Here is a 144,179-nt window from a genome sequence, read left to right as displayed (position 1 = left end):
AGGAAAACTACAGATATACTTCAAATTTCTCATATGGAAATACCACAAGATACAACTGCAACTATTTACTAGAAAAATACTATAATACTACAAAAATACCACAAAAATACCACAAAAATATAACTCAAGTAATACTACAAGAATACTACTGATATACTACAAAGATCCTACTATGGAAATACCACAAAATTACAACTGCAAGTATTACTGGAAAAATACTGCAATACTGCAGAAATACTACAAAAATACCACAATAATACAACTCAAGTAATACTACAAAAATACTACTGATATGCTACAACGATCCTACAATGGAAATACCACTAAAGTACAGCTGCAACAATTACTACATAAATACTACAAAAATAAAAGTATAGTAAAATTACAGCAATACTACAAAGTTATGCCTACAGAAATCCTACAGAATACTACATAAATACAACAACGTACTACTAAAAAACAACAACAGATACACAACAGAAAAGACACAATGGAAATGATGTTCTACAAAGATCGCATACTACAGACATTCTAAAAAAAATAAACTACAGTAATACTGCAGCAATACTGCCAAATTATGACTACTGAAATACTACAAAATACTACAAAAATACTACTAATGTAGTACTAGGAAAATACTACAGATATACTACAAAGATTGCACTAGGGAAATACTACAAACATCTAAGTGCAGAAATACTACAAACATACTACAACTAAAGTAATACTACAAAAATACTACGGATATACTTCAAACATTTTACTATGGAAATACCACAAAAGTACAATTGAAAATGAAGCCTAAAGGCTATTTGAACTCAGCTGGGCATTCAAATTTCACCTTTTTTAAGAAATTTCTAAAAACGCTATAGTTTTTTAGGTGCTTGGGTTGAATTTGAGGGGGGGCTGGACCACCCCCCAAAGCGGGCTGGTTACGCCCATGGTTTCGAGAGTAAATCACAGTTCAGTTGAGCTGCCTGATTAAAAATATGCAATAATACATTGATAAAGAAATGATGAAAACTCATGAGTTATACAAATAAAACAATCTTTTCACTGTCTTTGATAAACTTTTAGCATTTAAAAGAACGAAAAATGAAAAAAATATGGTTATATATACTGTATGAGACGAGAGGATGAAAGTGCAGTTACACCTTTTTAACACTAGAGGGCAGACTTGATTCATTCATGAAAAAGGACTAACACCAGGGGTGGGAGACTATTTAGAGCCGCCAGGGGGCGCATTTGGTTCAAAAATGTGGCCCATTCTGGAGACCCATCCCAATATTTTCATTTCTATGACTAATTTAGTCATGGGTTGGGTAGGGTTACTTTATCGTGATTACTTTCAAGGACTTTTGGATTACTCCAATACCAAATATGCTAAGAAAAGACAAAATAAACTACGGTATTTTCCGCACTATAGGGCGCACCGGGTTATAGGGCACACCCCCAAAAAATAGTTTTTGGTCCTATATCTTCCATAGATAAGGCGCACCGGATTATAAGGCGCTACAATGGGAACGTGGACAAAACAGTCGGATGGTTCAGTCCAACTGATTACCCCCTTAACATTCCCAAAGCTTGCAAAGAAGCAAATACGTGTCGTAGACACGTGCGGATGCGGTGTCCGTACGATGTCACTCGAATGCATCGTTTCAAATATCATTCGGAAGGATCAAGTCTTGGGATTCAAGAAATGCCAACCATTCCTTAGTTTCTATTTTCTTTTTCGCTCGCAACTTTACTGTGCATATGACAATTAACACTTGGAATTGAGTTTAATTCACTCAACTCATCACAGCAACATCAAGATCGTTCTAAAACAAGATACCGGGAAAACATAAAGCCGCATAACTCACCTAAGTTCTCACGTTCAATAATGATACGCAATCATGGTCTTCTTACAACCGTTAGTGAAGTAAATCCAGGAGAGTAAATTATTTGCAAATACAGACTGATAAAACATGTTTCTCTATGGTGTACTTTAGCAAGCTTGCTACGCCATTGCTAAACTCGGCCAATTACAAGATTTGTTTTGGTCATCTAGCCTATTGGAGGCTCTGAATAATTTCAGCCAATAGCGATCGATTTAACGGATGATTGACACATCTTTTTCGGCCAATTGCAGGGTTTGGTTTGGCCATCTATCCAATCCGAGGCTCCGAATAACTTCAGCCAATAGTGATCGATTCAAATAATGATGGACACATTGGTTAGCCAATGAAACGCCGGTATATAAATCCCAGCATACACCGCGGACTTGCTACGCCATTGTTAAACTCGGCCAATTGGAGGGTTTGGTTTTGGGCATCTAGCCAATCCGAGGCTCCGAATAACTTCAGCCAATAGTGATCGATTCAAATGATAATTGACACATTGGTTAGCCAATGAAACGCCGGTATATAAATCCCAGCATACACCGCGGACGACTTCGCGCTCGGGGGAGAATCTAGTCGGCGGCTGTTGAGTAAGTTGCGAGACCTTGCGAATTTAATATTGAGCCATATATTAGGCGCACTGTGTTATAAGGCGCATGGTCAGCTTTTGAAAAAAATTAAGACTTTTAGGTGCGCCTTATAGTGCGGAAAATACGGTAAATATGAATCAAATGATGACTCACACCATGTGGTAAGCTTTCTCTCCTGGCTTTGATCTCTTTGATCTCCAGGGTTGGTTAGGGTTACTTTAACTGGATTACTTTCAATGACTTTTGGATTACTCCAATACCAAATATGCTAATAAAAGACAAAAAAAACTAAATATGAATACAATTATGACTCACAACACGTGGTAAGCTTTCTCTCCTGGCTTTGATCTCTTTGATCTCCAGGGTTGGGTAGGGTTACTTTAACTGGATGACTTTCAATGACTTTTGGATGACTCCAATACCAAATATGCTAATAAAAGACAAAAGAAACTGAATATGAATACAATTATGACTCACGACATGTGGTAAGCTTCTCTGCTGGCTTTGATCTATATAAGGGGAATTAGCATTTTAGCACAATATGCAACGTCTGGCAAAACTGGATTAATTTCAATGACTTTTGGATGACTCCAATGCCAAATATGCTAATAAAAGACAAAATAAACTAAATATGAATCAAATGATGACTCACAACATGTGGTAAGCTTTCTCTCCTGGCTTTGATCTCTTTGATCTCCAGGGTTGGGTAGGGTTACTTTAACTGGATAACTTTCAATGACTTTTGGATTACTCCAATACCAAATATGCTAATAAAAGACAAAAGAAACTAAATATGAATACAATTATGACTCACAACACATGGTAAGCTTTCTCTCCTGGCTTTGATCTCTTTGATCTCCAGGGTTGGGTAGGGTTACTTTAACTGGATGACTTTCAATGACTTTTGGATTACTCCAATACCAAATATGCTAATAAAAGCCAAAAGAAACTAAATATGAATCAAATTATGACTCACGACATGTGGTAAGCTTCTCTGCTGGCTTTGATCTCTATAAGGGGAATTAGCATTTTAGCACAATATGCAACGTCTGGCAAAACTGGATTAATTTCAATGACTTTTGGATGACTCCAATACCAAATATGCTAATAAAAGACAAAAGAAACTCAATATGAATAAAATGATGACTCACAACACATGGTAAGCTTTCTCTCCCGGCTTTGATCTCTTTGATCTATGGCAAAACTAACATCAAATACGACAGAAACAAAATGAAAATAAATCCAAACATCATTATTGCCGTTCCATGTATTCCGTTACTCCCCAATCCTGCACAAAATTGAGTCATTTGCTTCATATTTAGTTTTTTTTTCTCTTTTATTAGCATATTTGGTATTGGAGTAATCCAAAAGTCATTGAAAGTAATCCAGATTAAAGTTACCCTACCCAACCCTGTGACTAAATATACAAAATCACACTACATTTCAATAGTTTTACTACTGTATTCGTTTTAGTATTTTGGTACTACTGTATTTCTGAAGTCAGATTAATGTAGTATTTCTGTAATGTTTGGTTGTATAACTGGAACGGGTGTAATAATAACTTTTGTTTTAATGAAATTCCTGCTGAAATATGTGCGGGGTTTGTTGGCAGTCTACATTTATTTTCGTTTTGTTTCTGTTGTGCTAAAATGTTAATTCCCCTTATAGAGATCAAAGACATCAAAGCCAGCAGAAAAGTTGTGACTCATTCATTTGCAGGTAAATTGTACCCGTTTTTATACCCATTATTGTTATTATTTCTATTTTCTCATATATATATGTAAAGGATGATGTTGGTTAAAATTCAGACGAAAGAAAAATATGTTGAATTTATTGTAAACGTTAAAAAAAACACTATACGATCTCTTGTATTTTGTTAAAATGGATGTTAAAATGCATTGTGATATTCTAAAATGTATTCTATGTAAATTGAAAAGAAAGCTCTTTGATATGTTTTGGGGAGTCTACAGAGCGAGCTGCCAACGAGATCAAAGAGATCAAAGCCAGCAGAGAAGCTAATGTTGTGACTCATTTTCATCTGCAGAAACTGTAATAAAAACCTCATCATCCAGTCCAGCGTGAATGGTGGGACAAGTACACCGCGGTGACATAACTTTAGTCTTTTTTTGGGGGAGGGAATTTCTGCTGCAGTATTTTTGCACAATTTTCATAGTAGAATTTTTGTAGTAGATCTGTCTTATTGTTGTTACTATGTTTCTCTAGTATTTTTTGTAGAAATACTGTAGTTTTGTGTTTGTAATATTTTTGGAGTATTTTTGCAGTAGTAATTTAGTCGTATTTCCATAGTAGTGCTTCTGTAGTATTTCTGTAGTATTTCTGTAGTATTTCTGTAGTATATTTGTCATATTTCTATCGAAGAATTTTTGTAGTAGATCTAGCATATTTTTGTTGTATTGTTGTAACTGTGTTTCTCTAGTATTTTTGTAGAAATACTGTAGTTTTGTGTTTGTAATATTTTTGGAGTATTTTTGCAGTAGTAATTTAGTCGTATTGCCATAGTAGTGCTCCTGTAGTATTTCTGGAGTATATCTGTAGTATATTTGTCATATTTCTATAGAAGAATTTTTGTAGTAGATCTAGCATATTTTTGTTGTATTGTTGTAACTGTGTTTCTCTAGTATTTTTGTAGAAATACTGTTATTTTTTTAAAAATATATATTTTTGTAGTAGTAATTTAGTCATATTTCTAATGTAGTGCTACTGTAGTATTTCTGGAGTATTTCTGTATTATATTTTTAATGTTTCCATGGAATATTTTTTGTAGTATTTCTGGAATATAGTAGAATATCTGTAGAATTACTGTAGTTTTGATTTTTAATCTTTCTGTGGTATTTTTAAAGTATTTTTGCAATTTAGTTTATTTCCATAGAAGTGCTCCTATAGTATTTATTTAGTATTTTCCAGTATTACTGTAGTTTTATTTTTGTATTTTTTTTTTTTTTTGCATTTCTGAAGTTGTATTTCGCATAATTTTCTTAGTATAATTTTTGCCGTAGATCTGGGGAATTTTTGTCATATTGTAGCCGTTTTTTTTGGTATTTTTGTAGAATTACTGTAGTTTTGTTTCTGTAATATTTTTGTAGTATTTTTGAAGGAGTAATTGAGTCGTATTTTCACAGTAGTGCTTCTGTAGTATTTCTGTAGTATTTGTGATATATATTTGTAGTTTTTCCATCGAATAGTTTTTGTAGTAGATCTGTAGTATTTTTGTGTATTGTTGTTACTGAGTTTCTCTAGTATTTTTGTAGAATTCCTGTAATTTTGTTTTTTAAATATTTTTGTAGTATTTTTTGCAGTAGTAATGTAGTTGTATTTCCAATGTCGTGCTTCTGTAGTATTTCTGTTGTATTTGTGTAATATATTTGTAGTATTTCAATAGAATATTTTTTTTTGTGGATCTGTAGTATTTTTGCGTATTGTTGTTACTGAGTTTCTCTAGTATTTTTGTAGAATTCCTGTAGTTTTGTTTTTTAAATATTTTTGTAGTATTTTTTGCAGTAGTAATGTAGTTGTATTTCCAATGTCGTGCTTCTGTAGTATTTCTGTCGTATTTGTGTAGTATATTTGTAGTATTTCAATAGAATAATTTTTTGTGGATCTGCAGTATTTTTTTGTATTGTTGTTACCGTGTTTTTCTAGTATTTCTGTGGGAGTGCTGTAGTTTGTTATTTTAATATTTTTGTAGTATTTTTGCAGTAGTAATGTCATATTTCTATAGTAGCGCTTCTATAGTATTTCTGTTGCATTTCTGCAATGCATTTGTAGTATTTCCATGGAATATTTTTTGGAGTAGATCTGTAGTATTTTTGTGTATTGTTGTTATTGTGTTTCTCTAGTATTGTTGTAGAATTCTTGTAGTTTTCTGTTCATAATATGTCTGTTGTACTTTTGTAGTACTAATTGACTGGTTAAAGGGCACACAGGGACAGACAACTCGCTCAAACCCATGGGGAGAACATGCAAACTCCGCACGGGGAGGCGGCACTAGCTGGAATTGAAACCCAGACCTCTGTCATGATTGCCATGGTGCCCGTGTGTGTCACGGTTGCCATGGTGCCTAATTGGCCCCGCCCGTGAGTGTCACGGTTGCCATGGTGCCCAATTGGCCCCTGCCTGTGTGGTGCCAGCTGCGGCTAGTTGAGAGATTGACTTTCTGTTTATATAAAGCTCAGCGCTCTCTTGCTTCAGTTGTCAGCCCGTCAACTGAACTTCTGCCCCGCAAGACGTGGGTTCTGACTCGGTCCTGTTTTCCTGTGACATCTCCAGTCCGGTATTGTTCCCGTTTATTGTCCTGTTTAATTTCGGGTTCCAGTTGTTTCCGGCTGTTTTTGTCCTGTTTATTATTTTCTCCAGTTTTCGTGCCCGTCTAGTTTCTCCTGTTTATTTTCGATATCCTGATCCATTATCTTTCTTGTCTGTCCTCCCATGTCCCATATCAACTCAGGCAATTGGAATCGATCTCGTCGGTCTCTGGCTTCCTGTCCTTCCACGCCAGACCGACTTCCTAACGCGCGTGACTTCCCATTTCCCGTAAAATTAAAGGCTTGTGTGAGAACGTCACGCGATTGGGTCCTGTATCTGTTCTGGTTCTGACACCTCTGCACTTTGGGGCTGTGTGCAAACCACCCATCCACCGTGCCGCCCCAATTTCAAAGTTAATATTAATAATAAAATAGATCTTTAAATACTAGTACTAATTCCATTTCTAGGATAGAACAAAATAAAACAGTAATGCGGGAAGAAGAATTTTGGACCTGAACATTCCACTGAAAAGAAAATCCAAACACACAAGCTGGGCTAATCCTTCAGTTCCGACACTTTTGTCTGCGTGGGAGGCCCACCAAAAACATTTTCACAGTCGCGCTCCGATTATTTACGCTCATGTCCTTCCAGCCGACAGCATTGATATGCCGAGAGATTAGACTCTGCACTCCGGGGTACAAAAACTGGACAATTCCCTCTGCAATCGGAAGTTGCTAGCATGTAACCGCTAATATAAAGTTGTTAGCATGTAGTCGTTGTCACGTCGATAGTAATAAGGAGTTGCCTTCAGGGACAGTCCAAAAAATCACAACTGTAGTAATAACATAGTAATAACACTGTTATTACACTGTGTAATAATATTTGGAAAGGGCCCCATCAAAATGAATGAATTTTGCCCCGTTGGCGATGAAAGGGTTATGATTTTTCCCAACCGGAATGCACGTGGAGCATTGATTTCAATGGGTCACTATGGTAACCAGGGAAGTTTCCAGGGGTGGCTCAAGTGGGTCACTGTCCCACATGAAATTTAGCCAATGGGAAAATGGTGAATGCTGCGAGTGGATGACTCATTAGCACGTAGCAGTTAGCGGGACTCGTTTGCATGTAGCCATTAGCATGTAGCCGTCAGCGTAACGTCTTGGGATCAAGAGGTCGCAGGTTGGATTCCCGGCTCCTCTGTGTTATGTGTCTCGCTATCGATTAGTTAGTGTGTAAAGGGGAAAAGTGTGAAGCATATTGTAAAGCACTTTGGGTATTCATTGACTTGAAAGCGCTATATAAATGCAGAACATTCACATTTACGTGAACATTTATAACTCGTTAGCACGACTCATTTGCATGTAGCTGTTAGGATGTAGCTGTTAGCATGTAGCCGTTAGCATAAATTGTTTGCATGTACTGATAGCATAACTCCTTAGCATGTAGCGGTTAGCAGAACTCGTTTGCATGTATCCGTTAACATGACACGTTCGCAGGGGGAAAGAAAGAGAGAGAAAGAAAGAAATCCAAAAAGAAATCAAGAGAAAGAGAGGAGAGGAAAGAGAGGGAGAGAAAGAGAGAAGGAAAGAAAGAAAGAAAGAAAGGGAAACCATAAAAGACAGAGAGAACAAGAGAAAAGAGAGAGAAAATAAAAAGGAAGAGAGAGCAAAACAAGAGAGAAAGTGAGAATGAAAGAGAAAGAGAGACAAAGAGTGTGAGAAAAAGGGAGGAAGAGAGCGAGAGAGAAAGGAATACAACTACAGCGTCTTTGTGAGTGACACCTGACTTTGGCAACATCAACTGGACATATTTTGACCTGCAGGTCATTTCTCTCTTGCGCTTCTCTGAGCGTTGTCTCGCAGGCCGGATGCAATCCCTTAGCGGGCCTAATCTGGCTTGCGGGCCGCCTGATTGACACCCCTGATCTAGAAGATCAATCAACCCTCACACCCACCCTAGAGCCATCCATGCTGTAGCTTCATCAATACATCCTTAGTTCCATCCATCCATCCAGCAGATTGATCCGTCCTGAGATTAATCTATCTATTAGTCTCATCCAGCCATCCATCCATCCATCCATCTATCCATCCATCCATCCATCCATTGAGCAGATCGATCGATCGATCCATCCATCCATCGAGCAGATCGATCGATCCATCCATCCATCCATCCATCCATATCTATCCATCCTAAAATCCATCCATCCATCCATCCATCCCTCCATCGAGCAGATCGATCGATCGATCGTTCGATCCATCCATCCATCCATCCATCCATCGAGCAGATGGATCCATCCTAAGATCCAGCCATCCATTTGTTCCATCCATGCATCCATCCATCCATCCATTGAGCAGATCCATCAATCTATCCATCCATCCATCCATCCATCCATCCATCCATCCATCCATCCATCCATCTACCCATCTTTCCATTGAGCAGATCCGTTAGTCACATCCATCCACCATCTCACCATCCATCCATCCATCCATCCATCCATCCATCGAGCAGATCGATCCATCCATCCATCCATCCATCGAGCAGATCGATCGATCGATCGATCCATCCATCCATCCATCCATCCATCCATCCATCCATCCATCCATCCCTCCATCCCTCCATCCAGCCATCCATTGAGCAGATCCATCCATCCATCCATCCATCCATCCATCCATCCATCCATCCGTCCATCCATCCATCCATCCATCTACCCATCCATCGAGCAGATTGATCCATCCTAAGATCCATCTATCCATCCATCCATCCATCCAACCATCCATCCAACCATCCATCCATCTATCCATCCCTCCATCCATCCATCCATCCATCCATCCATCCATCCATTGATCCATTCATCCATTGAGCAGATCGATCATCTTAAGATCCAGACATCCGTTGGTCACATCTATCCATCCATCCATATCTATCCATCCTAAAATCCATCCATCCATCCATCGAGCAGATCGATCGATCGATCGATCCATCCATCCATCCATCCATCCATCCATCCATCGAGCAGATGGATCCATCCTAAGATCCAGCCATCCATTTGTTCCATCCATGCATCCATCCATCCATCCATTGAGCAGATCCATCAATCTATCCATCCATCCATCCATCCATCCATCCATCCATCCATCCATCCATCCATCCATCCATCCATTAATCCATTCATCCATTGAGCAGATCGATCATCTTAAGATCCAGACATCCGTTGGTCACATTTATCCATCCATCCATCCATCCATATCTATCCATCCTACAATCCATCCATCCATCCGTCCCTCCATCGAGCAGATCGATCGATCCATCCATCCATCCATCCATCCATCCATCGAGCAGATGGATCCATCCTAAGATCCAGCCATCCATTTGTTCCATCCATCCATCCATCCATCCATTGAGCAGATCCATCAATCTATCCATCCATCCATCCATCCATCCATCCATCCATCCATTGAGCAGATCCATCAATCTATCCATCCTTCCATCTATCCATCCATCCATCCATCCATCCATCCATCCATCCATCCATCTACCCATCTTTCCATTGAGCAGATCCGTTAGTCACATCCATCCACCATCTCACCATCCATCCATCCATCCATCCATATCTATCCATCCTAAAATCCATCCATCCATCCATCGAGCAGATCGATCGATTGATCCATCGATCCATTCATCCATCCATCCATCCATCGAGCAGATGGATCCATCCTAAGATCCAGCCATCCATTTGTTCCATCCATGCATCCATCCATCCATTGAGCAGATCCATCAATCTATCCATCCATCCATCCATCCATCCATCCATCCATCCATCCATCCATCCATCCATCCATCCATCCATCCATCCATCCATCCATCTACCCATCTTTCCATTGAGCAGATCCGTTAGTCACATCCATCCACCATCTCACCATCCATCCATCCATCCATCCATCCATCCATCCATCCATCCATCCATCCATCCATCCATCCATCCATCCATCCATCCATCCATCCATCCATCCATCCATCCATCCATCCATCCATCCATCCATCCATTCATCCATCCATCCATCCATCCATTCATCCATCCATCCTAAGATCCAGCCATCCATTTGTTCCATCCATCCATCCATCCATCCAACCAGGAGATCAATCCATCCATCCACCTAGGAGATCCATCCATCCAGCAGATTGATCCATTGTTAGATCCATCCAGCAGCTACACCCTATGTAAATAGAGTAAATCCAGTCAATCCATCCGTCTATCTTTTCATTCGTTTGTTTATTTGCCTGGTCCTTCTAACTTTAGGCGAGAACGGGACCACTTCTGGTTTGGTTACATCTCCTGCTCACGACGAGCAGTAGATAAAAAAACTCTTTGAGGACCGTGTCGGGTGTGTAAAATTGCTTCCCAAAATTAACATCACACAGCTGGGTGGCACTCCAAGCCAAAATCCAACAAACAGCATTTGAAAACCGTCCACATCAGGGACGCTCGTCCCACCGAGTCCAAAAGGTTTCGGTTCCTCGGCGTTCCTCGGTCACGGTTGTGCTTATTTGGTTGTGGAGGCCCGCAGACGGCGAGTAAAGCGGATCAGCCGCTAACGCTACAGACGGCGTTAAGCGCCATTGAGCCACGTAATCCGGCGTCTTTTGCGTTCACGCTTATCTGACTCTTCCCGCATCCGCTAATCCACTCGGTTTGCTGTCAAAGAGCGGCCATATATGGTGGCCGGGGGGCTCTCGAGGTTCTCGTTTCCTGGAGGTTTTCGACGCGATGGCCGTTGCTGGGAGGTGGACGTCCTTCAAAGCGATGATCTCATGCCCGACAAATTTCACAACCTTGCGGAGGTGCCTCCTAAATAATCCAAACAAACTCAGACTCCAAAAACTCTCTTTGATCCCTTTGATCATTCGAGAATTTTGCAAGAATGGCAAACGTACCATAAAAAAATAGCGTTCCTATCTTTGGGCAAAACTTGAATTGAACTAAAAAATAATCCATAAGTATTTTTGTCACGGTTGCCCATTGCCCTCACTTGGCTCTGATTGGCTACCCTCCTATTCAAACTCAGTGCTCTCACTCACCCCTTGTCAATCCGTCAACGAACCTCTGCACCCGCAAGACTATGACTTTGTCAGGTATCCTGCTTGTGTATTCTGTCTGGTATCTATCCCGTCTATCTCGTCCTGTTTGATATCGGACTCCAGTCTCCAGTGTCTGGTATCGATCCCGTCTGTCTTGTCCTGTCTGATATCTTGCTACAATCTCCGGTATCCATTATTGATCCCGCCTGCCTCATCCTGTCCGATATCTTGCGGCAGTGTCCAGTATCCGGTATCGATCTCGTCTGTCTCGTCCTGTTTGATATCTGACTCCAAGGTCCAGTATCCTGTATCGATCCCGTCTGTCTCGTCCTGTCTGATATCTGACTCCAAGCTCCAGTATCTGGTATCGATCCTGTCTGTCTCGTCCTGTCTGATATCTTGCTACCATCTCCGGTATCCATTATTGATCCCGCCTGTCTCATCCTGTCCGATATCTTGTGCCAGTCTCCAGTATCCGGTATCGATCCCGTCTGTCTCGTCCTGTTTGATATCTGACTCCAAGGTCCAGTATCCTGTATCGATCCCGTCTGTCTCGTCCTGTCTGATATCTGACTCCAAGCTCCAGTATCTGGTATCGATCCTGTCTGTCTCGTCCTGTCTGATATCTTGCTACCATCTCCGGTATCCATTATTGATCCTGCCTGTCTCATCCTGTCCGATATCTTGCGCCAGTCTCCAGTATCCGGTATCGATCCCGTCTGTCTCGTCCTGTTTGATATCTGACTCCAAGGTCCAGTATCCTGTATCGATCCCGTCTGTCTCGTCCTGTTTGATATCTGACTCCAAGGTCCAGTATCCTGTATCGATCCCGTCTGTCTCGTCCTGTCTGATATCTGACTCCAAGGTCCAGTATCCTGTATCGATCCCGTCTGTCTCGTCCTGTCTGATATCTGACTCCAAGCTCCAGTATCTGGTATCGATCCTGTCTGTCTCGTCCTGTCTGATATCTTGCTACCATCTCCGGTATCCATTATTGATCCTGCCTGTCTCATCCTGTCCGATATCTTGCGCCAGTCTCCAGTATCCGGTATCGATCCCGTCTGTCTCGTCCTGTTTGATATCTGACTCCAAGGTCCAGTATCCTGTATCGATCCCGTCTGTCTCGTCCTGTCTGATATCTGACTCCAAGCTCCAGTATCTGGTATCGATCCTGCCTGTCTCGTCCTGTCTGATATCTTGCTACCATCTCCGGTATCCATTATTGATCCCGCCTGTCTCATCCTGTCCGATATCTTGTGCCAGTCTCCAGTATCCGGTATCGATCCCGTCTGTCTCGTCCTGTTTGATATCTGACTCCAAGGTCCAGTATCCTGTATCGATCCCGTCTGTCTCGTCCTGTCTGATATCTGACTCCAAGCTCCAGTATCTGGTATCGATCCTGTCTGTCTCGTCCTGTCTGATATCTTGCTACCATCTCCGGTATCCATTATTGATCCCGCCTGTCTCATCCTGTCCGATATCTTGCGCCAGTCTCCAGTATCCGGTATCGATCCCGTCTGTCTCGTCCTGTTTGATATCTGACTCCAAGGTCCAGTATCCTGTATCGATCCCGCCTGTCTCGTCCTGTCTGATATCTGACTCCAAACTCCAGTATCTGGTATCGATCCTGTCTGTCTCGTCCTGTCTGATATCTTGCTACCATCTCCGGTATCCATTATTGATCCTGCCTGTCTCATCCTGTCCGATATCTTGCGCCAGTCTCCAGTATCCGGTATCGATCCCGTCTGTCTCGTCCTGTTTGATATCTGACTCCAAGGTCCAGTATCCTGTATCGATCCCGTCTGTCTCGTCCTGTTTGATATCTGACTCCAAGGTCCAGTATCCTGTATCGATCCCGTCTGTCTCGTCCTGTCTGATATCTGACTCCAAGGTCCAGTATCCTGTATCGATCCCGTCTGTCTCGTCCTGTCTGATATCTGACTCCAAGCTCCAGTATCTGGTATCGATCCTGTCTGTCTCGTCCTGTCTGATATCTTGCTACCATCTCCGGTATCCATTATTGATCCTGCCTGTCTCATCCTGTCCGATATCTTGCGCCAGTCTCCAGTATCCGGTATCGATCCCGTCTGTCTCGTCCTGTTTGATATCTGACTCCAAGGTCCAGTATCCTGTATCGATCCCGTCTGTCTCGTCCTGTCTGATATCTGACTCCAAGCTCCAGTATCTGGTATCGATCCTGCCTGTCTCGTCCTGTCTGATATCTTGCTACCATCTCCGGTATCCATTATTGATCCCGCCTGTCTCATCCTGTCCGATATCTTGTGCCAGTCTCCAGTATCCGGTATCGATCCCGTCTGTCTCGTCCTGTTTGATATCTGACTCCAAGGTCCAGTATCCTGTATCGATCCCGTCTGTCTCGTCCTGTCTGATATCTGACTCCAAGCTCCAGTATCTGGTATCGATCCTGTCTGTCTCGTCCTGTCTGATATCTTGCTACCATCTCCGGTATCCATTATTGATCCCGCCTGCCTCATCCTGTCCGATATCTTGCACCAGTCTCCAGTATCTGGTATCAATCCCGTCTGTCTCGTCCTGTCTGATATCTGACTCTAAGCTCCAGTATCTGGTATCGATCCTGTCTGTTTTTTAAAATTTATTTTAAGTCAAGTCAAGTCATGTTTATTTGTGACGTCCTCAATCACAAGGAGTCTCAAAGGGCTGCACAGACCACAGACTATTGCAAACTACAGACTATTATGACACCATGCCCTGATCTAAAGCCTATATGAAGACAAGGAAAAACTCAAAAACCTCAAGTCATGTTCATTTGTTTGGCCCTTAATCACGAGAAGTCTCAAAAGGCTGCACAGACTACAGACTATTATGACACATCACCTGATCTAAAACCTACATGAGGGCAAGGAAAAACTCAAAAACATCAAGTCAAGTCCTGTTTATTTGTTTGGTCCTAAATCACAAGGAGTCTCAAAGGGCTGCACAGACCACAGACTATTGCAAACTACAGACTATTATGACACCATCTCCTGATCTAAAACTTACATGAGGGCAAGGAAAAACTCAAAACCCCCAAGTTATGTTCATTTGTGAGGCCCTTAATCACATGGAGTCTCAAAGGGCTGCACAGACCACAGACTATTGCAAACTACAGACTATTATGACCATGCCCTGATCTAAAACCTACATGAGGGTAAGAAAAAACTCAAAACCCTCAAATCAAGTCATGTATATTTGTTTGGCCCTTAATCTCAAAAGGCTGCACAGACTACAGACCATTATGACACCATCCCCTGATCTAAAACCTACATGAGGGCAAGGAAAAACTCAAAACCTCAGTCAAGTCATGTTTATTTGTGACGCCCTTAATCACAAAGAGTCTCAAAGGGCTGCACAGACCACAGACTATTGGAAACTACTACTATTATGACACTATGCCATGATCCAAATCCTACATGAAGACAAGGAAACTCAAAAACCTCAAGTCATGTTTATTTGTTTGGCCCTTAATCGCAAAGAGTCTCAAAGGGCTGCACAGACCACAGACCATTTCAAACTACAGAGTATTAAGACATCATCCCCTGATCTCATACCTACATGAAGGCAAGGGAAAACTCAAAAAACACAAGGAAAATGAAGAAACCTTAAGAAGGGACAACTCTCCACTTTTATTATAATTATTCTTCAAAGAGGAAACCCCCCCCCCGCCACCCCCCCCCACCCCGAGATTTTATCGAGACAGACGTGATTGGCCAAACAAGAACAAAATAGCGTTTCTGGGTTTCCTGTCCGTCCTGATTGGGCAAATTGCTTCTCAAACGCTTGTCACGGGGCCAGGAGCTCGTCACGCTTTCCTTGAAGCACAGCAGCCAATCAAGCATAATTGAGCGACCCCCTTTCAGCTATTTTCTTTTCCTCCTTTCTTTTCCTTATTGATGCCGCCGGCTAGCATGCTATCGCTATCATGTGCTTGCTGGGACATTTTGTCCATTCTCTTGCACAATTTTTCTTCAGTGCTAGATTTTGTATGTCTAAGGCTTGTATAAGTAACCTGTATTGTTTTGTCCTCAAAAATAAACATTTCATAGATTAATATCCTCTATAAAGATAAATAAAGTTGAGTTTGACTTACTTTTGGAAGATGCGCTTCAAAAGGTAAATGGTAAATAGAGCTTTTCAAGTCACTGAAGACCTCCCAAAGCGCTTTACAATGGGCTTCACACTTACCCATTCACACACACACACACACTCACACACCAATAGAGAGTCTGCCTCCAAACGTTTTGAGGATAATCAAGATGCTAAATGGTAAATGGTAAATGGTCTGCATTTCTATAGAGCTTTTCAAGTCACTGAAGACCTCCTAAAGCGCTTTACAATGTGCTTCACACTTACCCATTCACACACACACTCACACACCAATAGGGAGTCTGCCTCCAAACGTTTTGAGGATAATCAAGATGCTAAATGGTAAATGGTCTGCATTTCTAAAGCGCTTTTCAAGTCATGGAAGACCTCCCAAAGCGCTTTACAATGTGCTTCACACTCATCCATTCACACACACACACTCACTTACTGTCATGATTGCTGATCCGAGGCACCTGCGACTGCCCCGTTGGTGCCAAAGCCACGGGACCTGATTGGCTGTTGGACTCTTTTTAAACCCCCGTCTTCTGAAAGGAAGCTGTCAGACCGTCTGCGAACCTATGCTCTCAACTAGGCAAGCTTTTGTACTCTCTGACATTATCCTGCCCTGTTTTCCTGCCTGATAACTGTTGCCGACCTGTTTTCTGGACTTTTTTCTGCCTTTGCTCCTCCTTCCTGGCCATCAACCTGTTTTTCCGTCGCCTATGACTGTCCTCGCTCGGCATTAGGGATTCAGTGTCTTGGCCCTGGACACTTCGACATATAAGACGGAGGAAACGGGAATCAAACTTGCGACCTCTTGATCCCAAGATGAGCGCTAAAAAGTGGCCGAAAAAGCGTTCTGATCATTTTTTTCAACCGCATCAAGCTTTCTTATTCCACTTTTGTTTCAAATGAAACTGCTCGCCTCTTCTTCACACTTCACACCGACCATATTGAATGGATGCACGAGATATTCGACAATAAAAATGTCAAAGTTCTTGTGTGCTGGAGACCATGATTAGAGTGTCATGATTAGACATGATTCAACTGTGCCCGCTTATTTGGCGCCAACTGCCGCGGGTTCTGATTGGCTCCCTGTCACTATTTGAACCCTGACCTGTCAATCCCCTGTGGTCAGTCCGTCTGCGAATCTCCGTGTATACTAGGTAAGCCTTTTTTTTTTTTACCCTGACTCACGGCTGTCCCGTTTTTTGCTCCTGTTTGTCTCCTGCTAAGACCTGTTTTGATCCTGACCACGTCCGCTCTCCCGTCCCGACTTACGACCCGTTTTTGATCCCGACCACATTTACTCTCCCGTTCTGGCTTACGACTCGTTTCCGACCCCAACCAAGCCTTTTTCGACCCAGACTCCCACCTGTCCCGTTTTTGCTCCCGTCTGTCTCCGGCTACGACCTGTCTTGATCCTGACCACGTCAGCTCTCCCGTTTGTCTCTGGCTACGACCTATTTGGATCCTGACCACGTCTGCTCTCCCGTCCCGGCTCACAACCCCTTTTTCTTCCCGACTACGTCTACTCTCCCGTTTTGGCTCGCGACTCGTTTCCGACCACGTCTCGCTCTCCCAGTCCCGGCTACCGACCCGTTTTTCCGCCACTGACACCGCCATAGCTCGCTACGGAAGATCAATTCCGCGTTCACATCACAATCCAAGTACGAGCGCGACTTGCTTCCCGTTCCCAGCGAACACCGGATGGTGGGCCCAGCCCTTCCTCTATGTTTGATACCTGCTGCCGACCTGTTTCTGGACCCGTTTCTGCCTTGCTCTTCCGTCCCGGCCATCGACCTGTTTTGCTCTGTTTCCTGCCTGATACCTGTTGCCGAACTCTTTTCTGGACTCGATACCGCCCTTGCTTTCCTGTCCCGGCTAGCGACCATTATCCCTGTAGCCTACGACTATCCTCGCTCGACACGGAAGTGCAATTTCTCCGTTCCTGGTTTGTAACAGTAACGGAATTGTATTTATTTGTACTTCCTTATATTAGGTGCGGTTTTCTGACACATCCTGGGATGAGAGCGTTAGAACCAATGTTCCCTGTCATTTTCCTTACGGGTCTGAGCGTTCACACAAAGTGGGTGAGCAACGCTTGAAACAACAGTGAGCAACCATAATCCCAAGTGTGGCAACTAAGTCATTATCAAACATGTCCAAAACTTGACATCAAGTTACATTTTGCTGAGTTTCTTTCTTTTCAGGCTCTTTTTTGAAATTTTCCTTCTTTTTTTCTCTTCCTTTTGTTTCATTTTTTTCTCAGCTTTTCACTACTTTTTCATTTTGCTTTTTTGATTTCTTTTTTGTTCTATTCCCCCCTTCCTTTAAGTCATTTTGTGCATCATTTGACATCATATTTGGTCATGTTGGGATGAAAGAAGCAAAAACAACCCGAAGAGCCGTTTAGGACCCGAAAGAGCCGGTTCCTTTTTAGTGAGCCGAGTCGAAAAAGCCGGTTCTCGACAAACTGTACTAACTTTACTCAACTTCGTTCTACTTCGACTTTGACTTCCAAATATCGCATTTAGAATTTTACATAATATTTGGTCATGTCGGGATTAAAGAAGCAAAAACAACCCGAAGAGCCGTTTAGGACCCGAAAGAGTCGGTTCCTTTTAGTGAGCCGAACCGAAGAAGCCGGTTCTCTACTAACCTTACTCAACTTCGTTCTACTTCGACTCGACTTCAAAATACCGCATTTAGGACACAACGTCAGGGGAATCCGTGTATTTTGACCATCATGCACTGTAACTTTGACTTAAGTCGCTTCTTAATTAGTAATTTCGAGCTCTGATTTTTGTGCGCCGGCTAGATTTTCTTGTGCGCAGAGAATGTGCGAGCAGTGGAGCTTAGAGGGAACACTGATGGTGGGCCAAGAAAAACTTCCCTGAACACCCAAAGGATTCGGGAGGGTCTTCTTCATCCATTTCCTGACGGAACAAAGCTGGGTGTTGATGCAGTCTGGGGTCTGGCCGGTCTTTCAAAGCCAGACCGTGTCCAGGGAGCAACCGGGCATGGGAGTGGCCGGGCCAGAGGAGAAGAAAAAATAAATATGAAATAATAATAATCATAATAAAGGTGAGGCTTCTTCTTAGACATGAACGCCAGACACATCTTGAAAGGCTTGGAGCAGGTTCCTCAGCATTGTTCTGAAGAACATGTCGTAGCTCTATTTATAAAACAATACCGTTTGTCCACCGGGACTTCCTGCTCCCGTCCTAGCCTCCATAAATATTACAACAAGGAAAATAACATCCAAAGTATTAATAAAACCTAATTAAATCAATTGTTAAAGTCACAGTGTGTGAGAATTCACCACTAGAGGTCATTGTAGCTTGGAATAGAGCTGGAACATGGGTAGAAGACAGCTGAAGGATATCTTATAACAAAATTCTGAAGGCTTCTTCCGTCTGTTTCCCGGCTTCGACCTGTTTTTTGATCCTGACCACGTCTACTCTCCTCCCCTGGCTTTCGACTCGTTTCTGACCCCGACCACGTTTTTTTTGCTATTTAAACCCCACTCCCATCTGTCCCCTTTTGTCAGTCCGTCTGAGAACCTCAGTTAACACTAGGCAAGCCTTTTTCGACCCTGGCTCCCACCTGTTTTTTTGCTCCCGTGTATCCCCCGGTTTCGACCTGTTTTTTGATCCTGACCACGTCTAGTCTCCTCCCCTGGCTTTCGACTCGTTTCTGACCCCGACCACGTTTTTTTTGCTATTTAAACCCCACTCCTATCCGTCCCCTTTTGTCAGTCCGTCTGAGAACCTCAGTTAACACCAGGCAAGCCTTTTTCGACCCTGGCTCCCACCTGTTTTTTTGCTCCCGTGTATCCCCCGGTTTCGACCTGTTTTTTGATCCTGACCACGTCTACTCTCCTCCCCTGGCTTTCGACTCGTTTCTGACCCCGACCACGTTTTTTTTGCTATTTAAACCCCACTCCTATCCGTCCCCTTTTGTCAGTCCGTCTGAGAACCTCAGTTAACACTAGGCAAGCCTTTTTCGACCCTGGCTCCCACCTGTTTTTTTGCTCCCGTGTATCCCCCGGTTTCGACCTGTTTTTTGATCCTGACCACGTCTAGTCTCCTCCCCTGGCTTTCGACTCGTTTCTGACCCCGACCACGTTTTTTTTGCTATTTAAACCCCACTCCTATCTGTCCCCTTTTGTCAGTCCGTCTGAGAACCTCAGTTAACACCAGGCAAGCCTTTTTCGACCCTGGCTCCCACCTGTTTTTTTGCTCCCGTGTATCCCCCGGTTTCGACCTGTTTTTTGATCCTGACCACGTCTAGTCTCCTCCCCTGGCTTTCGACTCGTTTCTGACCCCGACCACGTTTTTTGGCTATTTAAACCCCACTCCTATCTGTCATGGATGTTGCTGCTATCGGTGTGTGAGTGTGTGTGCGAATGGGTAAGTGTAAAGGGCATTGTAAAGTGCTTTGGGAGGTCTCCAGTGATGTGAAAATTCGGTATATCATCCGACTGGATAGTGATTTATCAAAAGTCAAGTCAAGTCATGTTTATTTGTGACGCCCATAATCTCAAAGAGTCTCAAAGAGATGCACAGACCACAGATTACTGCAAACTACACACTATTATACCATCCCCTGATCTAAAACCTACACGAGGGCAAGGAAAAACTCAAAAACCTCAAGTCAAGTCAAGTCCTGTTTATTTGTTCGGCCCTTGATCACAAAGAGTCTCAAAGGGCTGCACAGACCACAGACTAGTACAGACTACAAACTATTATGACACCATCCCCTGATCTAAAACCTACATGAGGGCAAGGAAAAACTCAAAAACATCAAGTCAAGTCCTGATTATTTGTGACACCCTTAATCACAAAGAGTCTCAAAGGGCTGCACAGACCACAGACTACGTATTGCAAACTAAAGACTATTATGACACATCCCCTGATCTAAAACCTACATGAGGGCAAGGAAAAACTCAAAAACCTCAAGTCAGGTCCTCTTTATTCGTGACACCCTTAATCACAAGGAGTCTCACAGGGCTGCACAGACCACAGACTACGTATTGCAAACTAAAGACTATTATGACACCATCCCCTGATCTAAAACCTACATGAGGGCAAGGGAAAACTCAAAAACCTCAAGTCATGTTGATTCGTTTGGCCCTTAATCACAAGGAGTCTCAAAGGGCTGCACAGATCAAAGACTATTCCAAACTACAGACTATTCTGACACCATCCCCTGATCTAAAACCTACATGAGGGCAAGGAAAAATTTAAAAACCTCAACATGAGGAAATGAAGAAACTAAAAGAAACACTCTCAAACCTGCGGATCTCTTCTTGGCTCTTGGGATCACGAGTAGACCAGCATTTTCAGAGCAAAGACTCTGGACCGGAACATAGGGGGAAATTAAATCTGAAAAATATGAGGGAGCAAGTCCATGCATGATTTGGTATAATACCAACAGAACCTTCAAATCACATCTTAAGCTAACAGGGAGCCAATGCAGTTTAGCTAAAATCGGGGTCATGTGATCAAAGTTTCCTGTCTTTGTTAAAATCCTTGCTGCAGCATTTTGTACCAGCTGAAGGCTCTTGATTTTGGACTCCGGGGGACCGGAGAGTAGGGCATTACAGTCATTGAGACGCATGAATTCTAATCCCCGCATCCGACTGAGACAACATGGGGCGAATTTTAGCAATGTTGCAAAGATGGTAGAAAGCTGTACTAGTCATATTCTTCACGTGTGTTTGAAGGAGTTCTTCCACACCACTAGGGGGCGCTATATCATCCACACTGTTGCTTCCATCTCAATTTATATTAGGAAGCAAAGCTGGAAACAAGCGGTGTTGTGATTATCTACAAAGCCTAATTGCTTTTTTGCTCAAATATCTTTGATTTGCAATCACATAAGATATTAGTTTTTGTTTTGCTCATCAGGAAAAACTGAGAAACATGAAAAAAAGTAATATAATAAACCATAATACTCGAGTAAACAAGGAAAAGAAAAATGAAAAAAGAGAAAAAAAATACAAATAAAAAAGACAAAACTAAAAAAGAAACAATATAAAAAGTAGAATTCTGGAAAAAGGAAAAGAAAAATGAAAAAAAAATAAAAAAGAGAAAAAAGGAAAAAGGACAAAAAAGAAACCACAAAACTATAAAAAGAAACAACGTAGAAAGTAAAACTCTGGAAAAATGGAAAAGAAAAATGAAAAAAAAAATAACAAGAGAAAAAAGGATAAAGGACAAAAAAGAAAAGACAAAACTTAAATAAGAAACAATATAAAAAGTAGAACTCTGGAAAAAATGAAAAGACAATTGAAAAAAGAGAAGAAGAAAAAAGGACAAAAAAGAAAAGACAAAACTAAAAAAGAAACAATATAAAAAGTAGAACTCTGGAAAAAAGGAAGAGAAAAATGAAAAAAGAGAAAAGGACAAAGAAGAAAAGACAAAACTAAAGAAAGAAACAATATAAAAAGTAGAACTCTGGAAAAAAGGAAAAGGAAAGTGAAAAAAATGAAAAACGAGAAAAAAGGGAAAGGGATAAAAAAAGAAAAGATAAAACTAAAAAGGAAACAAAATAAAAAGTGGAACTCGGGAAAAAGATAAAGAAAAATGAAAAAAGAGAAAAATAAAAAAGGACAAAAAAGAAAAGACAAAACTAAAAAAAGAAACCATATAAAAAGTAGAACTATGGAAAAAAGGAAAAGAAAAGTGAAAAATAATTTAAAAAGAGAAAAAGAAAAAAGACAAAAAAGAAAAGACAAAACTAAAGAAAGAAACAATATAAAAAGTAGAACTCTGGAAAAAAAGAAAAGAAAAAAAGGACAAAAAAGAAAAGACAAAAGTCAAAAAAAGAAACAATATAAAAAGTCTAACTCTGGAAAAAAGGAAGAAAAAAGGAAAAAAGAGAAAAAAAATGACAAAAAAGAAGAGAAGAAATGGAAAAAAAGAAGACAAAAAGAGACAATAAAGCTAAACCCGCGGCCCCCAGTTTGATAGTTCGAGGCCTCCGTCTTAACATGTAAATTAAAGGGACAGTGTGTATAATGTCCCCACTAGGTTTCGCTGTCAGAATACACAATACGGAAGAAGACAAAATGCGGAGAATCAAAGTGACAATCATTCACCTTATGAGTTTTGAAAAGAAGAAAAATAAGAAAAAAAATGGGAAAGACTACGAATTAAAAAATAGGTAAAAAAAAGGTCAGGAAAAAAGAGAGAAACACCGTAAAACCCAACTAAAAAAGAAAAAAGAAAAAAAGAAAAGAGAGAAAAGGGAAGACAAAGAAAGACGAAAAGAAAAAGAACAAAAAAAAGAAAAAACAAAAAGAAAAAAAGAAATAAGATAAAAACTAAAACTCGGAAAGAAAAAAAATGAAAGAAAAAATGACAAAACAGAAGAGAAAAATGGAAAAAAAGAAAAGAGAGAAAAGGGAAGACAAAGAAAGACGAAAAGAAAAAGAACAAAAAAAAGAAAAAACAAAAAGAAAAAAAGAAATAAGATAAAAACTAAAACTCAGAAAGAAAAAAAATGAAAGAAAAAATGACAAAACAGAAGAGAAAAATGGAAAAAAGAAAAGAGAGAAAAGGGAAGACAAAGAAAGACGAAAAGAAAAAGAACAAAAAAAAGAAAAAAACAAAAAGAAAAAAAGAAATAAGATAAAAACTAAAACTCAGAAAGAAAAAAAATGAAAGAAAAAATGACAAAACAGAAGAGAAAAATGGAAAAAAGAAAAGAGAGAAAAGGGAAGACAAAGAAAGACGAAAAGAAAAAGAACAAAAAAAAGAAAAAACAAAAAGAAAAAAAGAAATAAGATAAAAACTAAAACTCAGAAAGAAAAAAAATGAAAGAAAAAATGACAAAACAGAAGAGAAAAATGGAAAAAAGAAAAGAGAGAAAAGGGAAGACAAAGAAAGACGAAAAGAAAAAGAACAAAAAAAAGAAAAAAACAAAAAGAAAAAAAGAAATAAGATAAAAACTAAAACTCAGAAAGAAAAAAAATGAAAGAAAAAATGACAAAACAGAAGAGAAAAATGGAAAAAAGAAAAGAGAGAAAAGGGAAGACAAAGAAAGACGAAAAGAAAAAGAACAAAAAAAAGAAAAAACAAAAAGAAAAAAAGAAATAAGATAAAAACTAAAACTCAGAAAGAAAAAAATGAAAGAAAAAAGGACAAAAAAGAATAGAAAAATGGAAAAAAGAAATGAGACCAAAAAATTGAACACGTAGTCCCCAGTTTGATAGTTCGAGGCCTTCTTCTTAACGTGAAAGTTAAAGGGACAGTGTGTATTATGTCAGAAACACATGTCCGATTTCAATTCATATCAGAACTCAAAGAACTCGAGTAATAACAATTGAAATTTGGTGTACTCACAGGCAACAATGTTCCCTGTCATTTTCCTTCCTGGTCTGAGCGTTCACACAAAGTGGGTGAGCAACGCTTGAAACAACAGTGAGCGACGGCAATCCCAAGTGTGGCAACTGAGTCATGATCAAACATGTCCAAAACTTGACATCAAGTGACATTTTGCTGAGTTTCCGGCAATGCAAAGTTGTTTTTCTCTTTTGAATGAATTGACTCGTCTACGATGGCCTACAAACGTCTTTTGTTTTTACAATTCTTTCACAAGATGTCCATTTATTTTTTTTCCTGACATATTTTGTCGCATAAAATTAACAATTTTTGGGGTTTATTGAGTCGGTTGTAAGATACAGAACTGTACTTAATCACATTTTTGAGTGGAAGTAGAATGTTGGCAACACGATTCACTTGATATCTTTGGAAATGATTGGAAAGCAACACAAACTTTTTCTGCTTTTTCCCTGTTTTTTTCTACTTTTTTTAAATTCTTTTAAAAAGAAATCTCATTGTGTTTCTTTTTTCCGAGCCGTTCCTTTTTTATTTTTGTTCTCTATTGACTTTTTTTCCCTACGTTTCTTTTTTTTTCTTTTCATCTGGCTTTTTTTGTTTACATTTTTCCTTCTTTTTTTCTCTTCCTTTTGTTTCTTTTTTTTCTCAGCTTTTCACTCCTTTTTCATTTTGGTATTCTTTTCTTTTTTGTTCTATTCCCCCCTTCTTTTAAGTCATTTTGTGCATCATTTGACATCATATTTGGTCATGTTGGGATGAAAGAAGCAAAACCAACTCGAAGAGCCGTTCAGGACCCGAAAGAGCCAGTTCCTTTTCGTGAGCCGAGCCGAAGAAGCCGGTTCTCGAAATACCCTTCTAACGTTACTCAACTTTTTCTTCTTTTTTCCATGTTTTTTTCTACATTTTTTTAAATTCCTTTAAAAAAATCTCGTTCATTTTTTCCGAGCTGTTACTTTTTTCTTTTTGTTCTCTATTTACTTTTTTCCTACATTTCTTTCTTTTTGTTCTCTATTTACTTTTTTCCTACATTTCTTTCTTTTCTTTTTTTTCAGGCTTTTTTCTAAATGTTTCCTTTTTTTTTTCTCTTCCTTTTGTTTCTTTTTTTTCTCAGCTTTTCACTCCTTTTTCATTTTGGTATTTTTTTTTTTTTTGTTCTATTCCCCCCTTCTTTTAAGTCATTTGGCGCATCATTTGACATCATATTTGGTCATGTTGGGATGAAAGAAGCAGAAACAACCTGAAGAGCCGTTTAGGACGCGAAAGAGCCGGTTCCTTTTCGTGAGCCGAGCCGAAGAAGCCGGTTCTTGAAATACTCTACTAACGTTACTCAACTTTTTCTTCTTTTTCCCATGTTTTTTTTCTACTTTTTAAAAAATTCTTTTTAAAAAAATCTCGTTTATTTTTTCCGAGCTGTTACTTTTTTCTTTTTGTTCTCTATTGACTTTTTTCCTACATTTCTTTCTTTTCTTTTTTTCTGGCTTTTTTCTAAATTTTTCCTTCTTTTTTTTCTTCCTTTTGTTTCTTTTTTTTTCTCAGCTTTTCACTCCTTTTTCATTTTGGTATTTTTTTTTTTTTTTTGTTCTATTCCCCCCTTCTTTTAAGTCATTTGGTGCATCATTTTACGTCATATTTGGTCATGTTGGGATGAAAGAAGGAAAAATAACCCGAAGAGCCGTTTAGGACGCGAAAGAGCCGGTTCCTTTTCGTGAGCCGAGCCGAAGAAGCCGGTGATAGACAAACTCTACTAACTTTACTCAACTTCGTTCGACTTCGACTCGACTTCAAATTACGGCATTTAGGACACAACGTCGGGGGAACCCGTGTATTTTGACCTTCATGCACTGTAACTTTGACTTGAGTCGCTTCTTAATGAGTCATTTTGAGCCCTCAGAGGGAACACTGCTCGCAGGGGTTGGGGCCGACGGGGTCCCTTTTCCCATGGGGTCACCACCTGTAGGACGATCCCTGAGTACAGAAACTGGATTTTGGGACACGGCGGTTTTAATTTCTATTTACGATCAGGCGATTAGAGATGATGACTGTTTATGGTCGTAAAAGCCTTTGAAATGAAAATGAAAGCGGCAACAAAAACAACGAGAATGAAGTTTCGGGGCACGATCGGTGAAGCGAAAAGACGATTAGCAGATGTGTCCCACATCGTTTTATTTGATTTTTTTTAGGGATACTAAACAATTGTCAAAGTAAAAGTCAAACGTAAAAGAGATATTGCTGTCAGGACCAGAACGGAGACAGGACCCACTTGCGTTGCGGTGTCGGGAATGGAAAAACAGGTCAGTAGCCGGGACGGGAGAGCAAAAACGTGGTCGGGGTCAGAAGCGAGTCGTAAGCCAGGAAAGGACAGTAGACGTGGTCGGGGACAAAAACAGGTCGAAAGACGGGACGGGAAAGTGGACGTGGTCAGGTCGCACTGAACGCGGAAGTGGATCTTCCGTGGCGTACGATGGCGGTGTCGGGAACGGAAAAACAGGTCAGTAGCCGGGACGGGAGAGCAAAAACGTGGTCGGGGTCAGAAGCGAGTCGTAAGCCAGGAAAGGAGAGTCGACATAGTCGGGGATCAAAAACGTGTTGAAGCCGGGGAACAGACGGTAGCAAAAAACAGGTGGGGAAGGGAAAGGGTTGCACCCACGATCCGGTGATTGCTGGACGCGGAATGCAGGTCGTGGCGAGCAATGGTGGTGTCGGGAACCGAAAAACAGGTCAGTAGCCATAGTAGACAGGAGAGCAAAAACGTGGTCGTAAGAGAGTCGTAAGCTAGGAAAGGAGAGTCGACGTGGTCAGGGACAAAAACGGGTCGAAAGACGGGACGGGAAAGTAGACGTGGCCAGGTCGCTCTGAACGCGGAAGTGGATGTTCCGTGGCGAGCGATGGCGGTGTCGGGAACGGAAAAACGGGTCAGTAGCTGAGACAGGAGAGCAAAAACGTGGTTGGGGTTGGAAGCGAGTCGTAAGCCAGGAAAGGAGAGTAGACATGGGCGGGGACAAAAGAGTTCGAAAACCGGGACTGGAGAGTAGACACGGTCAGGTCGCTCTGAACGCGGAAATGGCTCTTCCGTGGCGAGCGATGGCGGTGTCGGGAACGGAAAAACGGGTCAGTAGCCGGGACAGGAGAGCAAAAATCTGGTCGAAAGCGAGTCGTAAGCCAGGAAAGCAGAGTAGACATGGTCGGGGACAAAAGAGGTCGGAAGACGGGACGGGAAAGTAGAAGTGGTCAGGATCAAAAACAGGTGGAAACCAGGGGACACACGTGAGCAAAAACAGGTGGGAGCCAGGGTCGAAAAAGGCTTGCCTAGTGTTAACTGAGGTTCTCAGACGGACTGACAAAAGGGGACTGATAGGAGTGGGGTTTAAATAGGGACAGGGAGACAATCAACCATGACAATTGTGTAGTATTGAGCATTTCCTTGGGGGTAAATGCAAACTCTTTTAATTCCTTTATTTAATTAAGAGTCTTTTCTCTTTTATGAACTTATTTTTCTTCTTTTCAAAACGCATAAAGTGCATGATTGTCACTTTAACTCTTCGCATTTTGTCTTGTCTCGTTGCGATTTTAGCACTCGTTTTCGGCGGCAGGACAAGATACAGCGACACCCAGTGGGGACATAATACACACTGACCCTTTAACTTTCATGTTAAGACGGAGGCCTCGAACTGACGGGGGCCAACTTTTTTGTCTCTTTTCTTTTTGAAAATGTTCTCTTCTTTTTTTCTTTCTTTTTCATTTTTTTCTTTTCCATTTTTCAGAGTTTGACTTTTTATCTCGTTTCTTTTTTATTTTTGTCTTTTCTTTTTTGTCCCTTTTTCTCTTTCTCTTTTTCTTTTTTCTATTTTTCCATTTTTTTAATTTTTATTTTATTATTTATTTTATTTTTTTCAGAGTTTTACTATCTTGTTTCTTTCCTTTTTTGTCCCTTTTTTCTTTTTTTCTTTTTCTTTCTTTTCATTTTTCTTTTCCTTTTTTTACTTGAGTTTTACGGTTGGTTCTATTTCTTTATTTCATGTCTCTCTTTTCTTTTTCTGCCTTCTTTTTCCTATTTTTTAAATTTATAGTCTTCTCTAATTTCTTCTCATTTCTTTTTTCCATTTTTCTCTTCTTTTTTGTCATTTTTTATTTTCTTTTTCTCTTTTTTTCATTTGTCTCTTCCTTTTTTTCCCAGAGTTCAACTTTTTATCTCGTTTCTTTTTGTATTTTCATCTTTTCCTTTTTGTCCTTTTTTCTTTTTCTTTTTTCATTTTTCTTTTCCTTTTATACTTGTGTTTTACCGTTTGTTATATTTCTCTTTTTCATGTTTCTTTTTTCTTTTTATGGCCTTTTTTTCTCCCATTTTTTAAATTATAGCTTTTCTATTTTCTTTTCTCATTTCTCTTCTTCCCGAAACTCCCTTTATTGCGAAACCTTCGACCACCCCTCGTGGTGTCGATCAGTTCCCGGGGGCAGCGTCGACCACCCGTACTCCGGTTGACTAAAATCCACGCGACTTCTCTTCTCAGAAACCCTTCGAACCCATAGAAAAAAATCCAAAAACACTGGGTGTCTTTGAGGTCTCAGAAGCACTTTGAGAACTTGGAGGTGTTGCGGAGATAGCTAGCACTCGCCCTGTGGTGATAACGCCTCCTGGAATAACATCAGAGGGAGATGAAGTCAGAACAAAGAGAAGCCTTCAAAGCCTCTTTGACCATCAAAGACACCTTCTTTGACTGCTTTAATCATCTCGCCATCAGGGTTGGGTTACTTTAACTGGATTACTTTCAATGACTTTTAGATTACTCCGATACCAAATATGCTCATAAAAGACAAAATAAACTAAATATGAATCAAATGATGACTCACAACACGTGGTAAGCTTTCTCTCCTGGCTTTGATCTCTTTGATCTCCGGCAAAACCAGGGTTGGGTAGGGTTACTTTAACTGGATTACTTTCAATGACTTTTGGATTACTCCAATACCAAATATGCTAATAAAAGACAAAAGCAACTCAATATGAATAAAATGATGACTCACAACACATGATAAGCTTTCTCTCCTGGCTTTGATCTCTTTGATCGCCGGCAAAACTCGGGTTGGGTAGGGTTACTTTAACTGGATTACTTTCAATGACTTTTGGATTACTCCAATACCAAACATGCTTATGAAAGACAAAAGAAACTAAATATGAATCAAATGATGACTCACAACACGTGGTAAGCTTCCTCTCCTGGCTTTGATCTCTTTGATCCCCAGCAAAACCAGGGTTGGGTAGGGTTACTTTAACTGGATTACTTTCAATGACTTTTGGATGACTCCAATAGCAAATATGCTAATAAAAGACAAAAGAAACGAAATAGGAATCAAATGATGACTCACAACACGTGGTAAGCTTTCTCTCCTGGCTTTGATCTCTTTGATCTCCGGCAAAACTAATATAAAATCAGGGTTGGGTAGAGTTACTTTAACTGGATTACTTTCAATGACTTTTGGATGACACCAATACCAAATATACTAATAAAAAACAAAAGAAACTGAATATGAATCAAATGATGACTCACAGCACGTGGTAAGCTCTCTCTCCTGGCTTTGATCTCTTTGATCTCCGGCAAAACCAGGGTTGCGAAGGGTTACTTTAATTTGATTACTTTCAATGACTTTTAGATGACTCCAATACCAAATATGCTAATCAAAGACAAAGTTGAGATATTTCAACCTGCAGCTTGTTTTTCTCTTGCGCTTCTCCGGTTGTTATCTCACAGGCCGGATTCAATCCTCTAGTGGACCTGCTCTGGCCCGCGGGCCGCCTGTTTGACAACGGTGCTTTACACCAACCATATTGAATGGAATACAGAGTTATCAAAAAATGTCTTAGCGCGCTGGAGATACAGTATAGAATGTTTAGACACGAACTAGGAAGTGGAGGGCGGATTTCTTCTTCGGGGTGGATGCTGGGTGAACTCTCACAGCGCCACACAGTGGCAGAAAGAAGCACTACAATACTGTCCTGTACTTGGGAAAACGGCGTACACGATACAAAATCTAACTTACGGCAATGTCCGGATATTTTTGGTCATCTTGAAAAAAATGTTCATATCTACCGTTATATGTTAGTCAAATGGTCGTAAGTAGGGGAGCGTGTCATGATTTGTCATATACCCTCACCTGCGCTCACCCTTTCAGCCCGAGCTGCCACTCGTTCCCTAATTAGTCCTCCTCCTATTTAAGCACGTCATACTCGTTCACTCCTGGTCAGTCCGTCAGAGAACCTCCGCACATGCGAGGCAAGCATTTTGGATTCTGGCTCCCATCCTGCCCTGTATCCTGCTCGTCTCCGGTGACCTGACTCGTCCTGATCCGTGACCACGCTTCGTTCTCCCGTCCCGGCTTCCCGACTTGCTTCTGATCCCGACCACGCTTTGTCCCCAAGGTTTCCTCCTCCTCCTGCCTAGCGAGCACCGGATCACTGTTTGTTTTTTTCTTTTTGCTCTGACTTCCCCAATCCCTCATTTAAGCATTGTGTGAAACGTTACGCATTTGGGTCCGATGCTTGTTCTGGTCGTGAAAGAGCATCTGTATTTGAAAGAAATGTCTCCTTACTTTTGCCGTTTTCAGGCTACACTAACAAAAACTACATAGATGAGCATGAAATCCCCCTCCACACCTCCCAGGGTTTCCCCGTTTCCCAATATTACCTTTGGGTCCCAAGACTTGCAGTGATGCTAAGGAGATAAGCAAAAACATGATAACCATGGAAACGAAGCATGCAATGATCAAGAACCAGCAAAAAGGCAAGGGGTTGCCAAGCTAAACGTAGGCGGGCATTCCAATTGGGAGAGGTTGTTTGTTGAAAAGGCCACTAGGACACAGGTGTCAAGCAGGCGGCCCGCGGGCCAGATCAGGCCCGCCAATGCTTTAAATCCGGCCCGCAAGACAACAGTGAGAGAAGCGCAAGAGGAAAATGAGCTGTAGTTTTAAATATTTCCACCGGATGTCACCAATGCCAGGTAAAACTTGCAAAACAATTGTGGTAGCATTTCTCCATTTCTCTCTGACTCACTTCTTCTTTATCAATTCCTCCCTCTTTTTCTTTCTCATGTTCACTCTCTCTTTCTCTCTCTTTTTCTCTTTTCTCTATTTCTCTCTCACTCTCTAACTCTTTCTATATCCTCTCTCTAATTTACCCTTTAATTCTCTTGCTTTCTATTTTTCTCTTTCTTTCTCACCCTCTTTCTTTCCCTTTTTCGACCTCTCTCTCTCTCTCTCTCTTTCTTTCACCTCTCTTTGTCTCTTTTTCTCCTGCTGACTCTTTCTCTTTCTGTCCTTTCACTTCTCTTATTCTTTTTATCTTTCTCTTTTTCTCCTTTCTCTTTCTCTCTCTATCCATTTCCCCCTTCTTTTCCATTCATATCTCTATTCTGCTCTCCTTTTCTATCACTTTTACTCTGTCTCCCTTGTTCTCCCTATCTGTTTATCGCTCTCTCTTTCCCTCCCTCTCTTTCTCTGTCTTTTTCTCCCTCTCCCTTTCTCTTAAACTTACTGGTCTGGCCCCTGTGAGATATTTTTTTTAGCATTTGTGGCCCCCAGCTAAAACCAGATTGACACCAATGCATTAGGGAGTGCCAAAGAACTCCCTAGCATGCAGTTCTAGATCCCTTTTGTGTAGAAAAGCAGATGCTTATTGATTTTGCTGGTATTTTTTGACACCAAACCTAGCTAAAAACACTCCCAAAGGCCTAAAGGACCACTGTGTAAATTGTTAAAAATATCGGTTCAGCCGTTTTAGAGCCTATAAGCCATATACGAAGGCACCCAAATCGGGTTTCAGGAATAAATTTAGATAAATGAGATTTAGATTAGACAGGAAGAAGGCACATGGATGCCGACTCCCTTGAAAAACTGCATGGACAATCAGGACTATTATTCACGTGTTTTTTTTATTTGGGGTACCGGTGGTTCAGAAGGCATTAGCTTGTTAGCTAGCAATTTCCCACAATTCCTACCGCGGAACGGAATCATGTCCTATCCTGGGGGTCTACCGTCAATATATTACATCTGTTAAGGGTTGGTACACGGAATGGTTTGGAGACATTCTCTTTTTGTTCCTCTGGCGTAGTTCTCCGTCTCGTAGACAAGTTTACGTCTTGGTTTCCTGCTGATCTGCAGAAAGTTGGATTGTTCCTGGGAAGTCCTGAATGAGACCTCCATTGTTCCTAGAATTGTTCCTGTTCCTAGGGCTTCTTCCTGAGTGAATAGAAATCCAGCCGTGATTTGATTTGGATTGCAGTTGTCTTGTGGAACATGTTCTTTGTCCTTAAGTCCATGATACCCACCCTGGGTTCCTCTTTTTGTCCTTAAAGAACCAGAACTAATGTGAAGCTACCATTTCCTTCTTCAGCAAGAACATCTGCTGGAAGCAGTTCCACCAAGGTTCCCTCTCCAGAGGGTAAGTCCATGATACCCACCTTAGGTTCCTCTTATTGTCCTTAAAGAACCAGAAACGGCACTTTAAGAACTGACGTGAAGTTACCAGTTCCTTCTTCAGTAAGAACATCTGCTGGAAGCGGGTCCACCAAGGTTCCCTCTCCAAAGGGTAAGTCCATGATACCCACCTTAGGTTCTGCTTTTTGTCCTTAAAAACCAGAGGTGGCACTTTAAATACTGAAGTGAAGCCACCATTTCCTTCTTCAGCAAGAACATCTGCTGGAAGCAGGTCCACCAAGGTTCCCTCTCCAGAGGGTAAGTCCATGATACCCACCTTAGGTTCCTCTTTTTGTCCTTAAAAACCAGAGGTGGCACTTTAAATACTGAAGTGAAGCCACCATTTCCTTCTTCAGCAAGAACATCTGTTGGAAGCAGGGACAAAGGGGTTCTCCAGAGCATACCGTGTCCAGCTGGAGTCAGTAGACTCCTTCCTTGGTAGTGGAGATGTTCATGGTTGGACTATTGGTGGCACCCTCAAAGGATATCTGCCTGTAGGGTTCTTTCTCCAGAGGGTTCCTGTGGTGGAGGTGATTGTGTTTGCAGTATTGATGGTCCTCACAAAAATGACTTGAAGCCTCCGTTAGATCTGTCAGCTAAAACATCTACTGGAAGCAAGTCCAACCTGATTCTCCAGAGGGTTCCAGGGTTGAGTGTAGTCACCAGAGGCTGTCTTTGGTGCTGGAGATGTGTGTGGCTGGAATTTTCCCAAAGCTGATGAGAAACAACTGTTTCTGCCTGAAGTTGGCCCACCAGGGTACTCCCGTGGGTTCCTGATCTGGCTGGAATGGGTAAAGGCCGTCCTTGGTGGTGGAGGTGTTCATTCATGGACTATTGGTGGTACTCCCAAACCCTGTGTGAAACCACTGTTTCCATACAAATCTGCTGGAAGCAGGCCCACCAGGGTTCTTTCTCCAAAGGGTTCCCGGTCCTGGAGTCTGGTAGAGTCCGTCCTTGGTGGTGGAGGTGTTTGTTCCTGGACTATTGGTGGAACTCACAAACCCTGTGTGAAACCACAGTTTCCATGCAAATCTACTGGAAGCAGGCCCACCAGGGTTCTATCTCCAAAGGGTTCCCGGTCCTGGAGTCTAGTAGAGTCCGTCCTTGGTGGTGGAGGTGTTCGTTCCTGGACTATTGGTGGTACTCCCAAACCGTATGTGAAACCACTGTTCCCATGTCAACATACAAATCTGCTGGAAGCAGGCCCACCAGGGTTCTTTCTCCAAAGGGTTCCCGGTCCTGGAGTCTAGTAGAGTCCGTCCTTGGTGGTGGAGGTGTTCGTTCCTGGACTATTGGTGGTACTCCCAAACCGTATGTGAAACCACTGTTTCCATGTCAACATACAAATCTGCTGGAAGCAGGCCCACCAGGGTTCTTTCTCCAAAGGGTTCCCGGTCCTGGAGTCTAGTAGAGTCGGTCCTTGGTGGTGGAGGTGTTCGTTCCTGGACTATTGGTGGTACTCCCAAACCGTATGTGAAACCACTGTTCCCATGTCAACATACAAATCTGCTGGAAGCAGGCCCACCAGGGTTCTTTCTCCAAAGGGTTCCCGGTCCTGGAATCTAGTAGAGTCCATCCTTGGTGGTGGAGGTGTTCGTTCCTGGACTATTGGTGGTACTCCCAAACCGTATGTGAAACCACTGTTTCCATGTCAACATACAAATCTGCTGGAAGCAGGCCCACCAGGGTTCTTTCTCCAAAGGGTTCCCGGTCCTGGAGTCTAGTAGAGTCCGTCCTTGGTGGTGGAGGTGTTCGTTCCTGGACTATTGGTGGTACTCCCAAACCGTATGTGAAACCACTGTTCCCATGTCAACATACAAATCTGCTGGAAGCAGGCCCACCAGGGTTCTTTCTCCAAAGGGTTCCCGGTCCTGGAATCTAGTAGAGTCCATCCTTGGTGGTGGAGGTGTTCGTTCCTGGACTATTGGTGGTACTCCCAAACCGTATGTGAAACCACTGTTTCCATGTCAACATACAAATCTGCTGGAAGCAGGCCCACCAGGGTTCTTTCTCCAAAGGGTTCCCGGTCCTGGAGTCTAGTAGAGTCCGTCCTTGGTGGTGGAGGTGTTTGTTCCTGGACTATTGGTGGAACTCACAAACCCTGTGTGAAACCACAGTTTCCATGCAAATCTACTGGAAGCAGGCCCACCAGGGTTCTATCTCCAAAGGGTTCCCGGTCCTGGAGTCTGGTAGAGTCCGTCCTTGGTGGTGTAAGTGTTCATTCCTGGACTACTGGTGGTACTCCCAAACCGTATGTGAAACCACTGTTCCCATGTCAACATACAAATCTGCTGGAAGCAGGCCCACCAGGGTTCTTTCTTCAAAGGGTTCCCGGTCCTGGAGTCTAGTAGAGTCCATCCTTGGTGGTGGAGGTGTTTGTTCCTGGACTATTGGTGGAACTCACAAACCCTGTGTGAAACCACAGTTTCCATGCAAATCTACTGGAAGCAGGCCCACCAGGGTTCTATCTCCAAAGGGTTCCCGGTCCTGGAGTCTAGTAGAGTCCATCCTTGGTGGTGGAGGTGTTTGTTCCTGGACTATTGGTGGAACTCACAAACCCTGTGTGAAACCACAGTTTCCATGCAAATCTACTGGAAGCAGGCCCACCAGGGTTTTTTCTCCAAAGGGTTCCCGGTCCTGGAGTCTAGTAGAGTCCGTCCTTGGTGGTGGAGGTGTTTGTTCCTGGACTATTGGTGGTACTCCCAAACCCTGTGTGAAACCACAGTTTCCATGCAAATCTACTGGAAGCAGGCCCACCAGGGTTCTATCTCCAAAGGGTTCCCGGTCCTGGAGTCTAGTAGAGTCCATCCTTGGTGGTGGAGGTGTTCGTTCCTGGACTATTGGTGGTACTCCCAAACTGTATGTGAAACCACTGTTCCCATGTCAACATACAAATCTGCTGGAAGCAGGCCCACCAGGGTTCTTTCTCCAAAGGGTTCCCGGTCCTGGAATCTAGTAGAGTCCATCCTTGGTGGTGGAGGTGTTCGTTCCTGGACTATTGGTGGTACTCCCAAACCGTATGTGAAACCACTGTTTCCATGTCAACATACAAATCTGCTGGAAGCAGGCCCACCAGGGTTCTTTCTCCAAAGGGTTCCCGGTCCTGGAGTCTAGTAGAGTCCGTCCTTGGTGGTGGAGGTGTTCGTTCCTGGACTATTGGTGGTACTCCCAAACCGTATGTGAAACCACTGTTCCCATGTCAACATACAAATCTGCTGGAAGCAGGCCCACCAGGGTTCTTTCTCCAAAGGGTTCCCGGTCCTGGAATCTAGTAGAGTCCATCCTTGGTGGTGGAGGTGTTCGTTCCTGGACTATTGGTGGTACTCCCAAACCGTATGTGAAACCACTGTTTCCATGTCAACATACAAATCTGCTGGAAGCAGGCCCACCAGGGTTCTTTCTCCAAAGGGTTCCCGGTCCTGGAGTCTAGTAGAGTCCGTCCTTGGTGGTGGAGGTGTTTGTTCCTGGACTATTGGTGGAACTCACAAACCCTGTGTGAAACCACAGTTTCCATGCAAATCTACTGGAAGCAGGCCCACCAGGGTTCTATCTCCAAAGGGTTCCCGGTCCTGGAGTCTGGTAGAGTCCGTCCTTGGTGGTGTAAGTGTTCATTCCTGGACTACTGGTGGTACTCCCAAACCGTATGTGAAACCACTGTTCCCATGTCAACATACAAATCTGCTGGAAGCAGGCCCACCAGGGTTCTTTCTTCAAAGGGTTCCCGGTCCTGGAGTCTAGTAGAGTCCATCCTTGGTGGTGGAGGTGTTTGTTCCTGGACTATTGGTGGAACTCACAAACCCTGTGTGAAACCACAGTTTCCATGCAAATCTACTGGAAGCAGGCCCACCAGGGTTCTATCTCCAAAGGGTTCCCGGTCCTGGAGTCTAGTAGAGTCCATCCTTGGTGGTGGAGGTGTTTGTTCCTGGACTATTGGTGGAACTCACAAACCCTGTGTGAAACCACAGTTTCCATGCAAATCTACTGGAAGCAGGCCCACCAGGGTTTTTTCTCCAAAGGGTTCCCGGTCCTGGAGTCTAGTAGAGTCCGTCCTTGGTGGTGGAGGTGTTTGTTCCTGGACTATTGGTGGTACTCCCAAACCCTGTGTGAAACCACAGTTTCCATGCAAATCTACTGGAAGCAGGCCCACCAGGGTTCTATCTCCAAAGGGTTCCCGGTCCTGGAGTCTAGTAGAGTCCATCCTTGGTGGTGGAGGTGTTCGTTCCTGGACTATTGGTGGTACTCCCAAACTGTATGTGAAACCACTGTTCCCATGTCAACATACAAATCTGCTGGAAGCAGGCCCACCAGGGTTCTTTCTCCAAAGGGTTCCCGGTCCTGGAGTCTAGTAGAGTCCGTCCTTGGTGGTGGAGGTGTGGGTGGCGGTGGAGTCGTTGGGAATAGAACCGCGGCGTCCGGTCCTGGAGCGGCAGTGAAGCAGATGTTGGAGTTCTCGAGAAACGCTGCTGGAGAAAGCGGCGTAGATCCAGGGGTTGGTGCAGGAGTTGAGACTGGCCAGCAGCATCAGGATGGTGAAGGCCACTCCTGCAAAGATTTTGGATCATTATTTCATTTCATAATCATTTTGAAAGGAGGGGAAAACTTCTCAATCCACTTTTCGAAAAAAAAATGTGTTCTTTACCTCCAATCAACATTCTCTCCTAGTAGAGGAGAAAGAGAGAAAGAAATAAGAGAAAGACAGGGAGAGAAAAAGAGAGAGTGTGGGATAAGGAAAGAAAGAAAAGGAGAAAGAAAGAGGGAGGGAGAGAAAACAAAAGAGAAGAAAGAGAGGAAAAGAAAGAATTCCAACGAGAAGTTGAAAGAGAGGAGGAGAGAAAGAGAGGAGAGAAAAGCAAGAGAGAGAGAGAGAGGAAAAAAAGATGGGATAGAAATGTGAGAAATAAAAGAGATAAAAAGAGAAATAGTGAGAGAGGGAAAGAAAATAGGAGAGAAAGAGAGAAGAGAAAAGCAAGAAAGAGAGAGAGAGAGAGAGAGAGAGAGAGAGAGAGAAGAGATAGAGAACATGAAAAACAAAAGAGATAAAAAGAGAAATAGTGAGAGAGGGGGAAAGAAAGAGACAGAGAGAGAAAGAAATCCAAAGGGAAATTGAATGAGAGAAGGAGAGTAAAAAGGAGAGAAAGAGAGAAGAGAAAGCAAGAAAGAGAAAAAAAAAGAGAGATAGAGAACGTGAGAAACAAGAGATAAAAATAGAAATAGTGAGAGAGGAGGAAAGAAAGAGAGAGAGAGAGAGAAAGAAATCCAAAGAGAAATTGAAAGAGAGAAGGAGAGTAAAAGGGAGAGAAAGAGAGAAGAGAAAGCAAGAAAGAGAGAGAAAAAAAAGAGAGATAGAGAACGTGAGAAACAAATGAGATAAAAAGAGAAATAGTGAGAGAGGGGGAAAGAAAGACAGAGAAAGAAATAATTCCAATGAGAAGTTGAAAAAGAGAATGAGAGAAAGAGAGAAGAGAAAAGCAGGAAAGAGAGAAAAAAGAGATAGAGAACGTGAGAAACAAACGAGATAAAAAAAAAGAAATAGTGAGAGAGGAGGAAAGAAAGAGAGAGAGAGAGAGAGAAAGAAATCCAAAGGGAAATTGAATGAGAAGGAGAGTAAAAAGGAGAGAAAGAGAGAAGAGAAAGCAAGAAAGAGAGAGAAAAAAAAGAGAGATAGAGAACGTGAGAAACAAAAGAGATAAAAAGAGAAATAGTGAGAGAGGGGGAAAGAAAGACAGAGAAAGAAATAATTCCAATGAGAAGTTGAAAAAGAGAATGAGAGAAAGAGAGAAGAGAAAAGCAAGAAAGAGAGAAAAAAGAGATAGAGAACGTGAGAAACAAACGAGATAAAAAAAAAGAAAAAGTGAGAGAGGAGGAAAGAAAGAGAGAGAGAGAAATAATTCCAATGAGAAGTTGAAAGAGAGAAGGAGAGAAAGAGAGACGAGAAAAGCAAGAGAGAGAGAAAAGACAGAGCAATCAAGCAGGACACAGGAACAGGTCGTGATCAAAACGGGAGCCAGAGTCAAAAAGTGCTTGCCTTGCATGCACTGAGGTTCGCTGACGGACTGACCAGGAGTAAACGAGAATGACGTGCTTAGATAGGGAACGAGTGGCAGCTGGGGCTGAAAGAGTGAGCGCAGGTGAGGGTAATGGACAAATCCTGACCAAATCATTAGAATTGGTAATGTATGGATGAAAGCCACAGAAACAACCTTAAAAACCGTTTGGGACCAGAGAGGGAGGGCTTATTTTTTGGAATTCCCATCTTTACGAGTAAACAAAGACGTCAACTTCTTATTAAAGGAACACAAAAAAGTGACTTTCCGTTCTTTTTGCTTGTAAAAATATCATATAATACCGACGTCGGGAACAAAAAAGGGAAAAAAACCGAGTCGTGAAGGTTCCTTTAAATACAATTACGTAAAATGAAAAATGAATAGGAGAAAATCGGCCTGGTTTTCGCTTTCCCGTCGGAAAACAGAAACAGATTATCTGCTGACTGACGGGAGACGGACGAGTAGGTTTAACAGAAAGAGAGAACGAGAGACTGAGGGAGAGGATGACAAAGAGAGAGAAATAAAAAGGAGAGAGAAAAAAAAGACAGAGTAAGAGAGAAAGAGAGAGAGAGAGAAAGAGAGAAAAGAAATAAAGAGAGAGAGAAAGAGAAAAAAAACAGAGAAAGATCACATGAGATCACAAGAGAGAAATAAAGTAAAAAGGGAAAGAGACAAATTTTAAGAGAAAGAAAGTGAGAGAGAAAGAAAGAAAGATCAAAAGAATGTCAGAAGAGACAAAGAGAAAAAGACATAAAAAGTGTGAACATGAGAAAGAAAGAGAGAGAGAGAGAAAGAGAGAGAGAGAGAGAGAGAGGGAGAGGATGACAAAGACAGAGAAATAAAAAGGAGAGAGAAAAAAAAGACAGAGTAAGAGAGAAAGAGAGAGATAGAGAGAAAAAAGAAAGAAAGAGAGATAGAAAGAGAAAAGAAACAGAGAGAGATCACAAGAGATCACAAGAGAGAAATAAAGTAAAAAGGGAAACAGACGAAAATTAAGAGAAAGAAAGTGAGAAAGAAAGAAAGATCAAAAGAATGACAGAAGAGACAAAGAGAAAAAGACATAAAAAGAGTGAATATGAGAAAAAAGAGAGAGAGAAAAAAGAGAGAGAGAGAGAGAGGGAGAGGGAGAGAGATACAGTGAAAGAAAAAAGATGGAAAGCTAGAAAGGAATAAAATAGCAAAGACAAAGAAAGAAAGAAAGAAAGAAAGAGAAAAAAAAATAAAGGATCACAAGAGAGCCCAAGAGAGAAATAAAGTGAAAGGGGAAAGAGACAAAAACTAAGAGAAATAAAGTGAGAAAGAAAGAAAGTGAGAAAGAATGACAGAAGAGACAAAGAAAGAAGACACAAAAAGAGTGAACATGAAAAAGAGAGAGAGAGAGAGAGAGAGAGAGAGAGATCATAAGAGAGAGAGAGAGAGAGAGCAGAGAAAAGATAGAAAAAGAGAAAGAGGGGAAAATTAAGAAAAAGAAAGTGAGAAACGATCAAAAGAATGAGAAAAGAGAAAAAGAATGAGAAAAGAGAAAAAGATTGAAAAAGAGTGAGCATGAGAGAGAGAGAGAGAGAGAGAGAGAGAGAGAGAGAGAGAGAGAGAGAGATATCATAAGGGTGAGAGAGAGAACAGAGAAAAGATAGAAAAAGAGAAAGAGACAGAGAGAGAGAGAGAGAGAGAGAGAGAGAGAGAGAAAGAGGGGGGGGATATCATACGAGAGAGTGAACACAAAAGAGAAAAAATAAAAAAGAGAAAGATGAAAATTAAGATAAAAGAAAGTGAGAAAGAAAGATCAAAAGAATGAGAGAAGACAGAGAAAGACAGAGAAAAAGAGTGAGCATGAGAAAGAGAGAGAGAAAAAGAGCACAAGAGAGAAAGAAATAAAAAAGAGAAAAGAAACAAAAATTCAGAGAATGTTAGAATGTTTTTCTGTCCAAACCAATCAGATTTTCCTAGTATTCATGTGATCTCATTTCAGCCAATCAGTGGTCATTAGGGTCGCGGGGGGCTAGAGCCCATCCCAGCCATCTCCGGGCAGTGGGCAGGGGACACCCTGAACTGGTTGCCAGCCAATCGCAGGGCACACGGGGACAGACAACTCACTCATTGACACCTAGGGACAATTTGGACCCGCCAATTCACCTGAAATGCATGTTTTTGGAATGTGGGAGGAAACCGGAGTGCCTGGAGGAAACCCATGCAAGCACGGGGAGAACATGCAAACTCCACACAGGAGGTTCGATCTCAGACAAATCACTCGCTCATTGACACCTAGGGACAATTTGGACCGGCCAATTCACTTGAAATGCGTGTTTTTGAAATGTGGGAGGAAACCAGAGTGCCCGGAGGAAACCCACGCAAGCACGGGGAGAACATGCAAACTCCACACAGGAGGTTCGATCTCAGACAACTCACTCGCTCATTCACACCTAGGGACAATTTGGACCGGCCAATTCACCTGAAATGCGTGTTTTTGGAATGTGGGAGGAACCCAGAGTGCCTGGAGGAAACCCACGCAAGCACGGGGAGAACATGCAAACTCCACACAGGAGGTTTGATCTCAGACAACTCACTCGCTCATTCACACCTAGGGACAATTTGGACCGGCCAATTCACCTGAAATGCGTGTTTTTGGAATGTGGGAGGAAACCGGAGTGCCCGGAGGAAACCCACGCAAACACGGGGAGAACATGCAAACTCCACACAGGAGGTTCAATCTCAGACAACTCACTCGCTCATTCACACCTAGGGACAATTTGGACCGGCCAATTCACCTGAAATGCGTGTTTTTGGAATGTGGGAGGACACCGGAGTGCCCGGAGGAAACCCAGTCAAGCACGGGGAGAACATACAAACTCCGCACAGGAAGTCGGGAGCTGGATTTGAACCCACGCAGGAGGTTCCCAAGACATAAACTGTGCCACACATGCGCTAACCACTGCCCCGCCGTGCTGCCCCTAATTAGACCAATCAATATTTTTCCCTAAAATTAAGAAATGAGCATGCATTGTTAGGAGAATAATGTTTGTGTTTGGTTAATGGAGTCAGATAACTCATCCGAACGCTTGGTAACCAGTTTGAATACAACGCGAATGGTTTTTTTTGGCTAACCTTGGTTAGGCGAGTCGGGGTCCCAGGCGGCCCACAACTGCACGATAAAAAACGGGGACCAGCAGACCGTGTAGACCAGCACGATGACCAGGGTCATGCGCACCGTTTTGGACACGGCTTTGGTGATACTCGGCGTGGGCGTGGCCGCTGTCCCCTGGGGGGCGGAGTCAAGGGAACAGCGAGGCGAAGGCGAAGACACCCGATAGGTCGAGCAGGACTCGGGCGGGAGCGTCCCGTCTCCCGATTGGCTTTTTTCGCCGCGGGTCAGGGGTTTCAGTCGGAGGACCGACCCGGTTCTGGTCCCGGACGCCCTCCGAGTCCTTTCTCGGGTTCTTTCTTCCTTTTTGAAGGAGTGGAAGCTCAGGAGGATCTCGTTCCTCTTCACCTCCGCCATTACTGTTCTCTCCGTCTTCAGGTAGATGTTGCTGTGGATCTCACGGAAGATTCTTATCTGAGGGAGAGGAACATGCAGGAACGTTAGGGATTACTTCAGAATAATGGCTCAAGTAATAGTAAAAAGTAGTCTACTTGTAAAAGTAATAAAGTACTCTGCATCAGGGTTCCTGCAGATCCTTAGAAAGTCTGAAAATAAGGCCTTATATGGCAATACAATGTCTTAAATCCAATTTTTGAAAGTCTTAAAAACATTGTTTGATGTCAGGAACAGAACGGAAACAGAACCCACTCGCGTAACGTTTCTCACAGTTTTATTGGGAAGAAGGGAAAGTAGTGCACACACGATCCGGTGGTTGAGCAGGTCGCTCTGAACGCGCAAGTGGGACTTCAGTGGCGTAAAAAACAAAGAGAAAGGAAGGAAGGAAGAAAGAAAGAAAGAAAGAAAGAAAGAAAGAAAGAAAGAAAGAAAGAAAGAAAGAAAGAAAGAAAGAAAGAAAGAAAGAAAGAAAGAAAGAAAGAAAGAAAGAAAGAAAGAAAGAAAGAAAGAAAGAAAGAAAGAAAGACAGACAGACAGACAGACAGACAGACAGACAGACAGACAGACAGACAGACAGACAGACAGACAGACAGACAGACAGACAGACAGACAGACAGACAGAAAGAAAGAAAGAAAGAAAGAAAGAAAGAAAGAAAGTAAAAAGAAAGAAAGAAAGAGAGGGTGGTAGAAAGAGATACACAAGAGAGAGAGCACAAGAGAGAAATAAAGAAAAAATAGAACAAGACGGATATTAAGAGAAAGAAAATGAGAGAAAAAGATAAAGGATAAAAAGAATGAGAGAAGGGAAAAAAGACAACAGAGAGAAAAGGAAGAATGAGATTGGGATAGAGAGTAAAAACGTGTTCGGGATTGGAAACAAGTCGAAAGCCAGGAGAGGAGAGTAGACGTGGTCGAGATCAAAAACGGGTCGTTATTTGGGGCGAGAGAACAGACGTGGTCCGGATCAAAACAGGTCGTAATGCGGGACGGGAGAGCAGATGTGGTCTAGCTCAAAACACGTAACAGGAGACTAACAGGAGTGAAAGACAGGAAAGGCGAAAAAGGGCTTGCTGTGTAAAAGCAGAGATTTGCAGACGGACTGACAAAGGGGGATCGAAAGGCAAGAGGGTTGTTTAGACGTGGAAGTGAGACTTCCGTGGCGAGCGATGGCAGTGTCGGGAACGGAAAAAAAAACGGGTCAGTAGCCGGGATAGAGAGTAAAAACGTGTTCGGGATTGGAAACAAGTCGAAAGCCAGGAGAGGAGAGTAGACGTGGTCGAGATCAAAAACTGGTCGTTATTTGGGGCGAGAGAACAGACGTGGTCCGGATCAAAACAGGTCGTAATGCGGGACGGGAGAGCAGATGTGGTCTAGCTCAAAACACGTAACGGGAGACTAACAGGAGTGAAAGACAGGAAAGGCGAAAAAGGGCTTGCTGTGTAAAAGCAGAGATTTGCAGACGGACTGACAAAGGGGGATCGAAAGGCAAGAGGGTTGTTGCTTAGATGTGGAAGTGGGACTTCCGTGGCGAGTGATGGCGGTGTCGGGAACGGGAAAAAAAACGGGTCAGTAGCCGGGATAGAGAGTAAAAACGTGTTCGGGATCGGAAACAAGTCGAAAGCCAGGAGAGGAGAGTAGACGTGGTCGAGATCAAAAACGGATCGTTATTCGGGGCGAGAGAACAGACAAGGTCGGGATCAAAACAGGACGTAATTCGGGACGGGAGAGCAGACGTGGTCCAGCTTAAAACAGATCATTACGTGAGACTAACAGGAGCGAAAAACAGGACAGGCGAAAAAGGGCTTGCCGTGTAAAAACAGAGATTCACAGACAGACCGACAAAAGGGGACTGAGAGGCGAGAGGGTTGCTCAGACGCGGAAGTGGGACTTCCGTGGCGAGCGATGGCGGTGTCGGAAACGGGTCGGTAGCCGGGATAGAAGAGCAAAAACGTGATCGGGATCGGAAACGAGTCGAAAGCCAGGAGAAGAGAGTAGATGTGGTCGAGATCAAAAACGCATCGTTATTCGGGGCGAGAGAACAGACGTGGTCGAGATCAAAACAGGTCGTCATTCGGGACGGGAGAGCAGACGTGGTCTAGCTTAAAACAGATCGTAACGGGAGACTAACAGGAGCGAAAAACAGGACAGGCGAAAAAGGGCTTTCCGTTTGAAAGCAGAGATTCGCAGACGGACCGACAAAAGAGGACCAAGAGGCAAGAGGATTGCTCAGACGTGGAAGTGGGACTTCCGTGGCGATGGTGGTGTCGGTAACGGGAAAAAAAACGGGTCAGTAGCCGGGTCGTTATTCGGGGCGAGAGAACAGACGTGGTCGAGATCAAAACAGGTCGTCATTCGGGACGGGAGAGCAGACGTGGTCTAGCTTAAAACAGATCGTAACGTGAGACTAACAGGAGCAAAAAATCAGAAAAGGCAAAAAAGGGCTTGCCGTGTAAAAACAGAGATTCGCAGACGGACCGACAAAAGGGGGCCGAGAGGCGAGAGGGTTGCTCAGACATAGAAGTGGGACTTCCGTGTTGAACGATGGCGGTGTCGGGAACGGAACAAAAAACGGGTCAGTAGCCGGGATAGAGAGTAAAAACGCGATCGGGATTGGAAACAAGTCGAAAGCCAGGAGAGGAGGGTAGACGTTATCTAGCTTAAAACAGATCGTAACGGGAGACTAACAGGAGCAAAAAAACTGGACAGGCAGAAAAGGGCTTGCCGTGTAAAAACAGAGATTCATAGATGGACCGACAAAAGGGGACTGAGAGGCGAGAGGGTTGCTAAGACGCGGAAGTGGGACTTCCGTGGCGAGCGATGGCTGTGTCGGAAACGGAAAACACGGGTCAGTAGCCGGGATAGAAGAGCAAAAACGTGATCGGGATCGGAAACGAGTCGAAAGCCAGGAGAGGAGAGTAGACGTGGTCGAGATCAAAAACGGATCGTTATTCGGGGTGAGAGAACAGACGTGGTCCAGATCAAAACAGGTCGTAATTTGGGACGGGAGAGCAGTCGTTGTCTAGCTCAAAAACAGGTCGTAACGGGGGACTAACAAGCGAAAAAGGGCTTGCCATGTAAAAACAGAGATTTGCAGACGGACCGACAAAAGGGGACCGAGAGGGTTGCTCAGACACTGACTATCACCAAACGGCAAATCAATCAAGTCAAACGTGTTCGCCGCGGTTCCCTCTATCTCGGTATCGTTTTTTTCATTGAAAACGAGGCGAGCGGTTTGATGCTACTGTGCTTAAGCGTCTGTCGCCCAGGATTTCATGTGGTAGTTATGTAGTGAAAGGAAGTCCGTCTCTTTTTAGAGAAGCGGCTTTTTCAGCTCAACTCATTAAAGCGAGCCGGCTCTTAAACGGCTCACTTGTTTTGATATTACGAATTATGATGTTGTATAAAGAAGTCAAGAAAAAAAAAGGAAGTATAAAAGGAGAAAATGGAAAAAGACAGGTTTGTGGTCAGTGTTCCCTCTAAGCAGCGCACAAGAAAATCTAGCCAGTGCACAAAAATGAGGGCTCAAAATTACTAATTAAGAAGCAAATTAAGTCAAAGTTACAGTGCATGAAAATACTCGGGTTCCCCTGACGTTGTATCCTAAATGCGGTATTTTGAAGTCGAGTCAAAGTAGAGCGAAGTTGAGTAAAGTTGGCTTCTTCGGCTCACTAAAAGGAACCGGCTCTTTCGGGTCCTAAACGGCTCTTCGGGTTGTTTTTGCTTCTTTCATCCCAACATGACCAAATATGATGTAAAATGATGCGCAAAATGACTTAAAGGAAGGGGGGAATAGAACAAAAAAGAAAAAAATACCCAAAATGAAAAAGTAGTGAAAAGCTGAGAAAAAAAGAAACAAAACGAAGAGAAAAAAAGAAGGAAAAATTTAGAAAAAAAGCCAGAAAAAAAGAAAAGAAAGAAACGTAGGAAAAAAGTAAATAGAGAACAAAAAGAAAAAAGGAACAGCTCGGAAAAAATAAACACAATGAGATTTTTTTTAAAGGAATTTAACAATAACGTAGAAAAAACACGGAAAAAAAGAAGAAAAAGTTTGTGTTGCATTCCAATAATTTCCAATGATATCAAGTGAATCTTGTTGCCAACATTGTACTTCCACTAAAAATGTAATTAAATACAGTTCTGTATCGAGCAACCGACTCAATAAGCCCCCCCAAAATGTGAATATTATGCCACAAAATATATCAGGAAATAAAAAGAAATGGATATCTTGTAAAAGAATTGTAAGAACAAACGACGTTTGTAGGCAATCGTACATGAGTCAATTCATTCAAAAGAGAAAACGTGGACAAAACAGTCAGATAGTTCAGTCCAACTGATTACCCCCTTAACATTCCCAAAGCTTGCAAAGACGCAAATACGTGTCGAGAACACGTGCGGATGCGGTGTCCGTACGATGTCACTCAAATGCATCGTTCCATCATTCGGAAGGTTAAATAATAATAATAATAATAATAATAATTTCCTTGTATTGTCATTCTGTGTAACAATGTACACAGAACGAAATGTCGATTGCATCTGACCCGATGCAGCCGCAGCCAAGAGAGGGCGCCGCCGACCACTTTTTAAGTCTTAGGAATGACTCGGCCGGGGCGCGAACCCGAACCTCCCAGTCTCAAAGCGGGCGCCTTACCATCTAGGCTACTGAGCTGGTATGTCTTGGGATTCAAGAAATGCCAACCATTCCTTAGTTTCTATTTTCTTTTTCGCTCGCAACTTTACTGTGCATATGACAATAAACACTTGGAATTGAGTTGAATTTAAAAATAGACACTCCATTCTATCCATTATCTGCACCGCTTATCACAGAAACATCGAGTTCAGTCTGAAACAAGATACAGGGATAATATATAGCCGGAGTAGCTCACCGGAGTCGTTGTGTTCAATAATAATGTGCAGCCGTGGTCCTCTTATATCCGTGAGTTTAGTAAATCCAGGAGAATAAAATATTTACAAATACAGATTAGTAAAAAATGTTTTCTCTATGTCGTAGTGCAACCCAACGTGTGATTCGCATTCCTCTTTTTCGGCCAATTGCAGGCTTTGTTTTGCCGTTTAAGCCAATGCCAGCCTGTAAATGATAAAAAGGATCCGCCCCTTGACCTCCGAATAACTTTAGCCAATAGTGATTGATTTAACGGATGATTGACACATCTTTTTCGGCCAATTGCAGGGTTTGTTTCGGCCCTCTGGCCAATCCGAGGCTCCGAATAACTTTAGCCAATAGCGATGGATTCAAATGATGATTGACACATTGGTTAGCCAATGAAACGCCGGTAAATAAATCCCAGCATACACCGCGGACTACTTGGCGTTCGGGGGAAAATCTAGTTGGCGGCTGCAAGTTAGATGCAAGACTTTGAGACTTAATATTGATCCATATATAAGGCGCACTGTATTATAAGGCGCATGGTCAGGTTTTGAAAAAAATGAAGACTTTTAGGTGCGCCCTATAGTGCGGAAAATACGGTACATAAATAAACACGTTTGAAAAAAAATCAGGTGTAAGATTATAACATGACAAACCCTCAGATATGTTCCTCCCTCATGAGTATTATTTTGGCCAAGGCCCGCGATCCAATGAAAAGGACCCCCTTTTTGGGTCGCGACCCGCCAGTTGAGAAACACTGTTCTAAATCAGCCCAGTGGGAATGGCATCGTTCGACGCGACAGTCGTGTGGATTCAATTCGACAATGGCTTAAGTGGACTTTATCCCGTCTGCGTTGAGGCCCGAAGAGCTTCAGGAAATGAAGAGAGAGGGTGGAGCTGTTGTTTGTCATTTTTTTGCCATCAGCTGTGAAACATCTCCAGAAGGTTTGGATTTTCTGTTTAGAAGAAAGTCAACAAACATTGGAAGTGTTGCTCCGGGGCAGCCGTGGTATCAGCCGACACCACTTGTTAGAAAACTTCCAAGCATTTCTGTCCTTCATTGGAATACATTTTCAATTTCTATCGAAATCGCAACTTGGTCGTGTATCCTCTCTACCTCTTCATAATATTCATGCGGAACCAGAGGGACACTGATATTAATCAATCGATGCCACACTATAATATTAACACTACATCCTATAAATATTCAAAATGTCTATGGTCCTCATTAGGATATATTCCCATTTTCTATCTAAATAATAACACAACTTGGTCGTGTATCCTCTCTGCCTCATCCTAATATTCATGAGGAACCAGAGGGACACTGATAATTATCAATTGATGCCACGCTATAATGATAAGACTAAATGTTACAAAGATTCAAAATTTCTATGTTCCTCATTAGAATATAGTTCTATTTTCTATCTAAATAACATTATAACTTGGTCGTGTATCCTCTCTACCTCTTCATAATATTCATGAGGAACCAGAAAGACACCGATATTTATCAATTGATGCCACGCTATAATGATAAGACAAAATGTTACAAAGATTCAAAATTTCTATGTTCTTCATTTGAATATATTTCCATTTTCTATCTCAGTAATATCACAACTTGGTCGTGTATCCTCTCTACCTCTTCCTAATATTCATGAGGAACCAGAAGGACACTGATATTTATCAATTGGTGCCACGCTATAATGATAAGACTAAATGTTACAAAGATTAAAAATTTCTATGTTCCTCATTAGAATATATTTCCATTTTCTATCTTAATAATATCACAACTTGGTCTTGCATCCTCTCTGCCTCTTCCTAATATTCATGAGGAACCAGAGAGAGACACTGATATTTATCAATCGATGCAATGCTATAATATTAATACTACGTGTTACAAAGATTCCAAATTTCTAAGTTCCTCATTAGAATATATTTCCATCTTCTATCTCAATAAAATCACAACTTGGTCGTGTCTCCTCTGTAACTCTTCATACCTTGATGCTAATCTTGAAGATTTGATCAGCTACTTGTAGGAAAGATATGAATATATTTGAAGCATTTGTGACCCTCATTAGATTATGTTTTAATCTAAACGGTTTCACAACTTGGTCTTGCATCCTCTCTGCCTCTTCCTTTTATTCACAAGGCACCAGAGGGACACTGATATTTATCAATCGTTGGCACACTATAATATAAACACTACATGTTACAAAGGACACGGATATTTATCAATAGATGCCACACTATAATGATAAGACTAAATGTTAAAAAGATTCAACGTTTTTATGTTCCTCATTATAATATGTTTCCATTTTCTATTTAAATAATATCACAACTTGGTCGTGTCTCCTCTGTAACTCTTCATACCTTGATGCTAATCTTGAAGATTTGATCAGCTGACACTACTTGTAGGAAAGACATGAATAGATTTGAAGCTTTTGTGACCCTCATTAGATTATGTTTTAATTTTCTATCTAAACGGTTTCACAACTTGGTCTTGCATCCTCTCTGCTTCTTCCTAATATTCATGAGGAACCAGAAGGACACTGATCATTATCAATTGATGCCAGGCTATAACGTTAACACTACATGGTACAAACATTCAGAATTTCTATGTTCCTCATTAGAATATATTTCTATTTTCGATCTCAATAATATCACAACTTGGTCTTGCATCCTCTCTACCTATTCCTAATATTCATGAGGAACCAGAAGGACACTGATATTTATCAATTGGTGCCACGCTATAATGATAAGACTAATTGTTACAAAGATTCAAAATTTCTATGTTCCTCATTAGAATATAGTTCTATTTTCTATCTAAATAACATTATAACTTGGTCGTGTATCCTCTCTACCTCTTCATAATATTCATGAGGAACCAGAAAGACACCGATATTTATCAATTGATGCCACGCTATAATGATAAGACTAAATGTTACAAAGATTCAAAATTTCTATGTTCCTCATTAGAATATAGTTCTATTTTCTATCTAAATAACATTATAACTTGGTCGTGTATCCTCTCTACCTCTTCATAATATTCATGAGGAACCAGAAAGACACCGATATTTATCAATTGATGCCACGCTATAATGATAAGACAAAATGTTACAAAGATTCAAAATTTCTATGTTCTTCATTTGAATATATTTCCATTTTCTATCTCAGTAATATCACAACTTGGTCGTGTATCCTCTCTACCTCTTCCTAATATTCATGAGGAACCAGAAGGACACTGATATTTATCAATTGGTGCCACGCTATAATGATAAGACTAAATGTTACAAAGATTAAAAATTTCTATGTTCCTCATTAGAATATATTTCCATTTTCTATCTTAATAATATCACAACTTGGTCTTGCATCCTCTCTGCCTCTTCCTAATATTCATGAGGAACCAGAGAGAGACACTGATATTTATCAATCGATGCAATGCTATAATATTAATACTACGTGTTACAAAGATTCCAAATTTCTAAGTTCCTCATTAGAATATATTTCCATCTTCTATCTCAATAAAATCACAACTTGGTCGTGTCTCCTCTGTAACTCTTCATACCTTGATGCTAATCTTGAAGATTTGATCAGCTACTTGTAGGAAAGATATGAATATATTTGAAGCATTTGTGACCCTCATTAGATTATGTTTTAATCTAAACGGTTTCACAACTTGGTCTTGCATCCTCTCTGCCTCTTCCTTTTATTCACAAGGCACCAGAGGGACACTGATATTTATCAATCGTTGGCACACTATAATATAAACACTACATGTTACAAAGGACACGGATATTTATCAATAGATGCCACACTATAATGATAAGACTAAATGTTAAAAAGATTCAACGTTTTTATGTTCCTCATTATAATATGTTTCCATTTTCTATTTAAATAATATCACAACTTGGTCGTGTCTCCTCTGTAACTCTTCATACCTTGGTGCTAATCTTGAAGATTTGATCAGCTGACACTACTTGTAGGAAAGACATGAATAGATTTGAAGCTTTTGTGACCCTCATTAGATTATGTTTTAATTTTCTATCTAAACGGTTTCACAACTTGGTCTTGCATCCTCTCTGCTTCTTCCTAATATTCATGAGGAACCAGAAGGACACTGATCATTATCAATTGATGCCAGGCTATAACGTCAACACTACATGGTACAAACATTCAGAATTTCTATGTTCCTCATTAGAATATATTTCTATTTTCGATCTCAATAATATCACAACTTGGTCTTGCATCCTCTCTACCTCTTCCTAATATTCATGAAGAACCAGAAGGACACCGATATTTATCAATTGATTCCACGCTATAATGATAAGACTAAATGTTAAAAAGATTCAAAATTTCTAAAATTCCTCATTAGAATAAATTTCCGTTTTCTATCTCAATAATATCACAACTTGGTCGTGTCTCTTCTGTAACTCTTCATACCTTGATGCTAATCTCGAAGGTTTGATCAGCTGACACAAACTTGTAGGAAATATATGAATAGATTTGAAGCATTTGTGTCTCTCGTTAGATTATGATTTCATTTTCTGTCTAAACGGTATCATAACTTGGTCGTGCATCCTCTCTGCCTTTTCATAATATTCATGAGGAACCAGAGAGACACTGATATGTATCAATTGATGCAATGCTATAATATTAACAATACATGTTCATAACGTGACACCTGGCTATATTATCCAACCGGCTGACACTACTTGTTTAAAGTATTCTAAGCACTTATCTTCCTCATTAGTATAGATTGTGATTTTCTATAGAAGTAGTAGCACAACTTGGTCGTGTAGCCTCTCTGCCACTTCCTAATTTGCACAACGCACCGGAGGGACACGAAAATGAGTCATTTGATGCCAATCTATAATCAATCAGCCTCTATGGCAGACCTGGGCACTCTGGTCCTGGAGGGCCGTATGTTCTGCATTTTTTTTTGAGGTTTCTCTGATCCAATACAGGTGATTCCAATCACCAGTGTCGTTAACGAGCACTTGCTAGCTTGCTAACGAGGTTATCATTTGTATCACCTGAGTTAAAGAAGAGCAAACTTCAAAATCTGGCAGGACGTATGGCCCTCCAGGACCGGAGTGCCCAGGTCTGCTCTATGGTATCTATCTATGGTGTCTATCTATCTATCTATATGGTATCTATTTATCTATCTATCTATGGTATCTATCTATGGTGTCTATCTATCTATCTATCTATCTATCTATCTATCTATCTATCTATCTATATGGTATCTATTTATCTATCTATCTATGGTATCTATCTATATGGTATCTATTTATCTATCTATCTATGGTATCTATCTATATGGTATTTATTTATCTATCTATCTATGGTATCCATTTATCTATCTATGGTATCTATCTATGGTGTCTATCTATCTATCTATCTATCTATTTATTTATCTATCTATCTATGGTATCTATCCATCAATCTATCTATCTATCTATCTATCTATCTATCTATCTATCTATCTATCTATCTATCTATCTATCTATCTATATGGTATCTATTTATCTATCTATCTATGGTATCTATCTATGGTATCTATCTATCTATCTATCTATGGTATCTATCTATATGGTATCTATTTATCTATCTATCTATGGTATCTATCTATGGTATCTTTCTATCTATCTATCTTTGGTATCTATCTATCTGTCTATGGTATCTAACTTTCTATCTATCTATGGTATCTATAGTATCTATAGTATCTATCTATCTATGGTTTCAATCTATCTATGGTTTCAATCTATCTATGGTATCAGTCTATCTATCTATCTATCTATCTATCTATCTATCTATGGTATCAATCTATCTATGGTATCTATCTATCTAGACATCTATCTATCTATCTATCTATCTATCTATCTATCTATCTATCTATCTATCTATCTATCTATCTATCTATCTATCTATCTATCTATGGTATCTATGGTATCTATCTATCTATGGTATCTATGGTATCTATCTATCTATGGTATCTATCTATCTATCTATCTATCTAGACATCAATCTATCTATCTAGACATCTATCTATCTAGACATCTATCTATCTATCTATCTATGGTATCTATCTATCTATGGTATCAATCTATCTATGGTATCAATCTATCTATGGTATCAATCTATCTATCTAGACATCTATCTATCTATCTATCCATCTATCTATCTACTTGATACAAAGATTCAAAGTTGTTATGATCCTCCTATGAATACATTTTGGTTTTCAATAGAACTAGTAGCACAACTTGGTCGTGTCTCCTCTCTACCGCCTTACAACCTGACACCACGCTTTAATCTCTGTACTTTTTGCGTTTCGAAGAAAGCCAACAAACATTTGCAAGCGTTGCTTCGGGGCCTTCTCCAAAACGCCGTCAAGATGCTTGCCAGGCGATACAAGACACAAAACAGACGCTCGGCTATCCCTTTTTCAAATCGATTCGCAAAGTATTTGTCTTTAATCCCGCCATCTGATGCAACACGTGTTGGCGGATGATTTTTGACATTCAGTACTTTTTTCTATTTTTTTCTATTTGAAACGACTCGAAGCCGAGACGATTGATCTAAGACCGACCGCCTCGGACGATAAAAGTCATAAAAATGAGCAGAGAAACCAGAGACTCCACCAGATAACACGGAGATTTTATGATCCGACTCTCGCGATTTTAGGAACCGGCTATCATAAAAATGCGGTTAAGACGTTTTTTTCTCGCTCTTCTTGTGAGATGGTCTGTTCTTTGCTGGTGAGATTGACATCTTAGTTGATTTACGGCTTTTGCGGTTTTTCCGTGCTATTTTTAAAGTAATACCGGGTAAACGTTTACACTTTGTTTTTCTTAACTGAGTTTATGATACTTGTGCACGCATACTTTGCCAGGTACAGTATTTAATATGGCCGACGTACAGGACTGTCTCAGAAAATGAGAATATTATGATAAAATTCTATATTATTTTTTATAATGCAAAAAAAATTTCTATCTATCTATCCATCTATCCATCTATCTAGTCATTTAGACAGCTAGACATCTGTCAATCCAGACATCCATCGAGACATCTATATATATATATCTACCTAGCTTTCTAGCTTTCTATCTATCTATCTATCTATCTATGGTATCTATCTATCTATGATACCTATGATATCTATCTATCTATGATACCTATGATATCTATCTATGATATCCATCTGTGATATCAATCTAAGATATCTATCTATGATATGGCGGCGCAGTGGTTAGCGCTTGTGCGGCACAGTTCATGTCATGGGAACCTGCCATGGGTTCAAATCCAGCTCCAGACTTCCTGTGCGGAGTTTGTATGTTCTCCCCGTGCTTGCGTGGGTTTCCTCCGGGCATTCCGGTTTCCTCCCACATTCCAAAGACATGCATTTCAGGTGAATTGGCCGGTCCAAATTGTCCCTAGGTGTGAATGAGCGAATGAGTTGTCTGTCCCCGTGTGCCCTGCGATTGGCTGGCAACCAGTTCAGGGTGTCCCCTGCCCACTGCCCGATGATTGCTGGGATGGGCTCCAGCCCCCCCGCGACCCTACTGAGGATAAGCGGTACGGCTAATGAGATGAGATGAGATATCTATGATATATATCTATCTATCTAGACATCTATCTAGACATCCATCGAGACATCTATCTAGGCATCTATGTAGAGATTTAGCTTTCTATAGTGTCTATCGAGCTATGATATCTATGGTATCTATCGAGCTATGATATCTAGCCATCTATCTATCTATGATATATATCCATCTAGCTATCTATGATATCTAAGGTATCTATCCAGCTGTGATATCTATGATATATATCTATGATATCTATCGATCTATCAATCTATCTAGACATCCAGACATCAATCTATCTATCTATCTATCTATCTATCTATCTATCCATCTATCTATCTATATAGACATCTATCTAGACCTCTATCTATCCAGACACGTATTCAGACACCTATCTATCCATCTATCTAGACATCTAGACATGAATCTAGACATCTAGACATGTATCTAGACATCTAGACATCTAGACATCTATCTAGACACCTAGGCATGTATCTAGACATCTATCTTGGGCGGCAGTAGCTCAGGAGGTAGAGCGATCGTTTTAGGATTAAGGGATCCCAGTTCAAATCCCGGCTTGTCCGTGTTGCATGTCGAAGTGTCCTTGGGTAAGACACTGAACCCCTAATACCCCCAATAAGCAGGTTAGCGCCTCACATGGCTGCACGGCCGCTATTGGGAAATGTGATGCACAATGTAAAGCCCTTTGGGAAGTCTTGACTTGAAAAGCGCTATAGAAATGCAGATCATTTCATTTCATTTCATTTCATCTATCTACGGTATCTATCTGAGGTATCAATCTATGGTATCTATGGTATCTATGGTATCCATTTATTGTATCTTTGTTGGTAATAGGAATGAGTGAAGAGGTGTTGTAAAAGGATAATGGGTTGTTTGGACGTATTCTAGGGAAGGGCAGGGCACCCATATGATGCGGCAGGGGTAAACCAGCGAAAGCTGTCGGGCCCTGCTGTTGAACAAAAGAGTGTGTTGTGTCACCCTGACCCGAGTGACAAGGCTGCTTTCTTGTGTCCCGTTTCGTCTGGAGGGACGAAAGCATGACCGACTTAGGTGCCGAGGTGCCTAACTTGTTTAGGTGTTTGGGCATTTGGGTTGACCATGGTCCAAAACATACCTATCCATCTATCTATCTAGACACCTAGACATGTATCTAGACATCTAGACATCAATCTAGACATCTATCTAGACATCTAGACATCAATCTAGACATCTGAACATCTATCTAGACATATATCTGGACATCTAGACATCTATTTAGACATCTAGACATCTAGACATCTAGACATCCACCTAGACATCCACCTAGACATCCATCTAGACATCTATCTAGACATCTAGACACCTATCTAGACATCTAGACATGTATATAGACATCTAGACATCTATCTAGACATCTATCTAGACATCTAGACATCAATTTAGACATCTAGACATCTTTCTAGATATCTATACATCAATCTAGACATCTAGACATCTATATGGACATCTAGACATCTATCTAGACATCTATCTAGACATCTATCTAGACATCTAGACATCTAGACATCTAGACATCTATCTAGACATCTAGACATCTATCTAGACATCTAGACATCAATCTAGACATCTAGACATCTTTCTAGACATCTAGACATCAATCTAGACATCTGAACATCTATGTAGACATCTATATGGACATCTAGATATCTATCTAGACATCTATCTAGACATCTAGACATCTAGACATCTAGACATCTATCTAGACATCTATCTAGACATCTAGACATGTATCTAGACATCTAGACATCTATCTAGACATCTATCTAGACATCTATCTAGACATCTAAGCATCTATTAGTTGGGGGGCCCATTCACCCAAGTAAAATGCCCAGCAACGCCAAGCACGCACAATTCTAGATCATTATGTTTGTTCTTCACATAAATGGGTTAGATCATTTGTTCAAAAACACGCTGCTGTACATTTTCAAATAATTCGTTTTGAAAGCAAATCAGATATGTTCGATTCCGGCAGAAATTTATCGGACGAGTGTAAACTATGACGATCTTCGAAACTGTCGGAATTGACGTTTCAATACTGGTGGGCGAAAACGTCATTGACGGATGGAAAAACGATCGGTTCTAATTGGAAATCGGCCCGACGCATTTCGCTTTGAACGTCAAGGCGTCATCTTGAGTAATGGATTCCATTATCTTCGTGTCAGCGAACGCTTCGTTAATGCGCATTCATAATTTCATCTGTCGTCGTCATCCGCTTCGTCTCCGATCATTTTCTAATTCTATCGAAGTCTCGTTGAGATTTATATGAGGCATGAAAGTGACAATAATTCAATGTGGGAATGCATGATAATTATCGGACATCATTAGCCAAATATGACTTCACAGTCATTAGGACGCTAGATAAAAAGACCCAGTAATCAGCCTCTTTTAGCTTAGCGCCATTAGTTATTTTCAGGGTTGGGTAGGGTTACTTTAACTGGATTACTTTCAATGACTTTTGGATTACTCCATTACCAAATATGCTACTAAAAGACAAAAGAAACTAAATATGAATCAAATTGTGACTCACAACTTGTGGTAAGCTTCTCTGCTGGCTTTGATCCCTATAAGGGGAATTAGCATTTTAGCACAATATGCAACGTCCGGCAAAACTGGATTAATTTCAATGACTTTTGGATGACTCCAATACCAAATATGCTAATAAAAGACAAAAGAAACTAAATAGGAATCAAATTGTGACTCACAACATGTGGTAAGCTTCTCTGCTGGCTTTGATCCCTATGAGGGAAATTGGTATTTTAGCACAATATGCAACGTCCGGCAAAACTGGATTACTTTCAATGACTTTTGGATGACTCCAATACCAAATATGCTAATAAAAGACAAAAGAAACTAAATAGGAATCAAATTGTGACTCACAACATGTGGTAAGCTTCTCTGCTGGCTTTGATCCCTATGAGGGAAATTGGTATTTTAGCACAATATGCAACGTCCGGCAAAACTGGATTAATTTCAATGACTTTTGGATGACTCCAATACCAAATATGCTAATAAAAGACAAAAGAAACTAAATATGAATCAAATTGTGACTCACAATATGTGGTAAGCTCCTCTGCTGGCTTTGATCCCTATAAGGGGAATTAGCATTTTAGCACAATATGCAACGTCCGGCAAGACTGGATTAATTTCAATGACTTTTGGATGACTCCAATACCAAATATGCTAATAAAAGACAAGAAACTAAATATGAATCAAATTGTGACTCACAACATGTGGTAAGCTTCTCTGCTGGCTTTGATCCCTATAAGGGGAATTAGCGTTTTAGCACAATATGCAACGTCCGGCAAAACTGGATTAATTTCAATGACTTTTGGATGACTCCAATACCAAATATGCTAATAAAAGACAAAAGAAACTAAATATGAATCAAATTGTGACATGTGGTAAGCTCCTCTGCTGGCTTTGATCCCTATAAGGGGAATTAGCATTTTAGCACAATATGCAACGTCCGGCAAAACTGGATTAATTTCAATGACTTTTGGATGACTCCAATAGCAAATATGCTAATAAAAGACAAAAGAAACTAAATATGAATCAAATGATGACTCACAACACGTGGTAAGCTTTCTCTCCTGCCTTTGATCTCTTTGATCTCTGGCAAAACGAACATCAAATGCGACAGAAACAAAATGAAAATAAATCCAAACAGCTTGCCAACACAATTTTTGCCGTTCCATGTATTCCGTTACTCCCCGAGCCTGCACAAAATTGAGTCATTTTATTCCTATTGAGTTTCTTTTGTCTTTTATTAGCATATTTGGTATTGGAGTAATCCAAAAGTAATTAAAAGTAATCCAGTTAAAGTAACCCTACCCAACCCTGGCTATTTTGCTATTTCTCCCTCTTAGAAATCATGGAGGGGTCTGACATTTTCCTTGTAGGTGCATGTCCACTGTGAGAGATAAACTAAAAAGAAAAATCCAGAAATCACAATGCATGATTTTTTTAACGATTTATTTGTGTGATACAGCTGCAAATAAGTATTTGAACGCCTGTGTATCATTTAGAAGTATGACCCTGAAAGACCTGTTAGTCCGCCCATTAGAAGTCCACCTGCACTTCCAGTAAAGAAACCTGTCCACCCCATATAATAAGTAAGACTTGAACTTGTAACAAGGCGAAGACACCAGAGACAAAATTGAACACCCCCCACCAGGCTGGAAAGGGCTACGATGCAATTGCCAAGCAGCTTGGTGAAAAAAGGTCCACTGTTGGAGGAATCATTACAAAATGGAAGAAGCTAGACCTAGGGCAGCACGGCGGCGCAGTGGTTAGCGCATGTGCGGCACAGTTCATGTCTTGGGTTCAAATCCAGCTCCAGACTTCCTGTGCGGAGTTTGTATGTTCTCCCCGTGCTTGCGTGGGTTTCCTCCGGGCACTCCGGTTTCCTCCCACATTCCAAAAACATGCATTTCAGGTGAATTGGCCGGTCCAAATTGTCCCTGGGTGTGAATGAGCGAGTTGTCTGTCCCCGTGTGCCCTGCGATTGGCTGGCAACCAGTTCAGGGTGTCTCCTGCCCACTGCCCGATGATTGCTGGGACGGGCTCCAGCACCCCCGCGACCCTACTGAGGATAAGCGGTGTAGCTAATGAGATGAGATGAGAAGCTAAACCTGGCAGAACAAAGTCTACTGTACCAAATATTAACATTCATTTTCTCAGGTGTTGAAATAATTATTTGCAGTTATAACACACAAATAAATTGTTGAGGAATAATGCATGGTGATTTCTAGATTTTTCTTTTTAGTTTACCTCTCACTATGGACATGCACCTACGATGAAAATTTCAGATACCTCCATGATTTGAAATGGGAGAAATAGCAAATTAGCAGGGTGTTGAAATACTTATTTTCTTCACTGTATGTTCCTCATTTGAATATGTTGTACTTGTAACATTCATTGTATGTATATGACATGGCTGTTTTCCATCTGCCATCAGTATGTACCTGTATTTACTCATCAAGCCACGTGAACTCCTATTTACACGATGCTCTTAATGTACGTTTACGTTTTGTAGCGCCATACATTTTGTTAGCTTCTTTTGAATATTTCTTCCAGGGTTGAGGTTTTGGCTTGATTCATAACCACTTCTACCAAATCTACTAATAACATTCATTGCATATATATGACATGGCTGTTTTCCATCTGCCATGAGTATGTACCTGTATTGACTCATCTTACTTCATGCAATGTTTGCGTTGCGTCGTCTGCTACAAGCCACGTGAACTCCTCTTCCCACCATGCTTTTAATGGACCTGTCATGATTACCGATTCAGAGCACCTGCGACTGCTTAACTGGCGCCAAAAGCCTGGACAGCTGATTGGTTGATGCACTCTTTTTAAACCCCCGGCTTCCAAGAGCCGTCAGATCGTTATGCGAACTGTTGCCACCAGCTCAGTAAGCCTTTACTACTGACTCTGTTCCTGCCCAGCTTTTCTCTACCTGACCTTCGTTGCCAACCTGTTTCTGGACCTGACTTTGCCCCGTTCTGCCTGCCTGTTACCTGATCTGTTTTGCCCCGTTACCTGCCTGCCTCCTGTTGCTGACATTGTTTCCGAACTTGACACCGCCTTTGCTCTCCAGTCCCGGCCAGCGACATGTAATTCCCGCCGGTCTCCGATCCTCCTCGCTAGACAAGTGCCACTTCCCTCTTTATTAATAAAAACTGAGAAAACGAGCGCTATTGGGTCCTGTGTCCGTTTCTGGTCTGTGACAGTACCTTTACATTTTGTTGCGTCATCAATTTTGTAAGCTTCTTTTGAATCTTTCTTCTGGGGCTGAGGTTTTGGCTTGATTCCTAACCACTCATCCATTTTTTTCGTGTTCTCTAGGCGTCTACTTTGGCAAATAATACGCAAATGACGACCTTACAACGCTCGGGAAAGTCCAGAAACACGAAGTTATTCGATGCAGGCTTCTGATTGGCTGCCGAGTATGCAAATTGCCAAACGAACCGAAATTCTGAAATTTCCGAACCGAACGAAGATTTCGAAATACAGTGGAACCTCGGTTTTCGAACGCCTCTCAGTTGGAACAAATCGGAGTCCGACCAAAAATTTCGAGAAATTCTTGCTTCGCTGTTCGGTCAAAGATCGGAGTTCGAACGCCGGTAATGCGTGAGTGGGTACGCTAGGGCGCGATGCTGAGCGGCGTACGGGTTTTTTAGCCCCTAGTTATGCCTCCGAAGAAAGTCAGTGCAAGCAGCAAAGTGGCTACAGGTAAAAAAAGAAAAGTAGTGCGTACAACTATTGCATTTAAGAAAGAAATAAAAGCAAAATATGAAGGAGGTGTCCGAGCGCCTTCTGCTGACCACCACAATGGTAAGAAATCCTATTCATAATTCTTTTCTTTATCCTTTTTTTTCATTTTTACACGTTCATGTTAGCGTAATCTTTCGTACGGAAGATTACGATAACGCGGAGGTACGATTAGCCTGGGTTAGCTTTATGTTTACGTTAAACATTCAAGGTAAACATTCAGGGTGTTGGAACGGATTAAAACGATCGATTTTGTCACGAGACCGGACCAGATCGGAGGCAGGAGGCAGGAAGGGTGAACTCATTCGCGTTAACGATCAGTAACTTTTATTAAGGAAATAAAAGTCGTCCAACACTCAGGGACAAAAACAAAAACAGGCTTACAGGCAAACAGGAACTCAGACTAGGAATACTCACAAAACAGGCTTTTACTCAGAACGGGCAGGTACAGGTTTCCTCAAGTCAAACAAAACAGAATAATGCAAAGTAATGCAATGAACCCGCAACCGGCAATCCCCAAAACGCGCCCTTAAGAAGCACACACGCAAATTAGGAAATCTGCTACAGCCGGTGCCAAGGGGGCGGGTCCAGCCGGTCGCCACGGCGACCATGCTGGAAATGACAGATTTACATTGATCGAACAAATCGGTTTTCGGACAGGGTTCTGGAACGGATTACGGTCGAGAACCGAGGTTCCACTGTATGAATAAAGAAAATGTTTGATTTTGAAAAATAAATAAATGGTAGGATTTTATCAGTACCAGTAGGAAAAAGCTAGGAACATGCATCCCTAAACCAACGATCGGTATCCTTCCCACGATCCGATTCCTCGCCGATGATCAAAGGAACCGGTAATTGATAGCGAAGAAGCCGGAAAAACGGTGACAGCCATCTTTTTTTTCTCTCTTTGTTTTCATTTTACCTGACAAACGGTAATGATGAGAGCAGGCAGGAGGAAGACGGCCACGGTCATCCAGGTGATGTAGGCCTTGAGACCCCAACCCTCCGCAAAATGACCCCAGCACTCAAACTCTCCAGGACTCACTTCGGAGCGCGAGAAGATGAAAACCTGAAAGAATCGGAAGATTGTCAATTGGCTATATACATTTTTTTATGTACCGTATTTTCCGCACTATAGGGCGCACCTAAAAGTCTTCATTTTTTTCAAAAACTGACCATGCGCCTTATAATACAGTGCGCTTTATATATGGATCAATATTAAGTCGCAAAGTCTTCCAACTAACTTGCAGCACTATATTTTCCCCCGAACGCCAAGTAGTACGCGGTGTATGCTGGGATTTATTTACCGGCGTTTCATTGGCTAACCACTGTGTCAATCATCATTTGAATCGATCACTATTGGCTGAAGTTATTCGGAGCCTCGGATTGGCTAGAGCGCCAAAACAAACCCTGCAATTGGCCGAAAAAGATGTATCAATCATCCGTTGACTCGATCGCTATTGGCTGAAGTTATTCAGAGCCTCGGATTGGCTAGAGGGCCAAAACAAACCCTTCAATTGGCCGAAAAAGATGTGTCAATCATCCGTTAAATCGATCGCTATTGGCTGAAGTTATTCGGAGCCTCGGATTGGCTAGATGGCCAAAACAAACCCTGCAATTGGCCGAGTTTAGCAATGGCGTAGGAAGCTTAGCAAGCTTGCTAAAGTACACCATAAAGAAACATGTTTTATTAGTCTGTATTTGCAAATAATTGACTCTCCTGGATTGACTTCACTCACGGTTGTAAGAAGACCGTATCATTATTGAACGTGAGAACTTAGGTGAGCTGTGCGGCTTTATATTTTCCCGGTATCTTGTTTTAGAACGATCTTGAAGTTGCTGTGATGAGTTGTGTGAATTCAACTCAATTCCAAGTGTTTATTGTCATATGCACAGTAAAGTTGCGAGCGAAAAAGAAAATAGAAACTAAGGAATGGTTGGCATTTCTTGAATCCCAAGACTTTAACCTTCCGAATGATATTTGAAACGACTGTTTTGTCCACGTTCCCATTGTAGCGCCTTATAATCCGGTGCGCCTTATCTATGGAAGATATAGGACCAAAAACTATTTTTTGGGGGTGCGCCCTATAACCCGGTGCGCCCTATAGTGCGGAAAATACGGTAATCAGCTTTATTTTCTATGATCACATGATTCATGCAATTGTAATAGATGTACCTGATGCTCATTCTCAACACAGTATCTAAGCGGTGTTCTGATTTACAGTTGCATACCTGTCAAGCTTACAAACTGTTGTATTTTCTCTTACAAAATACAAAATAATCTTACACCATATTGTTTTATGTCGTTTAACATGTTATATTGTACATGTGTTTCGTTATATCATATATATTGTGAATGAACATTTTTTGTGAGGTACTGAGTTGCTCGACATGAATGAAGTTTATTATAAAAAAAGTTCAAAAATGAAGTGGCTTGGACGTTCACTGTAGAAGGAAAAAAGACATGCAAATTGAATTAAGTAGAATACAGTGGAACCTCGGTTTTCGAACGCCTCTCAGTCCGAACAAATCGGTTCTCGACCAAAAATTTCGAGAAATTCTTGCTTCGCTTTTCGTTCAAAAAATCGCTAGGGGCGATGCTGAGCGGCGTACGGGTGTAGATTGCCCCCACCCCTCGTGAAGAACTGTTGTCACGTGACCGCGCACTTCTTTTTGCTTTCGTTTTTAATATCGGTGAACAGAGTGTTTTAACCCCTAATTATGCCTCAGAGGAAGGTCGGTGCAAGCAGCAAAGTTGCTACAGGTGGAAAGGAAGAGTAGTGCGTACGACTATTGCATTTAAGAAAGAAATAATAATAATAATAATAATAATTTCCTTGTATTGTCATTCTGTGTAACAATGTACACAGAACGAAATGTCGATTACACCTGACCCGTTGTAGCGAGCCGATGCAGCCGCAGCCAACAGAGGGCGCCGCCGACCACTTTTAAGTCTTAGGAATGACTCGGCCGAGGCGCGAACCACCGAATAGCAAAATATGAAGAAGATGTGCGAGTTTCCCTTCTTTCGAGGGAATAGAGCATGGCTTCTGCAGACCACCACAAAGGTATGAAATCCTATTCATAATTCATTTCTTTATCCTTTAACCGCTCACCACTTTTTGTGGAGACCCGGGTGCTACATGACAAATAAAGGACCTGATTTTTTTATTTTTACACGTTCATGTTAGCGTAATCTTTCGTACGGAAGATTACGCTAACGCGAAAGTACTATTAGCCTGGGTTAGCTTCATGTTTACATTCATGGTAAACATTCGGGGTGTTGGAATGGATTAAAACGATTTACATTACTTTTAATGGGAAAAACGACTTCGGTGATGGAACAAATCGGTTTTCGAACAGGGTTCTGGAACGGATTACGGTCGAGAACCGAGGTTCCACTGTATGTTCTTATTAAAATGATGAATTCCTTTTCTGCATTCAATTATTGTTGGTAATATACCGATTAAAGGGATAACCACAAACCTGTCTTTTTTCCTTTTTTCCTTTTATACTTCCTTTTTTCTTAACTTCTTTATAGAACATGATAATTCGTAACAGAATGCATCAAAGCAAGGGAGCCGTTTGAGAGCCGGCTCTTTTTAATGAGTTGAGCCGGAAAAGCCGGTTCTCTAAAAGGAGACGGACTTCCTTTCACTACACAACTACCACGGAATGATGCATGATGGGAAATGCGCACAGTAACATCAAACCGCTCGCTTGGTTTGCAATGGAAAAAAACGATACCGAGATAGAGGCTACCGCGGCGAACTGGTTTGACTTGATTGATTTGCCGTTTAGTGATAGTCAGTGTCTGAGCAACCCTCTCGGTCCCCTTTTGTCGGTCCGTCTGCGAATCTCTGTTTTTACATGGCAAGCCCTTTTTCGCTCCTGTTAGTCCCCCGTTACGATCTGTTTTGAGCTAGACAACGTCTGCTCTCCCACAAACCTGTCTTTTTTCCTTTTCTCCTTTTCTCCTTCCTTTTTTTCTTAACTTCTCTATACAACATCATAATTCGTAATAGAATGCATCAAAGCAAGTGAGCCGTTTGAGAGCCGGCTCTCTTTAACGAGTTGAGCCGAAAAAGCCGGTTCCTTTCACTACATCAAACCGCTCGCTTCAGTTACAACGAAAAAAAACGATACAGAGATAGAGGCTACCGCGGTGAACTGGTTTGACTTGATTGATCTGCCGTTTGGTGATCGTCGGTGTATACCGGACGGTACCCATCATTGACAAATTTGCGTTTTTCCGTACAGATTTTCTTGTACAGATATAAATAAAATGTTGTATTGAGTTGGAGTATTGAAATACTAATAATATACTAAATGATTATAGCTATGTGTATTATACAGTAGTGCAAAGAGTGCAAGAGGAGCAGCTAACCAGATGTGCAAAATGGGCAGTGAGGTAAACAAGTCACTATACAATAACAATAACACTCACACCCACAAAATCCATTTTTAACAAAGGTCTGTTGTGAAGCTTGGACTTCCTGTCTGGAAAATTCCCCTTGACTTAGAGTAAGTTTCGTTCTTGTCAAACCACGGCCCTTTCCTATAAAAATAATGGTTAGCCATTTTGTCAGTGCATGAGATTGTTGTATGGGATTGGCTTTCTCCTGTTGACAAGCCTAGAACCCATCCATCCATCCATCCATCCATTATCTGCATCGCTTATCCTCAGTAGGGTCGCGGGGGTGCTGGAGCCCATCCCAGCTATCTTCGGGCAGTGGGCAGGGGGCACCCTGAACCGGTTGCCAGCAGGTCCCAGGCCACACAGGGACAGACAATTCACTCGCTCATTCCCACCTAGGGACAATTTGGTCCGGCCAGTTAACCTGACATTCATCTTTTTGGAATAAGGGAGGAAACCCACGCAAGCACGGGGAGAACATGCAAACTCCACACAGGAAGTCCGATCTCATGAGCTCAGAACTGTGCCGCACACGCGCTAACCACTGCTCTACCGTGCTGCCCTGCCTAGAATACAATTTACATATGCTTTTTCTGTGTTTTTAACCGAGCTATTTAGCTCGTGTTTCTTTGTCCATAAATTTTGCAAAATATATATTTTGAAATCCCATTTTTGTGTAAAATATCTTTAAAAACAGTGGGAATATCTTTATAGGACCCTCTCTTGTGGAAAGGCTGTTATAGCCCAACTTCACACAGACCTTAACTCCTTTGGCTCCCTAGTCAATTGAGTCTGGGACCCCCGGTATCGATCCAATACAAATATCCGCTCGGTATCAATAATATCGATATTTGGATCAATCCGTCCACCCTTATTTAACCCCATCATTTTTAGCTTGCAGTTATTTCGATGTCACACAAATAAGCAGGGTTGGGTAGGGTTACTTTAACTTGATTACTTTCAATTCTTTTTGGATTACTCCAATACCAAATATGCTAATAAAAGACATAAAATGATGACTCACAACACGTGGTAAGCTTTCTCTCCTGGCTTTGATCTCCGGCAAAATGAACATTAAATGCGACAGAAACAAAATGAAAATAAATCCAAACAGCTTGCCAACATCATTTTTGCTGTTCCATGTGTTCCGTTACTCCCAAAGTCTGCACAAAATTTTGTAATTTTATTCATATTTAGTTTCTTTTGTCTTTTATTAGCATATTTGGTATTGGAGTAATCCAAAAGTAATTGAAAGTAATCAAGTTAAAGTAACCCCTACCCAACCCTGTGAAGGATATCTCTTAACAAAATTCTGAAGGCTTCTTCCGTCTGTTTCCCGGCTTCGACCTGTTTTTTGATCCTGACCACGTCTGCTCTTCCCTCCTGGCTTTTGACTCGTTTCCGACACCGACCACGTTTTTGCTCTTCTGTCCCATCTACTGACCCGTTTTTCCATTTCCATTTTATTCATATTGAGTTGCTTTTGTCTTTTATGAGCATATTTGGTATTGGAGTAATCCAGAAGTCATTGAAAGTAATCAAGTTAAAGTAACCCCTACCCAACCCTGTGAAGGATATCTCTTAACAAAATTCTGAAGGCTTCTTCCGTCTGTTTCCCGGCTTCGACCTGTTTTTTGATCCTGACCACGTCTACTCTTCCCTCCTGGCTTTTGACTCGTTTCCGACCCCGACCACGTTTTTGCTCTCCTGTCCCGTCTACTGACCCGTTTTTCCATTTCCATTTTATTCATATTGAGTTGCTTTTGTCTTTTATTAGCGTATTTGGTATTGGAGTAATCCAAAAGTCATTGAAAGTAATCAAGTTAAAGTAACCCTACCCAACCCTGCAAATGCGTCGTATGAGGGTCCGATCGGAATTGCCGTAGCGTGATGTCATCAACCCGCGCCAAATCGTCAATCGGAACAGTTGCAAAAAATGACGCCAGTGGGGGTGATGACCTCGCAAGCTAGCTTTTACCTGCGGCAGACTAAGGACAAGCGCCAAGCCCCAGGCCACCATGACAGGGGTGTTCCAGCGGGACACAGCCCCGCCGCGATACGCCTGCAGGGGGCAGCAGATAGCGTAATGGCGGTCCACCGTCATAGCCACGATCATGTAGGAAGACGCGAACATTCCCACAATCTGCAAGTACTTGATGGAGCGGCAGAGAAAATCCGGACCTTGGAACTTCTCCGTGATGTCCCAAATGAGCTGGGGGAGAACCTGTGCGGACACAAAAGAATTTGTAAGCATTTCTATTGTTGTATTTGACTGCAGTGTTCCCTCTAAGCGGCGCGCATGCGCAATTGCGCGCTGCTCGCACAGCGCACAAGAAAATCTAGCCAGTGCACAAAAATCAGGGCTCGAAATTACTAATTAAGAAGCGACTTAAGTCAAAGTTACAGTGCATGAAGGTCAAAATACACGTTCTAAATGCGGTATTTTGAAGCCAATGTCGAAGTAGAACGAAGTTGAGTAAAGTTAGTAGAGTTTGTCGAGAACCGGCTTCTTCGGCTCGGCTCACGAAAAGGAACCGGCTCTTTCGGGTCCTAAACGGCTCTTCAGTTGTTTTTGCTTCTTTCATCCCAACATGACCAAATATGATGTAAAATTATGCACAAAATGACTTAAAGGAAGGGAGGAATAGAACAAAAAAAGAAAAAAAAATACCAAAATGAAAAAGTAGTGAAAAGCTAAGAAAAAAAAGAGACAAAAGGAAGAGAAAAAAAGAAGGATACATTTTGAAAAAAGGCAGAAAAAAAGAAAAAAAAGAAATGCATATCTTGTGAATCATTCAATTCATTCAAAAGTGAAAAAGAAGGAGGGAAAATTCACACTTCCAGCAGTATCCTTTTGTTGTTTATTAACAGATTAACAGGATGGCCTCGGGGTGCTGTGTTGTAGTTTAGCAACAGCGGAGTGGATGACATCACACGCTAGGCCAAAAGTTGGACGTCCCTGCAGCAGATTGAAAACTTTGTGCCCAGGGTTACACCGCCTTGTGTTCAAGTAGATAGCGAGTCTCTGTCTCCCCTAACAGCGCTGAAGCCAGGTAGCTCCGCATTAGCGTCCGGGATGCTAGATGTCGATTCAATTCAGTGGTTCAACTGGTGTGCCTGGGCACATTGTGAGCTCAGTAGTTCAGTAGTTACCCACATTAGCTGTTAGCAGAACATCATTTTTTTCTTTTTATATACTGCTCATGAAGTCGTACATTAGATTTATGATCTATTTAGGATGGCATTGAATTATATCCAACAGAGTACAAATTGTCCCTAGGTGTGAATGAGCGAATGAGTCGTCTGTCCCCGTGTGCCCTGCGATTGGCTGGCAACCAGTTCAGGGTGTCCCCTGCCCACTGCCCGAAGATGGCTGGGATGGGCTCCAGCACCCCCGCGACCCTACTGAGGATAAGCGGTACGGCTAATGAGATGAGATGAGATGAGATGAGAGTAAACATACTATGTGTGCAGAGTTCCCCCTACACCTAACTGCTCACCCAAACAAATTGCTGTGTGTGCTTTGCTAGCGATTTTGGGTGTTTACAGTTTGTTCTGTGTCTTAACAGGGAACCTTCAATATTTAATGAGCTTCCAAATAAAGGATTTCTTGGCAACCTACAGCCAAAATGGGGTGATACCTTGAATGTAAACTATAGTTGAGTTGAGTAGTCTTTATATACAGGACCAAAACATTTGTTTTAATTTTCTTATGTTTTATTATTTATTTATAATGTATTTAATGACATGCAGGTGTATTACAAATAAGTAGTACTTACTATATACCTTTTCGTCAAATGTTTTTTATCTGGGGTACTGGAGATTTGGAATGCATTATCTTAATAGCACAGGTTTTTAAACTACAGTATTATTCCATTGTCTCCTCCCCCCGCATCCGCCCGCTACTCCACCTGACCAGCTTCAAGTCACGTCACACCAAAGGTTAATCTTTTTTTTTTTTTTGGCATGTGTATTTATCCCTATTGTTTAAGTATTACTTTCTAGATATTTATTCTAATGCAGAGGTGTCAAACAGGCGGCCCGCGGGCCAGATCAAGTCCACCAATGGTTCAAATCCGGCCCGCAAGACAACAGTGAGAGAAGCGCAAGAGGAAAATGAGCTGTAGTTTTAAATATTTCCACTGGATGTCACCAAAGCCAGTTAACACTTGGAAAACAATTGTGGTTGTATTTCTCCATTTTCTCTCTGACTCACTTCTTTTTTTATTTATTTCTCCCTCTTTTTCTTTCTCCCGTTCACTCTCTCTTTCCCTCTCTTTTTCTCTTTTCTCTATTTCTCTCTCACTCTCTCACTCTTTCTTTTTCTCTGTCTTGCTCTCTTTCTATTTTCTCTCCCCGATTTACACTTTAATTCGCTTTGTTTCTATTTTCTTTCTTTCTTTATGTTCGTTTTGCCAGAGATCAAATAGATCAAAGCCAGGAGAGAAAGCTTACCACGTGTTGTGAGTCATCATTTGATTCATATTTAGTTTCTTTTGTCTTTTATTAGCATATTGGGTATTGGAGTAATCCAAAAGTCATCAAAAGTAATCCAGTTAAAGTAACCCTACCCAACCCTGGTTTTGCCGGAGATCAAAGAGATCAAAGCCAGGAGAGAAAGCTTATCACGTGTTGTGAGTCATCATTTGATTCATATTGAGTTTCTTTTGTCTTTTATTAGCAAATTTGGTATTGGAGTAATCCAAAAGTCATTGAAAGTAATCAGGTTAAAGTAACGATACCCAATCCTGGTTTTGCCGGAGATCAAAGAGATCAAAGCCAGGAGACAAAGCATACCACGTGTTGTGAGTCATCATTTGATTCATATTTCGTTTCTTTTGTCTTTTATTAGCATATTTGGTATTGGAGTCATCCAAAAGTAATTGAAAGTAATCAGGTTAAAGTAACCCTACCCAACCCTGGTTTTGCCAGAGATCAAAGAGATCAGAGCCAGGAGACAAAGCTTACCACGTGTTGTGAGTCATCATTAGATTCCTATTTAGTTTCTTTTGTCTTTTATTAGCATATTTGGTATTGGAGTAATCCGAAAGTCATTGAAAGTAATCCTGTTAAAGTAACCCTACCCAACCCTGGTCGCATTTGATGTTAGTTTTGCCGGAGATCAAAGAGATCAAAGCCAGGAGAGAAAGCTTACCACGTGTTGTGAGTCATCATTAGATTCCTATTTAGTTTCTTTTGTCTTTTATTAGCATATTTGGTATTGGAGTAATCCGAAAGTCATTGAAAGTAATCCTGTTAAAGTAACCCTACCCAACCCTGGTCGCATTTGATGTTAGTTTTGCCGGAGATCAAAGAGATCAAAGCCAGGAGAGAAAGCTTACCACGTGTTGTGAGTCATCATTTGATTCATATTTAGTTTCTTTTGTCTTTTATTAGCATATTTGCTATTGGAGTCATCCAAAAGTCATTGAAAGTAATCCAGTTAAAGTAACCCTACCCAACCCTGGTTTTGCAAGAGATCAAAGAGATCAAAGCCAGGAGAGAAAGCTTACCACGTGTTGTGAGTCATCATTTGATTCATATTGAGTTTCTTTTGTCTTTTATTAGCATATTTGGTATTAGAGTAATCCAAAAGTCATTGAAAGTAATCCAGTTCAAGTAACCCTACCCAACCCTGGTTTTGCCGGAGATCAAAGCCAGGAGAGAAAGCTCACCATGTGTTGTGAGTCATCATTTGATTCATATTTAGTTTATTTTGTCTTTTACTAGCATATTGGGTATTGGAGTAATCCAAAAGTCATTGAAAGTAATCAAGTTAAAGTAACCCTACCCAACCCTGTTGTTGATGTTATTTTAGCTGCTGCTAAGAAGATCCCCCTCCCCTCGGACCCCCCAACATACCCTGAGTAGCTCCTCGCCAGACAGAGGCAAGGTCTTAAAAGTTATTTGCAGATGTTACAAGTTAGCCCCCAGCTTGAGTATTATTTTGTTGAGACAAACTTTGGCTTTCTTCTTGGTCCGTTGAGTGAGCCGTCACATTGGTCCCCTTGGGGGAATTAGCACATGTGCGCTCTCTATTCTCAAGGTTTTCTTACTTTTCACGACTCGTGAAGTGGAATAGGGCAGTATGAATTCAGATTCCGAAATCAGGGTTCGTACGGGTGCTTGAAATCCGGGAAAATGCACTAATACGATCCCAAAACTGTATGTACAGGGTTGGGTAGGGTTACTTTAACTTGATTACTTTCAATGACATTTGGATTACTCCCATACCAAATATGCTAATAAAAGACAAAAGAAACTAAATAGGAATACAATTATGACTCACAACACGTGGTAAGCTTCCTCTCCTGGCTTTGATCTCTTTGATCTCCGGCAAAACCAGGGTTGGGTAGGGTTACTTTAACTGGATTACTTTCAATGACTTTTGGATGACTCCAATACCAAATATGCTCATAAAAGACAAAATAAACTAAATATGAATCAAATGATGACTCACAAAACGTGGTAAGCTTTCTCTCCTGGCTTTGATCTCTTTGATCTCCGGCAAAACCAGGGTTGGGTAGGGTTACTTTAACTGGATTACTTTCAATGACTTTTGGATTACTCCAATACCAAATATGCTAATAAAAGACAAAAGAAACTAAATAGGAATAAAATGATGACTCACAAAACGTGGTAAGCTTCCTCTCCTGGCTTTGATCTCTTTGATCTCCGGCAAAACCAGGGTTGGGTAGGGTTACTTTAACTGGATTACTTTCAATGACTTTTGGATGACTCCAATACCAAATATGCTAATAAAAGACAAAAGAAACTAAATAGGAATAAAATGATGACTCACAAAACGTGGTAAGCTTCCTCTCCTGGCTTTGATCTCTTTGATCTCCGGCAAAACCAGGGTTGGGTAGGGTTACTTTAACTGGATTACTTTCAATGACTTTTGGATGACTCCAATACCAAATATGCTAATAAAAGACAAAAGAAACTAACTGTGAATCAAATGATGACTCACAACACGTGGTTAGCTTTCTCTCCTGGCTTTGATCTCTTTGATCTCCGGCAAAACTAACATCAAACGCGACAGAAACAAAATGAAAATAAATCCAAACAGCTTGCCAACATCATTTTTGCCGTTCCGTGTATTCCGTTACTCCCCAAGCCTGAACAAAATGTAGTCATTTGATTCCTATTTAGTTTCTTTTGTCTTTTAGTAGCATATTTGGTATTGGAGTAATCCAAAAGTCATTGAAAGTAATCAAGTTAAAGTAACCCTACCCAACCCTGGCCGTCACATGAAATCCGGGAAAATGCACTAATGCCATCCCAAAACTGGGGAATGGGCAACCGTCACATAGTGAAGTCGGCAGCTGCGATTGCAGTAGTTTGTATGGAGTTTTTATGTGAAGCGTCATCGCCCCCTACAGGTGCATTAGGGCAGGCGGGAGGGTGTTGTGTCAATAAAATATTGCTCAAAAACAGAAAATACAAACCATAGTTAAAAAGCGGAAATAATCCACGCACAGCATGGGAGAGTCAGCGCATTTCAGTCATATGAAAGCTAACTGACATGTAGCAATTATTATATATTATATACCACAGCCATATCCCCCTAGTGGGGGGTGGCTAGAGTTATTTCTGACTCTTTTTGGAGATTGATTTAGAGGAGGGGATTCCCAGCCCCCTCGCTCAACCCAACTGAGGTGTTGGGAGTCATTAGGTGACCAAACCCCCCAATTCCAACCCCAAGCAGGGAGGCAACGGGTAGGTATGACTCAACCTCCCAGTCTCGGGGCGGGCGCCACACCCCCAAGGCCACCGTATCTTGATCCAGTATCCAGTTTTTGCCCCATCTGTCTTGTCCTTGCTCCAGTCTCAAGTCTCCAGTCTCTGGTATCAATTCTAGCCATTTATTAATGTCAAAACTGAAGGTAGTGTTTCCCAATGGTAAATTATAATGGGAAGAACTTCCTGCAACTGAAAATATAAACTACCGTATTTTCCGCACTATAAGGCGCACCTAAAAGTCTTTTTTTTTTTCAAAAGCTGACCATACGGCTTATAATACAGTGCGCCTTATATATGGCTCAATATTAAATCGCAAAGTCTTGCAACTAAGGCAAGCAGCCGCTGACTCGATTTTCCCCCGAACACCAAGTTGTCCGCGGTGTATGCTGGGATTTATTTACCGGCGTTTCATTGGCTAACTAATGTGTCAATCATCATTTGAATCGATCACTATTGGCTAGAGTTATTCGGAGGTCAAGGGGCGGATCCTTTTTATCATTTACAGGCTGCCATTGGCTGAAGCGGCAAAACAAAGCCTGCAATTGGCCGAAAAAGATGAATGCGTATAGCACGTGGTTGACGGCATACAGAAAGCATTTTTTTACTATTCTGTATTTGTAGATATTTTATTCTCCTGGATTTACTAAACTCACAGAGATAAGAGGACCACGGCTGCACATTATTATGAACACGACTTCGGTGAGCTACTCCGGCTATATATTTTCCCTGTATCTTGTTTCAGACTGAACTCGATGTTTCTGTGGTAAGCGGTGCAGATAATGGATGGAATGGAGTGTCTATTTTTAAATTCAACTCAATTCCAAGTGTTTATTGTCATATGCACAGTAAAGTTGCGAGCGAAAAAGAAAATAGAAACTAAGGAATGGTTGGCATTTCTTGAATCCCAAGACTTTAACCGTCCGAATGATATTTGAAACGATGCATTTGAGTGACATCGTACGGACACCGCATCCGCACGTGTCTACGACACGTATTTGCTTCTTTGCGAGCTTTGGGAATGTTAAGGGGGTAATCAGTTGGACTGAACCATCTGACTGTTTTCTCGAAGTTCCCATCGTAGCGCCTTATAATTCGGTGCGCCTTATGTATGGAAGATATAGGACCAAAAACTATTTTTTGGGGGTGCGCCCTATAACCCGGTGCGCCCTATAGCGCGGAAAATACGGTACATATTACACTGGCATGAATCAATCAAGTCTATAGTTTGACATCATCGAGTGCTGCCTGAAATTCAAAATATGAAGAGAATTTGTTACGTGAACCAAACAGAGATAACAGTTAGGAAAATAGGGCACATAACTTACTTTCATTTTCTACGCCCCATCAGCAGCTAGTTTCATATTTGGTTAAGGATTTATCACATTTTCTGGTTCTTTTTCCTACAGGGAGCACTCAGTCACCTTAAACAGGAGGGCTATTGATTGTTTCACGCCAGATTTCCTCTTTTAGCGGAACTGGAACATGTTTAATTATGGCATTTATCTATCTATCTATCTATCTATCTATCTATCTATCTATCTATCTATCTATCTATCTATCTATCTATCTATCTATCTATCTATCTATCTATCTATCTATCTATCTATCTATCTATCTATCTATCTATCTATCTATCTATCTATCTAGACATCTAGACATCTATCTATCTAGACATCTAGACATCTATCTAGACATCTATCTATCTATCTATCTATCTATCTATCTAGACATCTATCTATCTAGACATCTAGACATCTGTCTAGACATCTAGACATCTGTCTAGACATCTATCTATATATCTCGACATCTATCCATCTATATCTATCGATCGATCTAGACGACTATCTAGACCTCTATCTAGACCTCTATCTAGACCTCTATCTATCTAGACATCTATTTATCTAAACACTTATCCATCTATCTAGACATCTAGACGTCTAACTAGATATCTATCTGGACATCCATCCATCCAGACATCTATTTATCCATCTAGACATCTAACTAGACATCTATCTATACATCTATCTATATATCTAGACATCTATCTATCTATTTATCTATGTATTGATTGATCGATCGATCTAGACATCTATCTTTCTATCCATCTGGACATCTATCTAGACATCTATCTATCTATCTATCTATCTATCTATCTATCTATCTATCTATCCATGGTATCTATCCGTCTATCTATGGTATCTATCTATCATTGGTATCTATCTATCTATCTATGGTATCTATGTTATCTATCTATCTATGGTATTGATCTATCTATCCATCTATCTATCTATGGTATCTATCTATCTATGGTTATCCATCTATCTATCTATGGTATATATGGTATCTATCTATCTATCTATCTATCTATCTATCTATCTATGGTATCTATGGTATATGTGGTATCCTTGGTATCTATGGTATCTATCTATCTATCCCTCTATCTATCCATCTATCTATCTATCTATCTATCTATCTATCTATGGTATCTATCTATTTATCTATGTATTGATTGATCGATCGATCTAGACAGCTATCTAGACATCTATCTAGACATCTATCCATCTATCCATCTAGACACCTATCTAGAAAGCTATCTATCTAGACATCTATCTATTGATACATCTATCCATCTAATCTAATCTAAATTGATTTCGTAATCCCGATTTGTGTGTGTGTCTTTGTATGTATTTGTATGTGACTTATTGGCTCTGAAATGGCTGAACCGATTTTCATGAAAATTTTGCAGAAACATGTTAACCATGGAAACGGAGCTTACGATGATCAAAACGTTTGAGGGAGCACACAAATGACTACCGTCCATTCATGGCCAAGAACAATCAACAATCATAATAAGTATTTAGAATAAGGAGGTGATTTAATCAAGTTAATCTGATTTCTAAACAGTTTTAATCCGCTTATTTACTGCACCGGCTCAAGTCATGTCGTCCAGGTTTTTAAAATACAGTATTATTTCGTTGTCTCCTTCCCATGCATCCACCCGCTACTCCATCTGACCAGTCACGTCACGTCACACCCGAAGTAAATCATATTTCATTTTTTCTTGACATGTATATTTATCTATAATGTCATGTCACACCAAACCGAACTTGAATTTTGCTTTAAATGTTGTAATATTTATAATGTATCTAATGACATGCAGGTATATTATAAATAAGTAGTACTTAATATATACCTTTTCGTCAAATGTTTTTATCAGGGTACTTGAGATTTGGAATGCATTATCTTAGTAGCACAGGTTTTTAAAATACAGTATTATTCCGTTGTCTCCTCCCCCTGCATCCACCCGCTACTCCATCTGACCAGCTCAAGTCACGTCACATCAAATATACGGTATTTTCCGCACTATAAGGCGCACCTAAAAGCCTTTATTTTTTTCAAAAGCTGACCATGCACCTTATAATACAGTGCGCCCTATATATGGATCAATATTAAATCGCAAAGTCTTCCAACTAACTTGCAGCCGCCGACTAGAATTTCCCGAAAACGCCAAGTAGTCCGCGGTGTATGATGGGATTTATTTAGCGGCGTTTCATTGGCTAACCAATGTGTCAATCATCATTTGAATCGATCACTATTGGCTAAAGTTATTCGGAGGTAAAGGGGGCGGATCCTTTTTATCATTTACAGGCTGGCATTGAGTGAAGCGGCAAAACAAAGCCTGCGATTGGCCGAAAAAGATGAATGTGTATAGCACGTGGTTTGACGGCATACAGAAAGCATTTTTTTACTATTCTGTATTTGTAAATATTTTATTCTCCTGGATTTACTACACTCACGGATATAAGAGGACCATGGCTGCACATTATTATTGAACACAATGACTTCGGTGAGCTACTCCGGCTATATATTGTCCCTGTATCTTGTTTCAGACTGAACTCGATGTTTCTGTGATAAGCGGTGCAGATAATGGATGGAATGGAGTGTCTATTTTTAAATGAAACTCAATTCCAAGTGTTTATTGTCATGGATACAGTAAAGTTGCGAACGAAAAAGAAAATAGAAACTAAGGAATGGTTGGCATTTCTCGAATCCCAAGACTTTAACCTTCCGAATGATGAAACGATGCATTTGAGTGACATCGTACGGACACCGCATCCGCACGTGTTCTCGACACGTCTTTGCAAGCTTTGGGAATGTTAAGGGGGTAATCAGTTGGACTGAACCATCTGACTGTTTTGTCCACGTTCCCATTGTAGCGCCTTATAATCCGGTGCGCCTTATCTATGGAAGATATAGGACCAAAAACTATTTTTTGGGGGTGCGCCCTATAACCCGGTGCGCCTTATAGTGCGGAAATACGGTAAATCGTATAGTGTATGTGTATTGTGTATTCTAGCCATTTATTCCACCTGGGAGGTGGAATGATGTCGTATCCCGAGGCTTTACAGTCTGGAAAAAAAGAAACATTTCAAGCTATGTGAATAGAAACATAAACAACACGGCTCAAACGATCACACGTGTCCCTACCGCAGAAAATCATTTTCCACCTCCATCTTGGAAAAAAAAGAGAAACCGTCTCTTAAAATGAATCTCTTTTGGTGATTGATTTCATTCTTTGCATAAATATTCAACCCCCCTTTTTTTTCTATCGGAGACATCACGGGTGAAGCCACTCCAAAATAGTTGAGTTTATTTTTGCTGCAAGGAGGCCTCCCAATGCATGAGAACCCGGCTCGCACCCTCCCATCCTGAGAATACATGGAAAGCATATACGAGAAGGGGAGAAATCAGCAACAGAGAAAAAAAAAACTCGAGTATTATTTGGAATATTTGTATCCGCCACTCCAGAGTCTTGAATTTGAGAAAGGGAAAAGGGAGAAAGAAAAAGAGAAAGAGAGAAGAGAGAGAGAAAGAGAGATAGAGAGAGGGGGGAAAGAAAGGGGAGGGAAGAAAGAGGGAGAAAGAAAAATGGGAAGAGAGAAGAGGGAAAGGAGAGAAGGGGAGAAAGAGAGAAGTGAAAAGGGAGAAAGAAAAAGAGAAAGAGAGAAGAGAGAGAGAAAGAGAGATAGAGAGAGGGGGGGAAAGAGGAGGGAAGAAAGAGGGAGAAAGAAAAATGGGAAGAGAGAAGGGGAGAAAGAGAGAAGGGAAAAGGGGGAAAGAAAAAAAGAGAAAGAGAGAAGAGAGAGAGAAAGAGAGATAGAGAGAGGGGGGAAAGAAAGGGGGGGAAGAAAGAGGGAAAAAGAAAAATGGGAAGAGAGAAGAGGGAAAGGAGAGAAGGGGAGAAAGAGAGAAGTGAAAAGGGAGAAAGAAAAAGAGAAAGAGAGAAGAGAGAGAGAAAGAGAGATAGAGAGAGGGGGGGAAAGAGGAGGGAAGAAAGAGGGAGAAAGAAAAATGGGAAGAGAGAAGGGGAAAAAGAGAGAAGGGGAGAAAGAGAGAAGGGGAGAAAGAGAGAAGGGAAAAGTTAGAAAGGAAAAGAGAAAGAGAGAAGAGAGAGAGAAAGAGAGATAGAGAGGGGGGGGAAAGAAATGGGAGGGAAGAAAGAGGGAGAAAGAAAAATGGGAAGAGAGAAGGGGAGAAAGAGAGAAGGGAAAAGGGGGAAAGAAAAAGAGAGAAAGAGAGAAGAGAGAGAGAAAGAGAGATAGAGAGAGGGGGAAAGAAACGGGAGGGAAGAAAGAGGGAGAAAGAAAAATGGGAAGAGAGAAGGGGAAAAAGAGAGAAGGGGAGAAAGAGAGAAGGGAAAAGGGAGAAAGAAAAAGAGAAAGAAAGAAGAGAGAGAGAGAGAGAGAGAGAGAGAGAGAGAGAGAGAGAGAGAGAGAGAGAGAGAGAAAGGAAAAAAGAAAGAGAGAGAGGAAAAAAGGTAAAAGGCCTGACAGAGAGAAAGAGACAAAGAACAAAGAAAAGGAGAGACAGAGAGAGTCTAACTTCCTTTTTTCCTTTTTTCTCTTTTCTCTTTCTATCTTCCTACCCTTCGCGCTTTCTTTTCTCTTTTCTCTCCTTCTGTCTTTCTATTTCTCTTGGGATTTCTTTCTTCCTCTCCCTTTCTTTTCCCCCTCTCTCACGCCTTTTTTCTCTTTTGTTTCTCACGCTCTCTCCCTCCTTCTCTTTTTCTTTGTCCCGCCCTCTCTCTTTTTCCCTCCTTCTTTTATTTATTTCTTTCTCCCTCTTTTTATTTCTCTTTAATCTACTCGTCCGGCCCCCTGACAGAATGCTTGTTCTATCCTGTGGCCCCCCAAGTTTGACACCCCTGCTATAAGAGAAGGACAGCACGAAGGTTCACCTGAAAGAAGGCCACCACCAGGTCCGCCAAGCACAAGTTGACCATGAAGACATGCATGGGCGCGTTGTGTTTCCTTCTCCTGAGCAGGACCCACAACACAAAACTGTTCCCCAGGGTGGTGAGGGCCAGGACCACCCCCAAAACCGCGATCTCCGCCCGGGCCAGACCCGGGTCCCTGACCCTGGGCGGGGGCACGGGGTAAGGGGTGGCGTCGGAGCCATTCTGAGGCCAGAACCCGAGGAGCGCTCCTCCTCCCCGGGAACCGTTGAGGCCGGCCAAATCCCAGGAGCGATTCGATAGGCTGAAAGTGTCCCGGTCCCTTTCCGCACTGACGCTTTCCATTCCTGCGACACAACACACGGGGGACGAAAGGGGGTCAGGAGAGCCCAAAAACGCCATTTAACAGAGAGTCATCAACACATCCCAGAAAATCATGCGTAGTTCCCTGCCCAGTCTTGTTTTTGTATGGCCAAAAACATGAGAAATGAATAAAACCATATGCTGGATGTATGGCAACAGAGAGGATAACCTTAGGAGGAATCATCAACGCAGCCATGAAAATCATGGGTAGTTCCCTACCCAGTCTTGTTTTTGTACGGCCAAAAACATGACAGATAAAAAAAAAAAACATATGCTGGGTGTACGGCAATAGACAGGCAAACCTTACGAGGAATCATCAACGCAGCCCAGAAAGTCATGGGTAGTTCCCTGCCCAGTCTTGTTTTTGTATGGCCAAAAATATTACAAATAAATGAAACCATATGCTGGGTGTACGGCAACAGACAGGCAAACCTTACGAGGAATCATCAACGCAGCCCAGAAAATCATGGGTAGTTCCCTGCCTAGTTTTGTTTTTGTATGGCCAAAAACATTACAAATAAATAAAACCGTATGCTGGGTGTACGGCAACAGACAGGATAACCTTACGAGGAATCATCAACGCAGCCCAGAAAACCATGGGTAGTTCCCTGCCCAGTCTTGTTTTTGTACAGCCAAAAACATGACAAATAAAAAAAAAAACATATGCTGGGTGTACGGCAACAGACAGGATAACCTTAGGAGGAATCATCAACGCAGGCCAGAAAATCATGGGTAGTTCCCTGCCCAGTCTTGTTTTTGTACGGCCAAAAACATGAGAAATGAATAAAACCATATGCTGGGTGTACGGCAATAGACAGGACAACCTTACGAGGAATCATCAACGCAGCCCAGAAAATCATGGGTAGTTCCCTGCCCAGTCTTGTTTTTGTACGGCCAAAAACATGAGAAATGAATAAAACCATATGCTGGGTGTACGGCAATAGACAGGACAACCTTACGAGGAATCATCAACGCAGCCCAGAAAATCATGGGTAGTTCCCTGCCCAGTCTTGTTTTTGTACGGCCAAAAACATGACAGATAAAAAAAAAAAACATATGCTGGGTGTACGGCAATAGACAGGCAAACCTTACGAGGAATCATCAACGCAGCCCAGAAAGTCATGGGTAGTTCCCTGCCCAGTCTTGTTTTTGTACGGCCAAAAACATGAGAAATGAATAAAACCATATGCTGGATGTATGGCAACAGAGAGGATAACCTTACGAGGAATCATCAACGCAGCCATGAAAATCATGGGTAGTTCCCTACCCAGTCTTGTTTTTGTACAGCCAAAAACATTACAAATAAAAAAAACATATGCTGGGTGTACGGCAATAGACAGGACAACCTTAGGACGAATCATCAACGCAGCCCAGAAAATCATGGGTAGTTCCCTGCCCAGTCTTGTTTTTGTACGGCCAAAAACATGACAAATAAAAAAAAAAACATATGCTGGGTGTACGGCAATAGACAGGACAACCTTACGACGAATCATCAACCCAGCCCAGAAAATCATGGGTAGTTCCCTGCCCAGTCTTTATTTTTGTACGGCCAAAAACATTACAAATAAAAATAAACATATGCTGGGTGTACGACAATAGACAGGATAACCTTAGGAGGAATCATCAGGGCAGGCCAGAAAATCATGGGTAGTTCCCTGCCCAGTCTTGTTTTTGTACGGCCAAAAACATGACAAATAAAAAAAAACATATGCTGGGTGTACGGCAACAGACAGAACAACCTTACGACGAATCATCAACGCAGCCCAGAAAATCATGTGTAGTTCCCTGCCTAGTCTTTTTTTTGTATGGCCAAAAATATTACAAATAAATAAAACCGTATGCTGGGTGTACGGCAACAGACAGGACAACCTTACGAGGAATCATCAACGCAGCCCAGAAAATCATTTGTTTATTTTTGGACTGTGGACTTTAATGAAGGACATTTCGTTTCAATCGCGGGACTTGAAGTCGGGTTTGGGTCGATTTTCTGTTTGTGTTACATGTTTAAATGTGGGCGCATGCGGCTTATATACAGGTGCGGCTTGTGTATGGACAAAATCGGTTTTCCTCTTAAAATGTGGTGGGTGCGGCTTATAATCAGGTGCGCTCTATAGTCTGGAATTTACGGTAGTTTGATCATCAAAATCAATACATGGCACAAAAAAATTGCTGTTGCAGATCAATTTAGCCAGCTATTTTTAAAAAAACGTTTTTATGGCCGGACATTTGAATGAATGAATGAAAACTTTATTCGAACAATAAAAAAAAAAAAAACCATAACTCAACAGCAAAAAAATGTGATAAGTATGTTCGAAAAGGGCAGCACGGCGGCGCAGTAGTTAGCGCATGTGCGGCACAGTTCATGTCTTGGGAACCTCCTGCGTGGGTTCAAATCCAGCTCCAGACTTCCTGTGCGGAGTTTGTATGTTCTCCCCGTGCTTGCGTGGGTTTCCTCCGGGCACTCCGGTTTCCTCCCACGTTCCAAAAACATGCATTTCAGGTGACTTGGCTGGTCTAAATTGTCCCTAGGTGGGAATGAGCGAGTGAGTTGTCTGTCCCTGTGTGCCCTGCGATTGGCTGGCAACCAGTTCAGGGTGTCCCCTGCCCACTGCCTGGAGATGGCTGGGATGGGCTCCAGTACCCCCGCGACCCTAATGAGGATAAGCGGTATGGCTAATGAGATGAGATGAGGAGATGATTTTCATATGGCAGCACGACGGTGCAGTGGTTAGCGCGTGTGCGGCACAGTTCTCATGAGGTCATGAGATTAAACCCCCTGTGTGGAGTTTGCATGTTCTCCCCATGCTTGCGTGGGTTTCCTCCGGGCACTCTGGTTTCCTCCCACATTCCAAAAAACATGCATTTCAGGTGAATTGGCCGGTCCAAATTGTCCCTAGGTGGGAATGAGCGAGTGACTTGTCTGTCCCCGTGTGCCCTGCGATTGGCTGGCAACCAGTTCAGGGTGTCCCCTGCTCACTGCCCGATGATTGCTGGGATGGGCTCCAGCACCCCCGCGACCCTACTGAGGATAAGCGGTGAGATGAGATGTTCGAAAAGGGGTAGTAAGAAGCAAATGCTTATATTCCGGATTCTTCGAGGGGTTTATTTTCCCTTTCATACTTTCTCAAGGTTGACGGAAACATTTTCCCTTTCTTCACCTCCCGTTCACGTTCCCGTCTTGTTTTCCCGGTGTCTCCGCTCCGTCGCAATAAAACCTCTGTTTGTTTTTCCGGGCTTATAAATAAATGTCTGGAGAGTGGCCAGAGAGGAATGACGTGACAATGGGGAGAAAGGACGGGAGAGTTCACGGGAGGAGAACAAAAAAAAGAGATAAGGTCCAAGAGTCGGGGACGGGAGAACAGGACGGCCGTGCTGAGAAGTGCAGAAATCGGATGCGCTTGGAATGGGTTTTGGGTTATTCTGGTTCACAGGTGTCAAACAGGCGGCCCGCGGGCCGGATCGGGCCAGGTAAGGGATTGAATCCGGCCCGCGAGACAAGACTCGGAGAAGCGCAAGAGAAAAACAAGCTGCAGGTTGAAATATGTTGATTTGATTTGGGCAAAGCCAGGTGCCTCGAACAAAGACACTGTACTTGTATTTATTTCTCTCTCTCTCTCTCGCTCCCTTGCTCTCTCGCTCTCTTTTCCACCCCTTTTCTATCTCTCTGTCTCTCTCTCTCTCTCTCTCTCTTTGCCACCCCTTTTCTCTCTCTCTCTCGCTCTCTCTCTCTCTCTCTTTTCCACCCCTTGTCTCTCTCTCTGTCCCTCTCCATCTCTTTTCCACACCTTTTCTCTCTCTCTGTCTGACTGTCTCTCTCTCTTTTCCACCCCTTTTCCCTCTCTCCATCTCTCTCTTTCCCATTTCCACACATTTTCTCTCTCTCTCTCTCTCTCTCTCTCTCTCTCTCTCTCTCTTTGCCACCCCTTTTCTCTCTCTCTCTCTCTTTTCCACCCCTTTTCTATCTCTCTGTCTCTCTCTATCTATTTTCTACACCTTTTCTCTCTCTCTGTCTGTCTGTCTCTCTCTCTTTTCCACCCCTTTTCCCTCTCTCTATCTCTCTCTTTCCCATTTCCACACATTTTCTCTCTCTCTCTCTCTCTCTCTCTCTCTCTCTTTTCCACCCCTTTTCCCTCTCTCTCTCTCTCTCTCTCTCTCTCTCTCTCTCTCTCTCATTCTCTTTTCCACCCCTTTTCCCTCTCTCTCTCTCTCTCTCTCTCTCATTCTCTTTTCCACCCCTTTTCCCTCTCTCTCTCTCTCTCTCTCTCTCTCTCTCTCTCTCTCTTTTCCACCCCTTTTCCCTCTCTCTTTTCTCTTTCACTGTCCATACCCTTTGCGCTTTCTTTTATCTTTTCTCTCCTTTCTATTTCTCTTTGGATTTCTTTCTTCCTCTCACTTTCTTTTCCCCCTCTCTTACAACGTTTTATCTTTTGTTTGTCACTCTCTCTCCCTCTCTCTCTTTTTCCTTCTTCGTGCCGCCCTCTCTCCTTTTCCCTTCCCTCTTTCTCTTATTTATTTATCTCTCTTTTTCTTTCTCTTTAATCTACTAGTCCGGCCCCCGACAGAAAGTTTTTTCTATCGTGTGGCCCCCGAGTTCAAATGAGTTATTCGAGTTATTTTACTTGTATTTCTTAGATTATTTCTATTGCTTCAATTTCTTCTTCGAGTTCTTCTCGTTCTAGGTCTTCTTGCGATTGATTTTCTTATTCTCTCAGCGCTTGTAGTTTTTGTAGTTCTATTTCTTCTTGGTCTTCTATTTCTTCTTCTAGTTCTTTCCCTGGTTCTTATTCTTGTTCTTCAATTTATTTTTCTTGCTCTTTTTGTTCTATGTCATGATTACCGATATGCACCACCTGTTCCCGCTCCTTTGGCTCCTGCCTCAGACTCCGATTGGCTCCTGGTCACTATTCAAAACCCTCGTCTATTCGTCACCTGTTGTCAGTCCGTCTGCAAACCTGAGTCTATGCTAGGCAAGCTTTTCCGCCCTGACTCACTCCTGTTTTGGCTGTTTCCCGGCTTCGACCCGTTTTTTTTTCTAATCTCGACCACGTTTACTTTTCTCTCCTGGCTTTCGACGCGTTCCTGATCATGACCACGTTTTTTGTTCTTCCGTCCCAGCTGCTGACCTGTTTTTTTTCCCGTTCTCGACACCGCCGTTGCTCGCCACGGAAGTGCCACTTCGTTCGGAGCGACCTGCTCCCCGCGATCACCGGATCGTGTCTTCCCAATAAAACTGAGAGAAACGTTACGCGAGTGGGTTCTTCCTCCGTTCTGGTCCTGACATTCTAGTCCTTGCGCTCTCACTATATCTTCTCATTCTCCTAGTTCTATATTCTTCTTGTTGTTCCTAATCGGAGACGACGGGAGGACATGGAGGACGGTGCCGAGATTTGGAGATAGGATGCTGAGAAGGGCAGAAACGGGACGTGCTTTTAATGGATTTTAGCTTGGGAGCTGTCGTTTTCCCAGCGGAGTTTCATGGCTTCATCCAAGCCGTAAATTATCGGGATTACGGGAAGAACAGCCAGTTCTATTGAACTTCTTGATGTGAAGGATGCAGATCCAGAAAAATGGCAAAGTTTGTTGAGTCCAGTTGAATGCACAAAACAAAAATACAAACAATTCTTATTCAAACTCCAAAAAACGGAATTTATGTTTTGTATAAACTGGGAGAACTTGATTGAGGCATTTGGTGGTGAACGGATTATTAAATGATTACATTTGTTGCCCTGTATTTGTTCTCCCCTTCTTGTCCTCCCTTTTTTCTAGTTCTTTTAGTTCTTCTTCTAATTCTTCTCTAGTTTTTTTCTCTTCTAGTTCTTTTTCTAGTTCTTCTTAGCTCTTATTCTTGTATTGTTCTAGGTTCTTCTTCTTGATATTCTAGTTTCTCTTTTGGTTGTTCTAGATCTTATTCTTCTAAATGTGTTGCTCTGTATTTCTTCTTCCCTTCTTGTCCTCCCTTTTTTTAAAGTTTTTTTAGTTCTTCTTTTTGAGTTCTTACCTTCTTGTTTTTGATCTTCTAATTCTTCTCTAGTTTTATGGATTAATTTTGTGATTGCGTTACATGTTATAATGTGGGCGCATGCGGCTTATATACAGGTGCGGCTTGTGTAAGTACAAAAGCGGTTTTCCTCTTAAAATGTGGTGGGTGCGGCTTATAATCAGGTGCGCTTTATAGTCCGGAAATTACGGTATTATAATTATTGATATCTAAACTCTGACTACCCCTTTTCGAACATGTTATGTAACATAATTTTGTTGTTGACTCATTGTTTTTGTCCCGTTTCTTTTTTTAATGTTCAAAATAAAAGTTTTCATTCATCCATTCATATTGTCTTTGGCTGATTAGTGGTTGATCTCTAATGTATATTTACCGTATTTTCCGCACTATAAGGCGCACCTAAAAGTCTTAATTTTTTTCAAAAGCTGACCGTGCGCCTTATAATACAGTGCGCCTTATATATGGATCAATATGAAGTCGCAAAGTCTTGCAACTAATGCAAGCAGCCGTCGACTAGATTTTACCCCGGACGCCAAGTAGTCCGCGGTGTATGCTGGGATTTATATACTGGCGTTTCATTGGCTAACCAATGTGTCAATCATCATTTGAATCAGTCACTATTGGCTAAAGTTATTCGGAGGTAAAGGGGCGGATCCTTTTTATCATGTACAGGCTCGCATAGGCTAAAGGGGCGAAACAAAGCCTGCAATTGGCCGAAAAAGATTAATGTAAATAGCTTGTTAGGTTGACGGCATAGAGAAAGCGTGTTTTACTATTCTGTATTTGTAAATATTTTATTCTCCTGGATTTACTCCACTCACGGATATAAGAGGAACATGGTTGCACATTATTATTGAACACAACGACTTCGGTGAGCTACTCCGGCTATATATTTTCCCAGTATCTTGTTTCAGAGTGATATTGAGGTTTCTGTGATGGGTCTTTTTTTAAATTCAACTCAATTCCAAGTGTTTATTGTCATGTATATAATAAAGTTGCGAGCGAAAAAGAAAATAGAAACTAAGGAATGGTTGGCATTTCTTGAATCCCAAGACATGAACCTTCCGAATGATATTTGGAATGTTAAGGGGGTAATAAGTTGGACTGAACCATCTGACTGTTTTGTCGACGTTCCCATTGTAGTGCCTTATAATCCGGTGCGCCTTATGTATGGAAAATATAGGACCAAAAACAATTTTTTGGGGGTGCGCCCTATAACCCGGTGCGCCTTATAGTGCGGAAAATACGGTACTCGTTTTGTATATTTTGATGAATTTTTCTTCCCATGCACTCGTTTTTTTCCCTACTCCCCCCACTCTAGGGTTGACTTTCCATCCCCACGCTATCATCTGAACAGCCGGGTTAAAAATAAGGAGGCGAAAGTGCCCTAATAATAGCGAGGAGGGGGTCTGGCACCCCCACTGGGACTCCACCGCTACCCTCCCGCCCAATTAGCCGCTAATAGCGCCTCGTGAGCGATTGTCAAGTGTGGCCTCTGGCTTTGATGGAGGAATGCGTGAGAAGCCCCCCCCAAGGGGACCTCAAAGACCCCCACTCGAGGACCTCAAGGACCCACACCCCACAGAGGCGGAACCGAGTCCAACATTCCTTCCGATCTGGTCCGGAGATATGAGCTAATGATGGATCTGTTGCTATGACTTGCGGCGATTGTTCCACGGACAGACTGAGGAGGTCGTTTCTTCCTCATGCCATGAGGCTCTTTAACTCCACCCGGGGGAGTAAAAGCCCAAATTAAACCCCGCCCCCACATTTACATATTACCCTATTTTTAAAACAGTGTGTATTTTCCGTAGCACTGTTTAAATACTCTATAGCAAAACGTTATATTGGGTATTTCTGTATTCTATTTCTTTTCTTTTATTATTATTTTATTTTTCAACACAAGGATACTGCTGGAAGTCTGAATTTCTCTACGGGGATGGATAAAGTATCTATCTATCTATCTATCTATCTATCCATCTAGACATCTATCTATTTAGACATCCATCTAGAAATCTATCTACCTAGACACCTATCAATCTATCTACCTATCTAAACAGCTATCTAGACATCTATCTATCTATCTATCTCTATCTCTCTATCTCTCTATATCTCTAGACATCCATCTACACATGTATATAGACATCTATCTATCTAGACATCTATCTATCTAGACATCTATCAATCTATCTACCTACCTATCTATCAATGGTATCTATGGTATCTATCTACACAAGGATACTGCTGGAAGTCTGAATTTCCCTACGGGGATAAATAAAGTATCTATCTATCCATCTATCTATCCATCTATCTCTATATCCATCTCTCTATCTCTCTATCTACAAATCTATCTATCTAGACATCCATCTATCTATCTAGACATCTATCTAGAAATCTATCTATCTAGACGTCTATCTAGACATCTATCAATCTATCCATCTATCCATCTATCCATCTATCTCTCTATCTATCTCTCTATCTCTCTAGACATCTATCTATCTATCTCTATATCTATCTCTCTATCTCTCTATCTTGACATCTATCTAGAAATCTATCTATCTAGACATCTATCAATCTATCTACCTATGTACCTACCTATCTATCTATCTATCTAGACATCTATCTATCTAGACATCTACTATCTAGACATCTATCTAGAAATCTATCTATCCAGACGTCTATCTAGACATCTATTTATCAATCTATCCATCTATCTATCTATTTATCTCTCTATCTATCTCTCTCTATCTATCTAGACATCTATCTAGACATCTATCTAGAAATCTAGAAATCTATCTACCTATCTACCTACCTATCTATCTATCCATCTATGGAATCTATCTATGGTATTTATGGTATCCATTTATGGTATCTATCTATCTATCCATCTATTTATCTACCTATCTATCTATCTATCTATCTATCTATCTATCTATCTATCTTGTCCACAACGTGAGGTGAAAGACCGCTTTATGAGATTTTTTAATGATTTGCTTTGAGGATGCAAAGGGGTCTTCGTTTCATTAAAGTAACTCCAGGCCTCTTTATTTGAAGTTTGCGAGACACCACAAAGGATTCTTTATGCTTCTTATAGCGCTACCTCGGAGTCTACGTCTATATAACCACATGATTGACTTCGAATGGGTCTTTTTTTGTCGAGAAGCACAAGACAGCAATAATCAGGAGAAGCAGTAAACCTTGACGGAGCCGTGCTCATAAACATTTGTTTGAGGAGATTAAGCACTCAGGTTCTACTGTTTTCTACATCAAATAAGATCCCAAAATTGATATTTTTGAAAATATACTTTTAATCCAGGTGTTAGCCGATCATTTCCAAACACTAGGGGGTTAAAGCACACTTAAACACACTTTTTTCCAAGGCAGAAATGCACCAAAGGTTTCATGCAAGGTTCATCCACAGTCCTTTAATCTTCAGTTCAACAGTTGTCATCAGCTGCCTCTCATTCTGAGTTTCAATCTCCTTGTTCGATGGTTCAATCTAGCACATTTGGTTCCAGGCCAAAAGTTCACCGAAAGATACATGCAAGGCTGTTCTTTAAACTTAAGTTCAACAGCAGTGACAATATCCCCCGCCAACCTGTCATCAGTCTCCCCTCGTTTCATGTTTTATTCAAACACATTTGGCTCCGATGCAGGAACTGAATGTTATGAGTAATGTACATTCACTGTCCTTTAATCTTCAGTTCTACAGCGTTGATAATCTCTCCTCATTCGCCCCGCCCTCAGCTTCCCTTATTTCCAAGGCCTCATTTAAAACATTTGGCTCCAATGCAGTCACAGAATGCCATGGGCAATGCCCATCCAGTGTCCTTTAATCTTAAGTTCAACAGCGATGATAATCTCCTTATCTGCCCCGCCCTCAGCCTCCCTTATTTTCAAGGTGTAATTAATGTAAAAAAAAAAGTATCTCCAATGCAGGATCAGAATGCCATGGACAATGCACATCCAGGGTCCTTTAATCTTCAGTTCAACATAGGTGACAATCTACCATCCTGTGTCCACAGCTGCCTATTGTTCAATGTTTAATCAACACACTTGGTTTCAATGGAGTAGCTCACCGAGAGTCACATGCAAGGTGCATCTACTGTCCTTTAATCTTCAGTTCAACAGCAGTAATGATCTCCTCACCCACACCGTCCTCAATCTCCCCTTTTTTGTGTTTTAATGGAACACACTTGGCTCCATTGCAAAAACTCCTTGAAAGTTACTCATAAATTGCCTCCACTGTCCTTTAATCTTCAGTTCAACAGCGTTGACAATCTCCTTATCTGCCCCGCCCTCAGCCTCCCTGGTTTTCAAGGTGTAATTAATGTAAAAAACATGAAAACAGTATCTCAAACATTAATAAACAGTATCTCCAATGCAGGATCAGAATGCCATGGGCAATGCCCATCCAGGGTCCTTTAATCTTCAGTTCAACATAGGTGACAATCTACCATCCTGTGTCCACAGCTGCCTATTATTCTATGTTTAATCAACCCACTTGGTTTCAATGGAGTAGGTCACCGAGAGTCACATGCAAGGTGCATCTACTGTCTTTTAATCTTCAGTTCAACAGCAGTAATGATCTCCTCGCCCACACCGTCCTCAATCGCCCCTTTTTTGTGTTTCAATTGAACACACTTGGCTCCATTGCAAAAACTCCTTGAAAGTTACTCATAAATTGCCTCCACTGTCCTTTAATCTTCAGTTCTACAGCGTTGATAATCTCCTCATCCGCCCCGCCCTCAGCTTCCCTTATTTCCAAGGCGTCATTTAAAACATTTGGCTCCAATGCAGTCACAGAATGCCATGGGCAATGCCCATCCAGTGTCCTTTAATCTTCAGTTCAACAGCGTTGATAATCTCCTTATCTGCCCCGGCCTCAGCCTCCCTTATTTTCAAGGTGTAATTAATGTAAAAAAAAAGGATCTCCAATGCAGGATCAGAATGCCATGGACAATGCCCATCCAGGGTCCTTTAATCTTCAGTTCAACATAGGTGACAATCTACCATCCTGTGTCCACAGCTGCCTATTATTCTATGTTTAATCAACCCACTTGGTTTCAATGGAGTAGGTCACCGAGAGTCACATGCAAGGTGCATCTACTGTCTTTTAATCTTCAGTTCAACAGCAGTAATGATCTCCTCGCCCACACCGTCCTCAATCGCCCCTTTTTTGTGTTTCAATTGAACACACTTGGCTCCATTGCAAAAACTCCTTGAAAGTTACTCATAAATTGCCTCCACTGTCCTTTAATCTTCAGTTCAACAGCGTTGATAATCTCCTTATATGCCCCACCCTCAGCCTCCCTTATTTTCAAGGTGTAATTAATGTAAAAAAAATGTATCTCCAATGCAGGATCAGAATGCCATGGGCAATGCCCATCCAAGGTCCTTTAATCTTCAGTTCAACATAGGTGACAATTTACCATCCTGTGTCCACAGCTGCCTATTGTTCTATGTTTAATCAACACACTTGGTTTCAATGGAGTAGCTCACCGAGAGTCACATGCAAGGTGCATCTACTGTCCTTTAATCTTCAGTTCAACAGCAGTAACAATCTCCTCGCCCACACCGCCCTCAATCTCCCCTTTTTTGTGTTTTAATTGAACACACTTGGCTCCATTGCAAAAACTCCTTGAAAGATACTCATAAATTGCCTCCACTGTCCTTTAATCTTCAGTTCAACAGCGTTGATAATCTCCTTATCTGCACCGCTCTCAGCCTCCCTTATTTTCAAGGTGCAATTAATGTAATTTTTTTTATCTCCAATGCAGGATCAGAATGCCATGGGCAATGCACATCCAGGGTCCTTTAATCTTCAGTTCAACATAGGTGACAATCTACCCTCCCGTGTTCACTACTGCCTATTGTTCTATGTTCCAAATTAACACAATTGGTTTCAATGGAGTAGCTCACCGTACATCACATGCAAGGTGCATCTACTGTCCTTTAAGCTTCAGTTCAACAGCAGTGACGATCTCCTCGCCCACACCGTCCTCAATCTCCCCTTTTTTGTGATCCAATGGAACACACTTGGCTCCATTGCAAAAACTCATTGAAAGTTACTCGTAAATTGCCTCCACTGTCCTTTAATCTTCAGTTCAACAGCGTTGATTAACTCCTTATCTGCCCTGCCCTCAGCCTCCTTTATTTTCAAGGTGTAATTAAAGTAATTTTTTTTTATCTCCAATGCAGGATCAGAATGCCATGGGCAATGCCCATCCAGTCAATATATTTTGCCCCCATTTTTGAGCACTTAATTTGGTAATATGCAATAAAATAAGTGTCATGGTTCAGTGCCTGCAAAACCTCCCTTCTCCAAGAGATGGCAGCATTACCCCATTTTCCATCCGACCCTTTTCGAAGGCGTCATTTAATTAAAGCAATATATTTTGCTCCCTTTGTCAAATACTTAACTCTACTACCTCAAAAGCAGATAAGTAGTATATAAAACGAAAAAAATAATACTTCAAATAAAAAATAATGATGTGCTTTATGTTTTTATTTTTTACAGTGCAATCTTAAACCGCTTTGTTAAACAAATTAAGTTATTAAATGTACTCTGCTACTTTAATTAGTACATAAAAAGTAGAGAAAAATCTACTGCCACCTACTGATAGGGATGATTATTACAGTTCCTCGTCTGAAGAGTGCAAGAATACTGAATAATGGCCTGATTTATGTCGTTTAACATGTTATATTGTACATCTCATTAGCTGCACCGCTTATCCTCAGTAGGGTCGCGGGGGTGCTGGAGCCCATCCCAGCAATCATCGAGCAGTGGGCAGGGGACAGAACTGGTCGCCAGCCAATCGCAGGGCACACGGGGACAGACAACTCGCTCACACCTAGGGACAATTTGGACCGGCCAATTCACCTGAAATGCATGTTTTTGGAATGTGGGAGGAAACCGGAGTGCCCGGAGGAAACCCACGCAAGCACGGGGAGAACATGCAAACCCCGCACAGGAAGTCCGGTAGCTGGATTTGAACCCACACAGGAGGTTCCCAAGACCTTAGAACTGTGCCTGCACACGCGCTAACGTTAATGATCATTTTGTTGTGAGACACTGAGTTGCTCGACGTGAATGAGGTTTATTATCAAAATAGTGTCACGAGGTGGAACCGGACCAGAACGGAGGCAGGAAGTAGGAAGGGAGAACTCAATTGCGTTGACAATCATAACTTTTATTTAACAAAATAAAAGTCGTCCTAAACTCCGGGACAAAACAGAACAAAAACATTCCTACACTCAGAATGGGCAAGTACAGGTTTCCTCCGACTCAAACTAAACAGGACAGGGCATAACAGAACGGAAAAGGTGTAATGAGCCAGCACCCGCGAAACCCACAACTCAGCCTTAAGTAGCAGACGCGCAAATTAGCTGATCTACTTTAGCTGGTGCCCAGGGGGCGGAGCCAGCCCGTCGCCACGGCGACCATGCTGGCCATGACAAAAAGTTCGAAAATGAAGTCGCTTGGACGTTCACTGTTGAAAGAAAAAATACATGCAAATAGAATTAAGTAGAATTTTCTTATTCAATTATTAATTCATTTTCTGCGTTCAATTATTGTTGGTAATATACCGATTAAAAGGGATCACCACAAACCTGTCTTTTTTCATTTTCTCCTTTTATACTTCATTTTTTTCTTAACTTCTTTATACAACATAATTTAATGCATCAAGTGAGCCGTTTGAGAGCCGACTCTCTCGAATGAGTTGAGCTGAATCAGCCGGTTCTCTAAAAAGAGACGGACTTTCATTACACAACTCGAACTGGAGATGAGCGTGCGGACGAAAACTCGAACCGCGAGACCGAAACAACAATGGCGGATCTGCCTGACGAAAAGTTTGGAGTGCGCTAAATCTTTGTTAAAAAAATGATAATGACAATTTTGGTCCCGGGGACGCACGTCGATTTGAGACGATGCGTCCCCAGCTAGGACGCAGGGACGCGGGCAAACCAGAACACTGTATTTTAACAATTCAAACAGGCAATTAAAGGGATGATATTGGCTGGCAACCAGTTCAGGGTGTCCCCTGCCCACTGCCCTATGATTGCTGGGATGGGCTCCAGCACCCCCGCGACCCTACTGAGGATAAGCGTTGCAGCTAAAGAGATGAGATGAGAATTAAAGGGATGATGTGCTCTCGTAGGGCAGCACGGCGGCGCAGTGGTTAGCGCTTGTGCGGCACAGTTCATGTCATGGGAACCTGTCGTGGGTTCAAATCCAGCTCCAGACTTCCTGTGCGGAGTTTGTATGTTCTCCCCGTGCTTGCGTGGGTTTCCTCCGGGCACTCCGGTTTCCTCCCACGTTCCAAAAACATGCATTTCAGCTGAATTGGCCGGTCCAAATTGTCCCTAGGTGTCTGTCCCCGTGTGCCCTGCGATTGGCTGGCAACCAGTTCAGGGTGTCCCATGCCCACTGCCCGGAGATGGCTGGGATGGGCTCCAGCCCCCCCGCGACCCTAATGAGGATAAGCGGTACGGCTGATGAGATGAGATGTGCTCTCGTACATGCATTTAATCCCGTTTCATTTTCCCGAGCGTCTCACTCCGTCATTTTTAAAGCGGATGGCAGACGTCTCTTTGCTCTTCGACGCCGATGAATCAAGTTGTGTGTTGCAAACCATCAATTATTGTGTGTGTGTCCCCCAAAATGGCCCCCCACCGCCGGCTGTGCTGAAACAGGTGTGCAGGAAAACATTCGGGCTCTCCGCCATCTTTCAACGTCTCGTATGTTGCGCACACGTTTAGCTTAAAAGAGAAAAAAAAATCCACGTCATGCGGAAAGTATGCACGGAGCGCTACAACGTTGATCCGTGTTCAAGATAAAGTAGAGTTTTTTTTTTTCTCTATTTCTGCAAAAGCATGAAACGATAGGGTCAGGGCCGTAGCATCAAGGGCCCAGAAGGGCACCAAAAGAAACCAGGGTGGTGAAAAATAAGTGGTAATTATATGCGCTATTATGATTAACAGCATAATCCCGGCCAGTGTCCCCTCTAAACTGCGCGCGTGCGCAATTGCGCACTGCTCGCCCATTCTCAGCGCACAAGAAAATCTAGCCAGCGCACAAAAATCAGGGCTCAAAATTACTAATTCAGAAGCGAATTAAGTCAAAGTTACAGTGCATGAAGGTTAAAATACACGGGTTCCCCTGACGCTGTGTTCTAAATGCGGTATTTTGAAGTCCATGTCGAAGTAGAACAAAGTTGAGTAAAGTTAGAAGAGTTGTCACGGAATCGAAGGGAAGCGGGCTGTCACGAGGCGTGGTGGAGTGGAGTGGGGTGACCGGACCGGAACGGAGGCAGGAAGGGAGAACTCAATTGCGTAACGATCCAAAACTTTTATTCACCAAAATAAAAGTTGTCCAAAACTCTGGGACATGACAAAACAAACAGTTGATTCTTCCAACTCAACTAAACAGGACAAGGCATAACAGACCGGGGAATGTGTAGATATATAATGAGCCAGCGCCCGCCAAACCCACAACCCAGCCTTAAGTAGCAGACCAGCAATCAGCTGATCTGCTTCAGCATGAGTTCGGGGGCGTGGCATACTGGTCGTCATGGCGACCGTGACAAGAGTTTGTCGAGAACCGGCTTCTTCGGCTCGGCTGACTAAAAGGAACCGGCTCTTTTGGGTCCTAAACGGCTCTTCGGGTTGTTTTTGCTTCTTTCATCCCTACACAAACAAAAAAAAACATGTAAAATGATGCACAAAATGACTTAAAGGAAGGGGGGATAGAACAAAAAAGAAAAAATTACCAGAATGAAAAAGTAGTGAAAAGCTGAGAAAAAAAGAAACAAAAGGAAGAGAAAAAAAGAACAAATTTAGAAAAAAAAGCCAGAAAAAAGCCAGAAAAAAGAAACGAAGGAAAAAAGTCAATAGAGAACAAAAAGAAAAAAGTAACAGCTCGGAAAAAACAAACACAATGAGATTTTTTTTAAAGGAATTTTTAAAAAAAAGTAGAAAAAAAACACGGAAAAAAGAAGAAAAAGTTTGTGTTGCATTCCAATAATATCAAGTGAATCTTGTTGCCAACATTGTACTTCCACAAAAAAAATGTGATTAAGTACAGTTCTGTATCTTGCCACCGACTCAATAAGCCCCCAAAAATGTTAATATTATGCCACAAAATATATCAGGAAATAAAAAAAAATGGATATCTTGTGAAAGAATTGTAAAAACAAATGACGTTTGTAGGCCGTACAACCTTTGCAATAGTACAGAAAAAAAATGGCTTGCCTAGTGTTAACTGAGGTTCGCAGACGGACTGACAACAGGGGACAGACAGGAGTGGGCACAAGTACTGATCGGGAGCCAATCAGAGTCCGAGGCAGCTGGCGCCAAAGGAGCGGGCACAGGTGATTCACATCGGTACTCATGACACAAAAGGGCTCTTTGAACTCAGTTGGGCATTGCTAACACCGACCTAAAGGAGAAAATATTTATCTTTTCACTTTAGGATAAAAAGCCACAGAACAAACTTTAAATACGCAAAAGTCTCGCAAAGCAATTTGATTGGGTGAGAGGTAGGAATGGGCAGAGCTATACACACTCCTTCTCCTTTTCTCCCAGCGCTGTCTGCACTTTAGGTAAATACGTTGGTTTCCTTTATAGTATTTTGTGACATTTTTGCAGAACAACTTTGCTTGCACCTTGTTTTAAAATCATTATTTAGGACAAAAATAAGCCTCGACACTCTTGAGTAACCGTGGGAGGGAGGAAAGTGGCATATTTGTTGGTATGGGACTCAAACTTTGGTAATATTCTTATTTCATAAATTTGAACAAATAGTCAATCGTCACACAGTGAAATAAAATGCTCTGAAGAATCCGATTTTGTCTGGAGAGTGAGCTTGGCAGTTTTGCTGAATTCTGTCTTAAAATATATGCTAGGGCTCTCTTTTAAAATATCAAAATATTTTGCTATTATGCCTCGAAAACGTTCCCAACCTCTGCATTAGAAGAAGATGCACTAAAAATATTTTAAAAAAAAAAATTTTGTTGGTAAGAAAGGATGAATTTCAGCCATGAATGCTGCTGTTAACCCCCCCTAGTGACAACATAAAAATATGTATTACAAAACATTTTTGCGAACTGACCAACACGACAAAAGGGCCACGGCCGCATTTTACAGCCTCCATTACCTCGCTGCCACCTCCAGAAGCTAATGGCAACCAAACGAGAACCTCAGGCAGCATGAAACCAAAAAGATACCTGTTCTAAACCTTATTTTGCACACGGACCGACACAACAAAATTGCCACCAGTGCATTTTACACCCTCCATGACCTCGCTTCCCTTTAAAAGCGATCCGGAGACTAAACGAGATCCCACAACAGCATTAACGTAAAAAGATACCTGTTCCGGCATTGATTTTGCATACGGAATGACTTCCCAATTGGGCCATCATCACATTTTACACCCTCCATGACCTCGCTGCCATCTCCAAAAGCTACAGGCGACTAAACGAGAATCTCAGGCAGCATGAAACCAAAAAGATACCTGTTCTAAAACTTATTTTTCGCATGGACCCACACAAAAGAACTGCCACCGGCGCATTTTACACCCTCCATGACCTCGCTTCCCTTTAAAAGCGATCCAGGAGCCTAAACGAGATCTCACAACAGCATTTACGTAAAAAGATACCTGTTCCGACACTTATTTGGCATACTGAATGACTTCACAAAAGGCCCATTGTCACATTTTACAGCCTCCATGACCTCGCTTTCCTCTAAAAGCGATCCAGGCGACTAAACGAGAATCTCAGGCAGCATGAAACCAAAAAGATACCTGTTCTAAAACTTATTTTGCGAATGGACCGACACAACAAAATTGCCACCATTTTACACCCTCCATGACCTCGCTTCTCTCTAAAAGCGAACCAGGCAAATAAACATGATCTAAAACGATACCTGTTCCAAAACTTATTTTGCGTAATGACCGACACAAGAAAGTGCTCCGTTGCATTTTACAGCCTCCATAACCTCGCTGCCATCTCAGAAAGCTACTGGCTAGTGAACAGGAACCTCAGGCGGCGTGGAACCAAAAAAATAACTGTTATGACCCTTTTTTTGCGTACTGACCACCACAACAAAATTGCCACCGGTGCATTTTACACCCTCCATGACCTTGCTGCCTTCTCCGACAGCTAAGGTTGACTCAACGCAATATTTTTGCAGCATTAACAAAAATAATACATGTTCAGAAACGTTTTTGAGATACCGACCAACACAATAAAATGACTATGACGCATTATACAACCTCCATGACCTCGCTTCCTTTTGAATGAGCTCCAGTTGACTCAATGAAATGTTCTGGTAGAAACATCACAAAACGATACCAGTTCCAAATCTCTTTTTGCGGATTGACCGAGACAATGAAACAGCCACCGTCGCATTTTACAGCCTCCATGATCTCGCAGGAAGCCCTGGCGACCGAAGCGTGGTCAGGGACCGGAAGCAAGTCGGGCAGGAAACAGTAACAGGTCGGGAACAGAACGGGAGCCAGAGTCAAAAATGCTTGCCTTGCATGTGCGGAGGTTCGCTGACGAACTGACAAGGAGTGGACGAGAATGACTAATTAGGGAACGAGTGGCAGCTGGGGCTGACGAGTGAGAACAAGTGATGGCAATTGGCAAAACATGACACTACAGGCAACCGAGCAAGATAAACAGGCATAAACACAAAATAATACTTGTTCAGACTCTTTTTGCTGACTGAATGTCACAAAGAATGAGCCCCCGGGGAGTTTTACAGCCTCCATGACCTTGCTACGTTTTCTAAATAGGCTTCTCTGGTAGAATATAGAAGAAATGATGCCTGTTCCGAAGCTCGTTTGCCCACCCAACAAAATGGCTACCATCCCATCGTACAGCCTCCATGACCTTGCTGCTTCACCGAGAGCTCCAGGTGACTAAACGAGATCCACAGGCAGCATAAACACACTGACCGAGATAATAAAACTGCCACCGTTGCATTTTACAACCTCCATAACCTTGCTGCCTTCTCCAAGAGCTACATGCGACTAGATGAGATACCCTTCAGCATAAAAGCAAAACCATGTGTTCTCATGAACATCTTTGCATATTGATTGACACATCACTCGCATTTTGCAGCCTCCATGACCTTGCTACCTTTTCGCAAGCTCCAGGTGACTATGTAAACTCCTCAGGCAGCGTAAACTCAAAAGCATTTCATCATCGTTTTTGCATACTGGCTGTCACAACAAACAGCCACTGGCACATTTTACACCCTCCATGTCCTCGCTTCTTCGTTTGTGAGCTACAGGTGAATAAACAAAATCATCATGCAGCATCAAACCAAAATGATATGTGACACGAAAACTTTTTGCATACCGGCCGATACAACAAAACAGTCACCGGCACATTTTACACCCTCCATATCCTCGCTCCTTCGTTTGTGAGCTACAGGTGAATAAATAAAATCGTCATGCAGCATCAAACCAAAACGATATGTGATAGGAAAACTTTTGCATACTGACCGATACAACAAAACAGCCACTGGTACATTTTACACCCTCCATGTCCTCGCATCCTTATTTGTGAGCTACAGGTGAATCAACAAAATCGGCATGCAGCATCAAACCCAAATATGTGATAGGAAAACTTTTGCATACTGACGGATACAACAAAACAGCCACCGGCACATTTTACACCCTCCATGTCCTCGCTTCTTCGTTTGTGAGCTACAGGTGAATAAATAAAATCGTCATGCAGCATCAAACCAAAACGATATGTGACACGAAAAATGTCTGCATACCGGCCGATACAACAAAACAGCCACTGGCACATTTTACACCCTCCGTGACTTCGCTACCTTTTCTGAGAGCTACAAGTGACTAAACAACAACCACAGGTAGCATGAAACCAAAACGATACCGGTTCAGAAAATTCTTTTGCATATTGACCGTCGTAACAAAAGGGATAACGTCCCATTTTACAGCCTCCATGACTTCGCTACCTTTTCTGAGAGCTACAGGTGACTAAATAAGATCCACAGACAGCCTGTAACCAATACAATAGCTGTTTTGAATCTTCCTTGCGTACTGAAGGACATAATCAAACTGACACCTGCGCATTTTACAGCCTCCATAACCGTGATGATTTTTCTGAGAGCTCGAGGCGACTAAACAAAAATCTTCAGGCAGCATAAACAGAAAACGATACCTGTACAGAAACATTTTGAATATTGACCGATACAACAAAGGGGCCACTAGCAGATTTTGCAGCCTCCATTAACTCTCTGCAAATTTTGAGAGCTGTAGGTGACTAAGCGAGATTCTTAAGCAACATTAACAAAATGATGCGTGTTTTGAACAAAACCAAAAGGCCACTGTGGCTTTTTACAGCCTCCATGACCTCGCTGCCTTCTCATAGGGCTACAGGGGACTAAACAAGATCCTCCAGCAGCGTAAACACAAAAATCGAAATCTGGTGGGATTGTTTTTTGCGTACTGACAAACCAAAAGGGCTACTGGTGGATTTTACACCCTCCATAAACTCGCTGTTTCCCCGAGAGCTACAGGTGACGAAACAGAATCCTCAGGCAGAAACCAGACGTTTCCAAAACTTAATTTGCATACTGACCAACGCAACAAAAACCAGCGCATTTTACAGCCTCCATGAACTCACTACCTTCTCTGTGAGTTCCAGGCAACTAAACAAGATCCTCAAGCAGCATTAACAAAAAAACTATACATGTTCAGAACCTGTTTGCAGACTGACTGATAGAACACAAGGGTCATTGGCACATTTTACAGCTTCCATGACCTCGCCTTCTTTTAAATGAGCTACACACAGCATAAACACAAAAAGATATGTGTTGCAAAACATTTTGCAATGCTGAACGACACAACCAAAGGGCCACCAGCGCATTTTACAGCCTCCATGACTTTTCTGAGAGCTACAGGCAACTAAAACAAAAACACTACCTGTTCCGAAACCTTTTTTTTTGCGTACCATACTGAGAGACAAGGCAAAAGGGCCACTGGCACATTTTACAGCCTCCTTGGCCTCGCTCCTTCTATAAGAGCTTGAGGTGACTAAAGGAGATCTTTACACAGCATCAGCACAAAATGATAGGTGTTCCAAAACATTTTTGCATACTGATAGACAGGAATAAAGCGCCACTTTATTTTACAGCCTCCATGACCTCGCTTCTTTTTAAAAGAGCTTGAGGTGACTAAAGGAGATCTTCACTCATCATAAACACAAAATGATAGGTGTTCTAAAACGTTTTTACAAAATTACCGACGGGTTAAAAGCACCACCTGTTGCATTTTACAGCCTCCATGACCTCGCTTCCTTTTAGAAGAGCCTGAGGTGACTAAAGGAAATCTTCACACAGCATCAACATTAAATTATACATGTTATACAACATTTTTGCATTCTGACCATCACAATAAAAGCGTCACCTGTTGCATTTTATAGCCTCCATGACCTCGCTTCTGTTTAAAAGAGCTTAAGGTGACTAAAGGATGTCTTCACACAGCATAAACACAAGATGATAAGTGTTCCTAAACATTTTTACATACTGATTGACAGGATAAAAGTACTACTTGTTGCATTTTACAGCCTCTATGACCTCGCTTCCTTTCAAAAGAGCTTAAAATGACTAAAGGAGATCTTCACTCATCATAAACACAAAATGATAGGTGTTCTAAAACGTTTTTACAAAATTACCGACGGGTTAAAAGCACCACCTGTTGCATTTTACAGCCTCCATGACCTCGCTTCCTTTTAGAAGAGCCTGAGGTGACTAAAGGAAATCTTCACACAGCATCAACATTAAATTATACATGTTATACAACATTTTTGCATTCTGACCATCACAATAAAAGCGTCACCTGTTGCATTTTATAGCCTCCATGACCTCGCTTCTGTTTAAAAGAGCTTAAAGGTGACTAAAGGAGATCTTCACACAGCATCAACACATAATGATTGGTGTTTTAAAAATTTTTGCACACAGATTGACAGGATAATAGTGCTACTTGTTGCATTTTACAGCCTCCATGACCTCGCTTCCTTTTAAAAGAGCTTAAGGTAACTAAATGAGATCGTTACAAAAGATAGACACAAAGTGATAGATGTTCTAAAACATTTTTGCATATTGACCTACTGTATAAAAGCGCCACCCGTTACATTTTACAGCCTCTATGACCTTGCTTTTTTTAAAAAGAGCTTGAGGTGACTGAATGAGATCTTTAAAAAGGATAAACACAAAATGATAGGTGTTCTAAAACATGTTTGCATCCTGACCGACGGGATGAAAGTGCCACTTATTGCATTTTACAGCCTCCATGACCTCGCTTCCTTTTAGAATAGCTTGAGGTGACTAGATGAGATCTTCACACAGCATAAACACAAAATGATAGGTGTTCCAAAACATTTTTTTCATACTGATTGACAGGATAAAAGAGCCACTTGTGGCATTTTACAGCCTCCATGTCCTCGCTTCTTTTTAAAAGGGCTTAGGGTGAGAAAATGAGATCTTAACAAAGGATAAACACAAAATGATAGGTGCTCCAAAACATTTTTCCATACTGATTGACAGGATAAAAGCGCCACCCATTGCATTTTACAACCTCCATGACCTCGCTTCCTTTTAAAAGAGCTTGAGGTGACTAGATGAGATCTTCACACAGCATAAACACAAAATGATAGATGTTGTAAAACATTTTTACATATAGACCTACTGATGATATGTGTTCTATAACAGTTTTGCATACTGATTGACTGGTTAAAAGTTCTACTTGTTGCATTTTACAGCCTCTATGACCTCACTTCATTATAAAAGAGGTTAAGGTGACTAAATGAGATCTTTACATAAGATAAACACAAAATGATAGATGTTTTAAAACATTTTTGCATACTGACTGACAGAATAAGCACGGCGGCGCAGTGGTTAGCGCTTGTGCGGCACAGTTCATGTCATGGGAACCTGTCGTGGGTTCAAATCCAGCTCCAGACTTCCTGTGCGGAGTTTGTATGTTCTCCCCGTGCTTGCGTGGGTTTCCTCCGGGCACTCCGGTTTCCTCCCACGTTCCAAAAACATGCATTTCAGGTGAATTGGCCGGTCCAAATTGTCCCTAGGTGTGAGTGAGCGAATGAGTTGTCTGTCCCTGTGTGCCCTGCGACTGGCTGGCAAACAGTTCAGGGTGTCCCCTGCCCACTGCCCGGAGATGGCTGGGATGGGCTCCAGCCCCCCCGCGACCCTAATGAGGATAAGCGGTACGGCTGATGAGATGAGACTGACAGAATAAAAGCGGCACCTGTTGCATTTTACAGCCTCCATGACCTCGCTTCCTTTTAAAAGAGCTTAAGGTGACTAAAGGATGTCTTCACACAGCATAAACACAAGATGATAAGTGTTCCTAAACATTTTTACATACTGATTGACAGGATAAAAGTACTACTTGTTGCATTTTACAGCCTCTATGACCTCGCTTCCTTTCAAAAGAGCTTAAAATGACTAAAGGAGATCTTCACTCATCATAAACACAAAATGATAGGTGTTCTAAAACATTTTTGCATATAGACCTACTGTATAAAAGCCCCACCCGTTGCATTTTACAGCCTCCATGACCTCGCTTCCTTTCATGAGAGCTTCAAATGACTAAAGGAGATCTTCACACCGCATAAACACAAGATGATAGGTGTTCTAAAACATTCTTGCATATAGACCTACTGAATAAAAGCACCACCCGTTGCATTTTACAGCCTCTATGACCTCTCTTCCTTTTAAAAGAGCTTGAGGTGACTAAATGAGATCTTTACATAAGATAAACACAAAATGATAGATGTTTTAAATAATTTTTGCATATGGACCTGCGGGATAAAAGTGCCACCCGTTGAGGTGACTGAATGAGATCTTTAAAAAGGATAAACACAAAATGATAGGTGTTCTAAAACATGTTTGCATCCTGACCGACAGGATGAAAGTGCCACTTATTGCATTTTACAGCCTCCATGACCTCGCTTCCTTTTAGAATAGCTTGAGGTGACTAGATGAGATCTTCAAACAGCATAAACACAAAATGATAGGTGTTCCAAAACATTTTTGCATATAGACCTACTGTATAAAAGCGCCACCCGTTGCATTTTACAACCTCCATGACCTCGCTTCCTTTTAAAAGAGCTTGAGGTGACTAGATGAGATCTTCAAACAGCATAAACACAAAATGATAGGTGTTCCAAAACATTTTTTTCATACTGATTGACAGGATAAAAGAGCCACTTGTGGCATTTTACAGCCTCCATGTCCTCGCTTCTTTTTAAAAGGGCTTAGGGTGAGAAAATGAGATCTTAACAAAGGATAAACACAAAATGATAGGTGCTCCAAAACATTTTTCCATACTGATTGACAGGATAAAAGCGCCACCCAATGCATTTTACAACCTCCATGACCTCGCTTCCTTTTAAAAGAGCTTGAGGTGACTAGATGAGATCTTCACACAGCATAAACACAAAATGATAGGTGTTCGAAAACAGTTTTGCATATAGACCTACTGTATAAAAGCGCCACCCGTTGCATTTTACAACCTCCATGACCTCGCTTCCTTTTAAAAGAGCTTGAGGTGACTAGATGAGATCTTCAAACAGCATAAACACAAAATGATAGGTGTTCCAAAACATTTTTTTCATACTGATTGACAGGATAAAAGAGCCACTTGTGGCATTTTACAGCCTCCATGTCCTCGCTTCTTTTTAAAAGGGCTTAGGGTGAGAAAATGAGATCTTAACAAAGGATAAACACAAAATGATAGGTGCTCCAAAACATTTTTCCATACTGATTGACAGGATAAAAGCGCCACCCAATGCATTTTACAACCTCCATGACCTCGCTTCCTTTTAAAAGAGCTTGAGGTGACTAGATGAGATCTTCACACAGCATAAACACAAAATGATAGGTGTTCGAAAACAGTTTTGCATATAGACCTACTGTATAAAAGCGCCACCCGTTGCATTTTACAACCTCCATGACCTCGCTTCCTTTTAAAAGAGCTTGAGGTGACTAGATGAGATCTTCAAACAGCATAAACACAAAATGATAGGTGTTCCAAAACATTTTTTTCATACTGATTGACAGGATAAAAGAGCCACTTGTGGCATTTTACAGCCTCCATGTCCTCGCTTCTTTTTAAAAGGGCTTAGGGTGAGAAAATGAGATCTTAACAAAGGATAAACACAAAATGATAGGTGCTCCAAAACATTTTTCCATACTGATTGACAGGATAAAAGCGCCACCCAATGCATTTTACAACCTCCATGACCTCGCTTCCTTTTAAAAGAGCTTGAGGTGACTAGATGAGATCTTCACACAGCATAAACACAAAATGATAGGTGTTCGAAAACAGTTTTGCGTACTGATTGACGGGTTAAAAGTCCTACTTGTTGCATTTTACAGCCTCTATGACCTCGCTTCCTTTTAAAAGAGCTTAAGGTGACTAGAGGATATCTTCACACAGCATAAACACAAAATGATAGATGTTCTAAAACATTTTTGCATATAGACCTACTGTATAAAAGCGCCACCCGTTGCATTTTACAGCCTCCATGACCTCGCTTCCTTTCAAAAGAGCTTAAAATGACTAAAGGAGATCTATACACAGCATAAACACAAAATGATAGATGTTTTAAAACATTTTTGCATACTGACTGACAGAATAAAAGCGGCACCTGTTGCATTTTACAGCCTCCATGACCTCGCTTGCTTTCAAAAGAGCTTAAAATGACTAAAGGAGATCTTCACACCGCATAAACACAAAATGATAGATGTTCTAAACCATTTTTGCATATTGACCTACTGTATAAAAGCGCCACCCGTTGCATTCTACAGCCTCCATGACCTCGCTTCCTTTCATGAGAGCTTCAAAAAGAGGTCCTGGTGCAACGTGAACACAAAGCGCTTCGTGAATGAGGCAGCAGGTGTCAACCATGCGCACCAATGCGAGCGTGGGCGCTTGATTTATTCATGAGAAACGTCCGATGATAAAAGTAAACAATTTGTACTCGGCATGTCTCGCGTAAACAGCTCATTAAATGTTAATGGCTTGGAAACGCACGTCATTAGTGACCCACATCTGCGTTTTGTGTCAGGCAAAAACAATGGCCGTATTTTCACAATACTGGCCGCAGCTCCTGCAGCCTTTAAAGGGGTAACGACAAGTATTTCGTAGTGATGTAATGGTGAATATTGCGCAATCAAAATCTGATTCGGGGAGGTTTTAATCTGTAAATTTGTAGTTTAGTAGACACTCTGTCTAAGGAGAGGAGACAACAACTAATTTTGATCCTGCAAGGAGAAAAAATGAGGACTGTACCAACCCCTAAGAATGTACAATATCTGGCTCGGAGGACCAACTGTTAACTTGATATTTAAATAGACACGTGAAATAAGGAGAGAAGACATCAATGCATTTTGAGTTTGCAAGGAGAACAGGTGAGGACTGTACAAACCCCTAACGATGTACAATATCTGGCTCGAAAGACAAATCGTTGAGTTTATAGTTCAACTGACATTTAAATAAAGAGAAAAGACATAAATGCATTCTGAATTTGCAAGGAGAACAGATGAGGGCTGTACAAAAACCTCACAATGTACAATATCTGTCTCAAAAGACAAATTGTTGAGTTTATAGTTCAACTCACATTTAAATGAGGAGAGAAGACATCAATGCATTTTGAGTTTGCAAGGAGAACAGATGAGGACTGTACCAACCCCTAATGATGTAGAATATCTGTTTCAAAAGACAAATCGTTGAGTTTATAGTTCAACTGACATTCGAATAAGGAGAGAAGACATCAATGCATTTTGAGTTTGCAAGGAGAACAGTTGAGGACTGTCTGAAAACCTAACGATGTACAATATCTGTCTCAAAAGACAAATAGTTGAGTTTATAGTTTAACTCATATTTAAATAAGGAGAGAAGACATCAATGCATTTTGAGTTCTCAAGGAGAACAGGTGAGGACTGTACAAAAACCTAACAATGTACAATATCTGTCTCAAAGGACCAATTATTATCTCTATAGTTTAACACTTAAAATTAGGAGGGAACAACATCAACAAATTATAAATCTGCAAGGAGAACAGATGAGGACTGTACAAAAACCCTAACTATGTACAATATCCGTCTCAAAAGACAAATCGTTGAGTTCATACTTGAACAGGATAAGGAGAGAAGATTTTAAATGATTTTCAGTTTGCAAGGAAAACAGGTGAGGACTGTACAAACCCCTAACGATGTACAATATCTGTCTCAAAAGACAAATAGTTGAGTTTATAGTTCAACTGACTTTTGAATAAGGAGAGAAGACATCAATGCATTTTGAGTTTGCAAGGAGAACAGGTGGGGACTGTACAAACCCATAACAATCTACAATATCTGTCTCAAAAGACAAATCGCTGTGAATTTCCCTGCTGGGATGAATAAAGTATCTATCTATCTATCTATCTATCTATCTATCTATCTATCTATCTATCTATCTATCTATCTATCTATCTATCTATCTATTTATCTATCTATCTATCTATCTATCTATCTATCTATCTATCTATCTATCTATCTATCTATCTATCTATCTATCTATCTATCTATCTATCTATCTATCTATCTATCTATCTATCTATCTATCTATCTATCTATCTAACTAGACAACTATCGATCTATCTATCTATCTATCTATCTATCTATCTATCTATCTATCTATCTATCTATTTATCTATCTATCTATCTATCTATCTATCTATCTATCTATCTATCTATCTATCTATCTATCTATCTATCTATCTATCTATCTATCTATCTATCTATCTATCTATCTATCTATCCATCTATTTATCTATCTATCTATCTAGACATCTAGACATCTAGACATCTAGTATTTAGACATTCATTTATCTATCTATCTATCTATCTATCTATCTATCTATCTATCTATCTATCTATCTATCTATCTATCTATCTATCTATCTATCTATCTATCTATCTATCTATCTATCTATCTATCTATCTATCTATCTATCTATCTATCTATCTATCCATCTATTTATCTATCTATCTATCTAGACATCTAGACATCTAGACATCTAGTATTTAGACATTCATTTATCTATCTATCTATCTATCTATCTATCCATCTATCTATCTATCTATCTATCTATCTATCTATCTATCTATCTATCTATCTATCTATCTATCTATCTATCTATCTATCTATCTATCTATCTATCTATCTATCTATTTATCTATCTATCTATCTATCTATTTATCTATCTATCTATCTATCTAACTGACATTTAAATAAGGAGAGAAGACATCAATACATTTTGAGTTTGCAAAGAAAACAGGTGAGGACTGTACAAAAACCTCACGATGCACAATATATGTCTCGAAGGACCAATTGTTACCCCTACAGTTTAACAGACTCTTAAAATTAGGTAAGAACAACAGCAACAAATTATGAATCTGCAAGGAGAACGGATGAGGACTGCACTAACCCTTAACAATGTACAATATTTGGCTCGGAGGACCAATTGTTAACTTGGTATTTAAATAGACACGTGAAATAAGGAGAGAAGACATTAATTGATTTTCCGTTTGCAAGGAGAAAAAGTGAGGTCTGTACAAAAACCTTCGGATATACAATATCTGTCCCATAAGACAAATCTTTGAGTGTATCGTTCAACTGACATTTAAATAAGGAGAGAAGACATCAATGCATTTGGAGTTTGCAAGGAGAACAGGTGAGGACTGTACAAAAACCTCACGATGTACATTATATGTCTCAAAAGACAAATCCTTCAGTTTAAAGTTAAACTGACATTTAAATAGGAGAGAAGACGTTAATTAATTTTCGGTTTGCAAGGAAAAAAGGTGAGGACTGTACAAAAACCTTCGGATGTACAATATCTGTCTTAAAAGACAAATCGTTGAGTGTATCGTTCAACTGACATTTAAATAAGGAGAGAAGACATCAATGCATTTGGAGTTTGCAAGGAGAACAGGTGAGGACTGTACAAAAACCTCACGATGTACATTATATGTCTCAAAAGACAAATCCTTTAGTTTAAAGTTAAACTGACAATTAAATAGGAGAGAAGACGTTAATTAATTTTCGGTTTGCAAGGAAAAAAGGTGAGGACTGTACAAAAACCTTCGGATGTACAATATCTGTCTTAAAAGACAAATCGTTGAGTGTATCGTTCAACTGACATTTGAATAAGGAGAGAAGACATCAATGCATTTTGAGTTTGCAAGGAGAACAAGTGAGGGCTGTACAAAATCCTCACGATGTACAATATATGTCTCAAAAAACAAATCGTTGAGTTTATAGTTAAACTGACATTTAAATAAGGAGAGAAGATTTCAATGCGTTTTGACTTTGCAGATAGAACAGGTGAGGACTGTACAAAATCCTCACGATGTACAATATATGGCTCGAAGGACCAACATCAACAAATTATGAATCTGCAAGGAGAACAGATGAGGACTGTACTAACCCCTAACTATGTATAATATCCGTCTCAAAAGACAAATTGCTGATTTAATAGTTCAAATGGCATTTGAATAAGGAGAGAAGACATCAATGCATTTTTAGTTTGCAAGAAGAACAGGTGAGGACTGTACAAACCCCTAACGATGTACAATATCCGTCTCAAAAGACAAAACGTTAAGTTTATACTACAACAGACACTTAAATCATGAGAGAAGACATTATTAATTTTCAGTTTGCAAGGAAAACAGGAGAGGACTGTACAACCTCACGATGTACAAAATCTGTCTCAAAAGACAAATGGTTGAGTTTACAGTTCAACTGACATTTAAATAAGGAGAGAAAACATCAATGCATTTTGAGTTTGCAAGGAGAACAGGTGAGGACTATACAAAATCCTCACAATGTAAAATATATGTCTCCACGGACCAATTGTTACATCTGTAGTTAAACCGACACTTGGAATTAGGAGGGGAAAACATGAACAAATTATGAATCTGCAAGGAGAACAGATGAGGACTGTACTAACCCTTAACGGTGTACAATATCTGGCTCAAAAGACAAATTGTTGAGTTTATACTTCAACAGAGACTTACATATGGAGAGAGACATACATTTTAAGTTTGCAAGGAGAACAGGTGATAACTGTAAAAAAAATTCACTATGTACAATATTTTGTCTCAAAGGAATAATTAACTTTATAGTTTAATAGATACGTGAAATGAGAGAAGATCAATGCATTTTAAGCTTGCAAAGAAAACAAGGGAGGACTGTACAAAACCTCAAGATGTACAATATCTGGCTCAGAGGACCAATTGTTAACTATATAGTTTAATAGATACGTGAAATGAGAGAAGACCAATACATTTTGAGCTTGGAAGGAAAACAAGGGAGGACTGTACAAAATCTTAAAAATCTACATAATTTGGCTCAAGGGACCAATTGCTAACTTTATAGTTCAACAGACACTTAAAATAAGGAGGGAAGACATCAATGAATTTTGAATTTGCAAGGAGAACAGACGAAGACTGTACAAAACCTCACGATGTACAATATCTGCATCGGAGGACCAATTGTTAACTTTATAGTTTAACAGACTCGTGAAATAAGGAGAAAGTGTATTTTGAGCTAGGAAGGAAAACAAGGGAGGACTGTACAAAATCCTAACAGTGGAAAATATCTGTGTCAGAGGACCGATGGTTAAGAATATAGTTTAGTAGACACTTTAAATGAGTAGAAAATGCATCAATTCATTTTGAGCTTGCGGGGAGAACATGAGAGGACTGTACAAAACCCTCACAGTGTGCAATATCTGGCTCGAAGGACCAATTAGCTTTATTCAGTGTAGCGAAAACGTATGAGAGGTAGTATGGTGGGACTGTTTGAGGTGTAAATTTGACATCATATTCTCACACATACATAACTCTACTCTCATACAGTCTTACCCATCAATTAAGACTACTATACTCTCTCATATATGCTAATATACTCTCCCACACTTATTATGGTATAGGGATTATTTGTGTAAATCATACTTGCTCTCACATATAACATCATAATCTCACACATGCACAACTAGGATACTCTCACACAGACAGTCATACCCATGCACAAACACTTGTGTACTCTCTAATACACACCACTATGCTCTCTCACACATACTATTAAACTTCCAAACACACACTACTATACTCTCCCACACATAAAATGTTACACTCTCTCACGTGTACTACTCTACTGTACACTCATACTCACACTACTATACACTCTCACACATGCCATTATACTCTCATAAACACACACTACTACAGTATAGTCTCTCACACATATTACTATAGTGGTATGTGTGAGAGAGTATAGTAGTATTTGTTAGAAAGTATAGTAATATGTAAGGTGGAGTATAGTAGTGTTTGTGCATGGGTATAACATTGTCTGTTTGAGAGTATAGTATAGTGAGAGTATGATGTTTAATGTGAGAGTGAGTATAGTTAACACAAATACTCTGTACACATATAAAGAGTCTAGTGTCTGCGTATAAGAGTATAGTAGTAGTAGAGTGAGAGAGTATAATACTGTGTGCATGGGAGTATAGTGGTGTGAGTGGGAGCATAGTGGTATGTGCCAGAGAGTATAGTGGTATGTGTGAGAGAGTGTAGTAACATGTATGGTAGAGTATAGTAGTCTTTGGGCTTGGGTATAAATTTGCCCGTATGAGAGTATACTGTAGTTGTGCATGTCTGAGATTATGATGTTAATGGGGGAGCAAGTATGATTTACACAAATACTCTATACACATATGAAGAGTATAGTATTGTGTGTGAGAGAGTATAGTGGTTTATGTGATAGTATGATGGACCTGTGCAAGACTTATGGTATGTGTAAGAGAGTACAGTAGTATGCGTGACAGAGAAAAGTAGTGTTGTGTAATTGTATGTATGAGAGTATAATTGTGCATGTGTGAGAGTATGATGTTATATGTGAGGGTGAGTATAATTTACACACACTATACACCTTAAGAGTATAGTCGGTTGTGATTGAGTGTGTAGCGGTGTGTGTAAGAGCATAGTGGTACGTGTGAGAGAGTACAGTAACATGTATGGTAGAGTATAGTAGTGTTTGTGCACAGGTATAACAGTGTCTGTATGTGAGTATAATTGTGCACTTTGAGAGTATGATGTTATATCTGAGAGTGAGTATTTACACAAATACCCTATACACATATAAAGAGTATAGTAGTGTATGTATGAGAGTATAGTGGTTTGTGTATGAGAGTATAGTGGTGTGGGTGAGAGCATATTGGTAACTGTGAGAGAGTATAGTCACATGTATGGTAGGGTATAGTAGTCTTTGTGCTTGGGTATAAATTTGCCTGTATGAGAGTATAGTTGTGCATGTGTGAGATTATGAATTAAATATGAGAGCAAGTATGATTTACAAGTGCACTTTGAGGGTATGATGTCATATCTGAAAGTGAGTATTTACACAAATACTCTATACACATATAAAGAGTATAGTAGTGTGTATGAGAGTATAATGGTGTGTGTGAGAGCATATTGGTAACTGTGAGAGAGTAAAGCGGTATACGTGAGAGAGCATAGTAACATGTATGGTAGAGTATAGCAGTGTTTGTGCTTGGGTATAATTTGCCTGTATGAGAGTATAGTTGTGCATGTGTGAGATTATGATGTTAAATGTGAGAGCAAGCACGATTTACAAGTGCACTTTGAGGGTATGACGTTATATCTGAGAGTGAATATTTACAGAAATACTCAATACACATATAAAGAGTATAGTAGTGTGTATGAGAGTATAACGGTGTCTGTATGTGAGTTTAGTTGTGCACTTTGAGAGTATGATGTTATATCTGTGAGTGAGTATTTACACAAATACTCTATACACATTTAAAGAGTATAGTAGTGTGTATCAGCGTATCGTGGTTGGGGTGAGAGCATATTGGTAATGTGAGAGAGTATACTGGTGTATGAGAGAGTATAGTTACATTTCTGGTAGAGTATAGTAGTGTTTGTGCACAGGTATAACAGTGTCTGTATGTGAGTATAGTTTTGCACTTTGAGAGTATGATGTTATACCTGAGAGGGAGTATTTACACAAATACTCTATACACATTTAAAGAGTATAGTAGTGTGTATCAGATTATCGTGGTGTGGGTGAGAGCATATTGGTAACTGTGAGAGAGTATACTGGTGTATGAGAGAGTATAGTAACATTTCTGGTAGAGTATAGTAGTATTTGTGCACAGGTATAACAGTGTCTGGATGTGAGTATAGTTTTACACTTTGAGAGTATGATGTTATATCTGAGAGTGAGTATTTACACTAATACTCTATACACAAAGAGTATAGTAGTGTGTGTATGAGAGTATAATAGTGTGCATGAGAGCATATCGGTAACTGTGAGAAAGTATATTGGTATATGTGAAAGAGTATAGTGGTATATGTGAGAGAGTATAGTAACGTGAATGGTAGAGTAGAGTAGTGTTTATGCACGATTATAACAGTGACTGTATGTGAGTATAGTTGTGTATTTTGAGAGTATGATGTTATATCTGAGAGTGAGTATTTACACAAATACTCTATACACATATAAATAGTATAGTAGTGTGTATGAGAGTATAATGGTGTGAATGAGATTATATTGGTAACTGTGAGAGAGTATACTGGTGTATGTGAGAGAGTATAGTAACATTTCTGGTAGAGTATAGTATTATTTGTGCACAGGTATAACAGTGTCTGGATGTGAGTATAGTTTTACACTTTGAGAGTATGATGTTATATCTGAGAGTGAGTATTTACACTAATACTCTATACACAAAGAGTATAGTAGTGTGTGTGTGAGAGTATAATAGTGTGCATGAGAGCATATCGGTAACTGTGAGAGAGTATATTGGTATATGTGAAAGAGTATAGTAACATGTATGGTAGAGTATAGCAGTGTTTATGCACGATTATAACAGTGTCTGTATGTGAGTATAGTTGTGTACTTTGAGAGTATGATGTTATGTCTGAGAGTGAGTATTTAAACAAATACTCTACACACATATAAATAGTGTAGTAGTGTGTATATGAGAGTATAGTGGTGTGGGTGAGAGCATATTGGTAACTGTGAGAGAGTATAGTGGTATATGTGAGAGAGTATAGTAACATGTATGGTAGAGTATAGCAGTGTTTATGCACGATTATAACTGTCTGTATGAGAGTAAAGTTGTGCATGTGTAAGAGTATTTTGTTAAATGAGAGAGCAAGTATGTTTCACTTCACTAATGGCCTTTCAAACGCTTATCTCGACCGACTTTGTTTCTTCTTTGTGTTTTTTGGCGTTCGTCACCATTTCCAGTCCATTAAGATTTAATGCTTCAATAGGCCGACACCCTCCCGGAGCTCTTCTAATCCCCACGAGTCACTTGAGGCCACGGCAAAAATACTAGCAAATACTAAAAAACAGCTTATTTCTTATACTAACAATCGCCAGTGCTGCGTCATTGTGATTTTCTAGTAAAACGATTTTTTTAGTGGTTGCCCGAGTCTATTTAACCTCTCTTACAATAATGAAACTGGTATTAACATAGTAACAACATAGTCATATTGTATAAATCCTGATTGTCTGTGTTTGGGTATTTTTGTGTGTTCGTACGTGGTTTATAGGCTCAAAAACGGCTGAACCAATTTTTGTAAAAATATACACAGTAGTACTTTATGCCTCTGGGTATGTCCTTAGCAACTTTTGGTGTCAAGGCACATCCAAAGGTTAACCGCCTGTAGCAGTTTTAGGGTTGTGGGTTCAATTGCAAGTTGGCGCAACCAAAACCTTAACCATAGTTTTTCTATTGCCTTGAATAGGGACACCACCCACAACCCGATGTGTGTAATATAGTCATCCTATCACGTGAAGGATGCTTGGAATGTGACAAAGAAGACAAAGAACTAGCAAGGAACCAAGGGGGAAAAATACTGATAAAGGTAGGAGGACAATAGAGAGAGCTACAAAGTACAACATGGGTGCAGAATTGTGACAGTGTCAATAACTTTGTGGTTTAATATGTACACATATATGCCAAATTAGGTTTTTGTAACGTAAGTGTGTGAATGGGTAAGTGTGAAGCACATTGTAAAGCGCTTTGGGAGGTCTTCGTGGACTTGAAAAGCGCTATAGAAATGTAGATTTACATTACATTACGTTACATCTGCTTTCGTGTACTCGCGACTCTGGAGCTGCATGCGGCCATATTGCTATTTGGCACCCCCTAGTGGCTCCCTGGCGCTTCAACAAACCACGCCCCGACAACCTCCCCCAAGTAGAATGCCCAGCAAAGCAAAGCCATACCAAAAAATTGCTGCGCCCGGTCATTTGGTGCCAACTGTTGCGGGTTCTGATTGGCTTCCTGTCACTATTTCAACCTAGTCCTGTCAGTCCCCCGTTGTCAGTCCGTCTGCAAACCTCAGTTAACATTAGGCAAGCCTTTTTTGACCCTAAATCCCACCTGTCCCGTTTTTGCTCCCGTCAGTCTCCGACTAGGACCCGTTTTGATCCTGACCACGTCTGCTCTCCCGTCCCGACTTACGACCCGTTTTTGATCCCGACCACATCTACTCTCCCGTCCGGCTTACGACCCGTTTCTGACCCGTCCGGCTTACGACCCGTTTCTGACTACGTTTTTTGCTTTCCTGTCCCGGATATCGACCTGTTTTTTTTCCTTGACACCGCCATCGCTCACTACGGATGATCCACTTCCATGTTCGGATCAGAATCCGAGTACGAGGGCGACTTGCTTCCCGCAGCCCTTCCTCTTTCCTTTAATAAAACGTGTGGTAAACGCTACGCAATTGGGTCCTGATTCCGTTCTGGTCCTGACCAAAATACAACCTTATAGTCCAAAAAATACAGTTTTTATTTTATAAAGTATTTTGGGTCGTGTGAGAAGAAAAGTGGGTCACCTCCGTGCAAACAAACATGTGATGTTTCCACGAGACCAACGCATGCCGCTTGAAAAGTGCCTCCATTATCCCGCTAATAATTAAGCCATTAACCTCTTTTGGCTCTTTCTTATCTGCAAGGGGAAAAAAAAGAGCAAATAGATGCGTGGCCTTATCAGTCCATGCAAATTCCAGAGTAAATTCAAGGCACACTTTTTATTAGCTTGTTTGTTGTTAGCTAGTTGTGACATAAAAAAACTGTGTGAGAAAATGTGAATGTTCTTTATTTTCTGATTTGGATGAGGATGATATCAGGTATCACGATACTACTCTTATTATTCACCTCTGTGGCGTTCCTGTCTGTTTGAACCAGCTAGGTTTTAAAGATACACGAGAACGGCCGGGGGCAGCACGGCGGCGCAGTGGTTAGCGCGTGTGCGGCACAGTTCATGTCTTGGGAACCTCGTGCGTGGGTTCAAATCCAACTCCAGACTTTCTGTGCGGAGTTTGCATGTTCTCCCCGTGCTTGCGTGGGTTTCCTCCCACATGCCAAAAAACATGCATTTCAGTTGAATTGGCCGGTCCAAATTGTCCCTAGGTGTGAATGAGCGAGTGAGTTGTCTGTCCCGGTGTGCCCTGCGATTGGCTGGCAACCAGTTCATGGTGTCCCCTGCCCACTGCCCAATGATTGCTGGGATGGGCTCCAGCACCCCCGCGACCCTACTGAGGATAAGCGGTGTAGCTGATGAGATGAGATGAGTATTATGAGGATCAGAGAGGGCATAAGCGAGCTAAGCGGTTGCTTAGGGCCCCGTAACCACTAGGGGGCCCTCAAGAGTGGCTCACTTATTTGATCCCAATTGTCACTTTATGTGCCCACTCAAAATACTTCAACAGAAATACAAGAAAAATACTACACAATAACTACAAAACGAAATATAAAATATAGTGCTTAAAAACAAGGACCTCGTATTTTTTTTTTCATTCTGAAAATAAAAAAATAGTATAGAATTGTTATAAAAATACTACTACAGTAATACTATATTTGTCCCTCCAGATGAAACAGGACACAAGAAAGCGGCCATATCACAGGTGACACAACACACTCTTCTGTTCAACAGCAGGGCCCGACAGCTTTCGCTGGTTTACCCCTGCCGCATCATACAGGTGCCCTGCCCGTCCCTTAGAAATATATACAGGAACAACTAAATAATTGTGGCAAACGTGAGCATAGAAATTAGAGTAAAAGAGTGCAGGATTTTAGTCTTTTTATTCCGCAACATGTAATCTATTAGTTCGAGACAATGACCTAGGGCTGCAGCAACTAATCGATTAAAAGATTCAAAGCGTCGGCAACTCATTAGATCATCGATTTGTCGGATCACGTGATTGAGAAATATGTCAAATCATTGCAAATGAGGGTGCATGCTGTGACGCTGGGAAGTGTAGTACCACTTTCGTCCAACAGAGGGCGTGAAGACCGTTTTTATAAAAAAAAAGGCTAGGTTACATTTTTTTATATACTACATTTTGAACATTGGATCATTGCCCTCATGTAGGTTTTAGATCAGGGGATGGTGTCAGAATAGTCTCTGGTCTGTGCAGCCCTTTGAGACGTCAAAAATAAATAGGACTTGAGGTTTTTGAGTTTTTCCTTGCCCTCGTGTAGGTTTTAGATCAGGGGATGGTATCTATCCATCTATCTATCTATCTATCTATCTATCTATCTATCTATCTATCTGTCTATCTATCTAGACATTTATCTAGACATCTATCTATCTATCTATCTAGACATCTATCTATCTATCTAGACATCTATTTAGACATCTATCTAGACATCTATCTACTTATCTATCTAGACCTCTATCTATCTATCTATCTATCTATCTATCTATCTATCTATCTATCTATCTATCTATCTATCTATCTATCTATCTATCTATCTATCTATCTAGACATCTATCTAGACATCTATCTATCTATCTATCTATCTATCTATCTATCTATCTATCTATCTATCTATCATCTATCTATCTATCTATCTATCTATCTATCTATCTATCTATCTATCTATCTATCTATCTATCTATCTATCTATCTATCTATCTATCTAGACATTTATCTAGACATCTATCTAGACATCTATCTATCTAGACATCTATCTATCTATCTATCTATCTAGACATCTATCTAGACATCTATCTATCTATCTAGACATCTTTTTAGACATCTATCTAGACATCTATCTACCTATCTATCTAGACATCTATCTAGACATCTATCTAGACATCTATCTATCTATCTATCTATCTATCTATGTATCTATCTATCTATCTATCTATCTATCTATCTATCTATCTATCTATCTATCTATCTATCTATCTATCTATCTATCTATCTATCTATCTATATAGACATTTATCTAGACATCTATCTAGACATCTATCTATCTAGACATCTATCTATCTATCTATCTAGACATCTATCTATCTATTTGGACATCTTTTTAGACATCTATCTAGACATCTATCTACCTATCTATCTAGACATCTATCTAGACATCTATCTATCTATCTATCTATCTATCTATCTATCTATCTATCTATCTATCTATCTATCTATCTATCTATCTATCTATCTAGACATCTATCTAGACATCTATCTAGACATCTATCTAGACATCTATCTATATATCTAGACATCTATTTATCTATCTAGACATCTATCTAGACATTTATCTAGACATCTATCTAGACATCTATCTATCTAGACATCTATCTATCTATCTAGACATCTATTTGGACATCTATCTAGACATCTATCTACCTATCTATCTATCTATCTATCTATCTATCTATCTATCTATCTATCTATCTATCTATCTATCTATCTATCTATCTATCTATCTATCTATCTATGGTATCTATCTATCTATCTATCTATCTATCTATCTATCTATCTATCTATCTATCTATCTATCTATCTATCTATCTATCTATCTATGGTATCTATCTATCTATCTATCTATCTATCTATCTATCTATCTATCTATCTATCTATCTATCTATCTATCTATCTATCTATCTATCTATCTATCTATCTATCTATCTATCTATCTATCTATCTATCTATCTATCTAAACAAGGTAGCAGCAACTTCCCACCATCGTATCTCACAAGCATCCACGTGTGGCAACGGACCAATCACAGGCGAGAAATCCCCCAGACAGGGCAGAAGAAGTAATGCTTTTTGTAAAGTATTTTTGTTATCTTCAACCAATCAAAAACACTTTCAATCTTTCGAATATCACTAGTTTTTGCACCGTGAGAGTATGATGTTATATGTGAGAGTGAGTATAGTTTACACAAATACTCTATACCAGGGGTGTCAAACTCATTTTGACTCGGGGGCCACACGATAGAAAAAACATTCTCTCGGGGGGCGGACTACTAGATTATAGAGAAAGAGAGCGGCGGAAAGTGAGAGAGAGAGAGAGAGAGATAAAAAGAAAGAGAGAAAGGGAAAGCGAGAGTGAGGGAGAGGGGGGAAGCTGAGAGGGGAAAGCAAGAGAGAGAGAGAGAGAGAGAGAGTGAAAAATCTAGAGAGAGCGAGAGTGAAAAGCTAGAGAGAGAGAGAGAGAGAGAGAGAGAAAGAAAGTGAGAGCAAGAGAAAGAGAGAGGGGAAAGTGAGAGAGAGTTAGAGATAAAAAGAAAGAGAGAAAGGGAAAGCGAGAGTGAGAGAGAGGGGGAAGCCGAGAGGGGAAAGCAAGAGAGAGAGAGAGAGAGAGAGAGAGAGAGAGAGGGAGTGAAAAATCTAGAGAGAGCGAGAGTGAAAAGCTGGGGAGAGAGAGAGAAAGAAAGTGAGTGCAGAGAGAGAGAGAGAGAGAGAGAGAGAGAGAGAGAAAGAGAGAGAGAGAGAGAGAGAGAAAGAGAGAGAGAGAGAGAGAGAGCAAAAACAAGATTAGATTAAGAGAGAAAAAAAGAGAGAAAGAAATAAGAGAAGGTAGGGAAAAGGAGAGAGGGTGGGACGAATAATAAGAGAAGAGAGAAGAAAGGGAGAGAGCCTGAAAAACCAAAGGGATGGAAACAGAAGTAATGAGAGAATGGGAGAGAAAGGGAGAGAAAGAAAGATATCCAAAGAGAAATAGAAGAGATAGAGAAGGAGATAAAAAAGAAAGAGAGAAGGGGGAGGAAGGGAGACAGAGAAAAGAGAGAAAAGTATAAGAGGAAGTTAGAGCAAATGAAGGTAAAAATACACAGAGAGAGAGGGATACAAGAGGAACAAAGGAAGGGAATAAGAGAGACACCGAGAGTGAAAGAGAGAGAGAGAGACAGAGTGAGAGAAAAAAGAAGGGGAGAGAGAGAGAGAGAGAGAGAGAGAGAGAGAGAGAGAGAGAGAGAGAGAGAGAAGAGAGAGAGAGAGAGAGAGAGAGAGAGAGAGAGAGAGAGAGAGAGAGAGAGAGAGAGAGAGAGAGAGAGACAGAGTGAGAGAAAAAAGAAGGGGGAGAGAGAGAGAGAGAGAGAGAGAGAGAGAGAGAGAGAGAGAGAGAGAGAGAGAGAGAGAGAGAGAGAGAGAGAGAGAGAGAGAGAGAGAGAGAGACAGAGTGAGAGAAAAAGAAGGGGGGAGAGAGAGAGAGAGAGAGAGAGAGAGAGAGAGAGAGAGAGAGAGAGAGAGAGAGAGAGAGAGAGAGAGAGAGAGAGAGAGAGAGAGATGAGAGAGAGAGAGAGAGAGAGAGAAATACAAGTACAGCATCTTTCTCAGAGGCACCTGGCTTTGGCAACATCAAGTGGACATATTTCAACCTGCAGCTCGTTTTTCTCTTGCGCTTCTCTGAGCGTATACACATATATATATTCATATATTTATAACATATATTTCTTTCCAGTTTTCAAAACAAACCTAAACAACTCATTTTGTACTGAGACAATTAAATATTGCCTAGTGAATAATAAACGGTGTACTTTTGGTATTTGCATGTACTCCTACCCTTGTATTTTCTCTTAACTGGAATTGTTCCCGTGCGTTTCTCATGAAAGTCATTTATTTGTAACTTTTTTTTTCTATTTGAAACGGGAAATTACGATGTCCTGTGTATATCTGAGAACATGAGAATATCGTGATGCAGTTCTTTATTTTAAATAGTGATATAAAATGATCACGTACAAAACTCCAAAAAACCTATTTTGAAGTATTTATGCTGTAATATTTTTGTTTTATATTATTTATATAGAGGTATTTTGTAATATTTCTGTAGTATTTCTATTTGGAGTAGTTATCTAGTATTTTTGTATATTTTCATAAAAAAATGTACTTGAGTATTTTTGTAATATTACTATAGTTGTATTTTTTTAGTATTTCTTTTGTAGTATATCTGTCGGAATATTTCTGTAGTATTTTTCGTGTAGTATTTCTGTAATATGTCTTTGGTGGTATTTCTGTGTAATATTTTTTATATAGAGGTATTTTGCAGTATTTCTGTAGAAGCAATTTTGAAGTATTTCCATTGTCATATTAGTAGTATTTATTTTATGTATTAGTATTTTTGCAGTCTTTTTATAGTATTTTTTCAATTGAGTATTTTTGTAATATTACTGTAGTTGTAATTCTGTAGTATTTCTTTTGTCATATTTCTCTAGTAGTATTTTGTGTTGGAGTATCACTGGAGTAATATATTTGTAGTATGTCCAGTTTTTTTTTTCTTTGAGGTACATATGTAGATTTTTTTAGTTTTAGTATTAGTTTAGTAGTATTTTGTAGTATTTCGGTCATAATATTTCTGTTGTATTATTTTTGAAGTATTTATGCCATAATATTCTTGTTTTATATTATTTATATAGAGGTATTTTGCAGTATTTCTGTAGAAGCAATTTTGAAGTATTTCCATTGTCATATTAGTAGTATTTATTTTATGTATTAGTATTTTTGTAGTCTTTTCATAGTATTTTTTCACTTGAGTATTTTTGTAATATTACTGTAGTTGTAATTCTGTAGTATTTCTTTTGTCATATTTCTCTAGTAGTATTTTGTGTTGGAGTATCACTGGAGTAATATATTTGTAGTATGTCCAGTTTTTTTTTTCTTTTCAGAATAAAAGTAACATGGTATATTAGGTACCTAAACCCAAACACAAATGTTTAGATGTAGTTTTGTTGTAATCTTGTAGTATTTTTGTTGTACTTTTGTAGTACTTCTGTAGTATTTTTGGAGTACTTTCATACTAGATTTCTGTAGATTAAGAAAATCCAGTAAAAGTAAGTTAGTGTCATGGTTCAGCGCCTGCAGTCACTTTCTTTGTCCAAGAGATGGCAGCATTACCCCATTTGCCACTCGGATTTACAGTACGAATACAGTATTGATAGTATTCGTTACTACAAAAGGTTTAAAGGTGTACTACGGTATTTTTTCTAATTATTATTATATTGTGATATCATCATAAAATCTAAGTTGCAGCGCTCACCATCTGCACTTAACCACTGGACCACCAGTGGTACACATGACATACAAAAAGGCATTCAATTTCATCTCTTTATCAACAATTTTTTTTACTCACAGTGCCAGAAACGAATGTTCCAAAATGGAGAAAACAGTTGTTCTGAAATAAATATACAAACTCAAAGTCCGATTGCTGCCCTTGTTTTGCTTTTTTGCCTTTATAACCTTCAGGACAACCTTCTATTCTTTCCGTTCTCTAACATTTGTTTCTGGCACCATGGGTAAAAATAATGTGATCACGATATACAATAAAATGCCTTTTCATATGTCATTTATTACTACCGGTTTAGGGGATTGTTTCTGGCGCTCTCACCGCCGCGACCTGGGTTCGATTCCCGTTTTGTGATTTATTTTATAATCCGGTGTGCCTTGTAGTGCGTAAAATACGGTATTGCCTCTAGTTACAAAGGCGTTTCAGGATACAAAGTCAAAACACAGTACAGTACACGTTGCTATTAGCCGCTCCCAGCTTCCCCAACTTAAATAAACTGGCTATCGCTTAAAATCTCCCCGGCATTCCGGTGCTCATGCGTGCTCCCAGCATGCTCTTCGTCTCACCATATCAGAGTTCAGAGACGAGGAGGATTTCCGGCAAAGCGCAGCCATTGTTGAATCGGCCCAAATGAAAGACGCTTTAGCAAAATTTGTGGAAAGGAATCACCTGGAAAAAGTGTTGTCTTATCTTACGGTAAAAGCAGACGTCATTGGATCAGTTTTTCAGGAAGCTTGAGGCAAAAAAGGTAAAAGATTATTTTAAATATTTCCCCTATTCTATGTATTTTTGCACTATGTGCCTCAGGCTTTATGTTTATTGTGCGGTAATCCAGATTAACATATATTTGTTTTATGTTCGGACGCTTTTTTATGATTTATTAAAAAATATATCATGCATGACCGACTCCCTATTAGTGTGTGAGTGTGTGTGTGAATGGGTAAGTGTGAAGCACATTGTAAAGTGATTTGGAAGGTCTTCATTGACTTGAAAAGCGCTATAGAAATACTATTTATCGTATTTATCGTACTGTACTTTTGGGGTGGGTTGGAACAGATTAGTGCTTTTACATTCAAAATGCGTCTCAACTTACAAAGTTTCAGGTTAAGAAGCTACTCCCAGAATGAATTATATTCGTAAGTAGAGGTTCCACTGTACTTTGAACCAGGGGTCCCAAAACCAAATGAGTCGGGGGCCTTGGAAGGTAAAATCCAGGTGAGGTGGGGCCAAATGGGCTTTTCCACAAAAACAGCGCTGATACAAATAGTCCGCTGTTTTTTAAAGGGACAGTGTTTTAGATTTGTCCACTAGATGTCGCTATAATGTGTAGTGCAACCAAAATTGAGACTACAAACTTCGGAGACTGAAAGTGAGCAAAAAGCAGCCTTTTTATTCCAATTTCTATCCAGCCTTTCTCAAAGAAAGACAAAAAGAAGGGAATTTTTTTTTTTTATTGAATAGGAATAAAAATAGGGAAGAAGAAAAAAGGAAAAAAAGGGGGGGAAAGAGGCTAAAAAGAAAAGTTGGGGGAAGGAAAGAAAAAAAGGGAATATGGATAAAAAGAAAGAAAAAAGGAAAAAGAAAGAAAAGTAAGGAATTAAAGAAAGGACAAAACTGAAAAAAAAATAATGCAATTTTCTTTTTTCTTTTTTCCATATATTATTGATTTTTGTTTTTTTTGGTCCTTTTTTCTCCTCTTTTTTTCTCTCCTTTTGTCTTTTTTCTTTCTCTTCTTGGCAAAAGTAATAAGCTTCATTTTGGTCACTTCGAGTCCCCCGTATTTGGTCTTTTTCCGTTGTGCTTCTAGCGCTCGCTTTCCCGAAAAATGACAGAATACAGCGACATCTAGTGGGAAAATAATACACACTGTCCTGCAATTTTCCTCTGTTTTCTCAACACAAATAAATAAATAAAAAAAACTCACGTGTAATCCACTTTGGCTGTCCAATCGCGATAGCAGGTGAACGACAATCCAGGAGAAAATAACCCAAAAAATAACCCAAAATATCACTGCATCCTTCAAGCGGCGCCCCCCCTCCCCCAGATCCCCTCCCGACAAAAGTATTCAAGTCTTCCCGGTCCCCATGGTCGGATTTCGGATGTTTGTAATCCTGGACGTGTGTCGGCTGGTATGGCTCCTCTGCGTTCTCTCTTCAGCGCCGTGTCTATCAATGAAGGGAGGGAGGGAGGGAGCCCCCCCGACGTGCCCCACCCCCACCCGGGTCCTCCAGGGTGGAGGGCGGGGCTTAAAGGAAGGGTGTGATTGTTTTGTGTACCTCTCGTGAGGGGTGGACTGTGGTACGTGCACAAAGGTTAATGTTTGCCTGGGGGGGCGGCAGGGGGGCGTTGCTTTTGCTAGAAACTCTTCCGTACCTTGGGCATACATGCAGTTTTCTTGAGCAGGGTGCGGACGGGTGCTCGAAATCCTTGACTGAGGAGGTCATTTCTTCCTCATGCCATGAGGCTGTTTAACTCCACCCGGGGGAGTAAAAGCCTGCATTCAACCCCACCCCACGTTTGCATATTAGCCTATTTTCATTACAGTGTGTATTTTTGAATTCTATATATTTTATTTTATTATTTTATCTATCTATCTATCTATCTATCTATCTATCTATCTATCTATCTATCTATCTATCTATCTATCTATCTATCTATCTATCTATCTATCTATCTAGACATCTATCTATCTATGGTTTCTATCTATCCATCTATCTATGGTATTTATGGTATTTATGGTATCTATCTATCTAGACATCTATCTAGACATCTATCTAGACATCTATCTATCTATCTATCTATCTATCTATCTATCTATCTATCTATCTATCTATCTATCTATCTATCTATCTATCTATCTATCTATCTATCTATCTATCTATCTATCTATCTATCTATCTAGACATCTATCTAGACATTTATCTATCTATCTATCTATCTATCTATCTATCTATCTATCTATCTATCTATCTATCTATCTATCTATCTATCTATCTATCTATCTATCTATTTAGACATCTATCTAGACATTTATCTATCTATCTATCTATCTATCTATCTATCTATCTATCTATCTATCTATCTATCTATCTATCTATCTATCTATCTATCTATCTATCTATCTATCTATCTATCTATCTATCTATCTATCTATCTAGACATCTATCTATCTATCTATATCTATCTATCTATCTATCTATCTATCTAGACATCTATTTAGACATCTATCTAGACATCTATCTATCAATCTATCTATCTATCTATCTAGACATCTATCTAGACATCTATCTAGACATCTATCTAGACATCTATCTAGACATCCATCCATCTGAAAAGCTTAAATTTTCCTGTCGTGTTTTTGAGGTCAGAAAAATGCATGCATTTCAGGTGTAGTGCTTGAAAATGCTTGAAATTGTTGCCATTCCCGAGTTTCTCGACAGTCTGACTCCATAAAAAGTGTGTGAAAATGACGCCAACGCGCTTGCTCCGGTGGCTTTTCATGATGGCGTTGTCATGTGAAGCGTCACCTCCCCCTACTGGTTGCACCAAAAGAGACAGCTCTATCCGAAAATCCACCTCTTTTGTCTCGACTCCCAAACAGCTCCTTCATATGTGCATGAAAATGACGCCAACGCGCCTACTCTGGTGGCTTTTTATTATGGCGTTGTCATGTGAAGCGTCACCTCCCCCTACTGGTCGCACCCAAAGGGACGGCTCTATCGAGAAAACCAGCTCTTTTGACTCGACTCCCAAACGACTCCTTCAGATGTGTGTAAAAATGACGCCAACGCGCCCGCTCTGCTGGCTTTTCATGATGGCGTTGACATGTGAAGCGTCACCTCCCCCTACTGGTCTCACCCAAGGGGACAGCTCTATCGAGAAAACCAGCTCTTTTGGCTCGACTCCCAAACGACTCCTTCAGATGTGTGTAAAAATGACGCCGACACGCCTGCTCTGGTGGTTTTTCATGCTGGCGTTGTCATATGAAGCGTCACCTCCCCCTACTGGTCGCACCCACGGGGACATCTCTACCTAGAAAACCAGCTCTTTTGGCTCGACTCCCAAACGGCTCCTTCATATGTGCATGAAAATGACGCCAACGCGCCTGCTCTGGTGGCTTTTCATTACGGCATTGTCATGTGAAGCGTCACCTCCCCTACTGGTCGCACCCAAGGGGGACAGCTCTATCTAGAAAACCGACTCTTTTGGCTCAACTCCCAAACGGCTACTTCATATGTGCGTGAAAATGACGCCAACTCGCCTGCTCTGGTGGCTTTTTATTATGGCGTTGTCATGTGAAGCGTCACCTCCCCTACTGGTCGCACCCAAGGGGGACAGCTCTATCTAGAAAACCGACTCTTTTGGCTCAACTCCCAAACAGCTCCTTCATATGTGCGTGAAAATGACGCCAACTCGCCTGCTCTGGTGGCTTTTTATTATGGCGTTGTCATGTGAAGCGTCACCTCCCCTACTGGTCGCACCCAAGGGGGACAGCTCTATCTAGAAAACCGACTCTTTTGGCTCAACTCCCTTTACGTGTTTGTAAACAAGCATGACGTATTAAAGCTGTGTGCGCATTGTCGAGGCAGAATGGCAGAATTCATGTCAGTTTATAGCAGACTATTAACACAATAAGATCATAGATCATAAATAGGAACAGCACAAAATAGCGACGACATTTTAGTCGGTCAACAACAACAAAAAATATTATTTATGGATTTTTTACTTTGAAGGTACTGGAAAAAATGAGAAATTGTCCTTGAAGGTGCTTGAAGAGTGCTTGAATTTGGCCATGAAAAAAGTGTAGAAACCCTACCCATGTGCCGTTGAGCAAGCTTCCTTTCACCTTCGGCATCCTAGGGGAGGTCATGCAGGAAACTAAATAACGTCCTCGGACCCCCGTCGAGGGTCTCCGAGTGACACAACCTGCTTACTATTTGGCACCACTAGAGGGCGTTGGGCTTTGTGATTCCGGCAGTGTTGGGCATTTACAGTATGGTTATAGTGACTACTTCTTGCAAGAAGTAACTGAGTCAGTAACTCAATTACTCTACAGTAAAAGTAACTGATATTTTCATTACTTTATGTCAAATAATTTGAAATTTTCTGAGCAAATATGAAAAATGGCGGGGACGTTTTTGACCGAAGTTTACTTGAAGAGATGAGAATTCCAACTATTTTTAGAGAACTGGCTTTTTCGGCACGACTCACTAAAAAGAGCTGAATCTTTTGGTTTTCAACGGTTTTTCATGTTGTTGTTCCCTACATTACCTATTATTATTGAACATTATACATGGAATGACTTGAAAAGAGCAGCAAAAAAAGATAGAAGAAGAAAATTTACAATTTAATATGAATACATTACACTGAACAACATTTTTCTATATAAATCTGCAAAAAAAGATAAAATACAAAACAATTTTTATCATCAACAAATTCAAAGTACCCAACACAGAATCCCGCCAAAACGCATTGACCAATCACAAGAGGAAAAAAGGTGCCTAGAAGTGTTGATTGATAGGGAGCCGTCTCCCTTCGTTCACTTCAGAGAGCCGTTCCATAGAGCCGTTTCGTTTGCCAACGACACGAGTCGGCTGCCAAGACAGCAGTGGTGCTGTCAAAATACTATATATTCGTAATCATGGGCGTAACCATCCCGTTTTGGGGGGTGCACATGCCCACCCAAAATTATATCAAACGTTAAGGGGTTAATACATTTTTTTTACTAAAACAATTTTCCTATCACAGGATCGGAATCTTACCCTTTTTATGTGCCTTCTGTGTTGTGACGGGACAGGGGAGTTTGCGCAGGGCTCGGCTCTAACACAGGAAACACGGGAGAGAAAGGAGAGAAAGCAGAAGAAAAACTTGAAAGGAGAAGCTGCACAAGGAAATTGAGTATATTGTCTTGATTTAATATTGAACGGTTGGACAACTCCGAAGCGAGCAAGACTTTTGTCCGCCACTTTCAGCCTAAAAGTAGGATTTTCATCCCAAGCCTTACCCAATCTCAATTTGTGTTTTATTTATCCATTTTTTGGTCATTTTTCTTTACATACATTATGTAGATGTTTTAACCATGCGTGGGTATCATCCCTGAATCCTTCCTTTCATTGTCACGGTTGCCATGACGCCCAATTGGCCCCGCTCGTGTGGCACGAGCTGCGGCTCATTGACAGATTGGCTTACCGTCTATTTAAGCTCAGTACTCTCATTTTTCAGTCCGTCAACGAACTTCTGCCTCGCAAGACGTGGGTTTCGACTCGGTCCTGTTCCTGTTGGTGTTCCCTGTCCGGTATTGTTCCCGTTTATTTTTGTCCTGTTCAATTTCGGTTACCAGTTTTGTTTCCGTCTATTTTTGTCCTGTTTATCATTTTCTCCAGTTTCCATTCCCGTATGGTTTGTCCTGTTTAATATTGATATCCTGTTTCATCATCTGTCCTGTCTGTCCCGTCCTGTCCGTTTGGCGCCAGCTGCGACTCGTAGACAGATTGGCTTCCCGTCTATTTAAGCTCAGTGCTCTGACTCTTCCTTGGTCAGTCCGTCAACAAACCTCTGCCCCGCAAGACGTGGGTTTTGACTCGGTCCGTTTTCCTGCCTGTGTTTCCTGTCCGGTATCGTTCCCGTCTATTTTCTTAATGTTTATTATCAATCTTCACTTTTTGTTCCCGTCTAGTTTGTCCTGTTTATATTCGATATCCTATTTCATTATCTATCCTGTCCGTCCCGTCTTGTCCGGTATCGACCCATCTGTCCGATATCAACTCGGGCAATTGGTATCGATCTGGACGGCCTGTGGCTTCCTGTCTTTCCACGCCAGACCGGTTTCCTAATGTGCATGACTCCCCATTCCCCGTAAAATAAAAGGCTTGTGTGAGTAATGTCACGCGTTTGGGTCCTGATCCTGTTCTGTTTTTTGTCATTTAGAAACATCCCTATTAAAGCTCAGTGGTCTTACTCTCCCTTTGTCAGTCCGTCAACGAACCTCCGCCCCGCAAGACGTGGGTTTTGTCTCGGTCCTGTTTCCTGCCCGGTATTGTTCCCGTTTATTCTGTGTCCTGTTTAAAATCGGTCTCCAGTTTTTGTTCCTGTCTAGTTTGTCCTGTTTTATTTCGCTATCCTGTTTCATTATCTATCCTGTCCGTCCCGTCTTGTCCGGTATCGACCCATCTGGTCGGTATCGATCTGGTCGGCCTCTGGCTCCCTATCATTTCAAGCCAGACTGCTGGCTCGTAGACAGACTATTTAAGCTCAGTGCTCTCACTCTTCCTTGGTCAGTCCATCAACAAACCTCTGCCTCGCAAGACTCGACTCCGTCCGGTTTCCTGCCTGTGTTTCCTGTCCGGTATCGTTCCCGTCTATTTTCTTAATGTTTATTATCAATCTTCACTTTTCGTTCCCGTCTAGTTTGTCCTGTTTATATTCGATATCCCATTTCATTATCTATCCTGTCTGTCCCGTCCTGTCCGATATCAACTCGTGCAATGGGTATCGATCTCGACGGCCTCTGGCTTCCTGTCTTTCCACGCCAGACCGGTTTCCTAATGTGCATGACTCCCCATTTCCCGTAAAATAAAAGGCTTGTGTGAGTAATGTCACGCGTTTGGGTCCTGATCCTGTTCTGGTTTTTGTCATTTAGAAACATCCCAATTAAAGCTCAGTGGTCTCACTCTCCCTTTGTCAGTCCGTCAACGAACCTCTGCCCCGCAAGATGTGGGTTTTGTCTCGGTCCTGTTTCCTGCCCGGTATTGTTCCCGTTTATTTTGTGTCCTGTTTAAAATCGGTCTCCAGTTTTCGTTCCTGTCTAGTTTGTCCTGTTTTATTTCGCTATCCTGTTTCATTATCTATCCTGTCCGTCCCGTCTTGTCCGGTATCGACCCATCTGGTCGGTATCGATCTGGTCGGCCTCTGGCTCCCTATCATTTCAAGCCAGACTGCTGGCTCGTAGACAGACTATTTAAGCTCAGTGCTCTCACTCTTCCTTGGTCAGTCCATCATCAAACCTCTGCCTCGCAAGAGTCGACTCCGTCCGGTTTCCTGCTTGTGTTTCCTGTCCGGTATCGTTCCTGTCTATTTTCTTAATGTTTATTATCAATCTTCAATTTGCGTTCCTGTCTAGTTTGTCCTGTTTATATTCAATATCCTATTTCATTATCTATCCTGTCTGTCCGCCATCTGTCCGATATCAACTCGGGCAATTGGTATCGATCTGGTCAGCCTCTGGCTTCCTATCGTTTCAAGCCGGACTGCTGCCTAACGTGTATGACTCCCCATTTCCTAGTATAAAATAAACAGCTTGTGTGAGAAACGTCACGCGTTTGGGTCCTGTTCCTGTTCTGGTTCATTTCAAAATGTTTTCGAGCGTTAGCATAAATGCTAATTCTTCTTTTTGAAGAAACCACGCGAGTATTGTTTGTTTTTACTCCCGCGTATTCAGTAACCCGAATTTTTTTTTCGAATGACTGCTAAAATAGAAAAATATGCTAACGAACTATTATGCTAACGTTTTAAATAACACAAAACACAAGACGTGATGGAAAAAAAAAACCAAACTCTGCTCAGCTAGCATGCTTAAAAATGCAGGGCCGTGAAAGGAGCGTCCCTTGTGGTTAGCATTAGCAACATTAGCAGCGGCTGTTAGCGTTAGCAGCGGCCGTAGCGCCATTTATCACCGGATACGTCACCGCCCGGCAGCTGCGTTTCAATTTAATTTGTTCCGGTGACGTCTACCGCCTGGCACGCTGTCACTCGTGGGAAGAGAATCAACGGAATTTGATATTCATTCCAACTGGTACCATTAATTTTCAACGGATAAAAGCAACTCACACGATATCCAATCCATCTCATCTCAAAAACTTGTTTGTAAATGCCGATTTGCGCGCGTGTGCGTTCGTATGTGGCTTATAGGCTCCCAGACGGCTGAGCCGATTTTCATGAAAATTCACACACTTGTACTTTAAGCTTCTGCGAGTGTCTTGAGCTAGGTTTCGTGTTAAGGCACACCAGAAAATACCAGAAAATTTGATAAATGTGGTGTTGTGCCAAGCCCCTTCTTGCCCAAGACCAGGGTCTCTAGCCCCACACAAGCACTACAAAGCGAAATATCAAATATAGGGCTTAAAAACAAGGACTTCCTACATTATTTTACTTTCATTCAGAAAAGAAAAAAATAATATACAATTACTACAAAAATACTATGATACAAAATACTACAGAAGTATTAACCCGGAATGACTACAAAAACACAACTACTGTAATATTACAAAAATACTAAAGCAATATGACAAAAAATACTTTGTGAATACTTCAAAACATGATAAGAATATTACTTTTGATGGAAATACATCAAAAATACTTCTAGAGAAATACTTCAAAAATTCCACTCCATAATACCATAATACAAAACACTACCAGAAAAATATTACGACAGAAATACTACTACAGAAGTATTTCAACAAAAATACTGCAAAAATACAACTAGAGCGATACTACAAAAATTCTACTATGTAAATACGACAAAAACACTACAAAAATAAAACTAATATAATACTTACTCCAGTGATACTATAACACAAAATACTATTAGAGAAATATTACAAAAGAAATACTACAAAATTACAACTACAGTAATATTACAAAAATACTCAAGTGTTTTTTTTTAATGAAAATATACCAAAATACTAGATGAATACACTAAATATATTACAATGGAAATACTCCAAAATTTCTTCTACAGAAATACTGCAAAATACCTCTATATAAATAATATACTGCAAATATACCACTTAAGTTATATTACAACCAAAATACTTCAGAAATAATACTACAGAAATATTACGAGAGAAATACTACAAAATTCTACTACACGTATACTACAAAATTCTAGATGTGCTACAAAAATTCTATGATGGAAGTACTACAGAAGTACGACAAAAATACGATCAAAATACTATAAGATTATAAGAATAATAAATATAAAATGTTTTGCTTAGTAACAGAGAACTAATATACCATTTTTCTTTTATTCTGAAAAGAAAAATATATGCTAAAAATACTACAAATATAATACTCCAGTAATACTATAACACAAAATACCATTACAGAAATATTACAAAAGAAATACTACAAAATGACAACTACAGTAATATTACAAAAATACTCAAGTGAAATTTGAAATTTTTTGATGAAAAAATACAAAAATACTAGATGAATACTCCAAAGATATTACAATGGAAATACTTCTACAGAAATACTTCAAAATACCTCTATATAAATGATATTATACAAAAATACCACTGAAGAAATCCTACAATAGAAATACTTCAAAAATAATACTAGAGAAATATTACGACAGAAATACTACAAACTGCTACTACACGTATACTACAAAATTCTACAGGCGTACTACAAAAATCTACTATGAAAGTACTACAAAAATACTACAGAAGTACAACAAACTGCTTAGGTTTAGGACCATGTTGCTTTTATTCTGAAAAGGAAAAAATACGCTAGAAATACTACAAATATAATACTCCAGTAATATTATAACACAAAATACTATTACAGAAATATTGCAAAAGAAATACTACAAAATTACTACTACAGTAATATTACAAAAATACTCAATAGATTTTTTTTTATGAAAATATACCCCAAAGATATTACAAACGAAATACTTCAAATTTACTTCTACAGAAATACTGCGAAATACCTCTATACAAATAATATAATACAAAAATACCACTAAAGAAATAAAACAACAAAAATATTTAAAAAATAATACTACATAAATATTACGACAGAAATACTACAAAATACTACTGAACTAATACTAAAGTTAAGAAATTCTACAGATGTACTACAAAAACCTACTACGGATATACTACATAAATACTACAAAAATACTATTCTGAAATACTACTCTGGAAATACTACAGAATACAACAGTAATACCAGAAAAGAAATACTCTGATTTCAGAAATACTGGAAAAAAAACTCGATTAAAACATATACCATGTACATGTATATTGGTACACATTTGCTTGTATTATATTTCTTTTATAAGGCTTTTTAAAGGGACAGTGTGTAATATCTAGTACCTCCAAGTCCTACAAAAAAACGTAAAAAAATACTTTTAAAAAAAGTATTAATTTAAATACTACGCAAAAATACATGGTCAAGAAATTTATGGAATCCATACCTTAAGGTCGCCGCCATCTAGTGGTCAAATCTTTCCCACTGGGACTTTAAAGTAGTTTTAGGCCATCTATGTGAGCAAATAGTTACTTTCAAAATAAAGCGCTCATTTTTTAGTGAAACTAGAGAACTAAGTGGATTACTTTTTAAACAAATAAACGAGTAACTGTAACTCAAAACTGTTTTCCAGTCGTACCGCTTGTGACTAGCATACGAGCTAAGCTCTAGTTAACGCATGACCCGAGTGCTACTAAACAAAAACAGATGCCGTCGAAATCGATCGAAAAAGTCGTAAATCCCTTCGGTCGTAAAAGTAGTGATCAACAATGGAAGCGATTCAGGAATCAAACCGGCACCGCGATAACACGTTGCAGACTCGAGACTTGGACAACGTACCGTGACTCCTAAAGACAATATGTAATACTACTTGTTTTTATATTATTACACTTAGGAGTTTGCTTTTATCATTCGTCTCTTTACTACAAGTCCCAGAGTGCTTTGCGGCATCGGAATATCCCGGGTGAGGCAAAATGAGCGTCGGATTACCTGAATGCGTACGTACAACGGAGTGTTATGATCAACAAGTCCTGTCGTTTTTTTTTTTAACTGTTTCCTTCTCTAGCCACTCCAATAAGCCACTTGGCTGCTAGCTTCTATTCTTAACTACTCCAACTTTGTCCTTTAGTGCCACTGGCTTTTCATAGCTTAGTTCTGCATGTGATGGTCACCAAGTCCTGTTGGTTAGGCATAGTCCACTTTTTTTCTCTGTTTCCTTCTCTAGTCACTCAAATAAGCCACTTGACTGCAGGCTAGGGCTTGCTGCTAGCTTCTATTCTTGACTACTCCCACTTAGTCCTTTAGTGCCACCGGCTTTCCATAGCTTAGCCCTGCATGTGATGGTCACCAAGTCCTGTTGGTTAGGCATAGTCCACTTTTTTTCTCTCTTTTCTTCTCTAGTCACTCAATTAAGCCACTAGGGCTTGCTGCTAGCTTCTATTCTTAACTACTCCCGCTTTGTCCTTTAGTGCCACTGGCTTTTCATAGCTTAGCTCTGCATGTGATGGTCACCAAGTCCTGTTGGTTAGGCATAGTCCACTTTTTTAACTGTTTCCTTCTCTAGGCACTCAATTAAGCCACTAGGGCTTGCTGCTAGCTTCTATTCTTAACTACTCCCGCTTGGTCCTTCAGTGCCACTGGCTTTCCGTAGCTTAGTTCTGCATGTGATGGTCACCAAGTCCTGTTGGTTAGGCATAGTCCACTTTTTTTCGCTGTTTCCTTCTCTAGTCACTCAAATAAGCCACTTGACTGCAGGCTAGGGCTGGCTGCTAGCTGCTATTCTTAACTACTCCCGCTTTGTCCTTCAGTGCCACTGGCTTTCCATAGCTTAGTTCTGCATGTGATGGTCACCAAGTCCTGTTGGTTAGGCATAGTCCACTTTTTTTCGCTGTTTCCTTCTCTAGTCACTCAAATAAGCCACTTGACTGCAGGCTAGGGCTGGCTGCTAGCTGCTATTCTTAACTACTCCCGCTTTGTCCTTCAGTGCCACTGGCTTTCCATAGCTCAGTTCTGCATGTGATGGTCACCAAGTCCTGTTGGTTAGGCATAGTCCACTTTTTTTCTCTCTTTTCTTCTCTAGTCACTCAATTAAGCCACTAGGGCTTGCTGCTAGCTTCTATCCAATAACTACTCCCGCTTTGTCCTTCAGTGCCACTGGCTTTCCGTAGCTTAGTTCTGCATGTGATGGTCACCAAGTCCTGTTGGTTAGGCATAGTTCACTTTTTTTCTCTGTTTCCTTCTCTAGTCACTCAATTAAGCCACTAGGGCTTGCTGCTAGCTTCTATTCTTAACTACTCCCGCTTTGTCCTTCAGTGCCACTGGCTTTCCATAGCTTAGTTCTGCATGTGATGGTCACCAAGTCCTGTTGGTTAGGCATAGTCCACTTTTTTCTCTGTTTCCTTCTCTAGTCACTCAAATAAGCCACTTGGCTGCAGGCTAGGGCTGGCTGCTAGCTGCTATTCTTAACTACTTTGTCCTTCAGTTCCACTGGCTTTTCATAGTTTAGCCCTGCATGTGATGGTCACCAAGTCCTGTTGGTTAGGCGTAGTCCACTTTATTTCTCTGTTTCCTTCTCTAGTCACTCAATTAAGCCACTAGGGCTTGCTGCTAGCTTCTATTCTTAACTACTCCCGCTTTGTCCTTCAGTGCCACTGGTTTTCCATAGCTTAGTTCTGCATGTGATGGTCACCAAGTCCTGTTGGTTAGGCATAGTCCACTTTTTTTCCTCTGTTTCCTTCTCTAGTCACTCAATTAAGCCACTAGGGCTTGCTGCTAGCTTCTATTCTTAACTACTCCCGCTTTGTCCTTCAGTGCCACTGGCTTTCCATAGCTTAGTTCTGCATGTGATGGTCACCAAGTCCTGTTGGTTAGGCATAGTCCACTTTTTTCTCGGTTTCCTTCTCTAGTCACTCAATTAAGCCACTATGGCTTGCTGCTAGCTGCTATTCCTAGCTGCTCCTGCTGTGTCCTTCTGGCCTTGCACGTGAGGGTCGCCCAATCTGTCATTCAGGGATACCACCTTTTTCTACAGTTTCCTTCTCTAGCCCCTTGTAGGAATTTTTACACACTTTCACGTTAAAAGAAAAAAAAATGATTCTAGACTTTTTATAAATCCTGATTGTGTGTGTGTGTGTGTGTGTGTGTGTGTGTGTGTGTGTGTGTGTGTGTGTGTGTGTGTGTGTGTGTGCGTGCGTGTGTGTGTGTATGTGACTTATAGGCTCCGAGACGACTGAACTGACTTCTCTGTGAAAATTTCCACAGTTTTACTTTGGGCCTCTGGGAGTGTCTTTAGTTAGGTTCCGTGTCACGGCAACCCCGATAAATACCAACAAAATCTGTCTGCAAGCACTTCTGGAGCTTCATTTATATTGATATGGGACACAGGCTCTGGCATTTTTATTATTTTGTAGATTTTATGCAATCATCAAATGTCACACAGTGAAATAAAATGTGCTGTAGAGTTTGCTTTTTGTTGCATTTAATCTTAGAATATATGGTGTAGCGCAGCACGGTGGATGGGTGATTAGAACGCAGCCCCACGGTGCCGATGTCCAGGGTTCAATCCCAGCTACCACAGCCTCCCCTTATCAAGTTTGCATGTTCTCCCTGTGCCTCAAGGGTTTCGTCCCACATTCCAAAAACATGCATGTTGGGTTAATTGGCCGGTCCGAATTGTCCCTAGGTATGAATGAGTGAGTTGTCTGTCCCTGTGTGCCCTGGGACCTGCTGGCAACCAGTTCAGGGTGCCCCCTGCCCGAAGATAGCTGGGAGGGGCTCCAGCACCCTTGCGACCCTAGTGAGGATACGCAGAAAATGAATGGATGGATATGGTGTGGCTCTATCAAAATATTTTGCTTTCCCAGTTCTTTGGGTCAAAAACATTCCCCGACCCCAGCAATAGAACCTATGCGTCATGATTGCTGATTCAGGGCTGCCAACAGCCGCGGGACCTGATTGGCTGTTGGACTCTTTTTATACTCCCGTCTTCTGAAAGGAAGCCGTCAGACCGTCTGCGAACCTATGCTCTCAGCTAGGCAAACTTTTGTACTCTCTGACATTATCCTGCCCTGTTTTCCTGCCTGATACCTGTTGCCGACCTTTTTCTGGACCCGTTTCTGTTTTGCTCCCCCGTCCCGGCCATCAACCTGTTTTGCCCTGTTTCCTGCCTGATACCTGTTGCCGACCTTTTTCTGGACCCGTTTCCGCTTTTGCTCCTCTGTCCCGGCCATCGACCTTTTTGCCCTATTTCCTGCCTGATACCTGTTGCCAACCTCTTCTCTGGACCCGTTTCCGGTTTTGCTCCCCCGTTCCGGCCATCGACCTGTTTTGCCCTGTTTCCTGCCTGATACCTGTTGCAGACCTTTTTCTGGACCCGTTTCTGCTTTTGCTCCTCCATCCCGACCATCGACCTGTTTTGGGTCCTGTCTCCGTTCCTGGCTTGTGACACTATGTCTGTTCCAACTAAATACAACCTGTTCTGACACAGATGAATTACCGCTTGAAGGTAGAGCACTTTTAAGACTGGACACGGGTTTTTCATAAAAGACTCATTCAAACTAGGGAATTTTGAAAGCACAAAAAGAAAGGTTAGCATGTCATATGCGCGGTCACATGCTAGCTAAAAAGCCATCAGCACAGCTCAAATCGTTTTTTTTGTCTAGTCTTGGTCGGAGGAGATCTCAAAAGTCCCGAGTCTTTTTTATTTCGGTGCTTGTCGAATTTTTCAATGGCTTGCTTTGTTTGGTCGGCATATTTTGGGAAGGAGTGATTTATGACTTTCGTGATGGAAGAAAGAACAGATCAGGTTAATTGATTCGTAAACGGTAAATGGTAAATGTTTTGCATTTCTATAGCGCTTTACAAGGCATTGATGACCTCCCATAGCGCTTTACAATGTGCTTCACACTTACCCATTCACACACACACTCACACACCACTAGGGAGTCTGCCTCCAAACGTTTTGAGGATAATCAAGATGCTAAATAATGATTGGTCCGCATTTCTATAGAGCTTTTCAAGTCATTGATGACCTCCCATAGCACTTTACAATGTGCTTGACACTTACCCATTCACACACACACCCACACACCAATAGGGAGTCAGCATCCAAACGTTTTGAGGATAATCAAGATGCTAAATGGTGATTGGTCCGCATTTCTATAGAGCTTTTCAAGTCAATGAAGACCTCCCAAAGCGCTTTACAATGTGCTTCACACCTACCCGTTCACACACACACTCACACACCAATAGGGAGTCTGCCTCCAAACGTTTTGAGGATAATCAAGATGCTAAATGGTAAATGGTCTAAATTTATATAGAGCTTTTCAAGTCAATGAAGACCTCCCAAAGCGCTTTACAATGTGCTTCACACTTACCCGTTCACACACACACTCACACACCACTAGGGAGTCTGCCTCCAAACGTTTTGAGGATAATCAAGATGCTAAATGGTAAATGGTCTGCATTTCTATAGAGCTTTTCAAGTCATTGATGACCTCCCATAGCGCCTTACAATGTGCTTCACACTTACCCGTTCACACACACACTCACACACCAATAGGGAGTCTGCCTCCAAAGTTTTGAGGATAATCAAGATGCTAAATGGTAAATGGTCTGCATTTATATAGCGCTTTTCAAGTCAATAAAGACCTCCCAAAGCACTTTACAATGTGCTTCACACTTACCTATTCACACACACACTCACACACCACTAGGGAGTCTGCCTCCAAACGTTTTGAGGATAATCAAGATGCTAAATGGTAAATGGTCTGCATTTCTATAGAGCTTTTCAAGGCATTGATGACCTCCCATAGCGCTTTACAATGTGCTTCACACTTACCTATTCACAAACACACTCACACACCACTAGGGAGTCTGCCTCCAAACGTTTTGAGGATAATCAAGATGATAAATGGTAAATGGTCTGCATTTCTATAGAGCTTTTCAAGTCATTGATGACCTCCCATAGCGCCTTACAATGTGCTTCACACTTACCCATTCACACACACACTCACACACCACTAGGGAGTCTGCCTCCAAACGTTTTGAGGATAATCAAGCTGCTAAATGGTAAATGGTCTGCATTTCTATAGCGCTTTTCAAGTCAATGAAGACCTCTAAAGCGCTTTACAATGTACTTCACAATTACTCGTTCACACACACACTCACACACCAATAGTGAGTCTGCCTCCAAACGTTTTGAGGATAATCAAGATGCTAAATGGTAAATGGTCTGCATTTATATAGAGCTTTTCAAGTCATTGATGGCCTCCCATAGCGCTTTACAATGTGTTTCACACTTACCCGTTCACACACACACTCACACACCAATAGGGAGTCTGCCTCCAAACGTTTTGAGGATAATCAAGATGCTAAATGGTAAATGGTCTGCATTTCTATAGAGCTTTTCAAGTCACTGAAGACCTCCCAAAGCGCTTTACAATGTGCTTCACACTTACCCGTCCACACACACACACACTCACACACCAATAGGGAGTCAGCCTCCAAACGTTTTGAGGATAATCAAGATGCTAAATGGTAAATGGTCTGCATTTCTATAGAGCTTTACAAGTCAATGAAGACCTCCCAAAGCGCTTTACAATGTGCTTCACACTTACCCATTCACACACACACTCACACACCAATAGGGAGTCAGCCTCCAAACGTTTTGAGGATAATCAAGATGCTAAATGGTAAATGGTCTGCATTTCTATAGAGCTTTTCAAGTCACTGAAGACCTCCCAAAGTGCTTTACAATGTGCTTCACACTTACCCATTCACACACACACTCACATTTCAATAGGGAGTCTGCCTCCAAACGTTTTGAGGATAATCAAGATGCTAAATGGTGATTGGTCCGCATTTCTATAGAGCTTTTCAAGTCAATGAAGACCTCCCAAAGCGCTTTACAATGTGCTTCACACTTACCCATTCACATACACACTCACACACCACTAGGGAGTCTGCCTCCAAACGTTTTGAGGATAATCAAGATGCTAAATGGTAAATGGTCTAAATTTATATAGAGCTTTTCAAGTCAATGAATATCTCCCAAAGCACTTTACAATGTGCTTCACACTTACCTATTCACACACACACTCACACACCAATAGGGAGTCTGCCTCCAAACGTTTGAGGATAATCAAGATGCTAAATGATAAATGGTCTGCATTTCTATAGAGCTTTACAAGTCAATGAAGACCTCCCAAAGCGCTTTACAATGTGCTTCACACTTACCTATTCACACACACACTCTCACACCAATAGGGAGTCTGCCTCCAAACGTTTTGAGGATAATCAAGATGCTAAATGGTAAATGGTCTGCATTTATATAGAGCTTTTCAAGTCACTGAAGACCTCCCAAAGCGCTTTACAATGTGCTTCACACCTACCCGTTCACACACACACTCACACACCAATAGGGAGTCTGCCTCCAAAGGAAAACAGGGCAAAAGAGGTCGATGGTCGGGACAAAGGAGCAAAAGCGGAAACAGGTCCAGAAAAAGGTCGGCAACAGTCATCAGGCAGGAAACAGGGCAAAACAGGTCGATGGCCGGGACGGAGGAGCAAAACAGAAACAGGTCCAGAAAAGAGGTCAGCAACAGGTATCAGGCAGGAAACCGGGCAAAACAGGTCGATGGCCAGGACAGAGAAAACAAAAGGAGAAACGGGTCCAGAAATGAGGTCAGCAACAGGTATCAGGCAGGAAAAACAGGGCAGGATAATGTCGGATAGTACAAAGCTTGCCTAGCTGAGAGCATAGGTTTGCAGACGGTCTGACAGCTTCCTCTTGGAAAAAGAGTCAGGGAGCCAATCAGCAACCAGGGCTGTTGGCGCCAACGGGGCAGTCGCAGGTGGCCCGAATAAGCAATCATAACACATATAACATTTCAACTCCAATTGGAAATCCGCTCCTTCGCACTGGATCCTCTCTCTCCCGTGTTTCCTGCGGGAGAGCCGAGAAGTGGGCAAGCTCCGCCCCTTTTAAAGGGGCCGCGTCACCTTGTATCGCTTCACTCGTCATTTCAACACAGAAGGTTTTTAAAAAGGATTTTATTAGTCGTACTTTATTTATTATATATAAGTATTGTCACTATTTTTTGACCATTTTTGTTTGGTGGGCCGAATAAAAAATCCTGATGGGCCGCATGTGGCCCCTGGGTTGTAGTTTTCCCACCCCTGATCTAAAGTGTTTCCAATGCGCTCCCAACATTCCATACCATATGCCAGCACTTGTCGGTTGCAATGTCTTCGAGACTGGGCAGAGAGTGGCCCACCTTTCTCTGGCCTGCGTTGATGCCTAAGGTTATTTAGCTCTTTTCCCAGAGTTCCACACTGTGATGCGGTATACCAGGATGCTTTGCAAAAAACTGGAGGAAGTTATTCCTAGTGCCTTTTTTCAACTAATCATTTCAATTACATGTTCAATGTCCTTCAGACTGGGCAGAGAGCGGCCCATGTTTTTCTGGGTTGTGTTGATGCCTACGATTTTTTAGTTGAATTCTACACGGAGATGCCCTGTACCAGGATGCTTATGAATCAAACTCTAGAAAGTCATTCTTAGTGCCTTTTTTCAACTAATGATTTTAATTACATGTCCAATGTCCTTCAGACTGGGCAGAGAGCAACCCATGTTTTTCTGGGTTGTGTTTATGCCTACCTTTTTTCAGTTGAATTCTACACGAAGAGGCCTTATACCAGGATGCTTTTCAAACAAACTCTAGGAAGTCGTTCCTAGTGCCCTTTTTCAACTAATCATTTGAATTACATGTTCGATGTCATTCAGACTGGGCAGAGAGCGACCCATGTTTTTCTGGGTCGTGTTGATGCCTACATTTTTTTCAGGTGAATTAGACACGGAGATGCCGTATACCAGGATGCTATGCAATCGAACTCGAGGAAGTCCTTCCTAGTGCCTTTTTTTAACTAATCATTCGAATTACATGTTCAATGTCCTTCAAACTGGGCTGAGAGCTGCTCATGATTTTTGGGTTGTGTTGATGACCACGTTTTTTTCAGTTGAATTTCACACGGAGATGCCGTATACCAGGATGCATTTCAAACAAACTCGAGGAAGTCATTCCTAGTGTCCTTTTTATCAACTAATCATTTGAATTACATGTCCTTCAGACTGGGCAGAGAGCGACCCATGTTTTTGTGGGTTGTGTTGATGACCACGTTTTTCCAGCTAAATTTCACACGGAGATGCCGTATACCAGGACGCTTTGCACATCAACTCGAGAAAAAACATTCCTAGTGCCCTGTTTTTTGATTAAAAACAGGGAATAACATGTTTACAACCAAACAGGACCACAAGCAATTTAGATATCTGAACAAAACCTCGATTTCCGTGGGGGAATTTTCGTCCACTTTTGAAAAGCGGCCACAATTTTGCTCCCAAAAACACATTTCATAGCAGTCAGATAAGAAAAAGGACACTCTGCACCCTGGAGGATCATCTCCCCAAGATTTAAGGATATGCCAGCACTTGTCGGTTGCAACATCCTCCATACTGGGCCAAGAGCGGCCCATGATTTTCTGGGCTGTGTTGATGATCACGTTTTTTCAGTTGAATTCTACACGGAGATGCCCTGTACCAGGATGCTTTGCTAAAAAACTCGAAGTCATTCCTAGTGCCCTTTTTTTCAACTAATCATTTAAATTACATGTTCAAAGTCCTTCGGACTGGGCAGAGAGCGGCCCATGATTTTCTGGGTTGTGTTGATGACCATGCTTTTTCAGCTGAATTTCACACAGAGATGCCGTATACTAGGATGCTTTGCAGACAAACTTGAGGAAGTCATTCCTAGTGCCCTTTTTATCAACTAATCATTTGAAATACACGTTGAATGTCATTCAGACTGGGCAGAGAGCAGCCCATGTTTTTCCGGGTTGTATTGATGCCTATGTTTTTTCAGTTGAATTCTACACGGGATGCCTTTTTTTCAACTAATCATTTGAATTACATGTTCAATGTCCTTCAGACTGGGCAGAGAGCGGCCCATGATTTTCTGGGTTGTGTTGATGACCAGGTTTTTTCAGCTTAGTTTCACACGGAGACGTCGTATACTGGGATGCTTTGCAATCAAACTATAGGAAGTCATTCCTAGCGCCCTTTTTATCAGCTAATCATTTGAAATACGTGTTCAATGTCATTCAGACTGGTTAGATAGCGGCCTATGTTTTTCTGGGTTGTGTTGATGCCTACCTTTTTTCAGTTGAATTTTACACGGAGAGGCCGTATACTAGGATGCTTTTCAAACAAACTCTAGGAAGTCATTCCTAGTGCCTTTTTTTCGACTAATCATTTGAATTACATGCTCAATGTCCTTCAGACTGGGCTGAGACCTGCCCATGATTTTCTGGGTTGTGTTGATAACCACGTTTTTTCAAGTGAATTATACAAGGAGATGCCATATACCAGGATGCTTTGCAATCAAACTGTAGGAAGTCATTCCTAGTGCCTTTTTTTTCAACTAATCATTTGAATTACATGTTCAATGTCCTTCAGGCTGGGCAGAGGGTGGCCCCTGATTTTCTGGGTTGTGTTGATGATCACGTTTTTTTAGCTGAATTTCACACGTAGATGCCGTGTACCAGTATGCTTTGCAAACAAACTCTACGAAGTCATTCTTAGTGCCTTTTTTATCAACTAATCATTTGAATTACATGTTCAATGTGAATCAGACTGGGCAGAGAGCAGCCCATGTTTTTCCGGGTTGTGTTGATAACCACGTTTTTTTCAGCTGAATTTCACACGGAGATGCAATATACCAGGATGCTTTTCAAACAAACTCTAGGAAGTCATTCCTAGTGCCTTTTTTTCGACTAATCATTTGAATTACATGCTCAATGTCCTTCAGACTGGGCTGAGACCTGCCCATGATTTTCTGGGTTGTGTTGATAACCACGTTTTTTCAAGTGAATTATACAAGGAGATGCCATATACCAGGATGCTTTGCAATCAAACTGTAGGAAGTCATTCCTAGTGCCTTTATTTTCACCTAATCATTTGAATCATATGTTCAATGTCCTTCAGACGGGGTTGAGAGTTGCCCATGATTTTCTGGGTTGTGTTGATGACCACGTTTTTTCAGCTGAATTTCACACGGAGATGCCG

At 41.0% G+C, this 144,179-nt stretch overlaps 1 protein-coding gene across 1 annotated transcript; it reads right to left on the bottom strand.

Moving 5' to 3' along the window:
* Positions 1-36,779: 36,779 nt before the first annotated feature.
* Positions 36,780-124,356, bottom strand: LOC148368479 (vasopressin V2 receptor-like). The gene is made up of 6 exons (XM_088329747.1): positions 124,233-124,356; positions 79,509-79,852; positions 67,503-67,748; positions 62,030-62,176; positions 41,874-42,324; positions 36,780-37,269 (listed from the first exon to the last, which is right to left on the bottom strand). The coding sequence occupies exons 2-6, from the start codon at positions 79,848-79,850 to the stop codon at positions 37,070-37,072; spliced, it is 1,386 nt and encodes a 461-aa protein (XP_088185873.1). The 5' UTR covers positions 79,851-79,852; positions 124,233-124,356; the 3' UTR covers positions 36,780-37,069.
* Between the last annotated feature and the right edge of the window lie 19,823 nt (positions 124,357-144,179).

The sequence above is a fragment of the Urocampus carinirostris genome, chromosome 3, assembly GCF_059441175.1.
Source record: "Urocampus carinirostris isolate Australia breed hairy pipefish chromosome 3, RoL_Ucar_1.0, whole genome shotgun sequence".
Taxonomy (NCBI): Eukaryota; Metazoa; Chordata; class Actinopteri; order Syngnathiformes; family Syngnathidae; genus Urocampus; species Urocampus carinirostris.
Note: the sequence above shows the minus strand (reverse complement) of the source record. Positions and strands in the feature narration are given on the sequence as shown.

Bases quoted from the DNA above. Each gene is read 5' to 3' on its own strand.
- LOC148368479 (XM_088329747.1), bottom strand. From the start codon at position 79,850: ATGGAAAGCGTCAGTGCGGAAAGGGACCGGGACACTTTCAGCCTATCG. The intron at 62,177-67,502 runs GTAAAAGCTAGC...CGATTCTTTCAG, and splicing joins TTGTCCTTAGTCTGCCGCAG to GTTTTCATCTTCTCGCGCTC. The intron at 37,270-41,873 runs GTTAGCCAAAAA...AAATCTTTGCAG, and splicing joins CCCCGACTCGCCTAACCAAG to GAGTGGCCTTCACCATCCTG.